The 139,723-nt window shown below is 56.6% G+C and overlaps 1 protein-coding gene across 2 annotated transcripts; it reads left to right on the forward strand.

Moving 5' to 3' along the window:
- The first annotated feature begins 33,454 nt into the window (after positions 1-33,454).
- On the forward strand, positions 33,455-80,370 carry EPHB3 (EPH receptor B3). Of its 2 annotated transcripts, none has more exons than XM_075004641.1 (16): positions 33,455-33,671; positions 54,714-54,778; positions 55,247-55,919; positions 72,778-72,933; positions 73,227-73,562; positions 74,436-74,560; positions 74,706-74,874; positions 74,958-75,063; positions 75,836-75,888; positions 76,188-76,310; positions 76,403-76,650; positions 77,503-77,718; positions 77,812-77,976; positions 78,084-78,277; positions 78,482-78,637; positions 79,249-80,370. In XM_075004641.1, the coding sequence occupies exons 1-16, from the start codon at positions 33,590-33,592 to the stop codon at positions 79,355-79,357; spliced, it is 2,976 nt and encodes a 991-aa protein (XP_074860742.1). In that variant the 5' UTR covers positions 33,455-33,589; the 3' UTR covers positions 79,358-80,370. The 2 variants fall into 2 exon arrangements, with proteins under 2 accessions (XP_074860742.1, XP_074860743.1); XM_075004642.1 differs by having other exon boundaries at positions 77,827-77,976.
- Positions 80,371-139,723: the final 59,353 nt, after the last annotated feature.

Here is a 139,723-nt window from a genome sequence, read left to right on the forward strand (position 1 = left end):
TGGGTGTTTCAGCGACAGCTGGTGGCCTTCTACAAAGAGCCATCCCTGCCCTTGAACAGTTTGGGCTGTGAGCTTCCAGGTTCCTAAGGGGACAAAAGGGGCTTTCTTTGGTAGGGCCAGGGGGTTGCCTGCTCTGGAGGCCCTTACCTGAAGATCTGCAGACTTAGCACCCAGGGCTGGATTTAAAAAAAAAAAAAAGCCTGGCCCCAATGCTGGTTGCTGAGCTGACCAGAGAAGCAGCATCCCAGCATCTGACTCTGCTCCTGCCAGAATCAGTGGCAGAAAATCGTAAGCCCAACCCCTGCACGGTCTGTGACATTCTGCCTCTGAACACAGCATGGGCAGCTCCCCCGGCAGGTGGAGAGACTACCTTTTTGGCCAGCATCGTCCCTTTCCGGGTACCTACCTCTCTGAATCCCAGCAACCATTAGTCCTGCTTCCAAGCTGTGTGATAATTCAGTTCCGGAGCAGCAGCTCATCATGGCAGCGATCATCTCCCCAGCCAAGTGCTCCCTGGGGTAGTTGATGCTTTCCACCCAGGCTGCTGTTTGAAGCAGGTTGCTGAGCTGACCTCCGGGTACATTCCCATGCCTTGCCTTGCTCCTCTGCGCCTGGGACCGAGGCCACTGGATCAAAGCTCATTCACAGGGCAGCTTCTGCTGTGACCACCGTTGCCAGCCCTCTGCGACAGCCTCTGGCTCCGAAACCTGGCTAAAGGCTTAGCACCACTGGGCCAGCAGGATGCAACAGACAGAGCGGTAGCCCTGTCTTACCAGAAGGCCCTTGTCTCCTCTGCGTTTTCTCTCTGGCTTTTCTCCTCCATGGAGAGTGATTTAAGAGAGGCCTTTGAAGGAGTCCTGAGCTGCCTCTCCTTTGGGAGCGCAGAGCCGAGGTGGAAGGGCAGGGAAGAGGCTAAGCTCCCTGAACGGGGGTGCTCCTCACCTCCTTGCTCGCCCTCCTCCAGCCGGTTCCTCTCCATTTTTGCAACAGCTGAAAGGTCCCATCTGAAATTCTGTTCTGTGTCAGTTCTTGCACCATGCTCATGCCTGTGGCATCCAAGCACGGGCGCACCAGGCGTAAGAGCTGAGACGGTAATAAGCTGTCTTAGTAGGTCGGGGTGCCCCTCTAGGTGGGCCCAGAAGCATGACCATTCAGCATGGACACAGCCTTCTGCCTCTGTGCCGCACCCCTGCATTGGAGCCTGTTGGTCTTGTCCAGGTGACAGTGCGCTTTGGAAGATGTTTCCTCTGGAAGCACCTGGCCTGTTCATTTCCTTCTGATGCCCCTATGCCCAGACAGGTGACCGATGGGAATTTATTCCGAAATGGATTTACTAATAGCAACGGGCGATATTTCTTCCTACCTCGATAGCATTCTACGTGGCAGCCACAATCAATCTCGCTGACTCATGGGTTGTTTGAAGGGTTAGGTTCATCACCCACGTGCTCCAGCCCTTTTTGCTGATTCTGGGCGAGCAGTCCCTGCGTGTGGGCCGACGGAATCAAGGCTTTTCTTTTCAGAGGTGCTGAGAAGCCCAGGCTCCTGCTCACATCAGCGTCCCCGCTCCAGGACAGGTCTATCCAGTTTTCATTCGCTCCCATTAGCACGGCCACAAACCGTAGTGATCTCTACATGTGGCGGTGGGGCCGTTGCAGAGGTGCATGGCTTTGCAAGCATCAAATAAAGGGAGCCATTGCCTTTCTAGCCTCTTTCTTGGGGCCCAGCACACAGAGCTGTGCCAGAGAGAGGCTTGATGGGTGGGAGCTGGGATTTCATCCCTGATCGTCACTCGTGGCGTGATTAGAGGGACTCGACTCCTTTGACTTTCTCATTCTCTTTGAACAGGCTCTAGCAAGGTTGCCCATTGCTCCCTGAAAAGTCACAGGAACCATCTCACCTGCGGGTCTGGAGATCTGTGGTCCTGCCTGCCTAATATAGGCGTTAGTGCTGTGTAGTAAACTCTGGGGAGGCAGCTCCCATCCTTAGAGCATCAGCCCCACACTAGCCAGGGGAAGCTCCACAACACCAGCACTTGGTTGGGGGAGTTCTACAGGAGAGATGGTGATTGGCACGGTTCTTGGATCCCACCGCTAACACCATGTGTTGCAACCCCTTTGCACCTGGCCACGGCAGGATGCATGGAGGACTGTGAACAGGCTGTGCATGTGAGACAAGAGTCAGGTGCTTGCCTCTCTCTGGACATAGGGAGCAGGAGGGCTGGGCAGCAGACAGGGTTGCTCAAACAGAGAGCCTGCTGTCTTGCCATCCTAGATATTGGCTGCCCCTCAGCCCCTGTGAAGGTCCCATTGGAGGAGAGCCACCTATGCAGCAGGTGCTGGATTTTACAGTTGGTTCCCTGCTGTTAATCAGGGTCCAGGGGGAGCAGAGGGTCAGCTAAGTGCCCTACTGACTTGGAGCTTGGTCCTGATGGACAGGACAATGCAGCTTCCTTACTGCTGGGGCAAAGCTATGAATTTCTGCTCTCTGGCCGGGTTTTCCGGCTGCTGCACTGGCTCCCTGAAGCATAAGGTCCTGATCTCCACAGCCTTCGCTGCCCAGAGCCCAGGTTGTCTCAGCCAATGGATCTCCTGCAGCAATCACGTCCCGCTGTGCTTTCAGGAGCTAGGACAAGTGGAGGCTAGTAGGGGATGGAGCTTCCTGGGCAGAGAGCTGTCGCCTCTGGAGCTCCCTGCCATCGGGGCTGGGGACAGCCATGGCCTCGTGGCCTGCACGGAATGCCTTGCTCAGCTGTTTAGCCTGTGCATTTGCATGGGCCTGAGCCTGCTGTGGGTGGCAGGGTCCTGCTGCAGGGCCTGGGGGGTGACCATTATTCCACGGAACTGAACACGCTGTCTCCTGGAGCCCAGGCTGTGGGGCCCCATAGGCTGCAAGGAGCTGAGCCCCTGGTCGCTGCAGGCCAGGGCCTGGTGGCCCTTTCCAAATGCTTCTGCACCGGCGCTCTCCCCGGCTGCAAGGTCCCAGGGAAAGGGTTTGCATTGTCTGGATGTGACATTTCGAAAGGGGCTGGCGTCACCTGAGCCTCTCTCTGAGGCCAGGAGCTGGAGCCAGGGCAGAGACAGGACCCCACCTCCAGCCAGCAGTTCACATCTGGTCCTGAAACCCAATCTGCCATAGGAAGCACGGCAGCTTCACAGGCAGCCCCGAGGAGCCATTAACCCCTTCCTCCCAGCTCAGCCTTCCTCACCGTGGCCAGATGTCCTGCAGCTCCTGCCTCTTCTGGCCCCTGTGCAGAACCCGTCCCCTGCCCTACTGCCTCCATCCCGTGGCACCGTTCCTCTCCTGCCCTTCTGGCCTGGCCTCCCGTTGATCACCCAGGCTGGCCCCAGGAGCGCCTGCTCCAGCTTCCCCTTCACTGACTGCTCCCTCCTTTCCTTGCCATGTCCTGGCATCCGCTGCAGGCTGGCTGGAGGATACAGACAGTGGGACCAGACACCTGCAAATAGCCTCCCTTTCCTACCGCAGCCCAGTTGTTCCCTCCCCTCAGCTTGTGGCATCTTCTCAGCACCAGAAACCTTGCCCCTGAGCCCTGAGGGACCCCACTGCTCTGTGTCAGATTTGCTTCCAGGTCTGAGCCAAAGTCCAGCTGCATCGTCCCTCAGCCACAATCCTCTCCCCGTTCCCTCACTGGCCCTGTGCTGGCCCCCTCAGGGCAGCTTTGCATTGGAAATCTTCCCACAGGCAGCCCTGCTCTGCAGTTCCCCCTGCCCCTAGTGGGGCGAAAGCATTTCCCAGTCAAATCTCTCCGCTGCACTCACCCAGGCTTGCCTTTGACTTGCAAATCCCTGAGCGTGGGGTCTCTGTTTCCTCTCCGACTGCACCCAGCTGCCATGGGAGCACCCGGTGGGTCTCACAGAGCCCCGAGCCCAGTTTCAGCCAGCCCAGTTCATTCCTGGCTTCCAGCCTCCCCCACACACCCTGCTGAGAGGCAGGTTCATACAGTCACCAGACCTGGTTGCAGACCTGGTAGCAGTCAAAGGCTACATACAGTGGCTTCAACAAGGACTGTCCCTGCAGCCGATTTGCCAGGGCACATGCTTCACTGAAAGGCCCAGCCTTGAGATTTCCAGTCTGTGGACTAACTTGACATTGATTTTCCTCACAGTCCTGCCTCTGCCTGCCTCAGTTTCTCCCTCTGTAAAGTGGCGACCATCCTGTTGCATGAGGGAGGCCAAGGGGCTGGTAGAACGCCCTGCCTTAAGCTGCAGAGATGCCACCCATTATAATTATTCCTCTTTACAAGAGTTTCGCTGAAGCCTTCAAGCCTGAACTTTGCCCGTTCTACATTCTGTTCGCTTTGTTCTCCGCTTGTGCCAGCAGGAAGGTCTCTGACGCGAAGGATTTCTTTGCTGTTCCGGGGGGTGGGGGGGAGCGTCTCTTTCTCATCACAGTGTGTCAGCTGCTGCTGTTTGCCAGAACTGCTCTCAAAGTCCTTGAACATCTTTATGACATTTCCCCATCGTGCTAAATCCTTGGCCGCTATCTACCCCTAGCGCTTGGCGGGATCTGGTTACCCAGTCCTGTGCAATGAAATATATCACCTGCCTTGTTGTGGTGCTGTGTGGTGTATTGCGATTTGTGGTGCACAGGAGGATTAGAGAAGGTGCTTCGCTGCCTGCCCAAGCTTGAAATCTGTTACATTCAGGAATTATGAGCAGTAGTTTTATCACCAAAGCAGGTTCCTAGTGACTCCTGACAACATGAGAACTTTCTGCTTCACGCCCCTTGTTTCCCCTCTTCTGACAGCCCGCCAGCTCTGGGTTGCCAGGAAATACCTTTCTCGGAACAGCCCCGCTCTGGCTTTCGGTGCGAGTTTTCTTCGAAGTTCAAACTCTCGGCTGCTCTTACCGCCGGTTTCAAGTAATGAGAATTGCAGCCTGGGAAGCAGGATTTTGAACGAGCCTCTGCCTGCCAAGCCCTCCAGACATGAGCCCCACTCCAGAAATGCACACAAGCACCTGCTTAGCCTTAAACACACAAAGGGTTTCATCGCCATCAACGGCCCGATGCACATCCTGGAGGTGAAGCTTGTGCTCAGGTGCTGTGCTGGATCGGGACCAAGAGGCATCCTCATTATTTCCTCAGTCAGCCAGGCCTTCTGATTCCACAGCTGACGAAAGCTGCTCAGCTAATTTGGCACCTGCCTCTTGGTAACTCATTTAATACAGGGCATCTCTGGAGTCCTGTGTTATTCCAGCTACAGGCTCCTTCTATCCTCCACTTCTTTATTTAATCTCCAGTCATCTTTCCGGCACGTCTCTGAGAGACAGCTTGATCTCATTTACAGTTGTGCCTGCTGATAACCCCCTCTTCCTGCAGCAGGGCTGTCCTTTTTTTGGCTGAAGCTGCTGTCTTCAGCTGGCGGATTTAGGGTCTGACATACCTGGGAGTGGAGCACAATGAAATAGACTATGAAACCCTCCTTGAAACCGGCTTCTGCCACAGTACATTCCCCTGCGCTCACCCTCTGCCCAGCAAAGAGTTGCCTCAGGGTGGCTTGGCTCTGATGCAGAATAAGGACCATATTAGCCCCTGCAAAGCACTAGCTGCTATCCAGTTCAGTTCACAGGGGTTTTATGGGCATGGAAGGCCAGACAAGCACTGCCAACATGAATGAAACCGACAGAGCCTGACACACACTCCACATCTACATTACCTGGAAGATCAACCTGCTCAGGGTAGATCTTCGGGGGTTCAATTTTTTCATGCCTGGTAGAGACATGTCAAATTGACCTATCAGGAGTGGGCAGCTGACGCCTGTAGGGAGGAGTAAGGGAGGTCAAAGGGAGAAACTCTCCCACTGACCTTCCACAGTGACCCTGGCCAGGTCAAAGTTAGGGTTACATACAACACTATCATTTCCTGTGATTGTCAAAGGGTGATATCCTAATTTTTTTGCACGCTCAAATATCTGCTTCCAGGCCTGCACTGCTCACTGTATACTGTTCTCAAATTCCACTGATTTCCACCTGTTTTCCGAAGCTCTCACTCCCAGCTGCTGTCAACATTTACAGCTGCTGTAACCCAAGGTTGTTCAGTGAAGCTCTGTCACTGGCAGGGATAAGAGTCCTTGGACTTCCCTTGGTGAATGTAAGTCTCTCTGTCCTCTCCTCTGGGAGTTACCCCACAGACAGCGAGCAGAGCAGAGCAGGGGCCAGAACATTGGGTTGTCAATCCACCAGGATTGGCCCAGAGTCTCCAGAATCTTGAAGTAAAGGTTATGGCATGAGATGAAACCTCCAAGGATATGTCCAACAAAAATCAGCAACCCTATCTGGAAGAGGCCGGCCATGGTCTCACCAAGCAGACGTTCTCGGTGGGTGGGTGGGTTTCCAGCTATCCAGATTGGTCACGGGGAGCTGTCATTTGCTAGACAGATTGATCACAATTTTTGGACCTCTGTGCTTTATATATTGAGTCTGTTCGGGTAAGGCTCTGACCTGAAGAAGTGGGTCTGTCCCACGAAAGCTCATCCGCTAATAAATTATTTTGTTAGTCTTCAAAGTGCTACAGGACTGCAGGTTTGTTTTGCTAGACAAATTGTGTGTGGTGTTTGTGATTGACCACAGGGGATTTCTCCATTCCCTGGGTGGAGCTGGGTGCGTGTAGGCATCTGTCCAGTGACTCTTCCCCCAGGCAGATTTGACTTTGGGTTTCTGGGGACATTTATTGTGCTGACAAAAATGCCTCTGGTGCACACACCTGCCAGTGCAGGGTGGGGGAACCTGCAGAGGGTGAGACCACCTGCATGGAGGAAGGCAAGGGACACCTGCCAGTGAGGGGCGACGGAGGGGCACCACCACAGTGGAAATCAATTCATTGACAAAGTGGGGCCAGGAAGCTGTGGGAAATATTTCCAGCATCTGCCATCCCCCTTCACTGACGGATGTGCCAGGGACCCATAGGCCTGCCCAGCTCCCTTATTACCCTGCGTCACCCCCCAGGCCCAGCCCTGATCTTAGAGCTTCAGCTGCCACCTCACCTGGTCCCCTTGCCCTGGTCTCCCAGCCTGCTCCTGGGCTGAGCAGTGAGTGGGGGAGGATGCAGGGCTGGGGTGTCGCCTCCACCTGGGGCAGGGCAGGAGGAGAGAGGCTGTGGAGCCCAGCGGAAAGCCAGGGAGAGCTGGAGCTCCGTGACACACACCCTCATCTTCCTCCTTGCAGGCAGCAGAGCCTCTGCAGAGAGAGCGAGATGGAACAGGCAGCATGGGGCTGGCTGCTGCCATTAGGAATAGCAGGGCCAAGGGCCCACCACATGCTGGTGGTGTAAGGCACCTCAGCCTGGACCCAGCCCCTGCCCGCTAGCCTCACCCTCACCCTCACCTCCCCCCGCCCCACAGCTCTGTGGATACTCCTCAGTCCTGCCCCACAGCCTCGCTCGCCCCCTCCCTGCTACCCCAGCCCACACCTCCCCCCACAGCTGTGCTGATACCCCTCAGTCCTGCCCCATGGCCTCACTTGCCCCCCCGACTATCCCAGCCCTCGCTTCTCCCCACCCGCAGCTCTGCTGATGCCCCCCAGCCCCACGCTGCCCTTCCAATCCCAACCTCCCCGTGGCTTCGGTGACCGACAGTGCCACTTGCTCGGGAGCACTGACGTGATGCGGAGGGAGAAGCCACCAGAGGAGTTGACTGACTTCCCCAGCCCCTGCAGGGGATGTGCCGGGCTCCCACATCCTGGGTGCTGGCGGCAGAGCTCCCAGCCAGCACTCGTCTGTGGTATTTGCCACGCCGGCCCATCCTGCCTTTTATCTGCCGCATTCGTGGCTCAAGTTTCCCAGGTCTAATTTATTACGCCGCTCTATAAATGGGCCATTTCACATCCCGGTCCTGACAGGGAATTGTAGAGGCCTCTGGCACTGAGCCACGAACTCCTTTCAACTTCACAGTGAGTTCATCAAAGGGCTGAGCCACCATTTCCCCAAACAGTAAAAGTGTCAGAGAAACAGGCGTGTTGGGAAGCTTTAGTGACAGCCAAGTGCTTAATTAGTGGTAATGCAGAGTTTACAGCCCTCCTCTCTGGCCTGTTGTTGTTGGGAAGGGGGAACTGGGTCTTTCTCCTGCTTGGTGACCCCTAACACCCTGGAACAATACAGCTCTCAGCCAGGCGGGGAGGAGAGTTCTCACGTGCTGTGTAAATGTTGTCATTGTGTCCTCTGTGAGGCCAGGCCAGGGGATGTGGCTGTTGGAGCGTGCTTCTGGCCTACTGTGTGTATGTGGCCAGGGAGCCGGTGAGTGGGGGATTCAGCTGGTGGGTTGAGGGCCAGGCCGTGTCCTCTGCATGTGCGGCTCGCTTCTCACATGGCTGAGTGAGCGGGAGTGGGCTTGCGCACCTGCTGTGCGGCTGAGGACTGGGTGTGCATGTAGCACCTAGGTGTGAGCCTGCACAGACAAGCCAGTCTGTGGGCCCGCTGTGTCAGTGAGCACTTGTGCATCCATCCGCATGCAAGAATGCATGTGTCTCGTGCGCCTGCAGGTACCCAGTGACAGAGAGGTGGCCGTGTTCGTCTGTATTCTAATAAAACAAACCAGCAGTCAGGTAGCACTTTAAAGACGAACCAAATGTATTAGGGGATGAGCTTTTCTGGGGCAGACCCACTTCTTCAGGTCTGGAGCTATAGCTCTGGTTATAGCTGATAATATCTGGTTGTACCTCCAGATCTGAGGAAGCAGGTCTGCCCCACGAAAGCTCGTCACCTAATAAATTAGGCAGCCACCCAGGTGTCCGTGTGCCCGCGGGAATGAAGTGGAAGGCGTGCGTTCGCAGGATGAAACTTAGGGCTTTGGCGTCTGCAGGAGGGTGAGTGAGAGGCTTGGTCTAAAGTAGGCAGGTAAGTCAGTTGCATATAACAACTGTGTAGCTGAAATCAGCTTATCTGCAATCGACTTCACTGTGGAAGGTCAAGGGAAGCGTTTCTCCCTTTGAGCTCCCTTACTCCTCCCTATGGGTGTCACCTGCCCGTTCCTGGTGGGTCGATTTCATGTGTTTCTACCAGACATGCAAAATCGAACTGCGGAAGACCTACCCTGGGCAGGCCGATCTGCCGGGTGATGTGGGTGTGGCGTGCGTGTCAGATTTCCCTCTCAAATTTCCCATTCGTGGGCAGAATAATTTTTTGGTTACGCACACCCAGGCAGGTGTGGATGCACACCATCACGAGGAACACACACTGCCCACCGGGGGTGCTCTGCTAATCCGCTGGGTGGCTGCCCCAGACGCTGGCGCATGTCACAAACAACAAGCAGTCCTGTCGCACCTTAAAGACTAACACGTTTGTGTATTAGGTAACAAGCTTGTGTGCATGGAACAGGCCGGTGTGGGTGTGTCTATATGTTGCCAGAGGCTAGTTCCCCTCACTCAACCCAGCAGAAACTGAAGCAGTGTCAGATCCCCTGCTCCGGGGACGAAGGGGACAGGCCTCAGGAGGGACTTAGAAGAGCAGGCGGTGGTGCTTTAGCAGACACAAGTGGGGAGGAAGCGGGGCTAGGCCTGGGGTAGCCCAGAGAAAGGCAGGGAGACGGGCAAGTGGCAGAATCAGGCTCCCAGGCTTGCTATAGCAGCCCACGTCTGCTGCCAGCCTTCAGAATGGATGCAGGCCCTCGATTTCTCAGCTCCCCCAAACTGACTTTTTCTGAGTCTCACCCCCCTGCGCTGCTGCATCCTGTGCCTTGCCCAGCCCGTCCGTCCCTGTGCCTTGCTAACTGGAGTCGAGCCAGCCCTCGGTTCTCTCGCCCTGCTTTCTGAGCCCTGGCACTTCCTCCCTCGTGGGCAGGTGGATCTGCAGGCTGGCTTCCCCTCTGGTAGGACGGCTCTTCCTGGACTAGCTCATTCCCCATTAGACATACTGGGCTGCGGGGAGGGACACTTTAAGGACATGAGTTGCCGGGGAAGGGAGATGTATTTTTGCCCATTTTGATATCCCTGGCATCTCGTGGTTTGGTGACACTTTACACAGTTTGTGACTCTGGGAAAAAAAGACCATGAGGCCATCTACTGTGGTCACTTGCAGTCATTCCCAGTGGCCTGTGACAAATGCTTCCCTGAATGGTGCAAAACCTCCAGAACAGACAATTAGGTGATAACAGCCTATGGGGAAAGTTTTTTCCTAAAGCCAGGCAGTTAGTAACTAGGCCAAATGCAAGGCAGTTGGGCCCAGGTCTTCAGGCTGGGGAGTGAAATACCTAAATATATTTTCAGATCACAGTAAGCAGGCCTGGCCCCAAGCAGTTACTGACTAGGGCTAACCCCAGGGCTTCGATCATGAAGCACAAGGAATCCCCCTGTAATATAACTGTGGATATGCTCATTAGCTCTATGAATATCAGCTGATTTTTAAAAATCCTGCCGAGTACTTGGCCTCAGTGATATCTTGTGGCAATGAGTTCCTCAGTTTATCCATGTGTTGGGTAGAGAGGGGTAGTTCCTTTCATTCCAGAATTACATAACCAGACCCAGAGGGGACATGATGCTGACTTCCTTTGGAAAGCACTAGCAAAGAGGGAGGTGTTCTTATTGGCTACGTCTACACGTGCAGCCAACATCGAAATAGTCTATTTCGATGAATAACGTCTACACGTCCTCCAGGGCCGGCAACGTCGATGTTCAACTTCGACGTTGCTCAGCCCAACATCGAAATAGGCGCAGCGAGGGAACGTCTACACGTCAAAGTAGCACACATCGAAATAGGGATGCCAGGCACAGCTGCAGACAGGGTCACAGGGCGGACTCAACAGCCAGCCGCTCCCTTAAAGGGCCCCTCCCAGACACAGTTGCACTAAACAACACAAGATACACAGAGCTGACAACTGGTTGCAGACCCTGTGCCTGCAGCATAGATCCCCAGCTGCCGCAGAAACAGCCAGAAGCCCTGGGCTAAGGGCTGCTGCCCACGGTGACCATAGAGCCCCGCAGGGGCTGGAGAGAGAGCATCTCTCAACCCCCCAGCTGATGGCCGCCATGGAGGACCCAGCAATTTCGACGTTGCGGGACGCGGATTGTCTACACGGTCCCTACTTCGACGTTGAACGTCGAAGTAGGGCGCTATTCCTATCTCCTCATGAGGTTAGCGACTTCGACGTCTCGCCGCCTAACGTCGAAGTTAACTTCGAAATAGCGCCCGACGCGTGTAGACGCGACGGGCGCTATTTCGAAGTTGGTGCCGCTACTTCGAAGTAGCGTGCACGTATAGACGCAGCTATTGTGTTATACATCACTATCATATCCCCCTTCCTTTCCCTCTAAACTAATCTCTTCTCCTCTCGGAATCACTCCTGATCACTAAGACAACCCACTTCCTCAAATGATTGGACTAGACGGGAAGTGTGTCTTGCCCACAAAAGCTCATGAGCTAATAAACTTTTCATTTTCGAAGGTGCCACAGGACTGCTTGTTATTTATGAAGCCACATCCTAACATGGCTTCCTCCTTGAGGCTCCTTACAACTAAATATGTCCATTGGTGGTCTCAGAACTTTTATGATGTATTTTCCGAGAGACACCATCTCCACGAACGTAGTGCCTCAGGAGAGGAAATGCCATTAACATATATCAAGTCATGATCATATTTTCAGTCTGACGTTCTATCTTTTTGAACTGTAACCTTGAATCATAGCAGCACAACTGCGCATTGAGATGAAATCCCCACACCAGCATCGCTTATCTCCAGCACCTGTGCTCTTGGGCTAGTTCTTGCACTTCTTGGTCATTTTGTTGGGTAGAGTTTCCTCTACGTCGGTTGCAGTGATATTCGTCCCATGTTATGAGAGAGACAAGGTGGGGGAGGTAATATCTTTTATTGGAGCCACTTCTGTTGGTGAAAGACGCAAACCTACTCAGAGCTCTTCTTCAGGTAAAATAATCTGAGCCTCACAGTGAAACAGAAGGTGGAACCGAGGGTTAAGTGTAAGGAGACGGCACGTGTTCCGAGTAGCCATTCAGAATGAATTAACAACCCTGCAGTCATAGGGAGGTTACCTTAAAACCGGCATCTACACGTCGATTCAGAGGGGTAGCCGTGTTAGTCAGTAGCTCCACAAAACCAGAACGAAGCGAAAATCAAAGGCACACAAGGACTTCTTGGTTTTTTTGCATGCGTAGGTTGTGATATTTGCCGGGGTCCAAATGTTTTCTGAGGTGGACCACTGTGCTGCTCACTTCTTGCCCTGCAACAGGGAAATGTAACCCAGCAGCGGCAGGAAGCCATCCAAGCTGGGCAGGGGTTGCTCCTGTGATTCTGCTTGGTCTCCGGGAATGCTAGTCTTGGGGCAAAAACCTTGAGCAGTCCCATGGCACCTTAAAGACCCCAAGATGAGCCTCTTTAGTCTGGAACTCTCTTGTCTGGCAACATCCGTAATCCAGCATGATTTTAGTGAGCCGGACAGCCACTTATCGTGGGTTTGGCCGAGTTTTCTGCGGCCCCATAAAGTTTATTTTCAGCCACCAGCCCTGCCTCTCAGTGTTCCGTGCTGTTATTTAGCTTTAAATTGCTCCTAGATATCTTCTAAGAGCGCAGTAAGCCGTGGCCGTGTTGGTACTGTGCTAAACAATGTTAACCTTCCATGGTCTGGCAAAGTCTCTCATTCAGCACTGCTTAGGTCCTGAGGGTGCAGGGGAAGAGCAGTTCAACCTGTAGATTTATTTGGGCATCAGCTTTCGTGGGCTGGAACCCACTTTGTCAGATGCATCCGGTGAAGTGGATTTTGCCAGGAAAGCTGATGCCCAAATAAATCTGCTCATCTTTAGGGTGCCATAGGACTCCTTTGCTGTTTTTGGGGATACAGGCTAACACAGCCACCCTGCTGAGATTTGTCCTGGGACAGAGGCACCTGGTACCAGAAAGCCATCGTGCCAGGCACTGCACAAGCATGGAAGAGAGACAAACCCTGCCCTTCTGACGGGCTGACAGTCTAAAAGGCTCAACACAGGCGCCAGGCTGGGGCTGAGGATATCACACAGGCACACAAGCCTGGTGAAGAATTGGCCCAGCTCGGTTCCACACAGGCTTTGCTGCTTTGTGCGGGGTTTAACTTGCGGGCAAGAATGGCAGGAACTGGAAAGTTAGCGCACGGGAAGGGATCAGAAAGGGAAGGGTGGGGAAAAGGGGCAGTCAGAGCTCATCATCTGCCCAGCCGGAAGCAGCAGGCCGGGCTCACAAGGCATCAGGGCGGAGGTGGGAGATGGAGGAGGATAACTTCCTGGCGCTTTGGATTGCTTCAGAGTTTGTCGCATGTGCGAGTTGCCTGTGAGAGGAGCTGAGGGGCGGGTGGTAAAGGCAGGGAGTGCTGGTGGGACAACCAGCAGGGCTCGGGGGGTGCGTGGGAAGCCCAGCCGGAGAATAAGAGGTAAAGGGAAGACAAGCAGGAGTGTTTGGTGGGGAACCAGCCAAGGGGGTGACGTGGGAAGAGCCCTGACCAGGAAGAGACAGGAATTACCCAAAGTGTCAGCATTTATGCTGTGAGTGTTGGTGATTTGTGCTGCTCAGCTCCTGCCAGTTCCAGCTGCATCTGCCTCCCCGCCATGGCCATGCCATGGCCCCAGTCCCTCACCGCACTGCACTCACTGGTCCAGTCCCACCGGTGCTGGGAGTGGGAAGTGAGTCGGTAGCTCCACGCAGAGGAAGCACAGCCCAGTGGTTAGGCCCCCGGCCCAGCTCTCCGGAGACTAGGCTTCAACTCCTGCCTCTGGATCCTTGGGCAAGTCACTTGTCTCTGCCTCAGTTTCTCCCCCCTAAATGGGGATACCAGCCCTGTCCTCTCGCCCGGGTGTGGCAGCCATATTGGTCCTGTGATGTGGGAGAGATGAGGTGAGTGAGGGGGCAGGAGGATAAATACCTCATAGATGGTGGATAAAATGGTGATGGGGGCCCTATACGTACCTGCAGTGGACAACCACTTTCCTCTTCCCCTAACCCTAGCACTACCAGAGCCGGAGCAGTTCCTGGTGTGACCTAGAGCTGCTGTTAAGTGCTCCTGGCAGGAGCCAGTGGGGCTGGAGCTATGTTTGGGGTGGGGGTGCTGAGCTGCACCCCCCCTTTAGACCCACTGAGATCACGTTGCCAACTCTCCCCGAATGCACTCCATTGCTGCAAAAGGCATCCAGTCCAGGAGAGTTGGCCACCCTCACTGCCCCAGGCCGGGCCCACAGCTGGGGGCAGCTGCAGAGCCATGGACTGGCAGCAGCACCCCAGGGCTGGCAGGAGACCATGGCAGGGCTGGCAGGTGGTGTGACCCGCTGGAGCCAGCACAGCCCATGGCAGGGCCAGCAGGACCCCAGAGGGCCCAGTGGGACCTAGGGGTGGCTGCGCAAAGCCCAGGACTGGGGGAGCTGGTAGTGGGGCCAACCTCCAGGTGTGGGAGGTCAGGTGCAAACCTGACAGTGTGGCAGCTCCCCCTGCACCACTACTTCCTATGGTGGAAGCTGTCCCACTGCGCCTGAGGACCGGCCACAGGTCTCTGGACTCCAGCCACCCCCCGGCTCACCCAGCCGAGGATTCCTGCACGCAGGGGGGTGGAGCAAAGGGGGGCACGTGCAGAACTGGGGGGTTAGGCTCCCTCAGCACACTCTTACCCAGGTCTCTCACTCAGTAGCACCATCCTGTGCCTTGCGTGCCAAGGCTGCCTCCCAGCTCCTCTGACTGTCAGCACCAGGATGCTCTCCCTGGGGTGCATGAGTTCCCTGAGCACTTGGCGCAAGCCTGGGCTTTTGTTCCAAGCTGGGGGATATCCCGGCAACGCTTGGCTTGATGTGCTGGAGAAATCCACGATGGTAGCTGACTATTCCCTCTATCCAGGGGAGCCAGTGGTATGGCCCCACCTGGGTGCCATTCCTCACTCTTCCCGCCCTGCCTCAGGTTTCCTGCCTGCTTGCCCCTCCCCACCCCCATTGCTGGGGCCTTCCAGTTCAAACCAGGAAACTATAAAACTTTACAGAGTGCGGCTGGAGAGAAACAGGAATCACGGCAGCAGCTGCCAGAAGGGCCAGGGCTGGATTCACAAGATTTTCCAGGGCTTGGACTCGCCAGGAAGGGATTTATCCATCTAGGAGGAGCCGTAAAAACTAAAATTAAATTCTTCATCTTGGTGTGGGGGGGGCAAACCTAGCTGGCTCCTCCAGGCCAGGTTCCCGTGTGCCGGGGGGAGGGTCCCGAGCCAGCCACGCTTGCGCAGATCGGCTGTGCGGGCCCAGCTAGCTCTCAGATGTGCTGGTATCTCCTTCTCCATCCGAGCAAGGGACAGTGGCTCTTGGGTACGCCCCAGTGGCCCAGCACGTTACCTGGCATGGCACAGGATGGGTAGCTGGAGATGCAGGCCTTGCTTCAGCAAGGAGCTCCCAACTTCCCTTAGACAGACGAGACAGGGTCAGAGCCGGTGTGTGCCCGCTGGGCAGATGGAGCCTCCAGCTCAGCACAGTGCAGGACTCAGTAACGCAAGCAAGGTGCCCTTCTCTGTCTCTGCTGGCTGGGGAGACGCCTTGCCCAGACGGGCTCAGGCCTTGGCTTGTCCGCTCCCATGCTGAGACCCCTATCTGCTTGGTCTGGGGACATTGCTGCTGGCGCTGGTATTGCTGTGGCTCTGGTGTATGCGCTCATCTGGCTGCCCTTGCTGGGGCAGCGTGGCCTGTATTGGCAAGAGACATGCAGTGATGCTGGTCATGTTCCTTCCAGCACCCCGGTGCCACTGTCCAGAGCGTTGCCTTCTGGGAATCTTTGCAGTGCGTTGATTGGTACTCGCGCTCCTCTCTGGGCATTGTGGGAGCTTGACTCCAAACTCCCACAATTTCCTCTGTTTCACCCCAGAATCTTCTCTTTTTCCCTGCCACTTGGTACAGTTCCCCCAGGCTCCTCAGCTCCATTCCACACACTGCTCTGCCTTGTGCCAGTTTTCAGTCCTCCTGTCAGCAGTGTGATGCAGCAGAGATCTGCGAAGCTGTCTTGTCTATGACAGACACGGGGCAACTGACTCCTACGTGCTTGCGGAATGACAACTACCCCAGCGGCTGGTCGGTCCGCAGCGATAACGCACGAGCTGAGAAGGAGCGACAGGAGCAAACAGTGACTGATGGCCACCAGCTGCTGGGGGCATTTGGAGACAAGCTGCGCGCAGGTTAGCAGTGCTTGTGGGCCTGTGAAACCTACAGCAAGGGATCAGATCGTGACGCCGGTCTGGGATGCTCAGCAGAGGTTGCAAAACTTTTGGAGGCAGAGAGCTCCTGGAGCTAGATGCTGGCCTCATGCTGGCCCTCCAGCACAGAGACACCAACCGATGCAAGAACATAACAGCCAGGCTGGGTCAGACCAAAGGTCCATCTAACCCAGGATTCTGTCTTCTGACAGTGGCCAGTGCCAGGTGCCCCAGAGGGAACGAACAGAACAGGGGATCACCAAGTGATCCTCCCTGTCACCATTTCCAGCTTCGGACAGACTCTAGGGACCCTCCTACCCATCCTGGCTTATAAGTATCAATGGACCCAACCTCTGTGAATTTACCTAGTTCTCCTTTGAACTCTGATAAAGTCCTGGCCTTCACAACCTCCCCGGCGAGGAGGTCCTCAGGCCAACAGCGCTCTGTGTGAAGCAATACCGCCTTGTGTTTGTTTTCAGACCTGTTGCCCGTTCATTTCATTTGGTGACCCCCTAGCTGCTGTATTATGGGAACTTTTCCTCATTTGTTTTCTCAACACCAGTCGTGATTTCGTAGACCTCTGTCATATCCCCCTAAGCCCCCTCTTTCCTATGATGAAAGGGCCCAGTCTTTTTAATGCCTCCTCATATGGCAGCCATTCCAAACCTCAAATCATTTGTTGTTTTTTCAGGTCCTAGGTATCTTTTTTGAGATGAGGTGACCACATCTGCAGGCAGAATTCAAGACGTGAGCCTACCATGAATTTACACAGAGGCAACGAGACATCCTCCCTCCTATTCTCTGTTCCTTTTTTAATGATTCCAGACGTGCTGTTTGCTTTTATTGACTGCTGCAGCCCCTTGAGTGGATCTCAGAGAATGATCCACAGTGGCCCCAAGAGCTCTCTCTCAAATGGCCATAGCCAGTTTAGTCCCCCATCATGGGAGTCGCTGTGACAGGAGAGAAACCGGTGGACATTGTGCACTGGAAGTTTGCAGTCCTGGATTGCAAGAATTTGGCAGTTTAGAACTGGAAAACCTGGTGGGGGTGTGCTTGTGTAACCCACATGCCTATGCGCGGTTCACTCGCCCATGTAGTGGTACCTGCATAGAGAAAGAATACGTGTCCTCCACAACCTAAGCTGAGCGCCAGCGGCCTTTTAGCTTTCAGAGGCGCCTGCACGAAGCTCCAGAGGTCCCAGGTTTGAGCCTGCCTGAGGGCAGTTACACATGGCCAGTGAACATGTCCTGCTGCTCCAGCCAATGTGGAAGCAAAGTGGGTGATTTGATGAAAAGGCTTCCCGGGGTGACCCTGTATCCTGGTGTGTCGGAGCAAATAATCAGAAAGGGGAACTCCTCCACAGTCATGCCAGTGTAACCCAGTGGCACTGAGACCACCGACAAGGGAGCAGGAAGGCTGATCTGTAGTCTTAGCTAAGCAGCAGTTGGCTTTGAGCTCATACAATCCCTAAGGCTGCAGGTTCTATCCCACCTGCCCACAACCAGGGTCTGTCAGGCTTACACAAGCACTGGTGAGTCAGCATGGACACATAACTGGTGTTAATGGTGCATGGGCAGGGAGAGTGCATGATCTCTTGGTACCAGGCACAATAGCAAGGAACCATGCAACTTTCACCTTAGCAGGTGCAGGATGACTGCAGCTGTGCCATGGGCAGATGAAAAGTAGAGATGCCTCCTGACTGTCTGGATCTCGGTGAGTCAAATATTCTTATTGTTATTGTTGCCTGGTGAGTTTTACATAGCATTTGTCAGTCAATGCGGAAACATTACAAGCAGGGCAGAGGGGGGAAGAGGAAAGCCTGTCAGCTGATTGCGAGAAACCTGACAATGGAGCGATTGCTGGAGCCCACAGTGGTGCTGTACGGTGGAGACAGGACTCAAGCGCGCTGCTTTGTGTTGTTTTGTGTTGTGCTGGGGGAATGAACAGGCCAGGTCAGTTTATTGTTACGCCCACCTATGACTTCGATGAGGGGCTCGCATCTCAACACAGGGAGAGAAGGCAAATAAATCATGTTTTTCACAAAATGCAATGGTAATATGTAGTAACACACAATACTCCATACGAAAGGACTGGTCCCAACTGTGCTATGCAGTAACACGCCTGCATCTGTACAACAGGACAGGTCCCTTCCAGTTCTAGTGTTCACTGGTTCTATGATTCTTTGATCCCCTGCTTGCCTCAGGGCTACACAACAGCACTACATGTGGGGGCTTTTCAAACCCTCCAGCCCAGCGATTTACATTGTGGTCCCATGTGTTGTGTGGGCCCCTTCCCAGACTGCCTGTGTGGCCTGGACAATGTCACATGGGCTGCCGCTCTGAGCTGACTGGGCTGCAGGTTGAGAACCACTGCGAGTCTACTCTCTGTGAGGGATGGGGGTCCGGGACGGCACTCCATCTGGGCGCAGAGACAACACCGCTGAATGTATTACAGGCTGTGCTGAGCCTGATTCTGATGGCTACCGCGCTCAAGAGGGGCCAGACAAGGCTGCTCCTCAGGCTGGCTTGAGGTCCCAAAAGCCAGGCTCTTCCCAACGCTGAGCTCTCTGGAGCGCACTGCAGAGCATTGCAGGAAGGGGCTGTGCCATGGGGAGAAACAAGCCGGTTCTGCCTAGAAATGTGCAGGCACAGATCAAACAAGATTTGTTTGAGAACTTCAGAGAAAAACGGGCCAAGCTGAACCGCAAGTGCCGCGAGTGGAAAAGACGTGTGGTCACTGACTAGTTCTGTGAGCCAGTCCTAAGCGAACCTCAAGGGCCGGCCACATTGCTTCTTTTTTCCTGATTCTAGGCAGAGCCCATGAGTTAATTTGTTTTGGACGTGGCCTTTCCGACTGGGAAGCCGAAATGTTGTGCTTTGGACGGGAAAGACTGCAGCCAATCGGTTTACAGTACCGTTTCTGCAAACTCATTCTGTCTGGCCGCCCAGTCACGGGGCTGCATTCTTTTGTGTTTGGGATCTGTTTAATTTGCAGGCTCGGCTTTGCATTGGAGTGGATTTCTTTTCCGCTTGTGTATGCACTGAATCATACTTGCCTTGTTTTCATTTGACTAGAATTAGTTTTTCTGCCTGCAAAAACTGCATCTAGGGTTGCAGTGGCAATGTGTATGTTGGCAAGCTTCTTGGTTACTTCAAGCATTATGTTATTTTTTCCCTGTTACTGTCAGGGCACAGGTTATGCCCTCAGGCACAGCCTTACCAGGATGGGGCCTAGGTAGCTATAACCCTGGCCATCCATGAGGAGTGCTACACTTGCTCTTAAAATAAACTGCCTGCTTGAAAACAGAACTCTTTTGTTTCCTGCCCGCATGCTGAGGGCTGCCAGTGGGGGTGGAGAGGGGCGCGAGGTGTCGGGGCCTGTGTAAAGCATTCACGACACGGTCGGCATTAATGGGCGCAGTAAATTACAGCGATCTGAGACCCCTCTCTCGGTGGGTTCTTTCTCTCGGCTTAGCTGGGTCTCAGAGAGCTCCTCTCTATGGGCCACGTCCCTTTCCTCTGCAACCTCCTCCTCTTTGTGCAAATGTTTCGTTGGCTCGAAATCCAGACCCAGCATTAAATCCAGCCAGCTCTGGGCTACTGGAGTGGACACGTGCTGGCACTGAGTGGCAGTGGTGGAAAGGGGCGGGGCCACTCGCTGTTCTAAGGGGTGGGGCTTAGACCCATATTTTTGCAGAGCTCTGTAAAGTGTCTATTGTAAAAGCATGTGGGTGCCAGCTTTCCAAGGCGGGGGCCAGGGTGTTGTTGTTAAGGGGCGGGCTGTGCTTATGACAGGGAAGGGCTTGGTGATAGAGGTTTTGAACCCTGAGCAGTCACAGGAGTAGCCCCTGTTTCCAGAAGCCTGAGTTTGTTCATGCCAAGCTAGGTGCTCATGCCACGAGTAACCAGCCTGTTCTCCCCACAAACCGGATTCCCAAGAGGCGGCTAATCCCAAGAGCCCCCCAGGTATCCACACAAGCACCAGAGATGGCATGGGGAGGCCTGTGGAAATCAAAGGCTCTGGCCCTTTAGAAAAGGGAATTCTTGCAGCTGGGTGTCAGAGGGATGTCCATGCTTGACCTGTGCTGTGGGTTTGCCTGCAGCCCTTGGAGAGGGCTGGGCTTGGCCAGGGCCCAGCCTGGCAGGGCTGGTTGGGAACGTGCCTCATCCCCAGGGCACTTCCTGAAGTTGTTTATCCTCCTGCCTAGTATTTTGTTTGCTTGTTTATTCGTGGCTAACTTTTCCCACGGTGTTTGCATTGCTTTCCTGCAGCTTGCCAAGAGCCCGCTGAGCACGTCGTATGGTGTGTGCGAGGGAAAACCCCTAACCTTGACCACGCGACGGCCAGAGCGCCCTCTAACTTCTTCCATCCATGGGCGGAATAAATTTGGTTATGTGCGGCTGTGCTCCACCAACGGGCGCTCTGCTAGTCAGCTGGGTAGCACCTGCATCTCTCCTGGGGGGGCTGCCCAAGCACTCGGCTTACAGAGAGCGCTAGCGATGGCAGTGAAGGGAGCTGCTAGTGTCAGTAACTCCAGCGGCAAGTGTGGAAATGCTTCCGAGCCTCTGGAATGGTGTGCAGTGGGTGACCCCCAGCCAGACTGTGTCCCTTACAGAGAACAGAAACTACTTCACGGAAGCAAGGGATAAACACAGACACCTCCTCTGGTGTGTGGTGTGCTGCCTGCAATAGACAATGAGGGTACCTGGGGCCTGTGTTTACACAGGATGTGTCGCCTGTGGTTGCACCTGTTGTAATGGAGGGGTGACTCCAGAGAAGGAGGGGGCTGTGTCATTCCAGCCGCTTCTCTCTGCTGCTCGGGATGGCCCAGGAAATGTTCCATTGAGGCAGAAATGTCGCCTGGCTGGGCCAGGTGGGTGAGGTGATGCACGTGCGGGTTGTGGGAAGGTGTGAGATTTTGGGCATGGGATCGTGGTGTCTTGGCGCCTGACCAGGCACGTGCGTCTGTAATGTTCTGTCCTTGCGTGCACTCGCTTTGCATTTCCGGGGAGGCGGAATGAACTCTGCCCAGCTGTTCTCTGAGCAGCAAAGAAATGCAGCCAGTTCAGATGCTCGGTCAGGGCGCGGGAGGGGGTGTGTGCTCTGGGAACACCCCTCTCGGTTTGTCCCAAAGCGGAGGCAGGTTGTGCCTGTGCAGAGGCGACAGCCTGTGCAGAAGGGCAGGACAGCTCCATTTGGAAGGACAAAATTGTGAATGTTTGAAAGTGACCGAGGGAGGACTTGCTTTGCCAGGCCACGCCCCCTCACTAAGCCACGCCCCTTCTGGGCCACACCCCCTCACAATGCCATGCCTCACAATGCTTTGCACCTTTCCCAGCTATGCTCCAACTCTGAACCAAGACCCTCCCAGCATCCAGCTACCAACCTCCCTCACCGAGAGGCACAAACGTCCTACCCCCAGGCCCTTCACTTACACCTAGGACAACCCCTAGGTTCTCCTCCTTCAGCTGCCACATGCTCCTGAGTCCTTTCCAGTGTGGATCTGGGAGCCCAGGATCATGCTGCCAAGTCGAAGATCCCTTGAGGCAGCATGGCAGGAATCAGGGCAGGCATCTCTCTTCCCCCTAAGCCTTGTGGGCATCCTACTCCTGATCCCAGCTCATCTCCATGTTGTCAAGCCCACACACAGCACGGCTGGCTTCCTGTGTCTGTGGGATCCCGAATGCAGTTGCTCTTCCTGGTGGTACCATCATCTTGGGCACTAGATACTGAAAGGGAAAGCTGCGCCTTCTCTGGGAAGAAGATGCTGGTGCTGCCACTGGCAGGGGGAGCCATGGCAACCTGAAGAGGGGGATGGCATGGCAACCGTGGAATGAGAGAGAGTTGGCTAGGAGTGGTTTAAGATGGGAAGAGGCAATGGCAAGGGACCCAACCCCTGGCACATTTAAAACTAAACTGGACGGTGTCCCAGTCAATATGCAATTGGCGCTTCTGCTGTCCCAGAATCTAGCGTATAGGAATAGTCTTCTGCTATGTCTCTTGCATCTGGGATCTCAGGACAGGGCCCAGCCCAGGCATGGAGGAGGAACCAAAGTTGCCTGAGGCCTGACATCAAAAGTGAAGGAGAAGGGCAATTTTTCACCCTTCTCCTTGCACCACCATAGAGTCCCCAGGTGCTGTGTCTGACATGCAGTGACTCAGCTCACTCACTCCCATGGAGACTTCGTATTTGTTCTTTCTTTCTCGATTCTTCTCCTTCGTCTGAAAGTCAGCAACGAGGCTGTTTTGCCTTTTGTGACTGAGAAAACCCCCCGCATCAGTAGCATGTGTCTGCAACCTGCCTGCACTGTGATGCTGACAACCACGAGGATGAGGCCGCTGGCGTGCTGACAGCCTGGTTCTGGCTGCTAATGATAATTGTGTCACTGCTTACTTGTGCTCCCCTGCTCTGTGTGCTGTACCCAGTGCTGGCTCTTGTTGGATGCTCAGATTGTGAGTTTGAATGGGCAGGTTACCTCTATTTTTTTTCCATCCATGGACAGAATAAATTTTGTTATGTGCACCAATGCATAGGGGCATGTGTACTACCAGTAGAAACGCACACGGCTGGTTCTGGACATTATGTGTGTGCTGTTAATCAGCTGGGCAGCACCTGAACTTCTCCTGAGCGGCTGCAGGGAACACTGGGTAGGGACCATCTATTCTTTAGATGTACGAACAGCACCCAGCACGATGGGGGTCCCAGGCTCAACCGAGGCCTCCAGTCACTGCCACGGCACAAATACCAAATCAGCATCCTCTGCATTCCCTGGGGCGAGGGCCTGCCGGCGTATAACCTGGCAGTAGCAAGGCGAGAAGGCTGCTTATGGCTGGATAAAGCCGACAACTTTTCCTTCTGACCCATCCCAAACAGTGCTGCCTGAACTAAATCCCCTCCATTCAGGTTCACACTGTAGGGAGCAGCCGGGGCTTTTCGCACAGCTGGGATGGGCCTGGGGCATGTTATGGAACGTAAAATACACAGCACCAAGTTAACATTCGTGGAGGATCCTGAACTCAGGACTTTCGGACTCATTAATAAGCCAACAGCACAAGCATCTGTGTGGGGACACATGACAGCTGGAGAGGAGCAGGGCTCGAGATTTGACAGGCAGGACAGGAAATTCCCCAAGGTGTGATTGTGGAGTGGCGATGGCTGGGTGATGCCAGGCAGCTTTGGCAGCACCCTGCCGAGTGGCACTGGCTGGTTTTGCTGGGCGGTGCTGGGGGCAGCACAGGCTGGGAGGCATCCAGATGTACTGGCAGCATTTTCCAGGCAGTGCTGGTGGCGTTGTGTGGGCTGTGTCGTTGGCTTTGGTGGGACAATAACTCGTTGGCGTTTACTAGGCCGCGGTGGCTGTGTTTCTTGGACGTGACCTGGTTGGCTTTGATATGCCAGGTGAAGGCGGAAGCTGCTTCCCAGCCCAGGCTTGCTCCTCTCTGCTCTCCCTGGAGGACGTTCGGGTTGGCTCGACTGAGCCGCTAACCCCCAGAAGTCAGGGCCAGTCGCTGCGATACCGCCTGAGGCGTGGTGCAGAGTACAGGGAATAACAGGCAGCAGTGAACAGCCTGGAAAGGAGACCATCTGACATGACCAAGGGGTCTGAACCAGCTTCCCAGCCTGCAGGGAAGCACTTAATGGGTGATATTTTCTGGACGTTGATGCTGCTCTGGTTCAGAGACAAAGGAGGGGCTTTGTTGCCTCCAGACAGATGTATTTCCCACACCTTCCAGCGGGTGGAGCTAATTTGGGGCATCTGAGAGGTCCCCCTTTCCCCCACAGCTTCACAGCTCTACAAAGCCTGCGGGGGTGGGGGGGGCTCCTCCAGCCTGAACTCTCAGGGCTCCCCACTTTCCATGGCACCTGCGTGCTCTTCAAAACTGAGCTGGGAAAAGAGGATGCAACACATGCACATTTTCAAGGGCTTGGTATGCACACTTGGTGTCTCCCCCCCGACCCACCTCCCTGATTTTCCAAAGAGCTCAGATCACATTTAGGTCTCCAGTTCTGCCATGCTCAGTCTCACTGCTGGCTTTTCACAAGCACACCCAACATGCTGTGCTCTTCTGCAGGTCAGCCCTCTTATTTTGGTGCCTAGATGGAAGCAGAGCTCTCTTGAAAATCTGCACCATAATACTAGGCACAAAGCCGGTATCAGGGAGTCACTGAAGTGATTGCATAGTAAGAGTTGTGGCCAGACTTCCACTCTAAGCCTCCTTCAGGTTTTGAATTAAGAGAAGCAATTTATCTGCAAATGTATGCGGTTAAAGTAAGCGATTAAGAGAATTTTAATCCCCAGAGCTTGGAAAGCAAGAGATTTAAAGAAACAAAACTCTTTCATATGCTGCTTAATGCCAAACGATCTGCGTTTAAGATTTTACAGCAGTGACTGATCATTTTCTGGCTACCTCTGGCTCAGATCTCTGTATGTCACACACATATGCACAGACACATCTGTGCCCTGCTGGATGGAGTAGGGTTCTTGCAAAAAAGGGCCTCTGCTTTGGGGCAAAAAGAGATGCACTCATCCTTGTTGACATGGAACAGATCTCGAAACATTGCTTAAAGTGTTAATTGCCCAGTGATTAAAGTTTTAATTACTGAGCAATTAGCACTTGAAAGTTTACGTGTTAGATTTACTTACCTGCATCCTGGAGCTAGTGGGGCAGAGCAGGATGAGTCATGAGAAAATACTGGTGAGGAAGCAGAGGATGGGAAGCTGGAAGGGGAAATACAGATAAATAACATCCTAGATATGCAAGTATCGTCCAGTGGAGCAGGACTCCCTCCTGCAGAGGGAGGTGTGGATTGGGGGTAAAGCACAGTGGGCTCCTGGGAAGGAAACTGGCCAGAGCCAAGTAGCTGCTAAAACAATTATCCCTACTCTGGGAAAAGCTTTGCATACCAGGCTGAAAGGGAGTTTCAAGCTCTCAGAAGATAATGCAGGGAGCTAGTCATGTGCCACAGCAGGAGTCTGCCACCCGAGTAATCCAGCTTATCTAAAAACTAAAGAAATTGCAAACAAAACTTTAAGCTGCAGTAAAAGTTGCAGCAGGTTGATCCTCTCTCTTCCCGCACCCGCGGGAGCTGACTGATGCCGAATGAGAAAGTTTGGTAGACCATGGGACCTCAGTATTGTCTAGCAGTATTGCCAACTCTGCCACTGCTTCCTGGGCTCTTAGAAGACATTTAGGGGGTAAATTAGAGCTAAATAACAGCACAGAGCACTGAGAGCCAGGACTCATGGCTGGAAACAAACCTTATGGGACCATGGGACACGTGGCCACACCCCTGGTAAGTGGGTGTCCAGCTAACTAAAAGCATGCCGGATTATGGATTTTGCTGGATGAGGGAGTTCTGGATTAGAGAGGTCCAACCGTAGGCAAAGATGGTCCATTCAAGGACATCGGCCTACATTATATATACCCGCATGTATATGTGTGTTACGGCGAATGATGGGGGTGTTTTTTTGGTTCGGTGGCAGGTCTGAAATGTTGGGGGAGAAATTCAGTTCTGTTGAACCAAACCGGAAACTTTTCAAAACTTTTCAAAATTGTGGGGGGCTGTTCCAGACTGAAGATCCACACCCGGTCTCCCGTACCCCAGCCTAGGGCTCCAGGCACAGGGCCAAGTGTACCACCACTCCTGTTGCCTCCACCGGCCACAAGCTGTTTTGTGAATGGCAGAAACTATTCCTGTCACATTCACAAAGCCTTAGGAAGCATCTTGTAGGGACTCCAGAGCTGTGTTCTACATTGGGCTGCAAAAGGAGGACCCATGCTGGTTTTGCTGTAAAGGCAGATGGCTAACTGAGGTGAAACTTCACAAAGGGTGCGGGGTTCTCTCCTTTGAATATTCTGTGTCGCTTTGCTTTGGTGTCTCTTCATGTCTTGTTCAAGGGAAGTCTTTGAAATTGGGTGCTGGTTGAAGTCCTATTTCTCTGGGTTGACCAGCACCTCCTAAAAGACATTGACTGGGGTTGGAGCTGTGTTCCTGACTCGCTCTGGTTCAGCAGCTAGTTTTTATTTACAAAATATGGGATTTTCTCTAACTTTTTGCCCCCATTCAAGGTATAGGGGAAAGTTTAGGCTCTGTGTGCACGAGGTGGATTTAGTGGGGCCCAGAGCACACAAACCTGATGAGCTGGTTGGGGCTGGCCACACGCTAACTATTCTCCCTCGGAAACGATGTATTTCTGTCAGATTTTACCCTACCACAGAGCAGGGTTAATGCGCAGGTGCTGACACTAGGATCCATGTGGAGCTGCAGATGAATCAAATATTCTGTCAGCACCTCCTCCTGCTCTCCAACCTCTCGGGAGTGGTTTCTTCCCTTTCCCCTTTTTTTGTTCTTTGTGGAGGTAACCTGCTGGGTTGTCCATGCCCACCCAAAGAACAGGGACAGGCAGATGAAGTTACTGAAGGAGAGGGACGGGCAGGCTAGTTAGTGGTTACCAGGGTTTTCCTGTTCCTGTGCAGTTATTCTCCCCTGGCCTTGTTGCCATTTTCCCACTAAAGACAACACTTAGGTGCTGTAGGAGAGCTATTAACCCTCGCTGTCTCAGTGCCACATCCACCTCGTCACAGGTGAGGAAGACACAGCACAGAGCAGGAAAGTGGTCCTTCCCGAAGGTCACCCTGCCAGGCGTGTGAGCAGCTAGTCCTAAAACTGAGGTCTCCAGCTTTGTGCGAGCTGTCACATCAAGCCACTGCTGCGAGTCCTCTTCTGGATTTTGAGAGAGGAAGGTGATTGAGGTTATGGTCATGTGTATTCCGTGGTGACTGATTGGATCCGTGGAGGACCGTGCCTGACACAAGAATTGGGTCAGGACAATGGAGTTAACCTCTTTGAACTTGTTCTTTACTTACCACAAGTGGTCAGCATGTTTCATGTGAAAAATAGAAGCTCAATGGCCATCTAGCGCAACAAGAAGTCCTGTGGCACCTTATAGACTAACAGATATTTTGGAGCATAAGCTTTCTAGTGCAGTGTTTCTCAGCCGGGGTACCTGTACCCTTGGGGGTACACCAAGGTCTTCCAAGAGTACATCAACTCATCTAGATATGTGCCTAGTTTTACAACAGGCTATGTAAAAAACACTAGCAAAGACAGTACAGTCTTAAAGGTCATTCAGACAATGACTTGTTTCTACTGCTTCATACGCCTGATGCTGAAACATAAGTACAATATTTCTGTTCCAGTTCATGTATTAGATAAGAAAATGGTAGAAAGTCAGCAAGTTTTCAGGAGTCGTCTGCTGTGATAGTTTTGCATGTTTTTGTAAGTACGTCATGTTTAAATGAGGTGTAACTTGGTGGGATGCAAAGCAAATCTGACCCCTGAAAAGAGTGCAGTTATCTGGAAAGGTTGAATGGCACTCGTTTCAAGACCTCAGATCACCTTCAGACCCTGTTTCTCAACCGGCGGTACATGCACCTTTTGGGGCTACATGACAGAGGAGCTTGGGAGTACTTATATATATTTGCAATAGGGGTACTTATTAAAAAAAAAGAGATTGAGAAACACTGAGTTAGTGTAACCTAGGGAGTTTATGCCCAGTGAGCAAAGAACCCTTGACCAGTGTTTCCTGAATCAGGTGGAGAGGCCTTGTTCAAGCTTCCGCTGATTCATTATAGCCAGTGTGAGAAACAGGTGCTATCCGGTAGTTAAAGTTGGACTTCAACTAACCATTCTACCCCACCAACCACCACCACCCTTTCAGTTGCTCAGAACTTTCTTGAAGACATTCCTTTTGGGTTGAAATTGTCCAGCCTTGGTCTCAGCCCCCAGAGGTAATGCTTTCGGAAAGTTTGATTAAAGTCTGTTCAACCGTTCTGGAGTTATTGAAGGGTGAAGAAACAGTTTTCCCATGTGCTCCAGTCAGAAATCTTGTGCTTGGGTAAGTAACTCAGGCATCTGAAATCACAAAATAGCCTGGGCTTCGGCATCGTTTTGTGTCACTCATTCCCAGTGTTTCCACATGGCTCCGTATTTTACAAGTGGAGTATTTGCCATTAGCAACTTTGCACGTAGGCGGTAGAATTGTCTTCACTCCTCTTTTGTTGTTCCTATTGTGCTCAAGTTTTTTGTTCTCCTGGCTCAGGGCCTTCATGTTTCCACCCTTCCCTACGGATCTGACCTTCTGTCCCAGTGCATCACATAACGATGCCAGCTCGCTGCCAGCCGGCTTTGCACTGACGTCCACACCCCTCCGGCTGCATGGCGAGCCCTCTCAAAGCTGCTCAACCAGCCGCTGCCTTCTCCTCTTTCAGACCCCTCCTGCTGATCCTGGCACCACGTTGCTCAGGAACAGACAAACAGCCTGGCAGCCACTTCCAGCTTATGCCACCGTGAGGGAGCCTGGTCTCACAGCGAGGGCTGGTAGAGAGTTTTCCATTGAAACTGTCTGTTGGTTGCAAATGTGGGTTATCACCAGGTATGTTTTTTAGTGTCTGCATAAAAGTTCATTTTGTTGTTGTGAAATGCCACTGCAGTGCCTCCTGGGGTTGTAGCTGGATGCCTCATGGCCTTATGCCTCTCTACAAGCCAGACTCAGCATTCTCCCCTGTAGCTAAGCCCCACACCCCTGCCTGCTGGTTGTGTTTGTTCTCCTGGCCTTTGAAGGAGCCATGGAGATTGCGGGGATCAGCCCACAGTTTCAGCTGTCTGCTTGGATGATGGAGCACACTGGAGAGTAAACAGGGAATCCTGCATAGCAGATCTCCCTGTAGGACTCAATGGTGTTAAAACGGCCGGAACTGTGAAGCTCTGTGAGCGTTTCACAGATACTCAGTGCTTACCTGAATACCCCAGGGTGAGGAGTGATGAGAGCCTGGGGATAACGCCAAGGCAACTGGCCTGTTGAGTCATGAATATCTTTTCTCAAAACTCTCTACTTTCCTGTGCTCAACAAACGGTTCTTCCTAACCTTCTCCCGCAGCCGTTGGTCTAAACCTGCAAAATGCCACACAACCCAAGGGAGAATGTGCCCTCTGGCATACAGGGTGCTGATCGCTGCCTGGGCTGTGGTTGCTGCTGTCAAGGCAGGCCGCAGGACACAGTCCTCACCTGAACAGCTCCATCCCAGGACCTCGCTACCGGGAGGCAAAAGGCCGGAGGGCTCATGCCCCTGTGGGGAAGTGGTGCCTAAGGAGTGCTGTGCCCTCTGTCCATTTTCTCTCTCGCTGCTTGGCCTGCGGCAGCACAGGGCTCGGTCACCTGCCCAGTGAGGCAGCAGCGTGGCAGACCCTGTCTGCATGCAACAGGAGCTTTGTATTTCTTCCAAGGATGTTTCTAACCCAATCTGCCCACGGGCCTTGGGGTAGTGCTGTGTGAGACACTCAGTGACATGGGAATTCTGCCCCATACCAAATAGTGGGTGTCGACTCTTAAGCCTAAGGATGGCCACGGCCAGATTGTCCAGTAACAAGGGAGCAAATGTGTTTAATTTGCATATGCTATTGCAACTAAGCACCATTGGCTGCAGCTGCCTGATGGTGCAGTCACTGCCCAAGGGCTACATTTTGCATTGGGCTGACGGCCCCCAGAGGTGCTGGCAGGGGATCCCCAGTGTGCCTGGCAGTGCATAGGCCCCTAGCTGTGTAGCCTCTGTCTTCTGAATAGTGGAGGGCAGCTGGGGGGGAGGGGTTGAGGAGCTGCAGAGCCTCTCTGTGGAGGAGAAACTGACCCAGCTGTCCACTTCTGCCCCACAAGAGCTCTGTTTCTGGGAAGCATGGGGTGAATCCACTCCCTGCTCTTCCTGGCCGGAGAGCTGGGCGTTCCTCTGGACTCCTAAGGGAGCACAGAGGCTGAACTTTGCTTCTGAGCTGGTACACGTGGCCCTGGAGTACAATGCAAACCCTCTGTGAAGCCTCTGGGATCACTGTCAGACAAGTCTGAGAGGGGACATGTTAGCAGTTTACAAGTACCTAAAAGGGTATTAGAAGGAAGAGAGAGAAAAACAATTCTTAACCTCTGATGATAGGATAAGAGGCAATGGGCTAAAACTGAGGCAAGGGAAAAGCTTCCTAACAGTCAGGGTGGACTAAGCACTGGAATCAATTGCCTAGGGAAGTTGTGGAATCTCCCTCACCAGAGATATTTAAGAGCTGGTTAGATGAACATCTATCAGGGATGGTCTAGATGGCTCCTGGTCCTGCCATGAGGGCAGGGGACTGGACGTGATGACCTCTTGAGGTTCCTTCCAGTTCGTGTATTCTATGTGTAGTACCCAGAGGCACTGAGACCTCATTCTAGGGTGAGTGAAGTCTGCTCTACAGTGCAGGACTTTAGCCTGTATGCTCACAGGTTCTATCCCTGGTCCTGGCAGCCCAGGTCTGTCGGTGTTACATGTGATTCAGAGTCTGGGGGCTGGAAGGATGAGAATGGAGCCTTTGGACACATGCAAACCAGGGAGCACCATGTGACACTGGTTAGCCCGGTCAGGCACCAGTAGAGCCCTGTCCTTCATCAGCAGATGGGGTGAGGAGGCGGAGGGCAAGCAGGACACACTGCCTATCAAGGACCAGATGGATCAGTGCCACAGAAGATGGGAAAAGACCTGAAGCCCAACCAGCTGTTTGTGACCATATCTAGAGCATCTGGATGGGTCCTCCCTGTGCACCAGGCAGTGTCATAGCCTGGGCTGTCCCTGCCTGGGAGCGCTCACCATTTAGGCTGCCATGGGGGTAGGGCTATGGGAGGGGAGCAGGAAGAGCAGGTGGGTGACTGGCAGGAGGCACTGCTGAGTTCTGTTCTGGGTGCTGACATTCACTCTCTGGGTGGCCGTCAGCAAGTCGTATCTCCTCTCTCCATCTCAGCTGTCTCTTCTCATGGGGAGGGATGCTGATCAGAGTGCCTCCTCCCTACCCGGCCGAGGATCATGGAGGATTACACCCCGTGAGCTGGGACAAGGGGCAACAAGAGGCTGGTTCCAGCTCTGCCTTTCTCCTGGTCCCAGCACACTTCAGAGAAACCTGGAGGTTGGTCTATCTCAGGGGTGCACAAAATGGGGGTGGGCCCCCTCAGGAGGGTGTGAAATTTCCTAAGCTGCTAGGTCTCAGGCTTATCCAGCTCATTAAAAATGTTGAAATATGTTACTGGTGCTACGTCGGTGCAGTCACTTTTCTACACCGACGAATAAAGATTTTACATTCTACTGCCTTATTTTCTTAACTGTGATGAAAAGATTTTTTTTCCATATGAACATAACTGAAATTTCCATCAGTTTGGATAACATTGGACAGGTTGGGGGAAAACCCTGCTAATTGCAGGAACAAAAAGTGGGGCCCAAGGTAAAGTTTGCTCACCCCTGTCTATCTTATGCCACCTGGTAATAGCCCATAAGGACCACTAGCTGGGGATAGCCAAAGTGACTTGTGCTCTGGACAATCACCCTGCATGAGGTGCTGCCAGGATCCAGTTATGCCAGTCCTGTGGCCCCTGGGAGCTCTCCTACACCAGGATAATCTCTTGCTACAGGGCACAGCCCATCTCCCCCTCTTCCTGCCACCTGAGCAGTGCCAAGGGACAGAGCGCAGCAAAGGCGCTGCCCCGTAAAATGCTGCAGTCTGGATATTTCTCCCAGGGATCATGCAAGGCTCCATGCTGCTGAGTGCCGTGACCCCGAGCCATAGATTGGGAGGTTCAGGGTCACCACCTTGACACATTAGCAGCATGTCCTGCAGCAGCCGTCATCACCCACATCCCAGAGACTGGGTGAGAAAGGCGCTTAGGATTCCTCTGCCGCCTGGGCCCTGGGCAGATTGGACGTGCCAGCAGGTGGGTGCAGTCTGCTGGCCAGGAGAGGGAGAAACTGGCATGTGGGGGGTTCCATGCAGTATGCTCTGGGTCTTCTTTGTTACTGGGGCTGCAGCCTACCTGGAGCTCAGGGTGGCACGAAATTTCCACCTCACTGGGTGCAGCTGAGGGACAGAGGATCCACCTGCCTAGCCCTAGCCCTGACTGTAGCTTCCGCTGCGGTGCTGCAGCTCTCCGGAGCTGGACCACCCGCAAGGCCCAGCAATGGCATGTGAAGCAGTAAGGGGCTGAGGGTTTGCAGAGTGGCAGGGAGCTGGGCTGTGCCAGCCGCATTGCAGAGAAGCTCCATCTGCCTGCCAGCCTCGTGGCGGGTGGTGATAAGGGAGGAGCTGGTGTTCCCCGGGGCCCTGTAAACTTTGCTGCCCTTGGATCTCAAAGGAACCTGGCGGCTTGGGACTGAAGGTTTCACACGGTGGGGCAGCCACTGGTCACCCCTCTGCCTTGTTTCCAATGGGACTGCGGCCTGACTGCGTTCAGGAAAGATGGAGGCCGCCTGAGAGCTAGGAGAGGAGACTGGGAAGGGGCAGGAGACTGGAGGGACTGGGAGGGGACGTCAGGGAAAGGCAGTGGAGAGCTGATGGGAGACTGAGCAGGGATGGGGCTGGGGGCAGGAGGAAGAGGGAAACGGTGCAGCGGGGCGCGGCAGGGGAACCCAAGGGGGAGGAGCTGCAGTATGCGGGGGAACTGGCCAAGCGTGAGGGGAGAGAACTGGAGAAGCAGGTGGGCCAGAGGCGGAGGAAGTGGCTGTGGGCGGCAGGGAGGAGCTGGTTGAAGATCCTGAGATGCGGGAACTGGGACTGTCGGAAGAGGAATCAGCGAAGAGGCTGTGGAGGAATTCGGGGACTGGGGGATCCGTGGACGGGGCCGCTGGGGGGGAGTCAGGGACTGGGGGAACCCGGGATGCGGCTGTGGGCGGCCGGGCCGGGATGCGGGGATGGGTGCCAGCTGCCCGGCCACAGGAGGGGTGAGACAGCCGGGGCGGGGCGGGGCGGGCTGGCCGTGGCTCTGCCGAGCTCACTCACAGACGTGCGGGCTGGCGGCTCGCCACGGGCGAGTCCTTCTGTTTAAGCTCGTCTCGTGATTCTCCTCCCGCTCCTCACCGTGGGAAGGGGCTGCGGCCCCTTTAAGGGGCCAGTTCCTCGTGTGGCCGCAAGGTGGGGCGCTCTCCTCGCTCTGACGCCGGCAGCTCAATGGGAGGGGCGGGGCCTGCTGTTGGCCTGGCACCGAGTCCCCGCCCCATCTAATTCATCTTTCCCTCAAACTCCGCCCCGAGGTTAAGCTCCGCCTCATTACTGGGGGCGGGGCTCAGGGTCCCGTCGCCCAATGGGCTGCGCTGTCGGCGTTGTCAGGGGGCGTGCCGGCGGCGCGGCGCTCCCGCTGAGTGCGGCGTTTGGTTGCCAGGGGCGGGGCCGAGCGGGTGACTGGCGGCTCGGCCCCGCCCCCTGGGGCTCAGCCGCGGCGGCGGAGCCGGAGCCCCCAGAGCTGGAGCGTGAGCGGCGGCGAACGGATCCACGAGTCTCCGGGGCAGCCGCGCCGGAGCCGATTCGCCCCGCGCAGCCCGGGACCCCCCTACCCTCCCCAGGGCCGGAGCCCGCGCCGCGAGACCGACCGCTGCCGGGGCCCCGCGCCCCCGCCATGGCTGCGCCCCCGCCACCGCCGCCGGTGCTGCTGCCGGTGCTGCTGCTGCTCCTGCCCGGCGGCAGCCGCGCCCTGGAAGGTGAGACCCGCCGGGGCTGCCCGGGGCGCCGGACCGACGGCCCCGGGGACGCGCTTGTTCCCCCACCGTGGGGGCTCGGACCTCGCCGCCCGGGAGTCCCCCTCCCTTGCTGGGACCGAGCTGGGGCGGCCGGGATCCCCCTGCCGGGCGCTGCCTTGGTCTCCCGCTTTCCTGTGGGCCCCCCGCGCTGCCCCGGGGACGGCTGTGCCGGGAGTGCCGCTCCGGACGGGGAGTCGCTGGTGGGATCGGGGAGTGCGGACTTGCTGCCCACCCCCCAGCGCCCCTGGCCCACGAAACCAGCGGCCCCCCGGCTGCAGGGTGAGGGCTCGGCGCGGGAGAGGGGTTGGCTCCCACTCGGGACTGTCCGGACCCCCGCGGAGAGAGCCTGGCCAGCCCACGGCAGCTTCCCCACTGGCGCGTCAGTCGTCTGCGGGGCCCCGCAGCCCGTCTGTGGAGGGTGAGCTCGGGTGGCAAAGGCACGTCCCGGTTGCGTGTGGGGTTGTATGTGAACCCAAGGGGTGTCGCTGGGCCCAGACAGATGTGGGTTTTAGGGAGGGGATCAAGAGAGGTTGGTGTCAGCGGTGTGCCAGGGGGTGCTGAGATGGAGAGTCCCAAGGGCACCCACGGAAGCTGGTTGAAGAAACAGAAATGTTTTCTCAAAAACTCTTGGTTTTTTGTTTTTTTTTCCTTTTGCGTTTTAATTTTTTAAAATGACCGATTCTGTCAAAGTCCGGATTTCCTGCTGAAATTCCAGGGAGCAGAGTTGGGTGTGGGAGAGAGAGTGCCCTCGCAACCCTGAAATCTGCCTGGATTCTCCAAGTAGTCAGATCATAGTGAAGCATAGATTCCCCCCACCCCCAATAGTCTTCAGAGTCAACACCTTAATGAGTTGGCTGGGGGCAGCTGCTCTTTCTATGAACTGTTTCCGGCTGCCTGTTTGCAAACACAGGAAAAATAACTTCATTGGTTCCTTGACTGTGAACTAAGTGTTTTTCTCCACAACCAAAAGGGCTACTAATTTAATAATTTTTTAGTGAAAGGTTGGATGTTGCAGAAATGGATCAGGCCACTGGAGAAATACCCGGGTGTTGGACTGCTTAGTATTTTGGATCCCCTACTGATACCAGCTTTTAATGATTTAACCCCAAATGTGAGGGAAACCCCCTCCTTATGGAATCTAGAGTCTTTTCCTAGCCTTGCTTTTCCCAAAGGGAAGTAGCTGGTGACTGTGTTGGTGTGTATCCTTCCAAGAGTAGGCGTGCTGTGGGTAGATTTCTTCCTCCCCTTCTTGATCTGAAAAAGAAACCCTCTTCTAGTTCAGTTGAAGATAAAAAGGCAATTAATTTTCTTCCGCTAAGAGGGTGAAATCAAAATCTTCTGGGCAGCTGTGTGGGTGATCCTTCATATTTGCAAGAGGAAAGCAGCTCTGTAGCCTCAACTGGGTAAAAATCAAAGAGGAGGAGAAGGCTGGAATGTGTGTCTCTTGTGGACAGGCAGTTTGGAATAGAAGCTATTTACAGATGGGAAATGTTTTCAGTTTTGTGTTCAACTTTTTGCAAAAAACTAATTTTTGCCTTGTGACAAAAGTCTCTGGGCTCTGCTGGGATCATTGTAGAGTCCTCATTTCTCCTCTCCCCTCTGTAACTCACTACTCTCTCTTGCCAGAATATAAAAAGGTGTGGGTGTTGGGGTTGCTGACCACTTCAAAAAAACAGACTAAGGGAATTTCCTGCCTTGTTAAACACATCAGCCTGGCACTGAAAACGTTTGTATTCTAGTTTGCACGGCTATTCTGGGGCAACAAAAATAGAAGAGAGTCTTGTTCAGAGTCATCTTGGTGTTTCCCCTGCTCCAAAATTCTGATTTGTGCTCTGGGGGCCGGTTTGTTTACCGAGGTGCTGGCATTAGGGGCTTCCCCTGCTGGTGTGTAGAAAAAGAGTGGCTTCTCTTGGCTTTCGGCTTTGTGAAAGGCTGAGGTTTTGTTACAACTCATGTACATTCTTCTTCCTTTGCAAGAAATCTTCAGATTTTGGGCAAAAGTCACCCTCAATGGTTGATTCCCTGTAAGGGCCAAACTAGGATCTGGGGCCTGCTCAGGCTTTGAGCTTCCAGAGACCATGGCCCTCTCTGCAAACTGTGGTAGTCCAGGAAGCAGTAACTACTCTGCATGCATGCTGCTGGTTGGGGATGAATGTGGAGCCAGCTGTGAACCCCTAAATACCAGCCTGGAAATTGCCGAGCATGAGAGAGCGGCCTTGGTGAATAGATATTGCAGAATTAAGTTCTTCTGGGCAGGGACTGGTTTCTTACGCATCCGTGCAGCTCCTCTGATGTGGATTGGGTGCATCATTACCCCAGTTCTAATAACAATTAGCTTCCTATACATGGTTCGGGAGTTGAGCAGCAAGCCAGTTCTGGGGCCCAGCACAGTCGCGGAGGAGTCTGCCTCGGTGTGTGTGTTACAGGGAGGTGGATTGTGTGTTACAGGCTGCATCTTGTCTCGTTGCCTGCTTTTGGGGCAGCTCCCTGCTCCCAGGCTGTTCTACTGTCCCTCTGCAGCGTTTCTGGTGTGCTGCCCTAAGTGCCTGCGATTCCAGCCTCAGCGGTGGGCCAGGGGATTGTACATGCAACTGCTAGAATCTACACAGCTCCTGGCACAGGTTGTGAGAAGTGAGGGCTTTCGTCCACCTTTCCTTCAGAGGAGCTCGGTGGGCTCTGCTGTTTAACCTGCGTGAACCAGGGTGAAGCATAGGGCAGGGAAAATAAACAGCTTTCACTTAGGCACTGCAGGGTTTTTTCCATTTCCGGAGGGGCCAAATACTCCTCTTGAAGGGGTCACCTTCCAGCTGTTTGCCAGGCCTCCTTCAGCGCTGGGTTCAGAAGCTGCCTGTTTGTAGAGCAAGCATGGGTCATGCCAGGCACTGACCAGTCTCTGGGATTAGTGGGTGGTTCTACTCCACAGCCTGATTCAGCTTCTCCTCTGGCTGGGATTCATACAAAACGGCTAACAAGGCTGCAAACCTGGCTAGCTGGGCCACGTGAGGGTTCAGTGACTCCAGCCTTCCCAGCTCTGGGAGCTGAGATCCGTAGTCCCATGGCAGAGAATCCTGCTTCTGCACTTCTGCTGTGTTTGGCTTTTCAGGCCGCTCGCAAAGCTGTTTCCTGACGTGGACTGGAGCATTCAAGCCATTACTGTAAATCTAGCGTGTATGGCTTTTCAGATATTTTAGTGCTACTCATAAATCCACCATTGTAATAAATCTGTGCGCACACACTCTGTAACCGGGGCTGCTTGTGGGCCTGGATCCTGCTGCCCCACTTGGTTCTCCGCTGGGAACAGGCCTCTCCCGGCTGGCTGGCTGTGTCGGAGAGCCCACTGGACTTGCTGTAATTCATGGTCATTGGGACTGGCCGGGGGGTCGTGCCTCCCAGCTGGTGTTGCACTGGGCTCCTGGCCCTGTCCTGGGGTGGAATCATTTGGAGTTCGGTTTCTTAGCAATGTACCATGAGGGTGGGGGAAGGCGTTCTCAGTGAGGGCTTTGTGCTGCTGGGAAGAAAATGGTTTCTCTCCAGATCCTGTAAGTGTGCTGCGTTTGTTTGAAGTCACAATGTGTTTTTCTTCTCCAGTTCAGCAGAGCCTCAGCCTGCTGGAGAAGGAATGCTCTGTCCAGAAGCAACAGCAGAGGCTTTCTCTGGCGAAGCCTTTGCATACTAGGAGACGGGTTTGCTCTGGTTTGGTTGGGAGCAGAGGCTCCTGTGGTCGGGAACCGGCTCTGAGAGTGAGCTCTCTGCCCAGGCTGACGTGAGCGTGGTGGCCTCCTTCGGGCCTCTCTAGCCAGCTGTTGGCATTTAGAATCCGGGCTGTGGAACAGCTCGGGGCACCAAGAACATCCATTAAGTCCAAGACTCCAAGTCCCAGCCTGCCAAGGCCCAAATGTGGGACCCCAGCAAAATGCTGATGGGATTAATTTCTTTCCCATAAATCATATTTTCTCTAAGCGTGTTTAATGCCTCTCTGCATGTCTGATGGGATTGCCAGCCGTCCAAGCGAGGGCCCTAGCACGGTGCGGTTGGAGGGCAGGATGGGTGGTGGAAGAAGGGATCGTGGAGAGCCACTGCTGAGGCTCTGCCAGTCTCCCTTACCATTGTGTGGGCTGGGTGGGCAGACAGGACGACGGCGTTCTCTCACATTTTGCTCAGGGACGAAATTCTGCCTCGCCACTGTTTGTTTTCTCACGGTCTCGTGGAGGTTCTTGAGTTGCTGCCCATGAGTTTCAGGTTGGGGAGCTTGATGAGCAGGCGACTTTTATGCGCCATTCGGGCAGCGGCCACAGAGCGGGTGTTGTGCCGACGTGCGATGTGTGTGGAGAGCGGCGCAGGTTTTGTGGGCTCTCTTCATGTAAACAAGCAACCTGACGTGCTTGCCCTGAACGTTGGGGACTGGGGAGTAATTAGGCTGAAGTTGCCGAGAGGAGCTGCAGGCTCCTTCTCTTCCAGGCCTTTGCTGGCACAAATGGCCGTCACGAAGAAGAGCGAGTCCTTGTCTTGGTTTTTCCCGATTGCCTGTCTGCAGCCCCTGCTTAGATTTATGAAGGCCAACCCCCAAATGCTGCACCCACGTTCATTCCTGTACTAAAAACACTCCCCCCCCAAGTTCTGGGACACTCAGGTATTTTCTTGGCAGAGGAATTTGCTTTTTGTTTAATTACATTTCACAGAAACGCCTCATTTCTCGACAGGGGTAACTAATAGATGTTAGCTTGGCTGTTTTATTGACGCTTGCGGGGGGGAGGCAGAGAGAGAATGCCGATCGTGGGGCTTCCTGGCGTTGGCTGTGCTTGTTAAGTCTCCTGTTCCTCACAAAATGCCCTGCTGCCTGAAAGCTGCTTGGTCTGTGTTTCCTGAGCCGAGGAGCAGAGGGCCTTTCCTTTGTGTCAAGCAGAGCACACAGCCAGTTAGCGCGTGGGGAGAACTTGCCGGGAGTTGCATGCGGTGAAATTTCAGTGGCAGTCTGTATGTTTGTGGTTTTTTCACTTCTCTTGTTCATTTGCATAACAACACTTTGTTCCTAGTTAAAGGCATAAAACATCCGGCTGTCTAAAAGCAATGTCCCCAAACTCCCCATTCTTGAGATGAATTATTGCACCAGCTATGGGGGGAGGCCAGTTCCTTGCATTTTTCCTTCCGTGATAAGTTGCTGCTGCTGCTGCTGCTGCTGTGATTAGAAAATCGGAGCACGGTGTTTAATTAAATGTCCAGAAGACTCTGAATCACAGACATGCATGTTTTGAAAATTGTAGTTGTGCCTGTTGTTGTGCTAAGTCAAACTGGTTTGTCGGGATTAAGTGTCTCCTCCTTGGTGCCGAACTCAGGGGGAGGGGTAGCGTGTGTGTGCGTGTGTGCGTGCGCGCGTGTGCGCCCTAGATGAAAGCCTAGGTTCTCTGGAGGGCTCTGAGCCTGGCTCTGCCCTAAGCGAGCGACTGAAATGAGAGTCATGAAGTCATCCCTGAAAGTGGGCCTGTCTCCGGCAGAGCCCTGGGCTGCCAGGGAGCGCACTGAGCACGTGCCTGGATGGCTCAGAGCTGCTAGCGTCAAAATCCTGACCTTCGTAGGGTCCGTCCTGCCCTTCGTTTCCTCTGCTGTTCGGTTCGGTGATAAGTCGTAACAGTGAGAGCTGCTGCTCCCCTCTGAGGCTGGCTGCGTTTGGGAGGGAGAGACTCGGTGGCTGAGGGACGGAGGGCTGAACAGGCGTGCTCCCGCTCGCAGCTCAGTGCTGTGGGCTTGTGGCTCTCTGCCGGTGGCACTGTGCGTGTGACTAGGAAATAAGCAAAATGGAAAAGCCGTTCTCAGCCTGGAATCTGTCAACACTGAGGGCAAGTCCCCTTTGCACCCACCTCACTGCAGAGCACTGGCGTGTGGGCAGCCCAGGCTCCGAGCTTCATTTCTGAGCAGAAGCCACCATATTGGAAAGAGGGAAGGAAAAAATCTTTCATCCGGGTCATCTTTCCTTCCCCCAGTCTCCTGTGCAGCTCTCGCCTGAGGCGGATGACAGAGCTGTCGTGTTCCGCTCGCTGCAGCCTTGTTTGGCTTGTCAGTAAAAGTTGGAAATTTTGATGGCCAGAAATATGACTGGGATCTCATGCCCTGGTCTCGGCTGGCCCTCGCAGTGTCGGCGCACTCAGGAGAGCTGCTCTGAACCCTTTGTCGCTCAGTAAGATGCACTAAATGAGGTTCAGAAGGCACTTTTTGTAAAATGGGAGCGTTCTCCAGTCAGGCAAAGGGGACAATGTGGCGATTGCCAAGCAGGGCTGGCTCTGGGTAAAGGATGGGGGATTCGAAGCCCGCAGACATGTTACTGACAGGCAGGGAAGGGTGGCAGCTTAGCCGGGAAGGAGACAAGGATAAGCAAAACAGGCCACCTACACAAGGCTACCAAGTGAGCCTCCTTCCTGATCGCAGTGCCTTTAAAAACAAAGGTCCCTAGGAACACGCTTGGGGGCTCTCCTTGCACAAGGCTGGTGGTTCCAGGCCGTTGCTAATGCCTATATTCCTGTGGCACATCCCTTTCAGAAGGAGGGCGTTGGAAGAGGTGGAGATCTGTGTGGCCCAGAGGGGTTTTGCATCCCTGTTGCTCTCTGGTCCCCTGACAGTCCAGGGACCAGCCGTGCTAGTTGTAACTCCTTTGGGCATCAGCCTGCAGGCCTCCCTGCGTTCCCACAGCCTTGAGTCCATCCTGGCAGTAGCCTTTCTGCTCTGCAGCTCTGCTCTCCGCTTCAGCCTTCCTGCTCTCCAATGGGGTTGCCATAGCAAAGCGCGATTGACTGGGCCCCCATCTCTCTTCCTGCCATTAAGCTCATCTGACTCTTCTGTCTCCACTTCCCACCAAGGTCAAGCACCTTGTACATCACCGCGGAAATGCCCGTGCGGGCAGATGCTGTGCTGAGGTGTTCCTCTGCTGGGAGAGGGCAGAGGAGCAGGATGGGTGAGCAAGAGGGGGTTGGCTTTTACATAATAAGGGGTGTCGAGGAGAGATTTGGGATGCAGGTTCCCCTTGTGGTGTCACCTGGGGCACCTCACGCAGGAATTCAGCAACACAGCCAGTCGGGCATCGGTGTGTGTGTGTCCACCAGACAGATGCTTTGATCCCTTTCGTGTGTGTGTGTGAGAGAGAGGGAGAGAGAGAGAGCAAGCTCCCAGCCTTGCTGGCGGCTGTATGTAACATCCAGCTCTACCCGCGGGCTGGCATGTCCCAGCCATGCACAGGGAGGCAGTGGCCGACACCTGTTTCCCAGCCCCCTCCCCTGGAATGCCAACCAGTCGCTGGCCCTTTCTAACCATGGCAGGGGCTGCCGACTTCAGGCCCGGCTGAGCCTGGGAGAGCTGCTGTGCCGAGAGTTGGAGCCCCCCAAAGGCCCCTTCCTTCCCAGCTATTCCTGCCCCCGATGGAGTTGGTGGCTGGTTGGACAGAGCAGACGTCTTGCGCCTCGCCTGGCAGCCTCCTGGTTGGCAGCTGCTGTTGCAGCATTTGCCCTGACTGGTTTCCCTGGGAGGGCAGGGGCCGTACACCCTTGGTGGAGGGGCTGAAAGCAGTCCTCAGCCTGCCCCGCTTGTCACTTGGCTAATTCTGCCAAGTGCTCAGCATGAGACAGACCCCACTTTAGGGCTTACGGGGCGGAGGTGTGTGTGGGGGGGGGGTCCGACACGCAGGCACAAACGGCGCGCAGTCCGCGGCCTTTATTTATTAATGAGAAAAATGTGCGGGACTTGAACGATTGCCAGGAGCAGATTTATTCTAGTTCCCCAGAAATTAAACTGAAATGAAGAGGAGAGAGTCAGCCAGGCCTGGCACCCCCTCCAGCCCCCACCTCCCGACTCTGTGCTTGTTTTAACTTCGGAAGAATCTGACTTTGGAAGGGGCTGGGGGAGGATATTTGGGTTTAAACAGTTCCAGATGGGGTTGGTGCTGGAGAGTCAGAGGAAGTGAGTGGAGAGCAGCGTGGAGATTCGGGTAGCTGCCCCAGGCAAGGAGCGGGGAGGGAAGTCTTGGCAGAGGCTCCATCTCAGAGCTGACTGGATGGGATGCAGCTTGGCAGCCGAGCACTGCCTCTCTGAGCCGCTGTGTCTGTGGGCTGAGGAGCGTCTCCGGGTCCCTTCTGGCCATCTTCCGCCCACTCCCCTTCCCTGGAAGGCGTCCAGCATAACCGCCAGCTCAGGTGGTGGCTGAGGGGTGTATCCCAGCCCAGAAACGGCTGCAAAGCTGGAGGCTGTTGTCCGCCTGCCCTTCCGTCACTGGATGCGCAGGAATTTGTTGGGTGGCCCTCGATCGTGGCCAGCCCAGAGCCCCGGCTGCAGACACCACAGCCTCCCAACACGGGCTCTGCCCCCTGGGAGCTCTGCAGCCAGAGGTGCAGAGAGCTGCTAGCGTCTGCTGTGCCCAGCCCCACGCAGAGGCAGTGCTGTCACGGCCGGAGGGTGGACGAAGTGGGTGTTTCTTCGAGAGTGACTGATGGATCACTTTCCTGCCTGCTGGCCGGGGAGGGCTCTGTAGCCTAACGCGGGCCAGGGCGGTGAGGAGAGAAGCCCCTTGCGACGGGGCAGGGAGGGGTCTGTAGGGCTGAGGAGAGGCCCTGCAGAGGAGAGCAGTGCGGGGTGACTCTGTCTCGCACCTGGGGAGGGGGAATTACTCTTCTGCCACATGAAAATCTGCCTCCCTTTGCAGCCCCTGGAGTTTGCACGTGGTGCTCCCAGAATCCCCAGGGTATTAATAGAACTGTAATTGCAGTGTGGAGATGGGCTCGGAGCAGCTGGCTCTGGGTCCTCTCCCTCTTTTTCGGCTCCCTTCAGGCGTGGCTGCTGCCCCAGAAGGGGCCAAGGCCTGGCAGAGCTCTGAGCGGGCTGTGGGGGAGCTGCCCGAAAGCTGAGCACAACTGACTGGCTGCAGGAGGGAGCAAATCGTGGTAGTGAGTGACTTGCCGGGGTGGCAGGCTGAGACCCGGAGGGATTTCTCCTCAGTCTGCTACTGTATGTGCCTGACGCTTAATGCCCAGGGGCTATAGGCCCAGCACTAGCTGGGAACTCTGCTTGGCAATGAAATGAATAGGCCCACAAACTGTTAGTAAGCTTCCTTGTCTGTGGCCAGGGGAGGGGCTAGCCCCCCCTGCGGGGCATGGTCCCTGCACTGGCATCTCTGGCCTAGCTCCCACTGGCAAGCAGGCTGGAGAGCCAAGGATTTTGGGCTGTCAAGGCAGCATCCCCAGAGAGCGCATGACCCACAGGAAGAGAGAGACACCCCCAGCATATCCCCAGTGCCAGCACTTCAGCAGCTTCTCGTTGGGCTGCCGTCCGAGATCTGCTCCTGGGGGCAATCCAGCCAGAACTGCCTTCCAGGAGCCTGGCAGGGGGCGAGTGAGGCACCGGGGACTGGGGAAGATCCTACAGCCAAGAAAAGCTTCATCTGGTTTCCTTGCCCTTGGCCTGGCGCTCAGTGATGCTTGTCTGAGATTTGCATGTCAGTAACCACGGGGGTCTGGGTGAGGGTGGGTGGAGCAGTCCTGAGTGGTGAGATGTGTTTGCAGGGGGATGAGGGGGGTGGCAGAGGGAGATGTATTTGCTGGCTGCTCAGTCAACATCCCTCGCCCCCTGCCCATCAGTTAATTATGTGCTCTATGGGCTAGTTTTCCAGGGTCTGGGATGCACCTTCCCCTACTGAGCGGGCTTAAGGGCAGGAAGGTGGACCCAACCTGGCACTGAAGATCTGAGCTCAAGTTTCCAACTCTGCTGAAGACTCCTGGCATACCCTGGAGTCGTGGCACTGAATCCCCTGGTGCCTCAGTTCCCCCTTCAACACGTGAAGCTACTTCCTTTGGGTTGGCTGTCTAGCTTGTAAGCTCTTCAGGGCAGAGGCTGCTATTGCGTCTCTACCATGTGGCCCTGATCTCACTGTGGCCTCTAGACCCTACTGTAATACAAAAATAACAAGGCTGTTGTTAAGTGCTCACATTGCTCTTTACGCTAAGTGGGACAGACTCTGCCCACTGCCAGGGGCAAAACACTAGATTACATGTGCCTGTGTCTGGCTCAGCAGATCTGAACTTCTGTGATGATGTGCCAGATGTCCTTGGCTCAACTGGCCAGAGCTGTGACACTGGCCCTGGTCTCCTCTTGCTCCCAGTGGGTTGCTGGCACGTGGAGGTTAGCAGTCGGAGAGAGCTGGCTCTGCAGCGTGGGGATGGTGAGCCCCTCGCCACTGCAGCCGTCTGTGCTGGCATCAGCCCAGCAGGGTGGGAAGCTCGTTGGGCTCTTTCCTGCCCAGCCCATTTCTGGAGGCAAACCCCAGAGTCCCATGAGTAGGAGAGCAATGACTGGAACAGAGGACAGGTGTATGCTGGTGAGAGAGAAGAGGGGAGACACGCCTGCCCCACATTGCAGCTGCAGGAGATCGCCAGAGCGAGGGTGCAGTGTGGCAGATCTGTTAGCACGACCTGCTGGGGCTGGCTGCTGCGGTGAGGGTGACAGCGTGTGCGTGCTGGCTCAGGCATAAAACAATATGTGCAGCCGCAGCAGCGATGGGGCGAGACTGGAGCTTGGGGGAGCAAAGGGGCCCGGTGGGCAAGGAGAGGGAGGCAGGAAATCTGGTCTGTGTTCAGTGAGCCGTGATTCCTGGAGGGGCTGGAAGCCAAAGGAACCATCCAGCGTGGGGCGGATTCCCCACGGGAGTCGCGTGGCCGGGACCAAGAGAACGGAGCCGCCCGAGGTCAGAATGTAACTTGCTGGGTGGGCCGGAGGGGAGGTCCCGGGTCCTTGCAGAGAACCGGAGTCCAGGACTGGTCGTTCTGGTTTGCGCCTGAGCTGCGGCCGTTCCCAGCCCCTGCAGGGGGAGCTGTCACACAGCATCTGTCCGCATCAAAGGCAGCAAGCGACTCTGTCCGGCCTCTGCCATCCTGCAGCGGGCTGTGTCCTGCGTTCCAGGGTCACAGCCTCTCCTGGGCCGGGAATAGCTCTGCGCTGACAGTTCTGATCTCCCGGGGCGTGTGGGGAAGGAGCAGAGTGGGCCTCCCTTGTTAAAAATACTTGGGGGGGGGGGGGTTTGTGAGCCGTCCCTCCTCTGTGACTTACTGCCCGTGCCCCAGCCTTGCTAATTCCAGCCTGGGGGGGTCTATCACCACGCCACGCTTCCTGTCTCCTCTCGGCTCGCTGCACACACGCCCCAGCCGCTGCGTCCCTCTGCCTCCTCCTTCAGCCACTCCCTTCCTGCCCATGGCAAACTCTGTCCCCTCGCCAGAGCCTTCCCAGGAGTTTCTCCGTGAAGGGGCCGGCGTCGGCGGGCAGGAGAGCAGCCGGCAGCCTGGTGTGGCGTGGGCGTTCCCTGCAGGGAGCAGTGGGGGCGGGGGGCTGCTCCCTGGGAACCCCAGAAGGGCAGAAGGCTTAATGGGATCTTCCTTGTCTGAATGCAGCGCTGTCGGGGGTCCTATGAGCGCCCCCGGCTGGCGACCCACTCGGACAGCTGTGAAAAGAGAACCAAGTCTGCGCCCTGGGGATGTGGGGGTTCTGCTAGCACTGGTGTCTCCCATGGCGTGTCTGGCATGCCTCCTGGGCTCCTTGGAAATGGGGCTCCGCAGTTTATCTGCCCTGTGCCCCAGATACCCTCTTTGTCTGAACACAACCCTCTCCAGAATCCCCACCCCCACCCCAGGTGGGGTCTGTCTGGTTACAGCGAAACTCAGGGACCTGCCGCAGTTGGAAAGCGCTTGCACGGACTAGCCGCTTAATGCTCTTCTCGACGTAATCAGGCAAAACACAGAAGAGATCGTGAAAAGCAAATGTTTAAGTGCACGGCTCTACCTCTCCTTCCCTGTCAACACAGGGCATTCTGCTCCCTTCGTTTGTCCAGAGTTCTTGGGCCAGCTGGGCTCAGGAAAGCTGGCAGGGCCTCTACCCCTGTGCTGGGCGAGCTCTCTCACCTGCAAGTCCTTTACCCAGCTTCTGTGACCTTGCTGTGTCTTGCCCTACACTTCATTCTCCTCTCTCGCCCCCAGCCCTGTGTATTTCTTTATATAAGCCCCTCACAGTCACCTGGTCCCCTCTGATTTAGTCTGGGTCAGTTTCCGCTTCCCCTCTTCCCTTCGGAAGGGTAGAGCTAGAGTTGCATTTCCAAGGCTTGAGCTGCTTTCTAGCTTACCCTTTGTGAGAGCTGAGTAACCTTGTAACCCTTAAGACCTGTCAGCTGTGCTGGGTCTTCATACATATGAGGACTTGCAGTGCGGCAGCTTTTGCTAACAACTTCACACTATCAGCCAGCATGTATAACTTGTGTGGCTGCAGCCCCAGTTCATCACAGGTGTCCCTGGCCAGTGACTAGGGTGAGAGCAACATGGTCACTGCTCTCAGGGTGGGATTCGGGCTGTTGGTTTGGGCAGAAGCTTGCTCTGAGAGAGTCCCCAGCAGCCGGCCAGTGGTCTGACTGGGAATTTCCCTGTCTTGGTCCAAGGCTTCTCCCCTGGAAGTGCGTGGAAGGGTCTCCCTGCAGGGTCTGCCCTGATGCACAGCACTCTGTGTGGCTTTTGCTTTGTGTATGTGAAATGTGTGTCAGCGGGAAAAGTGCAACCTCAGGTTGTCTCCCACAGGCAGCCCTTTGTTTCCAGAGAAAGGGCCTCGCTCCAAAATCCTTTGTGCGGCAGTTTAGAACAGGGCTGGGATTAATTGTTCCAATAGGTGCCTGAATGGGAAGCACACAAGGCCACTCGTTCCGGTTATAATTCTCCCAAAGCTGGGGTGGGAACTAAAATGTGCAGGAAATGCCCCCTTTGGCGGCAACACCACCCACGAGTCCGAGCCTGATCTTCTGCTGATGCTCAGAAGGATCTCCCTTCTGTTTTCAGAGACCTTGGGAGTGGAGGGAGCAATAGAGCCAGGAACCCCCCTCCCAGCAAACACTGCCGTGTACATGCTGTTTACCCTTCTGAAGGGAACTCTGGACAGGGTGGTAACTTGTAAATAGTTCCACTTCTTGGTTAGCATCTGCACTGCTGCGTTGGCCATGGTTCCATTCCAGCACTTTGGAGAGGAGCTCGCCTCTGGTTTGGGCCCACATGTTCTAGGACACATGCCAAAGACCCCTAGCTCCTGCTCTCTGCATCAGTGGGCTGCAGAACGGGCTCTGGGTATTTCTACAAGGCTCTTCGCTAAAATCTGAATCTTTTTCCCCCTCCCCTCCATGGGCTTGGTATTGCAGAGTGGCCAGAGTTCTGCCTTGCCAGAAAAGCATGATAGCTGGCAGCATCCACAGTCAAAGCCAAGAGCGTCTGAAGATTTTGTACCCTCTGCCTCAGATTTCTTAGCTTCTTTGAGGAGCTGATGGAAAAGAATGCATGAGAACGGTCATACTGTGTTAGACCAATGGTCCGTCTAGCTCTCTGCTCTGTATTCAGAGGGTGGCCCAGTGCCAAGTGCCTCAGAGGGATGAGCAGGGCAGTTTAAGTGACCCACACCCCTATTGTCTTGTCCCGCCTTCTGGAGCGCTGAGGTTTAGGAACACTGAGAGCATGGGATTGCATCTTTGGCTGTCTTGGCTAATAGCCGTTGCAGGACCTGTCCTCTGAACTTATCCATCTCTCTTTGGAACCCCTTTGGCTCAATAAGTGATGTCCAACAAAGAAGGAAGGCATGGATAGTTTGAACCTCTTTCGGTTTCTCTACCATGAATGCAGGCTCCCTAAGCCAGGCACCTGGAGGGAGCTGCTACTGCTCCCCCAGCTCTGACTGTATAACTCATTGACCGAGTCTGCTGTCCTATGCGCTAGATGCGCCTTGGGACTTGCCCTGAAACTCCCTATGGGCAGCAGGAGCAAGTTCCCATAGGTTCCTTCATTGAGGGAAAGGGACTATCTTAGCATGGGCTCCCTTTCCTTTTACAGCTCAAATGCCAGCCGCACAGTGCACAGTTGGAGGAGAAGTCTCGGCAGGGGAAAGGCTATGTATATCACACTCTGGGCCTGGCTTTCCAGAGAGGCTGTCTTGTATCTTCTTCTGCCTCTGGATTTCCCCCTCCCATCCCTTTTGGGGGCCCTTTTTTTCACCTGGAGGGCTATAGTGGATATGTGGGTTCTCTAGACTGTAGCCCAAAGCTACCAGCAAATTTCCTGTCCCTTTTTAGGTGCCTGAAATTACTGTGGGACATGGTCTTCCCCAGGTTAGCAGATGGAACTAGTAGAGCAGGTACTCAGATGGAATCCTGGCCTAAATGAATTCAGTAGCAAAACTCGCTCTAACGGGGCCTCAAAGCCTCAAATACAGAAAGTCTCTTCTCCTTCTGATGCTTTTTCTCAGCGCTCTGCAGTCAGCGCCAGCCACGCCTATATTTCACTTCTCTCATGATGCTCTGCATGTTGTCTTCCACAATACACAGAAAGCTGTCCGGAGGCACGTCAGTAAAGCCACCCCACACTCCTCCTCCTTCACATCCTCCCTTGAAACTCTCCTCTGTCACAGAGACCACAAAAAGTCACTGACTGATCTTGAATAAACAGAGGGTCCGTGAGGCTAATTGCTTATTGTGTGCCCACCGCCTCTTCCGTGTCGCTTGTCTCCAGCTGAGAGCTTGGGCCGAGCAGGCATTGACTGCGCCTGTTGTGTTCGTAGCACCTGGGACTTGCTGCGGTAATTCTGATATCTCCCCTCCCCGTCATGAAGGAGAAGGGGTGGGCGGTTTGTGTCCCGTTTCGGGTTTGTAAAGACTCAAGCTGGTGAAGAACTCAAGGTGGGCTGGTAGCTTTCAGGACCGTGTCCTCCTCCTGTGAACTGCCTCTGCAGGTCCATGCTTCAGGTGGCAGGTACAGCGAGTCCCAGAACTGTTTCAAGCATGGGGACGATGCTCACGTTTCCAAAAGTAAAACTGGGGCGGCCCTGGGGCTAGTCCAAGGCATTCCTCCTCCTCCTCCTCCTCCTCCCTACAGAGCTTGCCAGAGTTGCCAACCCACGCCCTGCTGCTCAGGGGGTGATGCCGCCTCCCCAGTCTTCCCTGGAGTTGAAGCTGACTCCCCCCTCCCAATGCCACCTGCTGCTGGGGCGGAACACCTACCTGTGTCCTGTGCAACCCGCAGTTGGGCTGACCACCTCCTCCCAGCTTTGTGCCTGATGCCTCCAACGGGGCTGACCTCAGAGCCCCACTGCCCTGTACTGCACATTCCTGCTTCCCCCCCATATCCCTCTGTACCCCCTCCCCGTATCCCTACCTTGTTTTGTCAAAGAAGGTGGGAAGGCTGGAACAGAGCTTAAGAAAGGGACTGTCCTAGCCAGGAGAGGACTTACGGTCACCCTAAACATGACCCTCACGTACAACCAGTCTCTGAAGCAAGGGCTTTCCAGGATGTCTGCTGCCAGCTAGCCGCACCGCCTCCTTCACATATAGGCCTCAGGCCTTCTCCCCTCCGTTTCCGGCTCTTTCCTTGGCTCGTATCTCACTGTTCACAGACACTCTCATTCCTCTGTGTGGTGTGTGGCCTTGGCTGTGGGCTTGTGCTGCTGCCTGCTGGTTTCTCAGCTAAGATGGTGGATCCATGATAGTGAGGGTTCGGGAGGCCTGTCTCAACCATAGAAATACCCAATCTGTTTGAGGGAGTATGGATTTTATTTTGAATGGCTCCACGCCCCAGAAGAGGGTCTTGCCCCATCAAACGGAAGAGCTCGGGTTCCACTCAGATGCTCAAGTTTCGTGTGGCTCCCCTGGAACCCTTCTCTTTAAGCCCTCGGTTCTGACTCGGAGATTTTGGCCTCGGTGGTGTATGTTGTACCCCTGTCGCCATTTGAACTTGCATAGGAAGGTGTAACATTCAGACTCGGCAAAGGCCGATCTCTGTCAATGCCGAGCATTTGTTTAGCTTCACTACAGCTGCTTGGGACTCCGTGAAATGTTTGGCGGCGGTGGCTGCATGTCTCAGGCATCCTGGAACACAAGTGTGCCCATATTTGGACACCTGGCTGGTCAGGGCTCTGTCCTTTCAAAGGGTATATATCCCTTCCTGCAACCTGTTCCTACAACAGGAGTCTGGGACTCCAAACGGCCTGGCTCAGGCTGACTTTTATAAGAGCCACCCTGGGCGCTCTGCAGCCTTTCTGCTGAGGGAGGTGGGACATGCGGCTCTCATGCTGTAGCCCCTGGGGATCAGACAGGTCTCCCTGAAACTGGCTTATCTCGTGACCTTGGCACATGACACTTTCTGCCAGGCTGCAGCCACGTTCCACGCTGACCACTGGCCACCCTGTGCCCTGCACAGGTGTCTAACAACGCCCTGAGTAATTTGGGATACTCTGCCTTGGTTGGCAATGCAATCCCGTTACCCTGAGTTCTCCCGCCTAGTCCTCCTCCGTGTGGATGGCTCTTGTGGAAGCTGTGCTGTGCCTGGAATTTAAGACCATTTGACTCTCCAGCCTTCTTTTCCTGGCGGAGTAACTAGGGCATGTGGGGAGGGGTGCCGGGGAGATATCCCCACTGTTGTCTCAAGGCCGTGTGTCTGGGAGCAGGGACACCAAACCAGGGCTCCGCTACTGGGAGCAGGGCAGCCCGGCTCTTGTACGGAACAGGCCTTGCCAGAATCCAGACTAGTGCCGGTGGCCTCTGAGGGGATCCGTGAGAATCAGCTTTACGGGCTGGGGCACAGCTCGCTTTCGGGGACGGCCAAAGGTCTGCTTGCTGTAAGGTCCAGGGGAGATGCCGCCTTCTGTGTCATGCTCCACACCTTTCTGCCACTTCCTCCGGAGTCTCTCTTGCCTGAGGAGGGCAAAGCCAGGCAGAGCTGGGGAAGGCTCTAATAGCCACTGTCTGGGCTTGTCCGCTCTGCAGCGTGGCTCCGCTGGCCCTGGCTGCAAGGCCTCCACCCCATCTCCTGATGTTTCAACGACAGGCGCAGGTTCAGCTGAGTTGTAGGCCTCGCTCATCTTTGTTACGTTGCTTCCTCCACTTGTTCCGTGGTTAAAGTCCCACTACAAACCAGGTCAAAATAGTCTGGGCAGGCCTACCTGGCTCAGTGCTCCCTGCTGTGGGTGGACGGGGGTTTGTATTTTTACTGCTCGGAAGTGGGAGGTTCTAGGGGAGCTTTTAGAGATCTAAAAGTTGAGATAATTGTTCCAGTTCATGCTGCTGGGGGGGAAGGGGGGAGGATTTGCATCGGACAGATTCAGGCCCTTGAGAGACATGAGGCTTCACGCGTGGTCTGGAGCTTTGAGCAATGTGATTCTCTCTGTGCTGGTCAGAATCAAAGCGGCATTGTTGCTTAGCTTATAATGCAGGGGAAGTGTGTATCTCAAGGCATGTGTCCCACAGCGCTGGCTTATTGCAGAAGAACAGGCCCTGTGGCCTCTTGTCCACCATTCTTTTGGCTGGGAAAGGGAGCTCCCTGGCAGAGACTCGTAGCTGCAAGCGGCAGGATGAGCATGAGTCTTGAATCTGAATTCCGAATGCTAAACGCCTGGTGTTGTGCATATAAGCAAGCAGTTACTGCCCTGATGGGGATTACTGAGAAGATTGATTCCTCCGTCTCTCTGTGGCAAAGTCTGGGGAAGACCATCTCAGCCCAGACTGTTTAAGTGGAGATGGCTGTCTGGGATCCTGATAGCAGAGTGCACAGGCTCTGCCTGGACAGCGGTATTCTAACAGCATCTCCTGTAATCACCACCTTCTCATGGGACCTCTGAAGGGACGTCCCTTGGAGTTCTAGCTCAACACTCCTCCCCACTGGGAGAAGCCAGGTCAGCTGCCCATCCCAGGAGACTCTTCTGGAGGTGGCTTTGCTGGTTAGTCTCCAGGACCAGGATTCTGCTTAGGCAAGCTGTGAAGAAGGAGGTTATTGACCAGTGAATGGAGTTTACCAAACAATACACATTACCAGGGCCCCCTTCACTCCTTCCTTCGTCATTCATTGCACTGGTCTGTTGAGGTTCTCTTGGGCATGGCTGTTTTTCTCTTCAGCTACGTTTGCACTACAGCAACCTGTCAACAGAAGTTGCTGTTGGAAGAGATCTTCCAACAAAACTTCTATTGACAGATGGTGGCCACACACGAATGCAGATCGCTGTGTCAATCCGCCAGACTGCCCGACCGCTCTCTCGACAGATCGGCCGGCCAGGGCCACCCAGTGACCCGGAAGCACCGTCTGTTGACAGAAGATCCCCAGGAGCGTCCACATGGCGCTTTTGCCAACCGATTCTGCTGAGAAGGGTGTTCTGCCTCCTGGGGGAAGGCAGAAGACTGGCAACAAAAGTGCTGAGTTCTGTCGACAGTATGACGGCACAACACGTTCTTAGTGTGGATCCTTTGTGAGTTTTGTCGACAAAACTGGAGTTGGGAGCAAATTTGTCCGCTGGTTGCGGTTGAGAAGAGGGGAAGGAGATGGCGGTGGGGGTGCTGCCAGGTCTCTGCCTCCCTCCTCCAGAAGGATTGCTGAGGGGTCACGACTGGGGATAAGACCAAGAGTGAGGTAGTTTGCTGCTAGCCAAGACTCTCGCTCTGTAGCTTGCACTGGTTTGGTAGGGCTGCCCGGCCTGGCTTGGGACTAGCCCCAGCTGGCTGCAGTTCTGGTGCTCTGGAACTGGGTTTTGTCAACGGAGCTCTCTCGTGTAGCCGTAGCTTTTGGCTCTGGGTCCATGATGCAAAGCAAGCAGAGGGAAGCGTTCCCGTTGCAGCTAATTAAGGTTCCTGTGCCTCGCACCGGGGTAGCCTAGAATACAAATACTGGAAAAAACCTCAAGAGGTCAAGTCCAGTCCCCTGCACCCATGGCAGGACCAAGCACCCCGTAGATCATCCCTGTCAGATGTTTGTGTAAGCTGCTCTTCACAATCTCCAGTGATGGAGATTGTGTAGGGAAGCTGTGGAATGTATTCCAGTGCTTAAACCTAAACCTCCCTTGCTGCAATTTGAGCCTATTGCTTCTTGTCCTATTATCAGAAGCCAAGTAGAACAATTTTTTTCCCCTCCTTCTTGAAACAGCCTTTTAGGTGCTGAAGCTGTTATCACGTCTCCTCTCGGTCTTCTCTTTTTCCAGACTAAACAAACCCAGTTCTTTCAGCCTTCCCTCACAGGTCATAGTTTGTAGACTTTTAATCATTTTTATTGCTCTTCTCTGGTCCTTCTCCAGTTTGTCCACATTTTTTTATTGAAATACAGTGCCCAGAACTGGACACAATACAGTTGCACAGCAAAGCGGAATTACTTCTTGTCTCTTGCTTACAACGCTTCTGTTAATACATCCCAGAGTCATGTTTGCTTTTTTCCCCAACAGTGCCATACTGCTGCCTCATATTTAGCTTTTGGTCCACTATGCCTCATGTCTTGCTTACTCCTGTTAAAACATGGGAATCTGGTGGTCCCCTCTCTTCCACTTAGAAGGCCATCCAACTGGGGCAGTTTCTGCTGAGCCAGGATAGACTACTTATGTCCTACCGGCAGAACAGTGGTGAGTGTTGTAGCATCACTCTGTTCCGGAGCTCCACAGAGATACAGGCACATGAGCTGTGGAGGTGCCTGGGGATGCCCTAGTGAATCCATGCCCACATCTTGAGAGAGACCCAGTGGCCTCTGTAGACGGACTAGGGCACAGCAGAGAAAGCCGTGTTGGAGTACAGCTCCTTTACGACGCAGGTGGCCCGTGGATGGGGAAGGCTCTCTGGCAGCTGAGAGAGGCGAAAGGATCAGGATGTTTCATGTCTCAGCCATGGGGCACTGCCAGAGTCAGGGAGCGAGAAGTGCCCTAAGAGATGCCCCTTTGTGGGCTGGGCCGGCAAGCTGTGACCCCTGTGTTGGATAGCGCTGCCCGTGCTGAACGAGCTCACTGGTTAGCAGTGGGGGGAGCTGGGGGATTCATAGGCCTTCTGGGAAGGGTGTGTTTGCCATGAGTTTGGGGGCGGGCAATTAGCCCGTAGGACATCCTGGTTAAAGGCCTCAAAGTGGAGGAAGGATGAGGGGACCTGGGGGCTGGATGTTCTCTCTCCCTGCTGGCAGGGGCTCTGAGGGGCAGAGGGAAGCGAGCGGTGTGCCCAGTGTGGGGGCAGCCTGCCAAGAGGCTCTCTGTGAGGGCGGCTTGGTGCAGAAGGGGCAATGGCATTTTGACTCAAATCAGCTTTGGGCCTCCAGGAAAGACCCTGAGTTTGGGGCGCTTGTGCTGGGTACCAGGGCGGGACTGAAGACCCTTTTTGCTAAGCCGTGCCGGCATGCAGCCTGGGAGCGAGGTTGTCTGCCGGGGGGAGGAGATGGTGGGTGTGGGGGTGTCTCCAGGCCTCTGCCGCCTCCCTCCCCCTGAGGAGGACTGCTGGGGGTCATGACAGGGGCTAAGTCCAGGACCGAGGCAGTTTGCTGCTAGCCAAGACTCTACCCTGTAGCTTGCGCTGGTTTGGTAGGGCTGCCCAGCCTGGCCTGGGATTAGCCCCAGCTGGCTGCAATTCCGGCGCTTCTCAGACTGGCTTCTCGCTCCCCCCTCGGCTGGGGCTGGGGCTGGGGCTCTCGGGGGAATGCTGACGGGGAGGTTTGGCTTGTAATCCCTCTCTGGAATGTCAGCCAGACGGTCAAATTCTTCTCGCCTCTTGCGAAATGAGTGATGTGGGGCGGCTTGGGAGAACAGCCTGCTGGCCCTCCCCTGCCCGAGAAACCTGCCTGGCCTGCACCACCCCGGCATGGCAACAGGCCCTTTCGCCTCAGCCGCAGCAGAGACACCAGCGGGGAGGGGGGGGCTCCCCCTCTGGCAGTCCCTAGCAGCAGAGGGGGGTGATTGGGGGAGGAGGAGGGTGTGTGGATGTCCGTCAAGGGGGCTCTGTGTGCTGATGGCTGCTCTCACTGGCCTCATTCCTCATCCTGCCATTTCTTCAGTGGCTTTGCGCCCTTAGCGAGTCTCCTGGGGATACGGTGGGGGGCCTTTTCTCAGAGGAGTCTGTCTCACTCTGCCCCCTCACTCCCGCCCCCCAAGTGGCACTGCTCCGCATTGTCCGCAAATGTTTGGAAAGGTTCTTGCTTCTTTCGGAGCCCCTGACCTTGTCTCTCGATTCCATTTCCCCCTCAGAAACCCTGATGGATACGAAGTGGGTGACCTCTGAGTTGGCGTGGACGGCTCATCCGGAGACGGGGGTAAGATTCGGGTCTCCCTCTCTGATCCTCTGTGAGGCTCTGGATTTCCATTGGTCTCAAGCCATTCCAAACTGGGACGCTTCACCAGACAAGGGCACCCTCTGTCTTCACAAGACAAGAGCGTCCTTCCTGTGCCCGTTGCATGCCTCGTGAAATCGCCCTCGCTCCCCAGAGCAGCCCACAGCTCTGTGATGCTGACTTCTTCATGGCCCTGGGAGTTGCGACTCATGGCACGAGGAAAGAAGAGCCAAGTTCTCGCAGGCTTCAGCATGAGAAGGAGAGAGGGCCAGGAAGGAGTGAGGCAGGGACATGCCAATTTTGTGCCTGTGTTGCTGTTTTGGGGGGTAGTCACCTGTCTGCTGTATGCAGTGTGGTTTGGGTGCGTTTGTTGTGGGAGTGGGGCCACATTTTGAAGCATTCTGGTCTGCCCGTCCCGGTGGCTAACCCGCCAATCTCTCTCCATTACAGTGGGAGGAAGTCAGTGGTTACGACGAGGCCATGAACCCCATCCGAACGTACCAGGTGTGCAATGTGCGGGAGGCCAATCAGAACAACTGGCTTCGAACTCAGTTCATCCAGCGCCAGGACGTCCAGCGAGTCTATGTGGAGCTGAAATTCACCGTACGGGACTGCAACAGCATCCCCAACATCCCGGGCTCCTGCAAAGAGACCTTCAATCTCTTCTATTACGAGTCGGATACAGATTCTGCCTCTGCCTCTAGCCCCTTCTGGATGGAAAACCCTTATATCAAAGTGGATACAATTGCCCCTGATGAGAGTTTCTCCAAGCTGGAGTCTGGTCGTGTGAACACCAAGGTGCGCAGCTTTGGGCCACTCTCCAAGAATGGTTTTTACTTGGCCTTCCAGGACCTGGGTGCCTGTGTGTCCCTCATCTCTGTCCGCACTTTCTATAAGAAATGCTCCAACACCATCGCTGGCTTTGCTGTTTTCCCAGAGACCTTAACTGGGGCTGAGCCCACATCTCTGGTCATTGCCCCAGGGACCTGCATCCCCAATGCAGTGGAAGTGTCTGTGCCCCTGAAGCTGTACTGTAACGGAGATGGGGAGTGGATGGTACCCGTTGGCGCCTGTACGTGCGCTGCCGGATATGAGCCTGCCATGAAAGATACTGAATGCCAAGGTAAGCACGTGACCTGTGGCTCTGGAACAGGCTTGCGTCTAGGAGGAGGATGTGGGTGTGTCTCTGCTGGAGCACTTGTGAGTTCAGCTGTTTCTTTTGCGTGAGTCCTGACACTTGCTGTGACTCCCGCTCTGTCCTGAACATTGATGTTTTTGATTTTCACGGGTTCTAGCTTAATGACCAGCTGTACTTCTGTGGCTCCACTTGGGTGCTTGGTGGTTTTCTGTCCTCCAAGCTCACACCAGTCTTGGCTAGTCAACGTCCGATGTAGTGCACTCACTAGTGCCCAACGCGTTCCAGCAGCTGGGAGGCCTGGCCAAGGTCTCCCACCTCCTGGTCCTTTACTTAGCGCCAGGGTGAGTACCACATGCCATTGGTAGAAGCGTAGGAGATGAGGGTTGGAAGAAGCCTCAGCAGGCACGTAGGCCAGTCCCCTGCCAAAAGCAGGACCACCCCTGACTAAATCATCCCAGCCGGGGCTTCACTACCGAGGGGTTCCAGTTTTGCAGGAGGATCTAGAACCCCTTCTCCTTCCAGCTTCTGATGCCCCTGTTTTACAGGCCTTACAGGAAACCCTGGGATCAGTGGGTCCAGCCTACTAAATGGGATACTCAGTATGAGGTCATGCCAGAATGCAGTCCCCACCCCATTCCACTTCAAGTCCTCCTTGTGATCGGGTGAGGTCCTGTAGCTCCTGGAGAGAGGGCTAGAGAAATGGGGCTGATGCCAAAGCCATACTGCATATGGGGCAGTATAACCCTTCTATTAAATTCCCCAGATTTTTCAGCATTCACACCCACGTAGGACACTTGTTTCTACGTGTCGTTAAGTCAGTCAACTCGGGAAACAGCACAGATTCAAGGGAGAAGGCCACCCTGGTGTGTGCAGAATAGAGTCCATGGGGCAAACCACAGGAGGGGTGGTGTTTGGAGACCCTCCAGCAGCGGTGGCTGCTGTCATCATCAGAGCCTGCAGGGGCATCCATATTTGGAGAACTGGCTCCTCAGAGCCTGTACTTACAAGGGCGGGAGTCATCTGGTTCCCTTCTTAGCCCTAAAATAAAGCGTGAACATGGGGAAGCTGGCTGTGATATTGCGCAGATTCTAACACTGGGGCTGTGGCCACACTAGCCCCTCCTTTTGGGAATGTGGCACTCTGGTATATGCTAATGAGGCGCTGCTAGGAATACACAGTGTCCCATTAGAATAATGGTGGCCGGGCGTGCTTCGAAACTGCTGGTTTCAAAACGCACGCTGCCCGTGGAGCTGGGGGGCTTTTCGAGAGGACCCCCTGATTTCGAAAGCCCCTACTTGTCAAAACCAGGTGGGAAGAAGGGGCTTTTGAAATTGGAGGGTCCTTTCGAAAGGCCCTCGGCTACACGGGCAGCGTGCCTTTCGAGACCGGCAGTTTTGAAGCGCACACGGCCGCAATTATGATAATGAGGTGCCGCATATTCATAGCAGCGCCTCATTAGCATATTCCAAAGCACAACACGGAGAGGCTACTGCAGCCACAGCTCGACAGTGTGTGTCATGGATTCTGGAGGACTTCCCCCCAATCCCAGGAGATGGGGGGCGCTTCTAGCAGGTGATCTCAGAGACCAGACAGTGAGGCAGAGTCCCTGCTAGGCATTACTCAGAGAAGTCACAATGCACATGAAGCTGCAGGGCCTATGACTTACCCAATATGTGCCTGGGCCTTTGTTTCTTTGACAAGAGACCAGGTAACAAATCGGAACGAGCCGTGTTCCACAGCAGTCCTCTCTCTCGGTGTTTCCCACATGGTGTTCCGCGAGAGAACTCCATTACAATAACATTTTATGATTTTTAAATCATAACGAATATTTAAGCATTTATGAATTTTTATTACAAACAGTGGTGCCACGATAAGTGCCCCTGTGCAATGCCAGCGTAGCCAGAGAGCGGGAGTGAGGATGTCACCACTCAGCTCTGCACACTCTGTCCGCTGGGCCGTCGCCTGATGGGGTTCTGCAAAACTCTTATGCATTTAAAAGGGTTCCGGGGCCAAAGAAACTCGGGCAGCCCTGCCTTATCTGAACAGCCAGGGGACCCTGGGCTCCTAGTATGGCAGCAAGGGTCCCTCCCACATGTGGGTGTCTGAGCCAGAATTGTACCTGCCCTCCTCCAGTGCAGCTGGGGGTCCAGCTTTGTGTTAAATAACGGCTACACTGGGGAAGGGGATGTATCCTTCATTCCCCATCTTCTCCTTTCACCCATAGCTGGCAAAGACGTGATCTCAGTGGTGTTAGCTGGCAACCCCTTTGTTCTTGCCCACGTACACCTCCTTCTAAGGAAAGCCCCTTAGGTCTGAAAACCTCCATGTGATATGCTGGTGGTTGAGTTTTTCAAGGTGGAATCTTCTCATTTCTCTGAGATTATCATATTGCCCTTGCAGCTTAAGGATTTGGAGAACCTGGAGAGGCTGCTCTGTTTTCTTTTCCCTTTAAAGGTCATTTTAGAGTTCTTCGGTCCTTAGCGAGTTAAGGATTGTCCTGGAATACAGTCAGAAAGTAATTGGCTCTTATCTCTGCCTTCCATGCCCTCATGCAAAGGAAGGGTCTTCTGACGTGCTTTGGAAAACAGTACAAGTTTTGGGGCATGCGTGCATACTCCCAGTCTCCTGCAAACCTAACCTGTCTAAGCTGGATGTCATGCTGACGTAGTCTTGTCAGCTCATTCCACTAATCTCTGCCTCCCTTTACTAGTCATCCAATAGGGATATTTATTGCATAGCACCCTGGGGTCCTGATCACATTTGCGGCCCTTGTTTGCCAAGTGCTGCTCAGACAGAGGTACAAATCGTCCTTGCCCCAGAAAGTTTTCATGGTCAGGGTTACTTGCCATCAGTGTTCCCTGGAAGCTGAGTGCTTGAGTGGTTGGGTGCCACCCAGCTGATTAGCAGAGTACCTACAATGTCCAGAACCAGCAGCATGTAGTTCCACGGGTGGTACACAACTATACAGGCTTGGGTGCACATAACAAAATTTATTCTGCCCCGGATGGAAAAAAAAACGAGAGGGAGCATTGCTTACAATCGGTTGCACAGCTCTTTGAGATCTCCAGGTGAAACGTGCTGAGAAGGGCCTGGAGTCCCTTGAATGGGTAAAAATAAAAAACAAACAATCCTGAGTTACAGCAGCGCTGGGAAGAACCCTTCTGTAAATCCACCTCACTGCAGCTCTGGCTTTTGAAGAGATCCCTGCAGCAGCAGGGTTAGATGATGTATTCAGACCTGTTGGCCAAGCTAGTATCCTGCTCCCTGGGGGACTGAGGGCTCATTCTGCCCAGCGGAAGGCAGCCTCTGTGGCCTGCTCTGTCTAGCATGTTCCCACGGCACTGGTTCACCATCTTGTCCTCTGGCATATTGTCTTCCTTTCATTAGCAGGCAGCGATTTCAGGGGGACTGTGCTGCTCACAGCTCTCCCGGAATGGGGCACCTCTCGGGAGGGGCGGGGGAGGGAGAACAGTTGCTGACCAGGGGCTGTGGCTCTTGGACGCAATTGCTAGAGCCCTGCCCATCTGAGCACATCCACCCCGCATCTGTGGGGGTCTGCGGGCACAGAGATTTGTGGCTCATTTTTGCAGATGTAGGTACAAACGCTGTGTTGAACACACTACAGGTTTGCAGGTACCTGCTTTCAGTCTGCAGGGGTGGCTGCAGATAGCCACAGATCTCTTTGGCCCATGCATGTGCAGAGGCAGATATCCATGTTGTACCCACACAGGGTTCTTCCCATTGCTTCTGCAGACCCACTAACCCCACCTGCCTTCTCTGGACACCTGGGGATCCCTGAGTGAAGTGGAGAGTTGCAGTGGGGAGATTTGCTGCCTTTTTTTATACTTGAGGCTCACATGCTGAGCTCCTGAATGAGAAGCGCCATCTTCTCTCCCGCCCCCTAATGCAGGGGTCAGCGACCGCTGGCTCGGGTGCCAAGAATGGCACACGGGCCAATTTTTCATCGGCACAGGAGGTGGGAGCTCAGCCCCACCCCTCCACTCTCATGCAGCCGGGAGCTGGCTCAAAGCCAGGCCGCCTGTGGATTCACAAAAGACCAGCTAATGCTGCCAACGGCCACCTAAAGGGTAAAGCTCTGCATCTCCATTAATGAAGCTGTTGTAAGTAGGGCTGTTGGTGACTTAGCGCTGGCACTCGGGCCGTACACAGAGGTCAAAAGGTCCAATTTGGGCCCCCCGCCTCGGAAAGGTTGCTGACCCCTTGCCCTAATAGTTGCTCATTTCCAGAGAGTCGCAGGCCAGTTGCATTGCGAGCACAGGCACTGTCTGCTTTGTGTGGCTCCAGGCGAGCTCCGGAACAACTGACTCAGGCTCCCGCCACTGGGCTAAACCTAGTGGCGTGGATTCTTCGCCTGGCACCTGGGCCTGACACCCTTCCTGTTTGCTTCGGCCCACGACACAATGTCTAACCCTCTATTTTTAGCCCAAGTTGGCTTGACCTGGGCTCGGAGACTTGACGTTGCAAGCGATTGATTTTGCAGTGTGGAGAGATGTACCCTCACCAGGCTGTGCTGCCTCAGCCAAGGGCTACATCCCCTCGGGTTTGTTTACCCAGGCTCTGGCTGTGTCTACACTAGCCCAAAATCACGGCCATTTCGAAGTTTTGGGCTAGTGTAGACGTAGCCTCTTTGTTCAAAAGCAGACCATTCCTCCGAGGGGGAAACAGCCCACTGGAGCGCAGCTCATGTCGGACCAGGGCCAGCGCTAGGTGTAAGCAAATTTAAACAGCGGCTTAGGGCTCTGAGCAACTCAGGGTGGCCCAGTATTAATTATGAGTATATGTCGGGGGGGGAGGTTCCCAAAATGGGCCTTCCTTCCCCTCTCCCCCACCCCCACTTGGGCTAGCATTGTGCTTGTCTTTGGGAGAAACAAAATTGTTGTTTGTGATGCGTCCCCCTTTCAAAAAAAAATCAGGGAGTGTCCATATTGCACCAGATCTTCATGTTGATGACACTCAGTTCTTTTTGCGCATAATCGCATTGTGGAGAAGTCTGTTCCTACCTTGGTGCCTGTGGCTCAGGGGAAGTAGGAGTCAGCTCTGTCCTAGTGCGTTTTTGCTCCCTTTCCCTATCTCTGCCCCTCAAGCCCCCCTTTCCCCCCAGAAAAAAAACTTCATGTAAGGGACTGTGTATCTGGATTCCTTCACGCATGGTGTCCACCAGATCAGACTGGGATCTCTAGAGATGTCTGCCTGAACTCTCGTTGGCAGCACGTTCCTTCCCCTTGTCTTTCAGTGCTCCTAGTGGTATGATCATCTGAGACCAAACTGGAGGCAATATATATTCAAAGTAATCCACGGCCTAACAAGCTGCCCTACTTCCCTGATTTCTGTGCACATAAATTCAGAGCCATCATGTTACAGGAACAATGGGCTGTGTGTACATTTCCTTCTTTTTTGTTTGCAAAGAAAAATGTGATTGCCTAGTTCAATAATAAGTGAATATCTAATCGGTTTAATGCCAAGAGAGTTCAGAGCATGAAGGCTAGGCTGTTCTCACGCCTGATTCAATTGCTTAACCAGCTCTCTTCCAAACTTAGCAAAGCACATGTTCCTTCACAGCCTGTGTACTAAATTTGAGGTTTTTTCAAGGGTTTCTTTGGGTCAAATTGGGGCCAAAGTCTGGACTTGGTAGAAGCCAACTTTTTGTAGCCAATGACTAATAGAAATGTAGCCTGACTTTTGGAAAATGCCTACTAATCATAGCAATTGCCAATTGTTTGCAGCCCAAAAGTTGCTGCATGAAAACCAGGAAGTGAAACTACCTAGTCAGACAATTAAAAGAAGAGGTCATGGATCCCAAGGCAGCAAGAGAGTACAGCACGCAACGTAAACTAGATCTTTTAAAATATTGTCCAGCTGTTAAAACAATTAAGGAAATCTGACTCCTACCTATTATTTCTTCGGATCCACCTGTACCTTTTACATTCATATTCCTGGGATTTACACGAATACAATTAAATTTTCCTTTTGGTATTTGAACATCATCCAAACACCCAAAGTCTTTTTTCAGAGTTTCTCCATATTCCACCCCTACCTTCCGCCAACCACCCCAACCCCAACACACCCCTTTTGGACTGAACTAGCGTGAGAAAGCTCAGCCTCAAAGGGTAACTTTTCTTAAAATTAAGTGCCCCGAAAAATAAAGGGTTTAGAATGAGTGATGCCACTTGAACCACAGCTGGAATGTTGCTGCCGTGATGCTAATCCATCAGTGGACGCTTACAGGAGAGTAATGTGCGTGAACGGCGCGTGAGTTCGTAAAGCCCAGATTGTCCCAGGCAAACTTGATTGCTGCCTTTAACGAAATTACAGGGTTGCCGGACAAAGGGATATGATGGGTTTAATTTATCTAGACTTGTGAGGCTTTTTTCTGCCGTCCTGTAGGGAAAAGAATGGAGAAAAATTGGTAAGCCGCTGTCTGCGTTAGAACAGTGCGGTGCGGGTAGAAAACGGTCTCGGCCCTTAAACAGTGTAATTCGAAGCTATTATCCACCTTGAGAAGGAGCTGTAATGCAGCAGAGTCCTACAGGCGTTGGTGGCAGGGTGGAGAGTTCCAGCTTGACTAACGATCTGCCCTGTGAAGTACTCTGTACTGTGCATTTTGAATTTCATGCCGTCTGGGTAGCCCACCTTCCCCCCTGCACTGGGAGGGGACCCCAGCATATTGGGGGGGGGGTCTCCCCTCTCTTTGCCCAAATCCAGTGTGGTAACTGCTGGCCCTGAGCATGGTGAGTCATGGTGTGTCATGCTGGGATGATTTATTTCAGTGTCTTTTAACTCCCTCCCTTGGCCGGTGTTCACAAGGGTGGGGCTTTGTTTTCGAAAGAGAAGCTTTCTGCAATCCAACCACCTGGTCCTGTGATCCTGTCTGACTCCCGAGGCTAAGCAAGGCTGGGCTGGGTCAGAACTCGGAGGGGAGGGATCTCTGTGGAAAACCCCATGTGCTGCAGGAAGTGGCATTTTGGCAGGTAGACCTCTGAGCCGGTGCTCCCCTGGATGCAACAGGCGCTGTGTTGCTGGAGGAATAGTTGTCCTGCAGGCCAAGTGCAAAACCCAGATCCCAGCCTCTTGTGGTGTCATCCCGTGACAGCGTCCTCCCGGGGGTGCTGGAGAAAGTCCAGAATGAGGCTCTACTTTCTGCTCGCCTGTCCCCTTCCCTTCCCCTGGGACTCCCAGCTTAATAGTTGGTTTTTATTTTTCCTGAAGACTGGGCTTCTGCTTCGCTTCCTCTCCCATGGCCGGTTGTGCTGTGACTGTTGAATGGCTGCCACGTTCCCCCCCAGAGGTGGCTGCATCTCACTTCTCACACACACAATCTGTGTGTCAGGAATCTTCTGGGGATCCTTTGGCCTGAAAAGCACTTACAGAAATGTCAGCTCCTGTTGGGGGTGGAGGTGGGGGGCGGTTTCAGCACATGCTGGTTCTTTAGCCCGAGCCATAAGAGCTCACGCTTCCATCCCGGGAGAGCCTGCCTTCAGTCCCTGGGGCATTAACCCAGACTGCAGTTGACACAGGCAGTTTCTCACCATGAAGGGACGGTTCAGTGATTAGGACATCCCTGCTCTGCCCCACATTTTGTGTTTTCTTGTGTGAGTTCCCTCACAGCCTCGCTGCCTCTCGGTTTCCTCATCCCTGACCAGCAGGGACAAGAGCCTCCCGGGGGGGCTAAAAGGATAAATAAAATGCAGCGAATGGCTCCTGTAGGAATGGAGCCACCTTAAGTGGCTTGGATAGAATCATAAACTATTAAAAACTGGAAGAAACCTCAAGAGGTCACCGAGTCTAGACCCCTGCCCTCCTGGCAGGACCAAGCACAACCTACACCAGCCCTTGACAGTCCCCTTTAACCTGCTGGTAAATCTCTCCAATGTTGGAGACCCCACAGCCTCACTAGGCAATTTATGCCAGTGCCTAGCCACCCTGACAGTTAGGAATTTTTTTCCTAATGTCCGATCTAACCTTCCCCTGCTGCAGTTTAAGCCCATTGATGCTTGTCCTGTCATCAGAGGTTAAGGAGAATAATTCTTCTTCCTCCTTGTAACAACCTTTTAGGTGTCGTAGTGCAAACCGTTGTCATTGCCCTTCTGTCTTCCCTCTTCCAGGCTAAACCCAATTCTTTGTCTTTCTTTCAGTCTTGGTTCCTAGACCTTTAATCATTTTGGTTGCTCTTCCCTGGCCCTTCTCCTGTTGTGTCTACATCTTTCCTGAAATGTTATGCCCCGAATTGGACACACTACCTCAGTTGAGGCTTAATCAGTGCAGAGCAGAGCAGAATAATAACTTCTCGTGTCTTGCTCACAACACTCCTGTTCATACATCCCAGAGTGACGTTGGCTTTTTTTTTTTGCAACAGTGTCACGCTGTTCCCTAATATTTAGCTTGTGGCCCACTATGGCCTCTAGCCCCTTTTTTCCTAGGTAGTCACTTCCCATTTTGTATGCGTGAAAATGTGTGGAAAATGAGTACTTTGCATTTGTCCGTATTAAACTTCATCCTCTTTGCCACAGACCATTTCTGCAGTTATAATCCTTTCCTCCAAAGCGCTTGCAGTCCCTTCCAGCTTGGTGTCATCCATAGACTTATGAAGCATACTCTCTATGCTGTTACCCAAAGCGCTGGTAAAGATTGAACAGAATCGGTCCCAGAAATGATCCCTGTGGAACCCCACTTGTTATGCCCTTCCAGCATGACCGTGAACCAGTGATAACTACTCTCTGTCAACAGTTATCTGACCAGTTCGGCATCGGTGTTATAGTAGCCCTGTCTAGGTTGTATTTCCCTAGTTTATTGATAAGAAAGGGAAGCAAGAACCCAAGATGGATGAGTCTCTGTTTCCGTCACTGTCAGCTCTTTTCCAGAGGAAGCAACGCCAGGCTGTTGCATTCTGGTATCTGTAACCAGCTGGCTGTAAAGGCTCGGGAGATGGTATCTGGAAGGGTGAGGGACTGTGAGAGCCTGCACCTCTCTGTTCCTCCCCGGGACAGCTGGCTTGAAACTGGTTGAGATGGCAATGCTATGAGTCAAATCAGTTACTAATTGGCTGACACTCCAGTGACTTTCATCCTAAAGTACTTAATAAGCAAAATAAATAAGTGACGCCAATGGGTTTACCACGGTCTGACCCAGGGCTCCGCTACTGCATTGGGTGTTAATAAACCAGGGAGTGGGATTTCAGAGGAAGTAGGTTCTTCCACTGAACATACAGACCCAAGCCGAGCAGTTCAGACCCTGGGCAGTGGGTGCTCGTACCAGATGCAAAAAGCACTTTTCTCTCTGCTGAAATGCAGCTGCTTCTGGGCCAGGCAGCCCCACAGCAACGCCGCACACAGTTCAGAACAGGAAGCAGAGAGTGTCATGTGCACTGCTGGGAGGCAGGGCGGAACGATCCAACTTGGGGTCTAGCCAGAACTCCTCAGCTTCCTCGCTTCGGTCGAGCTGCTCTTGCAGCATCAGGGTTTCTGGCCTTCTGCAAACTAAGGGAGTTTCTCCTTTTCTCTCGGTCTGTTTTGGCTTTGCTGTGCCCCGAATGGGTTCAGGTTTCTCTTGCTGTAGGTCAAGTGCATGTGGCAGCAGTTTCAGCCTGGTGTTTCCAAGGGGCTTGAGTCATTCCTCTTCCCGGAAGAGCACGATTCTTTAAATTGGAGCTTGCATTCGCTGGTTTGTAACCACACAGGACATAAAACTATTTAAGCGCATGGACGCGTCCTTGGACTCCATTTTCCACTTCTGGGTGCATTGCTGGTGGCTGTGGAATTGGTTAGGTGGGTGAGAGCTGCAGACCTACCTTCCGCATCTTCCACCCCAAGAGTGCGCACTTCGGAGAGGTGTTCCCTGTCGGATGAGTGCGTAACTGGCTGCCCCGGAGGGATTTAGGTGCTGCCCAGCTGATTAGCAGGGCACCCAGAGCTGTTCATGGCAGGCAACCTGTTTGTGCTGGTGGTGGACATCCGCACATGCTTCAGTCGGCAGAACAAAATTTATTCTGCCCAGGTGTGGAAAAAGTTGGAGGGAATATTGCTTGGGAGACACCATCCCTAGTCATAGCTAGTGACGGTCCTGGGTTTTCATCAGAGCTTGTCCCCCTGCCAGTACCTCTTGGATTTTCAGGCCAAAGCCAGGACATGCTGTGTCTGAATGTTAAAACTTTTAATCTACCAGGTGACTTCAGCTCAGACAGAAACATGACGGATTAAGCAATCAGTGTGATATGACCTGGCTGCAAGCTCCGTGTCTAGAGGACCTGGGAGTGCAGTCGGTCGGTGGGACAGTGGCTTCTGCAGCCTGCCTCTGTAATGCCACTGTCAGAGTGACCAAGCCTCTTGGTAGAATTAAAAGCATTTACTTTGCTGCATCTAGATTATATTTCCAAAATCAGAGTAATGCAGCAGGCTCTTCATCGGTAGCGCTAGGTTTTTCCCTTGCTGCTGCTGCTGCTCCTCTCTTATGGTGAGGACCTGCAGAGAGAGTGCGGTGAAGGAGAAAGAAAGGTTGTGCAGTGAGAATGTTCACCAGGAAGTACAGGCTGAACCTCTGTAATCTGGAATTCTCTCATCCAGCAACATCTGTAATCCGGCATGATTTTAGTGAGCCGGACGACCGCTTATCATGGGTGTGGCCAAGATTCCAGCGGTCCCATCAAGTTTCTTTCCAGACACCGGTCCTGGCTCTCAGTGTTGTGTGCTGCTGTTTGGCTGTAATTTACCCCGAAATGTCTTCTAAGAGCCCAGTAAGCAGTGGACATGTTGGTAATGTGCTAAACCGTCTTGACCTCCCGTGGTCTGGCAAATTCTCTCGTTCAGCACCGGTCAGCTCCCAGGGTGCCGGATGAGACAGGTTCAACCTGAACGGCTTTTGCAGCTCTGCGGTGACCTTCTCTCTGCATTGGAGTTCTCAGTGATGTTTCTATGGAAAGCCAAGGAACTACGCCGTGAAAAGGCATTGGTTTCCCATACACTAGTGCTCTAGAATAGAGATCAGAGACACATGCAGGTTCCCCTAATGACTTTTCTGCTTTGCTGCAAGCAGCAGGACGTGCGGGGTGGGTCTGGAGAGTCCATACGCTTTGCGACCCGTTGCCGCGAGTATCTTGTCTTCTAGTGATGCAGCCAATGGCCGAAGCTATTTCTGCGCCACAAACTTTGGTCAATGCAAGTTGCATCAGCATAAAACCCCCTGTGCTTAGCATATCGCTCATGTGCATGTGTGCGCGACTCAGTAGCAGTGTTCCCTGTAAGCCGAGCGCTTGGGCAGCCATCCAGGCGAGGTCAGATGCTGGCCAACCGATAGGCAGGGCACCCGCAGCCAGCAGTGTGTCCGTCCACTGGTGGTGCAGATCTGCACACGCCTTGGTGCGCGTCACAAAATTTATTCTGCCCACGGGTGGGAAACTGAGCGGGAACGTTGCTCGGCGGTGCGCCATGAGCTCGCGCAGCATGCAGCTTGCCCTTGCCCGGTGCAGTGGCGTGGGGAAAGTTTGACAATGCGTAGAGGGAGCAGAAAGGAGTCGTGAGATGTGACTGGGAGCAAAGGGTCAAGGTCCCACCATGCAACTCTTCTCCATCTGATGACGCCATCTGTGTCCCACAACTTGTGCGCCTTTTTTTTTTTTTTTTTTTTTTTTTTTAAATCCCACAAAGCCGCGGGGTTCTCCTTGCAGTCCACCCCCTCCGACTCTGCACTGCTGTCGTGAGCATTGCAAATGCAGCATGTGCGCAGTCTTCTGCCACTTGCGGAGCTGCAGGAAGAACTGCAGCAGCCCAGGCCACGATGACTTCGCGAAGGGCAGACTGCTGGGGGTGGGACTTTGCACCCGTTCAGGGTTGCTAGTGGCGTCCCTGGGGTGGCTGTTGTTGGTAGAGTGCTGCGCCCAGACCTGAGAAACAAGCACAGCCTGGCGGGATCGTGTCCTAATTTAGGTTTGGGAGGACGAGAACTTTCTGCTGCAGACTTTTTTCAAGTGTGATACGCTCCCGGATCCCAGGGCCGTGCTCGCCGCCCCCCCCCCCCCCACCTCCAGTGCGGGGGCACCAGAACAAGACCTGCATGGCCAGCGGAGCAGCCTGTGGAGTCCTGCAGGTTGCAATGGGCCCGCGGCGGCAGGAAAATCCACAGTGAGGGCTGTTGACATACAAGCGTGCAAGGCCACAGCCTCCTGCAATACAGCACTGAGGCACTTGGCAATTTGCAGGGGCAGGGCCTAGCGGATGGGTCTGTAGCAGTGGGGTTCCCGAACCGCGCAGGGTTCCCGCTAATTTTTTCCATCTGTGGGTGGAATACATTTTATGTGCACCAGTTCCTGTGGGGATGCGCACCACCTGTAGAAACATGCACTGCTGTCTGTGGGCACTGTGCTAATCAGCTGGGCAGCACCTGAACCTCTCCTGGGTTGCCACCCAAGCGCTCAGCTTACAGGGTATGTCCAGCAGAAAGGACTCCTTTTCTATGGCTGTGCAGTTGGTGGTGGTCGCAAGGAATGCACCCCCATCAGCACTAGTGCTGTTGAAAAGCCAGTAGTGGGCTCTCCCGAACCCAGCCTACTTCTTGCTATGCTGGTTCGCGAAACCACGGGCTGGTCACCCTGTCAGCACCAAAGAAAGAGGCGGCTGCCAGCTCAGCAGGTGCAGAGTGGCAGTGGAACGTGCTCTTGGTAAATTGACAGGATGGAGGTGCCGTTTACTAGCAAGATCTGACCTCGGTGAGAAAAATCTCCCATTGATTAGAGCCGCCCACTTGTCCCGAAGGATGTCTCTGAGGCACTGGTGGGGAAATTGGCCTGGGGTGGAAGGGTGGAGTTGGAGCTGAGCGGAAACAGCCAGAGAGAAGGGCTATTGGAAGAGCTCAGCAAGAAGCGAGGTGGTCAAGGGAGGTCTATGTCCTCCGCAGTAAGGGGGGGTGCAGGACTGCTGTACCTGGCCCTGGATGGGATTGGTTTGGGAGCATTAGGAATTGGGTGGTGCCTGGGGTTCATCCCAGTGATGGCCGACGTATCTCATAGCCTTGCTGTGCATTTGCAATTTGCAATTCTGATCCTTATTAGGGCTTGGTTTGTTGTCTTGTGCAATCCCGAGTAGTGGGCACTTTCGGTAGCACGAGGCATCGAGCAGCCTTTATTGTGAATAAAGAATTGTTTGCCGAAAAGAGCATTTTGTGGGACACCAGTTCCAGCCGGAGGGGCTGGGGGAGACACAACATGGCCATTTAAAACCTTCTGTTTAGCTTATTTCAGAGCTTAACGAAAGCAGGAACATTCAGGGCCCATCTCGCCGCATCCTGGCTGCGCACACTGACTCGCCAGAGCTGCTTTTGCTGTTGGTGACGCTGTGGTGGCCCTCCTGGCATGGAGCGGTTTGGTTGAGGTGCAGCCCCGACCCGATAGGGAGTCGTGGTTACCGTAAGATGCTCGTGTTGGCAAACTCATTGGAGATGAGACTGTGATGCTCAGACCTGGAGTCCTACAAGATACTGCAGCATTTGCAAGGCCCAAAGTGGGGCGATTCGAAGAAGCGGGGGAGACTATGGCTCTGCATCGTCATCACTGTGCTCGTGAGACCGCACACAGCATCGAGGGCGACGGTTGTGGTGCTGGGCCACCGGCCTTTGGCGGCAGCAGTGAGCATCAACGTGCAACGCAGCATGAGGTTAGGAAAGAAGTTGGCCTGAATTCCCAGGTGTCTGCTTTGTGGTGTTGAGTGCCGAAGGGAATCTGGTGTCTGCAGGAAATCTGGGGGATTTGAAGAGGCAAAAACAATGAATCATGGAATAATCAGAATCATGGAACACTAGGACTGGAAGGGACCTCGAGAGGCCGAGTCCAGCCCCCTGCCCCAATGGCAGGACCAAGTACTGTCTAAACCATCCCTGATAGACACCTATCCAACCTGTTCTTAAATATCTCCAGTAATGGAGGTTCCACAACCTCCCTTGGCAATTTATTCAGCTGTTTGACCACCCTGACAGTTAGGAACTTTTTCCTAATGTCCAACCTAAACCTCCCTTGCTGCAGTTTAAGCCCGTTGCCTCTTGTTCTATCCTCAGAGGCGAAGAACAACAAGTTCTCTACTTCCTCCTTATGACTCCCTTTTAGATACCTGAAAACCGCTATCATGTCCCCCCTCAATCTTCTCTTTTCCAAACTAAACAAGCCCAAGTCTTTCAACCTTTTTTCATAGGTCACGTTCTGTCGAACTTTAATCATTCTTGTCGCTCAATGAGCAGCCCTGGAGCGCCTTATAGACCCACTTGGGTCTTTGCCCGCGAAAGCTTATGCTCCGATAAACCTGTCAGTCTAGAAGGTGCCACAGGACTTGTTGTTTTTGCGGATACAGACTAACGCAGATCTCCCACTGGTACTCGAAGGGGCAAGTGCGTGAAAGCCAGCCATTGTGTGATTGATTGTGAAATGGCCCACACCCCACAGGCAAGGCTGAAGTTCCCAGCTGGAAAACCTCTCACTGTGGGAGGTAGGAAGGGCCACGCTCTGGTTCTCACCTTGTGGATGATGAGTGTGGTGGGAGGCTCCCCTGCTGGGATGGAGCTGCCAAACACAGAGAGAGTTGAAGGGGTGGGGAGAAGGAGAGACCCTGGCTGGTTGGAGAGGGGCGGCAGGGACAGATCAAGGGATCTCTGAGCTCCTGGGAAGCCAGTGGCTGTGGAGGAACCCGGTTGTGGCTCCTCGGTGGGTGACACGCTGTGGTACCAGCACACAGCGGGGGGCTGTCTGCTACCAGTTTCAGCTGTAACTAATTTCCAGACCTCCAGCCCGCTGAGGGCTACCGTGTTTTTAGCCTCGTCACTGCCTTTGTACTTGGCAGTGCGGGACGAGTCCTGGAGAGACCCGCCTTCTCGTGGGACAGGCGCGGGGGCCCCGCCGCACTGAGGCACCACAATACCTGGCTTAGTGTCACAGCACTTGGCCACTGCTGGGCTCCTTCAGGTGCAAGGCTGTTGGTCTTTTCACAGAGCCCGCGTTAGGACGAACCGCCTCATGGTTCAAACCAGGCCTGGGTTCCAGGCCTTTCCCTCCACGAGAGGCCGTGGGGAGGAGTGGCGGGTTTTTCAGACATGGCCAGCACGGTGGGGAAGCTGTTTAGCGAAGCCTCTCCTAGAACGGCTGACGCTTACTCCTTCAGACTGGCTGGGGAGTGGCACTTGGAGGAAGAGAGGGCTGAAAACCAGCAGGAGGACCCGACACAGCAGGGGAAGGTTGGGTGAGGGCCGCTCTGCTCCTCGGGCAGACGGGTGAGCAGCCCATCAGAGGTGCTGAACTGAGCTGCGAGTGTGAAACCCAGCAGGAACAGAGACTTGCTCGGGACCCGGCTGGGGGAAATCAGCCAGAGGGTCCTGCTGGGCAGACAGACCCGCTGGCACCAGCAGGGCGTTACAACTTGAGGTGCAGGCTGAAGGGGGAAGGGGTCGTTTGGAAAGCAGCCCAGGCTGAGCGAGCAGCCCCTGGGAGACAGCTGCAAGCAAGGGGCCTGGCATTCAGCCCATGCATGCTATGGCTTCAAGATGCGGCACGAGGAAGGCCGCGGTCTCCTCTGTCCAGCCCAGGCGAGACTGCGCCTCGGACTGTGCTCACCGCTGGGCGCCGTCGTGCCGGGCAGGCACTGGGCACAGCCAGCGGAACGCAGTGTTGAGCTGGATGGGAAGGTTAAAATCCAGCCGGGCAAGGCGCTGCTGAAGGGCTGCGTGTTCGGAGGGGCGAAGTGCTGCCGAAGGAGAGGCTGCTGGGTTCAGTACAAGGGGATGGAAGTGGAGCTAATGGAGGAGGTGGAAGGGGAAGCTGGGGCTGGCTGACGATGAGAGACACCCACCTGCAGCATGGACTCCCAAGGGGGCTGGCGGGGGGCAGGAGAAACCAATGGCACAGGGTCCAGTCCTGCCCTGACCCAGGAGATAGACCAGAGGGAACCCGCTAGGTCTCTGCCCCCTTTGGCTGCCAGTGGAGGCTTGTCCCCCCGAGCCCTTCCTGGGAGCTCTCCGATTGAGAGTTAGAAAAGTGGCAGGATTTCCACGGGCTGCGCGTCCCTGGGCGGCCAGTAACTCCTGGTTAGGGCCTCCTCCTCCTGGGAGTCTGAAGGGTGTAAATGTTTATAGGCAGGTGTCCGTGGTCCGTAGCCAGAGACACCTTCAGCCAAGGTGCTACTGGGCTGCGGAGCTAGGCTAGAGACATCTCTCGTCCGCCCTGGCTGGCCAGCCCCAGGGGGACCACTCCAGCTCAGGTGCGGCTGGGCTGTTTCCGCCACAAACCAGGGGGTGGTCATGCTTCACACAGGCTTAGGAGACTCAGCTTTGAGTCCCCAGAGCCCAGTCTGGAGTCCCCCGGTTTGGGCCAGAGTCACCCGAAGAGCGGTGTCCTCCTTACGCCCATCTCACACGGTATTGGGGCTTGGGCTGGGGTCTGCCGTGAACGATGGCCCTGCAGGTGCTGGGATTAGAGGGCTGGCAAGGAACGCTCTGGATCAGCCCAGTCACTTAGGGCAGTGCTGTGTTCAGAGGCAAACAGAGGTGAATTGCGCCCTCCCTGGCTTCTCCTGCTGAGGCGTCCTGGCCCGTGGGCTCTGGAAAGCTGCCCTGGGAAAGCTTTATACCCGGGGTTCTTCAGCTGTGAATCCGCTGCTGCTCTGCAGGAGTTTTGGTGGCTGAGCCCCGGTCCTGTATCGTCGTGTCAGGATAGGTGGGCTGGTTCCGTCCATGGGCCTCCCAGCCGCACCCCAGGCTTTGCAGCTTTTCCCCCCCAGTCCGTGCCTTGCTGACAACTCGGGGCTCTGTCTGGGAGTGTTGGTAACAAGGTTAATTTCTCCCTTCTCTCCCCTCCTTGCAGCCTGCAGTCCGGGGACTTTCAAGTCGAAGCAAGGGGAAGGTCTCTGCTCCCCCTGCCCTCCCAACAGCCGGACGGGCTCCGGGGCTGCAACTCTCTGCACCTGTCGGAACGGCTACTTCCGGGCGGACGCAGACTCTGCAGACAGTGCTTGCACCAGTGAGTCTGTCCCCGTCTGGCCTGTGTCCCACGTGGCCCAGTCGCTCAGCCCCTGGCACCTGGGGGCTCCAGGCTGCAGCAGCGCATGATGCTGGGTGGGGTTCCTCTCTGCTGGGGGAGTGGGTGTCTTGGGTAAGCTTCTGACCTTAAAGGGAACAGCCAGACGGCGAGGCCCAGTGAATCCAGACCTCAGGGCTGTAGATCCACCCCTGCCATAAACCTGGGTGTGGGCTGGGCTGGGCTGTGGGGCTCCCTGGGTGCTCTCCGCTCTAACGCGAGCGTGCTGTCTGCAGGCGTCCCGTCCTCGCCGCTCAACGTCATCTCCAACGTGAACGAGACGTCGCTGGTGCTGGAGTGGAGCGAGCCCCGGGACTCAGGGGGCCGGGACGACCTGCTCTACAACGTCATCTGCAAAAAGTGCAGCGTGGAGCGCCGGGTCTGCACCCGCTGCGACGACAACGTGGAGTTCATGCCCCGCCAGCTGGGCCTGACGGACAGGCACATCTATATCAGCAACCTGATGGCGCACACGCAGTACACCTTCGAGATCCAGGCCGTGAACGGCGTGTCCAACAAGAGCCCCTACCCGCCCCAGTTCGCCTCCGTCAACATCACCACCAACCAGGCAGGTCAGTGCGGACAGCCGCAGGCTGGAGCAGCTGCCTCTCTGCTCTGCTCTGCTCTGGTTGTACCCAAGTGCCCAGAGCAGGGCTTCCTGCTGAATGTCTCCGAGGCCCTGGTCCTTTGTTTGTTCCCATGGTGCAGCCTGGCTGGCTCTCAGCCCCTGCATCTAATCCCCGGGTGGGTTTTCTGTGTTTAAAATCAGTGTCCCGGGAGGGATGGCATCGGAACTCCGGCAGACGCAGATGGGGGGTGGGCTGCACTGGTGGATGCTCCTAAGGATCCTGGATTTCGGATCCTGGCTCCAGAGACTTCTGCTGGGGGAGCCGGCTGCGTTTTCTCCCTTGTGAGCCTGGCTCAGGTCGGGACCTTTTCAGACCTCCAGAGCATGCTGGGCCCTCCACGGCCCTCTCCCCGCATCGGACCGGCACAGTCAGTGCCCTGGAAGCCTGCTGCCATTCGCTCAGCAGAATAAGAGGAATAAGGTGGAGTCGCAGGCAGGTGGAAGGGGAGCGTCAGCTGGTGGCGGAGCTTTGCCCCCGGGGTTGTGGCTAGGAAGGATGAGGTGTCATCCCCCTGGACGTTTCCCCCTGGCTCAGCTGCTGTAGGTCCCTATAACGTCTTTGAGTGGCTTCAGGCTGTGGCTGAGGGTGGGGAGGACTGTGGCTGGCCAGGCAGGGGATGGCGCTGCCTGAATGCAGAGGCGCTGCCCTGTCGCCTGGCCGAGGTTGCAGAGTGGCCAGATGCAGTGGGGCTGAGCCTCTGCCGAAGGAGACGGATGCACCAGTGGATGAAATAAGTAACTGACCACACATTTCCGCTGGCCCTGGGCTGCAAATGCAGCTGCTTAACCTGACCTGTCCTACCTCTTTGTTCTGCAGCCCCCTCGGCCGTTCCCCGAATTCACCTGCACGGCAGTACAGGCAGCAGCATGATGCTGACGTGGACGCCTCCGGAGAGACCCAACGGGATCATCCTGGACTATGAAATCAAGTACTTTGAGAAGGTAAAGCAGAACCTGGGGACCCACCCTCCTCCCCTGCTGCCTGCAGGACGTGCTGGGGTGGGTCATGGTGTTAGAGGTAACCCCGAGTGCTACCCTGCCCCCGGGCAGGGGTCCCCTAAGTGACCCCGATCTCCCCGCCCCGCAGCAGGGCCAGAGCGATGGCATCGCCAACACTGTCACCAGCCAGAAGAACACTGTGCGGCTGGACGGGCTGAAGCCAAACTCCCTGTACGTGGTGCAGGTTCGAGCCCGCACCGTGGCCGGCTATGGCCGGTACAGCCTCCCCGTGGAGTTCCAGACGCCTGCGGAGGACGGTACGTGCTGGGACTGGGATGCCCTTCCCATCCCCCTCCTGGCTCAGCCCCATGTTCTGACCGCCCTCCCATGTGTCTCCCAGGCTCTAGTGGAAAGAGCTTCCAGGAGCTGCCTCTGATCGTGGGGTCGGCCACCGCAGGCCTGGTCTTCGTCATCGCTGTGGTGGTGATCGCTATTGTCTGCTTCAGGTAGGGGTTCCGGGAGGAGCCAGCGAGGGAAGGGCGTGAGCCCAGGCTGGGAGTCCCCCGGCCCCCCACCCTGCCCAGTCTCCCTCAGACTGTTCGAGCAGATCTCTGCCCATCGGGCTCCACTGTTCCCTGCCTGGGGTGCTACATGGGCATTGCACCAATGGGGGAGGACGGTCTCAGCCGAGCAGGTGCCCCTGCCCCTAAACTTCCCCTGGCCTCCCTGGGTAGCGTGGCAGTGAGGTTCCTCACCCAGGCTTTGGTGATGCCCTGGACTGTGTTACCGAGAGAGGTGGTGGCATCTCCATCCCTAGGGGGTTTTAAGTCCCGGCTTGGCAAAGTCCTGGCTGGGATGACTTAGTTGGGGTTGATCCTGCTTTGGGCAGGGGCTGGATTTGACCTCCTGAGGCCCCTTCCAGCCCTCGGATTCTAGGATTCAGCACATAGCTGCTGTTGGGCTGTACGTGGCTAGCAACCCAGCCCTAGCCTGAGCCAGCCTTCTGCCCTGCCCAGCGCTCCTTGGGCCTTCAGGAGGGGCCGGCTTCCTGCCTTGCCCTGTGCCCCAGGAACGTCCCCTCCCATGCTTCGTGCTGCGTCCTGCGAAGGCTGAGGGTGGCGGGACCGGGAGGAGCAAGGAAAGGTGCTGACCTTGATTCTGCATAGCGTGGGAGCAGTGCACCTGCTGTGCTGCTGGCTTCTGGATTTACCTGCCAACCCCCTCCCCCAACCAGCAGGCGTGGGGCTGCCCTGAAAGGTTCTTCTCTCCCTTGGGCAGGAAACAGCGGAGCAGTACGGACTCGGAGTACACGGAGAAGCTGCAGCAATACGGTGAGTGTGGCTCCCAGCCCTTGTGCGTGCTTGTGCCCCCCCCGGCACGCTGCAGCAGAACAGGCGTGCGACCCATCCCTTGCACCCCCACGTGCGTGCAGGGCAGTGAGAACTGGTGCCTGGGCATGCCCGTGCCGCAGCAAGATGGAGACTATTTCCTTTGCTGTGGGGCGTTTGTCTGTTGCTGGGAGTCCTGGCCTGGCCCCGGACCGCCTATAACACCGCAGGCGGAGGGGGTCAGGAGGTGTTGCAAGGCGCACCACCACCAGAACTGGTCCTGACTTGCTCTGCTCCTGCAGTCACTCCCGGCATGAAGGTTTACATCGACCCCTTCACCTACGAGGACCCCAACGAGGCTGTCCGGGAGTTTGCCAAAGAGATCGACATCTCCTGCGTCAAGATCGAGGAAGTGATTGGAGCAGGCAAGTCACCTGACCGGGCACGGCGCGTAGGGCGGGTCCGCTGCTGGCTTCTCTTTGTAACGCCCCTCCCCCCGCCATTCTCCCTTCCGCAGGGGAGTTCGGGGAGGTCTGCCGAGGCCGCCTGAAGCTGCCGGGCCGGCGGGAGATCTTCGTGGCCATCAAGACCCTGAAGGTGGGTTACACAGAGCGGCAGCGGCGGGACTTCCTGAGCGAGGCCAGCATCATGGGGCAGTTCGACCACCCCAACATCATCCACCTGGAGGGCGTGGTGACCAAGAGCCGCCCGGTCATGATCATCACGGAGTTCATGGAGAACTGCGCGCTCGACTCCTTCCTGCGGGTAAGGCGCCATCCGGGCCAGGCCTGCTGTGCTCTGTGCCACGGGGTGGGGACAGGAGGCTGGGCTGGAAATGCCCTCGTACCTCTCTCTCCATCAGGCAGCCCTCTGCACTACCTTCCCCCGAGGTTTAGCTGCAACCCATGTGCAGGGGTCTGCAACCTGCAGCTCTTTAAGGACTTTTTTGTGGCTCCTGATGTTGTAACTGCAGAGCAGATAACCCCTCCTGATTGTTTTGGAGTTGCAAAAAGCACAGTTGGATGTTATTCGTTCAGGACCGTCTCGTAGTCACATGCAGCGCAGCTCCGGGATTACTGACTTTTTACCCAATTTGAAAAAAAACTCTCTTGGCTGCCGACCCCGGCCAGGTGCTTCCCCTGCCTTTTACACGGACGCCCCAGGGTTCGAGCGGTCCCTCGATTCTTTCCATTCACTAGGGATTCTGTCTGTTCATGTGCGGCACCATTTTTATGTGCACTGAGGTGGATGTGCCCCCCTCCCCCCCCCCCCCCCCACCAGAAACGCACAACCCAGCGTCAGGCGCTCTGCTAATCAGCCAGGCAGAGTCTGAATCTCTCCCGAGTGGCCGTACAATTGCTCAGCTGCCCGGGAACGCTGGTGGGGCTGGGAGGAGCGTGGGGGGGAGGGTAATGTGGTAGGGTACGTGTACACACACACACACACACCCACCCACCCACCCTATGGCGGCGGGGTTAGAGGCTCAGCTGAGGCCACCAAGCAGGCGCATTGGCCCATCCCGGGGAGGATCGAGATGGGCCCCCCTTCCCGAGCCCTAGCAGGGAGCCAGCAGCTCCCCCTCGAGCCCCCTCCGACCTGTCCCCTGTCCGCTGGCAGCTGAACGACGGGCAGTTCACGGTGATCCAGCTGGTGGGGATGCTGCGCGGCATCGCGGCCGGCATGAAGTACCTGGCGGAGATGAACTACGTGCACCGGGACCTGGCCGCCCGCAATATCCTCGTCAACAGCAACCTGGTGTGCAAGGTGTCGGACTTCGGGCTCTCGCGCTTCCTGGAGGACGACCCCGCCGACCCCACCTACACCAGCTCGCTGGTATGTGAGACTCTGGGCGGCGACCCTTGCCCCGCCGGGGAGGGCAAGGGCCGGGGGGAAGCCCTGAGGTAGGCACTAAATAACGGAGTTAAGTGTCTCTCCCCACAGGGGGGCAAGATCCCCATCCGCTGGACGGCCCCGGAAGCCATCGCCTACCGCAAGTTCACCTCCGCCAGCGACGTCTGGAGCTACGGCATCGTCATGTGGGAGGTGATGTCCTACGGGGAGCGGCCCTACTGGGACATGTCCAACCAGGACGTAAGTGCCACCGCGGGCGGGAGCCAGCCTAGGCTGGCCCGGGGGTGGACCCCGGCTGACTGGCAGCCGCACTGAGTGTGTGTGTGTGTGTTTGTGTGTCTCGGCAGGTGATCAACGCGGTGGAGCAGGACTACCGCCTGCCGCCCCCCATGGACTGCCCCACGGCGCTGCACCAGCTCATGCTGGACTGCTGGGTGCGTGACCGCAACCTGCGGCCCAAGTTTGCACAGATCGTGAACACGCTGGACAAGCTCATCCGGAACGCAGCCAGCCTGAAGGTCACCACCAGCGTCCAGTCCGGGTCAGTGCCCTTGCTGGGCCTCCGCTTCCGGTGCCCAGCTGGAGTCCCGAGGTGCCTCTGTTGCATGGGCTTAGAGCCAGGCATTGGATGGGCTAGAACTGAGGGGGCTGGAGGCCTGGGATCCAGCTGGAGATGGCACCGGGGGGGCCCCATGATCCACCAGTGTCCAGCCCCCGCGTTACCTCTGGGCTCTTGTCCCCGCAGCGTGTCCCAGCCCCTCCTGGACCGCACCGTGCCGGATTACACCACCTTCACCACCGTGGGCGACTGGCTGGACGCCATTAAAATGGGCCGGTACAAGGAGAGCTTTGTCAACGCGGGGTTCGCGTCCTTCGACCTGGTGGCGCAGATGACGGCAGAGTGAGTGGGGGCAACAGGGCAGGGAGCGGGGCCCAGCCCCAGGGCGCTGCTGCGGGAAGAGCGCTCAGCAGGTCTGGTGGCGGACGTCTCCGCTCTGGGAACAGAGGCCTGGGCCGGGGGAGCTCTGCAGCCAGCCTGCTCTCTCTGAGCCAGCCCCCACAGCAGCTGCTCCACTGTGCATGGGGCTGGTTCGAGCCCGCTGAGCCTCGGCACAGTGTAGCAGTTCCCCAGCTCATAGGCCAGGTGTGGGGCGCACCCTCCCCCCGCCCGGCGTGCGCAGTGTGAGGAGACGTGCACCATGCCGGTGGGCAGGTGTGGGGGAGGGGCAGGGGGTGGAGCCTGGGGGGGAAGGGAGGGGACAGCGCAGGTGTTATGGAAAGTGCCCGGCTGGGGGGCGCAGGGGATTCATGCCAAGTCGGGCGGGTGCGTCGGGCCCGCAGGCCATGGCGCGAAAGGATTTCTGCAGCATGTTCGGGGCCCCTCTACTCACAGCTGGGGCATCTCGGCCGGCTCCCTCCGCCAGTGGCGTGTGCTGCAGCAGAAATGCCCCAGCCCCAGTACAGGGCTCCCGAAGGACCTGTCCCAAGCCCTGGCCCCTCTTGTCCTTCCAGAGACCTGCTGAGGATAGGGGTGACGCTTGCCGGACACCAGAAAAAGATCCTGAGCAGCATCCAGGACATGAGGCTGCAAATGAACCAGACGCTCCCGGTTCAGGTTTGACCCCAGGGAACTCTGGGACGGGTGAGGACTGAGGGAATCCGTCAACGAGATTCTAGCGTGCGGTGCAGCCGGCTTCCCGTATCCCCCTTGGCGTGGAGCTTCTCGGCCCCTGGACGGTCACACAGGACAGGACGCGCCTCCCGGAAGCCGCGAGAGAGACCAGCCGTGGGCTCTGCGTTTGGAGCAAAGCCGGCCATGCCATCTTCATATTGAAGACAGATTAGCGGATGAAGACTTCCCCCCGCCCCAGTCTCTGCTGCTTGCAGCGCCGCTGGGCCAGGGGTGGTTCTACTTGGATTTCCTTAACCCCGAAGTCACAGACGGTCTCCTCCTGCTATGCAGCCGGACAGTCCTTTTGGAGACGCTGGGGTGCCTTCTGCACCTTCCCGAGCCCTGGCAAGGGAAGGGGAGGTTGTGGGGATGCGAACGTACATCACAGAGGGCCTCGAGCGGAGTCTGGGCCGGCCGCCTCCTGTGCAGCCCCAGACAATCATGCGCCCCCCCCGCTGCCCCCACACAGGGATCTGCACTGGAACGTGTCGGAAGGGAGGGTGTCGGTCCGTTGGGCTCTGGACGCCGGAACCGAGTGAGATTACTATGCAGGGAGTTGGACGCGCCAACTCCAGATCTCTCGTCCCTCTTTGTTTTGTGGCCGGATCTGGACTGCGGAGAACGGCCATCAGCGCGAGTTTGCACAGGGACCCAGGGAACACAGGCAGCCTGGCTCCTGCTCCGCCAGAGCTGGGAGAGGTGTCGGGGAGGCCAGGCCGAGCTGACTGGAGAGCCCGGCCTCTTCCCCCGGCTCATGTTTTATGGAGAAGGAGCGGGTCTTGTCAGAGCAGAGCCACCTCTGCAGAGCCTCTCCTGACGCACGTTGTGATTGCTGCCAAAAGACTCTGGCTTCTGCTTCTCTGACTCCTCCCGAGTGAAGTGGGTGCATGTGTGTGCGTGTGTGCTGGCCGCTGGGGCCGGGGGAGCGCAGGCGGAATAAAGGCAATAAGAATTTTACTTGAGTTTCCTTCGCTCGCTTCGTGTCTGCTGCTGCACAGACCCCAAGAGAGGCGGAGCACGAGCCCGTTCTTCCCTCTGTACGGCTGTAGTGCCCTCCCCCTCCTGGAGCACAGGGTGTGGTCCTTCCCTCCCCCCAACCCTGTGCTTTGGCCCCCAGCTGTAAATATCCCAGGGGGCTGGCTTCACTCGTATAGCCCCACCTTCCATGCCAGCACGGTCATACAGGGTCTTAGCCACTTCCTCAGCTGTGTCCACAAACCCAGCAGCTTCCCCACTGCCCTTCCTCCTGGAAAGCTGAGCAGGGAGCCTGGCCCTGGAGGAAGCCCCGAGGACCCCTGGCTGCACGGGAGCGGAGTGCCTGGGGTCTCTCGGAGCGACCCAGGCTTCCCCATGCAGAGCTTCACGCAGTGCAATATTCCATGCTGCTTTCTGCCCCTCTCAGCTTGAACCGAGCTGTGCAAAACAAGCCTAAGGCCAAAGCCAAGCACAACCAGTGGAGCGGGTGCAGCCAGTAGGCTGGGAGCAGAGCCTCCATTCCAGTGCCAGAGCTCTGCCGGGGCCCAGCCCCAAGCTTGCAGAGAAACCGCCTGGGCTGGCTGGGCTTGTCTGACTTTCCTGGCCGCTGCTCCTAAGCCAGGCCCTGGTCTAGCTTGTCTGTCAGCCACTCTTGCCGACAGTTCTAGTTAGACAGATCCCCTGGGCTTCCCGGGGGAGAGCTGTGAGAAGACCATCTTCCCTCTTCCTCCTGCTTTGCTCTTTGCTTCAGTCCTTCAGCATCCCAGCATTCCTTTGGCACTACCTAGCCCAGTGTAATGAGGAGACAACTTTGGGTGGAGTGTTAGCAGCTAGCTCCACCTGTGACTCAGCTGTAAAATTCACACCTGATCTCAACCATCTCTAGGCTTGGAAGGATTAGATTTTTATCAGCAAATGTCGCTGAACGTCAATTTCACCATGCGCACCCTGGGTGGTGGTGGCCATTTACGGAGGCAAAGAAAGAAGAATGCCCTTCCCCCCACAGGCTAAGCCAGAGCCATTGCCCTCTGCCCAAACCCTGGAAGGCTTGGAGCCTCTCTGCCCTCCACTCTGCTCTCCCAGCAGGCAGCCTTGGAGAACCCGAGCTCATTTTGCCCAGTGTCGGGTGCCACTGGCACCTGGTCGGTGCCTTTTGCTGGGCTGCCGTGGGCTGGCGCTCATTCTGGGGCAGGGGTGTTGGGTCTGTCGTATCCCTGTGCTAGCTGCACCGTGAACTTCATGATCCCTGAGCCATGCATGCGAGAGGAGCGTGCCCCCGCAGCTTCTGAAAGCATCAGGGATGGCATCTCCACAGGCACCACAGGTCAGACGGACGCCTGAGTTTTCCTTGGTGCAGTTCAGGCCTGTTTCTCCCTGGTGGGTCTCTGGACCACAGTGGGTATGACAAGGCTTGCTCCTCCCTGGATCTCTTGATGTATCTGTGTGTGGTTCTCCTTTTGCCCCTGTGAGCTTCCTTCCTGTCCTCTCGGCGCTTCCTCAGAACCAAGCATCCTGCAGATCCAGGCCAGCTTCGCCTTGTGCAACCTGCACGGTGCCAGCTAATCACCCCGGCACTCCCCAGATCTTAATCGCAAGTTGCTGTGCTCTAAGATCCGCCGAGTTTGTCCAGAACTGAATGCAAGGCCGGGGTGTGTTCTCAGTCCACCCCACCGTGCTTGGCTGAGCTCCTTGTTCATCTTGTGCGTGATGGTCTGTCACGCAGCGCACTCGGGGGTTTCTACGGCCGGGTCTCCCGCTCAGGCCCCCACTCGTGGCTGTTCTGCTTTGGCTGGTTTCGGTGGCATGTCCAGGGTTGGTTTTGTCTCCTATTCCTTCGCTCCCTCGGGGGCAGGCCAGACTTCAGTTACGTCCTTCTGAGCGCTTGGGACCCAGCCCTTCGCGATAGCTGAGTTTCTTTACAGACCTTGCCTCTGAGCCCTCCCGGCCCATGCACATAAATTGCTTAGCTTAGATCCCAGCTCGGGGGAGCTGTGGATGGTTCTGTAGGAGGGTGGGGTGGGTACCTAGCTCCATCTTTGTACTGGTTCCATTTCCTTTCTCCGTTCCAGTGCCCAGCTGCACCGAGCGGCATGAGACCAATCTCTGTTTAACTTTGCTTTTCTTTAAACTCCTTCCGAGTTCGCTTCGGGTTGAAGCTGGCTTCGGCAGCCGCTGCCGAGGTAGGCGTGTGCGTTTCGTCGCCAGACCTGGGGCCATCTGGGAAGGAAAGCTCTGCTCCTTGCCTGGCCCAGGCCAGAGGCGGAGGCGAAGGGCCCGCTGCTGAGGGAATACACCGCTGCCTTAATGAATCGAGCCGCCCAGCGCTGGGGCGCCCCGAGTTACCTAGCAACAGGCTTCCCAGCAGCAGCTGTCAGCACATGGTGCAGAGCACGGTAAATGGATCCTTTCCAAAATGGCGTGAAATGCGCCGTGTGTGTTGGGCTCTCCCCGGCGCCGTGCCTGGCTCCGTCCCACCAGCCCCTTCGCCTGCCCGCAGACAGGACCAGGCTCCTTTTGGGGCCGCGTTTGCTTCTGACAAAGGCGTCTCGCCTCTTTTTGTCCCTTCCCTCGGGGTGCTCCGCGCCGACCCTGCCAGCCGCCGACCCCGGCGCTAGCGTGGATCGGCCTCTCTCCCTGCCCCTGGCGTCGGCTGGGGCTGTGTGCCCCTTCCCGCTGCTGGGAACGCGCCTGTCCTCCGAGTTCCCAGGAGAGCCTGCCAGTGGCTCGGGTACCAGGTTGGCTGGTGGCTCCCTTCCACGAAGCGAGACGGGAGCCATTGATGTGGGTGAAGTCCCACCTTCGGGGGATGGAAGCTAACTGCCTGGATACCCATGGCAGCTGGCCAGTGAGCCGGGAGCCTGGCATCTCCGCTAGCGAACCCCTGGGTGTTACCACGCGAGCTCTGTTCTCCAGGCTCGCAGTGCCGTGCTCCGTCGGGGAGGGCCGTGCAGCCTGGTGGAGAACAGAGCGGGGATTGCAGACTGAGAGGTGAAGACCCGCTGCAGAGCCGTGCCCTGCTCACGCACGTCCCTGTGGCTCCCTAGCACCGAGCCGTCAAGTCTGCAGAGAGCGAGTCGGCGGCCGGCAGGGGGAGAGGCTGAGCGTGAGGCTGAATGGCCCTCCCTTCTGGTGGGGTGTCCTACGCTGTCTCCCTGGCGGCCACCCTGGCGGCGGTCCCCATGGTGCGGCCCCGCAAGCTGGTTTGACAAATGCCTGGCCCAGAGGATTGTCCCAGGCCTTCACGCTGCCTCTTCCCCTCTTCCTCCTGCCCTTCTCCAGTCACCTGGCTCCCTCTCCAGCTGCTGCTCTGGGCATTTCTGCATCCTGCTCTGCAGCCCCCGGGCTCTTCCCCACAAGCTGCCACCTGTCATGAGGACTGGGCTGCTTGCAGCCTGGCCCTGCCTCGCCTCTTGAGCTTTCCTTTCCGGGCACGATGTGCTGCCTCTTCCTCGCAGAGCACGTGCTCAGCCCAAAGCCCTCACGACTAGTGACAGCAGGACAGCTTACCACTGCCCCCTGCTCCTACAGCCTCCTCTCTCGCCTCTGCAGACGCCCCTCCCACCCCCACCCCCTCCTTCCCATTGCTGTCGCTGTTGAGGTGTGCATCTCGGCCTCGGCCTCGCTTGCAGCGGGTCCGGCCGTGAATCCAGCCGACACGGTCTGGGCCGCGGTTCCCCAGCACTCAGATTCAGTTATAGAGCTACCGGTGCATCCTCAGCATCCCCTGGTTCTCAGTCCTCTTGCAGTCCGAGCGCCCGGCTGCTGCTTCCCTTCCTGCACTCTGCAGAAATGACTTGCCACTGGCTCTAAAAGCGACCAAGGCCGTGATTCTCTTTGCTCTCCTGGTCCTCTGTCACCCAGCCCGGCTGTTCGTGTCCCTCCACCTTAGGGTCCTCTCCCCATCTGATGTGACGGTACCTGTGACTCCCTCCTGAAAGCGGTGTGATTGGTGGCAGGCCCTGGGGGATCACTTACACCTGTAGAACTGCAGCATTACGGAACCTGAGTCTGGTATCCCACGGCCAGTCCCATTTTGGCACAGCTTGGTTTGCACCTGGTGATGCTCGGAGGTCTCCCTTGGTGTGGGATCCCACTCCCCAGCTGGTTCTCCTGTACTGTACCTGCCACCTTTTTTTTATATATTGAGATGTATTTAATGGTGAAAAAGGAAAAAACAAAAACAAAAAAAGAAAGCAAGGATGCAATCATGCATTTGTAGAAATATTTTTTAAAGAAATACTTTTTTCAATTAAATTATTTAAGAAATCTACAGTGCGGCTTCCTTCCTGTTGGTTTGTTGGCCCAGCAGCTCTCGGGGAAAACCAGGCAGTGGAGGGGGCTGAGCCCATGGCTGCTTTTCCAGGGGCTGCGATCCTGCTTTAGCGCCCTTCCTTGCTAGCTGCTGGCTATTCACTGTCCCTGGGGTTCTGCCCCCGTTTAGCCAGCGTCTGGCTTCCCACCCCAACCCCAAGGCAAGGAGAGGAGCACAGAGCCCTAACCTTGCTGAGGGCTGTTGGCTCTTCCAAGCCCCTGTTCTTTCGGTGGTCGGCTGGTTTCCAGGTCCACACCAGAGTGGTTGCCTCAGCTGCTGTTTGGGCCGGCCCTCCTCGGAGCTCTGCTTGCCCTGCCACCTTCATCCTCTCTCCTCGGGCTGCCTCCGCTGCAGCTGTGCCCTCTCCAACCTCAGCGCCTGTGCTGTGGCCTCAGGGGCAGCTGCCGGTGCTTCCGAGGAACACCTCTGCCATTGCAGTACAGCCGCGGAGAAGCTCTCATTAGGGAAAGATGGAAAGCCAGGATCTCCCCTGCCCTGCCACGAGGCTCCTAGCCCTGTGTGCGGGGGCGCTCGGGGGCAGGCTGAGAAGGCCAGGGCCAGATCCTTGTGCGTGCTCCCCTGCAGGTGGGGCGTGCCCTGGGCAGAGGCTGCCGAGACGTGGCTGCTGGAGACCACAAGGGTTTGCTACCTGGAGCAGCTTGTGCCAATGCTCGGAGGAGCTGCATGGTGGGGGGGGGGGTGTTAGTCCAGCCCTCTGGTGCCGCTCCGGTTGCGCGGAGTGGCTGGAGGTGGTTTGAGCACCACCCCTGCTGGTGTGGCGGGGGCACGCTTCGCCGGCGGGGGGGACAGCAGGAGCAGGGCCAGGAGAAGTGAAATCCAGGCTGTCGTGCTGCCGTGGTAACCGATGAGCTGGACACCCCCTGCCACCGGTGTGCCCTAGGCTGGAAGCTGAGGCGTAAAGCTGAGCTGTCAGTCCCACCCCCAGCTGGGCTGGTAGCTGGCACTGTACCCCTCACTCCCAGCTCCCAGCCCTGGGCCCATCCGCCCCGGTGCCCCTCCCCTGGATACCAGCCTGCCCTCGATGTAAGGTTGGGGAGCCCCGGCTGCCCCGTCCCACAGCTCTCAAAGGCAGGGTGTTGAGCAAGGGGCTGGCCTGGTGCTGGTTCCTCTCGGGGGTGCCCAGGGCTGCTCCAGCCAGATCCCCAAGTAGGTTCCTCGAGTGGGGCCCCGGCCTCTCTCTCTGTCTGGGCAGGGCCCTGGGAGAGGCGTCTGCGGCAGCCACCTCCTCCCTGTGAAGTGTTGACTTCAGACCTTGGCTCTAGGTTCTGTGCTCTCAGCCAGTTAATCCACCCAGCCCTGCCCCTGTGCTCCTGCCTGGAGGGATGTTCCTTCGCTCGCGCCCCGGCCCTGGGCACACCCTGCCGGCAGGGGCTGGCGCTGAGCAGAATGGGCACAGCAGGAGTGGACAGGCTGGAGCAGTGGGGAGGGAGCAGGAAACATGGGGCGGCTGGTCATGCGTGTTGGTTTCATGTCTCCTGGGGTCGGGGGGGCCCCATGGCATCTGGGCAGCAGAGCCCCGGTTCTGCTCTCCCCACAGCCTCTGCAATGGAGCCTTTTGTGCTGCTGTTTTTCTCCCCCTTTTAATTCCTAACCAGGAGATTAAGGGGGAAACAAAGGCTGCAATTGTTCCGGGGCCTGCAGAGAGCCGGGAGCTGCTGGGAAGTTCAGGGGGGGCGGGAGCAGCGCCCAGGTCTCCAAACAAACCAGCGGGAGGAGCCGAACTAACGCCTCCTGCCCTGCACCCCAGCAGGGAGAGGGGATTCCACCTGCCCTTGTGGGGAGAGAAGGGTCCCGGGCTGGAGGCTGGAGCCAGCTTCTCCGGCTCCCAGGAAGGGGCCTGTAGAAGGGTCCAGGTTTTCCCTTTATTTTCATTCCCTGCTGCTGGGGGCTCTGGATCTGAGCACAGTGTGAGCCCAAGCCTGATACCTGGGACTGGAAGTTCCCCGGCTGAGTGCACAGAGCTGCCTGACCGGTGGGGAAGGAGGAAAGACCTTGAGTCGTCCTGGGACTGCCAACCCCCATGAGAAACAGTATGGGATGTGCCGGCCCGGCCCTGCGGAGCCGCCCCAGTGCAGGTGGATGGCTGCTGAACAGGGTCGCAAGCCCCTGGCTGGCTGGCTGATGGAGAAGGCTTGAACCAGAAGTTAAAGCAGCTTTTGCGGGGTCCTCAGGCGGGTGCTCTGGGCTGCCCCTGCCCAGAAGAGCCCGTCTACAACAGTTCTGCCCTAGCTCCCTGCTGACAAGTCCAAGGTCGGAGCAGGGCCGTGGTTGGGTGGAGCTGCCGTGGGCCCTGCCGTTGTGCAGTGGGGCTGTGTTCCCTCCTCGCTCGCGGTGAGGGGCTTTGCAGTTTGTCTCTGGCTGCCCCGATGGCGCCTGGCCGCAGGTGAAGTGCAAGGCAGGGGCTGGTTTGGCAGTGGTTCTTGAATCTGCTTGTAGCCCACGTTACAGGGATCACTGCCTGCTGGGCGAGGGGCCCTCTGACCTTTGCAGCCGGGTGCGGAATAAATTTTTATGTGCGGCCAGGCATGGGTGAGCGTGCACCACCAGTAGAAGAGCAAAGCACCTGGCTGTGGGCATTCTGCTAATCAGCTGGGGGCACGTGGATCTCTGCTGAGCGACGGTGTAAGAGCTCAGCTTGCTGGGAACGCTGCTGCTGGGACACAGCCCAGCGTCTGACCAGGCCTCTGGGGGCGAGGAGGGAGCAGCCTTCAAGGCCCTCTGGTAAGCACGCACCCTGGCCGCCCCAGGCACCAGCTTTGTACTACCCCGGCCCAGCGCTGGCTACAAGCGCAAGCTGAGCCCATGAGGCACCTGGTTAATAACCAAGGGACCTTAGCAAAGCACCAGCCTGCTGCAAGCCTGGCTTGGGGCACAGCTCCGCACCTTAGCAGGGCTAGCAAGGCCAGAGTCACAGGGCAGCCCGGCCTCCCGTGTCCCCACCCGCTGAGGTCTGTGCTGTGGAGAGCCCCAGGCGCCTTGGTGGGGCTGTGGCTGCTGGAGCAGTGGGTGGTACAGCCCTGCTGTGTGCTCTGCTGGGCACGGGTAGGAGAGAGGCTCCCTGTGAGCCTTCACAGCTTGCTCCTGTACTGCCCCCCCACTGCAGTACAGCCGCATTCATCCTATGGCCTCCACGCTCGGAGACGGCCCGGGCGTAGGACGATCTGGGCTGGCTGCTCCAGGCCCCATGGCGGGGCTGGGCCCTGCAGTGGCTGCCCCATGGACGAGAGGGGGGAGGGTTACCTGGGGCAGGGCATGGCAGTGGGTGGTGCCAGCAGCAGGGGCTTGCGGCCTCTTTCCCAACCCCGTGGGAGGTGACCCCCTGCTTCTGCCTGCAGCCACTGCCACGCCCTGCCCAGGTGCTGCCATGGCTGGGAGGGCTAAGGAGGTAGGGGACGAGAGAGGCCTGTGGGGTGGGGGTGGGGGCTGCCTCAGACTGCCCCCCATGGCCCTGTCTGCACTCCTGGTCCCGAGTGACTTCCAGCCCTTCCTGTGTCCCTGGGGCTGGGGCGACATTGGAGCCGGCCCTGTGTTCACCCGCAGCTGCCTGGGAAGTGCAGCATGGGGTACCCCAGAGCCCTGGCTGAGCCAGTCCCTTCTCTCTGGCTAGGATGCAGGGGACCGAGGGCTCCCCGTTCCCATCCCACCCCCAGGCGAGGCGCAGCGCCTGCGGGCCGGGGGCTGGGGATGACAGCCCCGTTCCCCAGGTCCCACCCCTGAAAGGCAGAGAAGCGGGGGTGCTTAACCGGCCAAGGCTGCTGGCTTCCCCACGCGCTGGCTGCTAGCTCTTGGCTGACACTCCTATGACTTGGCAGCGCAGCTCAGGAGCCGTGGCAGCTGCCTGGGCCTGTACAGCTGGAAAGAATCAGCCTTCAGCTCCCCTGGGGAGACAACCCGAACTGAGAAGGGCTGGGCCAGGCCAGCACACCCCGGTGCACAGAGCTGAGGGCGCTGGGCCTAAAGGGGGCTCGGTAAGCACTGGGGAGCCAGCCCCACCCTGGGCCACGTCCCCACTGCTACCCCCTCACTCTGCCCCCGTGACCCACCCTGCTTTCCCCAGGCTCTGGCCATGTGCCCAGGAGTCACTGCTTAATGGGGAACTGCAAGGCCATTTAGGCAGGAGCGCAGAGCCTGGCTCGGGAGGGCCGGGCCGGGCTGGGGATCAGGCTGGCTGGACAGACGGGGCCACGGCCTCATCACGGGCTGAGGCTGGGCTGGGCGTGCACATGGCACCTGCGTGGCTGGTGGGGAGGGGACTGTAGCCATGAAAGGGGGAGGCCCTGGCCTGTCTCCCAGGCCCCTGGGCCGTGCCTTCTGGTTCCTGTTAAGTGTTATTTATGGGGAAGGTGTAAACCTGCTCGGCCTGACAACGCACAGGCCCCAGAACAGCTTTTTCCCCAGGGAGTTTTTTCCGCCCCCTGTAAAAGTCTTTGTGCTCAGTAACAGCTGAGAGGAGGGGTGGGGATCGGGGGTGGGGGTGAGTGCCCCTGGCGCTGGGAGGGTCGAGCTTTGCCATGTGCACCTCTGGCTCCAGCTCCCGACCGCTGCCTTGTTATTAATGAGCTGCTGAAGCCCCCCGCGAGAAGTGGGTGCAGAGAGGGTGTCTGGCCGGCTCCCCACAGCACTGCGGTGCCATTACCTGCCCCTGGGACCGAAGGTAATGGGTCGTCCCGGAGCCGGCTGCATGAAATGGGTTTGGCGTCATGTGCGCCCCATGGGGCGGAGGTTGGGGGAGGGGAGCGGGGGAGGCGCCTAGGGGCTGAAAAGCAGCAGGTCAATGCACCTTCGCTGCAGCCGTGGCGCGAGGGCTGCTCGTGGCAGCAGTAGCTGTGCCTAGATTTCCTGGCTCCCCGCGGGCCGGGGCGGCCTGCAGGCGGGAGTTCAGAGCCACTCGGCGAGCAGTAGCGCTGTCCCTGGCGGGAGAGACTGGGCTGCCCTGGCAGCGCACACCCGTGAAGGGAGAAGCGCGTTGGACACCTGCCCGGAGGTGGACACGAGGCCATTTCTGACACTCGTAGGGCTCTGACTGCCAGGCAGGGGCACTGTGCTTCTGAGGCACATTCCCAGCTCGGGAAGAAGCCAGGCTGGTTCCCAGGCCTCCCTGCCTCCGGCCTCCTGGCAGGGAGCTGTCGCACCAGGCCCAACAAGATCCCTGACTAGGAAAGTGCTGTTCTGACCTAGGATTCCTCACTTCCCACCACCGCCAGCCCACCTGCAGCGTTTCAGAGCAGAGGGACCTGGCACTCTCAGGGTTAACCAGGCTCATCTGCTGGCTGGTTAAGTGCCAGGAGCCAGTACAGCCTAGCTCCTTGGGTGCTGCTAGGGCTGGCAGCCCCGCCCCGCCGTGGAAGAGAGGGGCTCTGCAAAGGCTGCAGAAACAAGCAAGGAAACTCTGCCCCCCGACCCCCCACGGGCTGGAAGTGCTCATTGGACGCTGCAGCCATGCAGCCCTTAGAAGACGCGATTCATAGCAAACGTGGCTAGGCCCCAAAATGTTTCCAAGCTGAGATCGTCTTTGGCAGCGGTCAATTAGCATGGACGGTTTAATGCAAACGTACCCACATTAATCATGCGGCTGCCGGTCTGCATTGTGTCAGGGAACGTCGGAGAGGGGACTGGCCCGAGCAGCAAAACGCAGCTTTAGGTGGTCAAACGCCATCAAAGCTTAGAAGCTGCAGACTGGGGGCTTTTAAGCCAGTACTTCTGTAACCTACACTCCTTGGGGCCTGGGTCCCCCGTCCCACCCAGTGGGACCTAGACCACTTGGAGTTTCCTCTGCAGCCTTAGCTGAGAGCCAGCTGGCTTTTAGAGCAAACTGTAGAAGCTCCTGCGCTGTCTTGGGCTCCACCAGGCAGGTAAGTCGGCTGCAGAAGCAATTTCATAGCTAGAATTGACTTACCTGCAATTGACTTTCTTGGCTGTTCTCAGAGGGAGACCTCGCTTACACCTCATGATATCGAGGAGTACAGGGGTCGACTGCTGGCCCCAGACTGGTCGATTTTGCGTGTCTTTACCAGGTGCACCGTATCAAACTCCGGAAGATCGACCCTTTCCCGGTAGTGTAGACACACCCTAAGCTCCAGAGGTCCCAAGTTCTACTCCACCCAGGGGTGGTCACACTTCCTCACTGCAGCGCCTGAGAAAGGGGCATAGGACAGACAAGGAAAAGCTTCCTGTTGCCAGTACAAGCTCCATCTCCAGTAGGGTTGCTGCTGGAATAGTTTTCCCAGCTCTGCTCTACTGGCGAACTTTTTCTAGAGTAGACAAGAATTTGTATCCGCTGCATCTTCTCCCGCCTCGCTGCTCCTCCATTTTCTGGCTCACAGATCTAGCTGATAGGAAGCGGCATATTCCACTCCACTGTTGGGCCTTGGAGCAAACTGAGGATTGATTCCTACTCTTCGCTTCCCATCTCCTAGTTCAGAGAGGGTGGCTGGACATGGTTCACCAGGGTTAGCGCCTGGTGGGCTGTTAGATGCTTTGTTTACCTGAGTGTCCACAGCTACTTCTGCTCCTAACTTCCATTGGCCTCAGTTCACTGTTCCTGGCCAACCAACACTGCAGGAAGCAGGCCACCACTTCCTGCAACTCCCATTGGCTGGGGACAGCAAACAGTGGCCAATGGAGCTGCGAGTAGCTGTACCTGCAGACTATCAGGCAAATAAAACATCTGGTGGCCCACCAGGGGTAACCCTGGTGAACCACATCTGGCCTGTGGGACGCTTAGTGCCAACCCTGTCCAAGCTAGTTTCTGGCCCTGGCACTACTTTGTTTCTCTCTGTATGGCTACTTCATATGTTTAATAACCACTTGTAAGAGACCTCACCAAAGACTTCCTCCAAGTCCAGGTGTTTTCTGTCAAGCAGCTCTTCTTTGGCTGCTATTTTGCTGAGCAGGTTTAGCGATTTCTAGTAGATTAACGAGGTATGATTTTCCTGTTCAGAAACTTGGCTAGGTCATCCTCATCATATCCCACTTAGCTAAGTGTCTGATAATTCTCCGGTTAATTACCTTTCGACCAGTTTAACTGATACCGACGTAATGCTGGCCTGACATTCTCAGGACCATTCCTAGTGCCTCTGTAAAAGACTCACGCAACATGGGCTGCCTTGCAGGTGTCCAGCCTATCAGCTGAGTTTAATGAGCGATGGTGTGTACTGCTAAAATTCCACTTGCTTTGGAAGCTGATTCTGATCTCTTTAACATGCCATCTGTTCCCAGAGACCTGTTGCTATTGATTTTTATCAGTTTATTGAAGTTCCTTTTCTTTTGGCCCCTCGGATGATGACAGTACCTCCTCCGCCACATGGGGAAGAATGGACATCCCCAACTTTCTCAGTAGCGGAGACTAATGGACAAAAACACTGGGGAATTGTCCTGCCTTACCCTCTTTACTGTTCCCTTTCTCCCTGGCGGTCCTGCAAACCCAGCAATTCTCTCACCAGCTTCCTGCTCCTGATCTAACTGAAAGAATTTATTGTCTTCAAATCAGCTATTACAATGGGACCTGCCATTGTTTACCCCCCGCCTTTCTCTGGTGCTCACATCTTCCGGAACTCCATCTCCTGATGGATGTCAGCTTGTCTCCTCTCCCCACCTCTCCTTTGCCATCTAACACCCTGCCTTTGTTTTTCTGTTTGCCTTTCTGCTTCCTGTCTTGTGATGGGGTGTGGGCACCTGATGCATCTCTTCTCTGCTTGCTGACATACCCTCCACGCTGAAATATTTCATCTGTGACTAGTTTCCTTCGGTTTGGGAAAGCCCCTTCCCAGCAGCAGAACCCCAAAACTATGACTCTTCCCCGGAGAATGCTGCACTTACTTCTGGTCACCATGCCGTGCTGGCTCAGTTAGTGGGACTATTTTGAATCAGCTTTGATTATTACCTAACCCGCGGCAGAAGCTCTCTGGAACGAGTTCCACCAAAAAGCGTTTGTTTAGCAGCTTGAGCAATTGCTTCGCTAAGCCCCGTCCTCCTGTGACACTTCACCAGTTTACAGGCAGGAAGTTGAAGTCACCCATTATTAGACTTAGATGCTTTGTTGAGCTCCCTCAAAACTCTGCACTCAGGGCCCTTGTCCCAAAGCAGCCCTCCTCCCCCACCCCTTCCATGTTTGCATCCTTATGCCTTGGGAGCTGTAGCTAGAGCATTTCTATCACACATCTCAGCTCCTTGGAAATGTCATCACATTCAGAGCCGCGAAGATTTTCCTGGTATCGGGCCTCAACCGCCCCCTGCCACCTTACCACACCCTTCCTCAGTAACTTAGAGGCTGCTGCAACAACATTCTTGGTTGGCCCCAAACCAGCATTCGATTTGTGTGGGTTCTTTCTCTTTGCCCTCTGAGCCGTAAGGCCCCACTTGCTTCTTATGTTCAAGCTTTTTCTCGGCACTCCCCAGGGCTTGCAACTCGTGTGTTTTTTGAAGGACAGCAGCAGTTCTCACAAGCCCAGCAGATGCCTTTTCTTACTACACTTGTGACCAGAATCACAGCCGTTTGCAACACATGTACCTGCATCAGCTGATGGCGGTGACTCACTCTAGCTCAGTCATACCTGTTGTGTTCACCTCCACTGCCTGGCCTGTGAGTTTGGCCTTGTTTTTAAGCTCCTTGCAACACCGTATGGGAGCAAAAGACACTTTGGCCAAACAAGCCCCTACTCCAGGGACCTAGCCAAAGTTCCCATGAACTTTTTCCAGGCATGTGTGGAATAAATTTTATTCCATGCACCCAGGCATGTGCAGATGTGCACCACCAAGACAGAGGCACAGGCTGCTGGAGCTCTGCCAATCAGCTGGGCAGCACCTGAATCCTGCCTGGGCAGCCACCCAAGTGCTCAGCTTGCAGGGAACACCTGGTCACAAACCCTCAGCGGATTTCAGAGCCCTATGTGAAGTATTCTTACTCCCATTTTACAAATAGGGAAACAGAGACACAGAAGGTTTAATCACCCAACAGGCCAAAGACAGACTCAGGAGCAGAACCCAGATCTTTTGACCCACAGGCCACAAGGCAATACAGCCTGCCACACAGCAGGGAGAAAGCGTGAATAGAAACTGCTTTATAACCAGCCACCACTACAAGGGAAGCCACACCGCTTTGACTTAACTCCTTCTGTGCGCTACTCAAGTCAAACGCTAGCACTGTTTGGGTTTCAGGGGCACACGCCTTTAAATCGAAGTTTGAGGGCTCCAGTAACTCAGCCCGAGCAGCAGGCAGGGAGGTTCTGTGGCCTGTGATGTGCAGGAGATCAGGCTGGGCCCTGCTGACCTCACAGGAGCTGAGTCACAGGGCGGCCTGTCTTGAACCTGGTCCTAGTTGACTCAGGAGCAACCACCCTGCGCCCGGTTACGTGGAAGCTGGCGTGGCCTTTCGCAGACGTCAAATTGCCCCAGCGGCACTGCTCAGAAGCGTATTTTTTCCCAGCATGCCTTGCAGGGGGCTGGCCTGGCCCTTTCCTTTGAGGTGAGCGGGTGGATCTGCAATGAGGCCATATGGAAGGTGACTGTGGCTGGACCCTGGCTCTGTCTCCAGGCAGGGAGCATCCTGAGCCCGGGTAACGCCCCCCACACCTGGCTCCCCTCTCACGCTGGAGGCCCACGGCTCCTTTGTGCTTGGGTGGACTCCCTCATTCGCTCCTTTACCGCCCACACATCGTGCTGCCAACCTCGTGGCCACTGCAGCTCCAGGAGACAGGGCGCAGAGTGTGGGTGGCAGCGGGAACCGCTGGGCAGGGGAGAGGGACCATCTCAGGGGCTGCTTCCCCATCCGCCCCCTCCCCATCCATGAGAAGCATGGGGCATGGGCCTCGGCTGTCCAGTATATTCAGGGCAGGGTGCTCAGCTCCAGCAATGCTCAGAGGCCCGAGTCTCGCAGAGTCGGAAAGCTGCTGCCTGCATGGCGGCAGAGGACCTGCAGCGACCCTGCGCCTGAGGCAGCCGCTCCCAGCAGGGGAGCCTTGGGTTCTCCACCTGTGGGGCAGGAGGAGGAGGAGGGTGTGACAGGATTGGCAGCACCCCATCTCCCGCACCCCCCCCCGGCTGATGACTGGGGCTTGCACCAGACCACCTGCCCGAGGGCACGTCCTGCGTCAGTGTCTCATGCAGGGCTGGCCTTGGATCAAACGGCACCCTGGAAAATGTGCATTCTGGGGCCCCGGACCCCCATGGTCATGGTGCTCCCCAGTGCCCCGTATGCTCCCCTTCCCCAGTCTCTGCCATATCCTCCCTCCTGCGCCCCAACCTCTGCACTGCGCCCTCTGCCCCTTCACGCCTACCCCGGCACCTCCTGCACCCTAACGCCTGCACCCCTCATGCGGCCCCGGGTGGGGGGAGCCGGCCCACTGGGACACACAAAGCCTTTGGCACGGCTGCTCGCTCCTACGCCCGACTGCTGCTCCTTCCCCGCCAGCAGCCCGGGGGTGCCCAAGGACAGGGAGGAGGACACAGCTGCTGCTGTGGGGCTGGGACCTGCAGGCGGGGAGCCCTGGGATTGTGTAATGGGGGCAGGGGATTTAGGAGGCAGCGGGGGAGGGGGGCTTGGAATCGTTCTGGGCACCACCGAAAATTACACAAGCCGGAGGCTCTGTGCAGACGGGACGGGTCCACCCCCTCCGCACCCCAGGCAGGGTGCTGCCCCCACCGTGTTTGTCCCACTCTGCCTCACTCTTGGAAGGAAGGGGGCAGCTGTCGTGGCTCGGCACGGCCCTGCCGGAGCTGCCTGGGTGCAGCTGCCGCGGAATGCAATGCAACAGACAGGGACAGGGTTGGGGGAGCAGGAGTGGAGCTGTATTGTGTGGCCTTTTCCACCTGCTCCCTATTAATGGGGAATTAGAGCCCGCCAGCCCCCAGCTCGCTGCTGAGCAGAGCACAGGACGTGCGTGTTCGTGTCAGGCAGACAGTGCGCGTTCCTGCAGTGGGGCGCACGGCTGCAAGAGTTTGCACGGCCAAGGCATGCTCCTGTCCACGTGCAAGCCGTGCACGGGCGGCGCATGCGTTACGTGCGGGCGGGGGCATGCGTCAGTGCAGGCAGTTGTGGCAGGAGGCATTCCTGCAGGTTCCATCGCACCACATAACCCTTAATTCAAGCTTCAGCCTAAATCCCTGCAGCCCCCCGGCCAGTCCTGGAGGGGCAGCCCTGCATCCAGCCCTGCGGCCCTTATGTGGCTGGGACCCTCTCCCCCAGCTTTTTCTCTTATCTGTGTGTGCCAGGCCCATCCACTGCAGCCTGGCCACAGGCGCAGACGCAGCCCCCAGCTGGTGGGAATGCCCTGCTGCAAGTGGTGTGCGTAACAGGGACAGTCACACCCCGAGATACACCCATTCGAGTTACGACAATTCGACTTTCCAAGGAGTTTCATTTAATGCCCCTAGTGCAGCTTACGAGGCATTTCTGCGCGTTTATGAGGACCCATTTCGAGGCTGGCGGCTCTGGTAGGTGAGCACCGAGGGGATGGAGTTGGGCGCGTTGGTCTTGACGAAGAGGCCGTGCAGGGGGGGTGGCGGCGCCGTGCTGGGGGGAGGCAGTCTGGTGCGGGGAGGTAGACTCGTCCGAGTCCTGGCAGTAGATCACGCCGCTCTGCGAGACCTGGATGCTGGGCGTGCAGCCCATCCCAGCCCCGCTGCTGCCGCTCACCCCCTGGGCGGCTAGGGGACCGCCGCTGCCCACCCTGCACAGCTGTGGCTCGGGCGCCGCTCGCCGTCTGTGGCGCTCCCTCCCATTTAGCGCCTGGCTCGCCCGCCACTGCCGCCGGTGGGGTCTCTCCGCCGCGCAGCCCCGCACGAGAGAGGCATCACCCCTCGCCAGCCGGGGGCCCCTGTGCCTGCCTAGCTCCCTGCACGGCAGCGCCCCCTCCCCGCTTAACCAAAGCTGCCCTCAGGCGGGGCTGCCTCCCCGTGCCCAGCTCTGCCCTGCTCGCCCCCTTGCCCCCGATTTAACGGGATTTGGAGTTGTTTTCACATAAACGGGTGCACATTTGGGGGCTGAGGAACGCAACAAATTTTTTCCCATTGAAATTAATGGTAATTACATTTTTGACTTATGAGAATTCGCCCTAAGAGGGGTTTTCCAGGAAGAAATTACCCTCGTAAGGCGGGGGGAGAACTGTACAGAGCTGTGAAAGGGGGCTTGGGATCTGCTGGCCGGCGGTGCTGCTGGGGCCTCTCCTGCCAGCTCTCCCCGCCTGCCCAGCACCCCAGCCAGGAGCCAGTTTCCAACAGTGCAGACCAAGCTGTTAAGAAAGTTCAAAGCAACCCCCTCCCCCCGACCCGCCTCCGCCCGTTTTCTCTGAGCAGCTGCGTGGGTTTCAGCTCTGCTCCGCACTGGGTCACGCTGGGCCTGCAGTTATTTCATGCCATTAACGGGCTTCCTTTCCCTGCACCCGTTAATGATGCGGCGTGTGAAACACCAGGGGCCGAGGGCCCTCAAACTGAGCCGTTCTTGGGGGCGGGGGGGGGGGCGGCGTGTGAACTTTACCGCTCATAAAATCTGAGCTGCTGAGCAGTGGCTGAAGTTAGGCTGAGGGAAGCAACTGCTCACCCCCCACAGCGCTCTGCCGAGGGTCCTCAGCCTGCAGCCCCTTGTTGGCCCAGCCCTGGACTCCCCCTGCACAGAGCTGGGGGGCTGTTGGTGCCTCTCCAGACACGCCCTGCACCCCCGACGCTCAGGCTACTCCCTCCCTTGCTCCCCACCTCTTGTGGGAGGAAGGCAGCCCCCCCCGCCCCCCCCCGGCCTTGCTCTCCAGCCCCAAACTGCAAAGCGTTCACATTCCTGAATTATTCTCTAAACAATCGGCTGCTCCCGTCATTCCATTAAAGATTAAACAGCCCCTTCAAGAAAAGAAACCCAGTGTGCGCTGCCTGCCTCCCTGCCTGGGGAGTCTGGCGGCCTGAATCCCAGCAAATCCCCCCTGGGACTGAGGCTTTCAGAGGCAGGGAGAGAGAACAGGGGGTGGCGTGTGTGTGTGTGTGTGTGTGTGTGTGTGTCTAGCACAGCGGGGGGCTGGCGGGGAAGCAAGTGTGCATATACAGACTTTGCCTGAGCCATCGCCTGCTGTAGCCATCTGGCCTTGGCTCTTGCTGGGCTGTCTCCTCCCTCACTCCTGGGGACACAGGGTGGCTGCCCGCTTGGGCCATGTATTTCAGCCTTGTGCCGAGCTGTTCCGTTCTCCGAGCGTCACACCGGTGGCTCCGGCGTCTTTCCCCATTGGGCTGCACTTTTCTTGGGGGGTCGGCCTCCTTTTCTCAGCCCCAGGGTCCTCAACAGTGTCGCTAGCCAGAGAAGTCATGCAGGCGAGCTCCTTAGAGCACGTCCTCACCTGGCCGAAGGGGCCTCCTTACCGGAGGCCATGCTTTAATTTAGAGCTACCATATCTGAACGTTCAAAAAAGAGGCCCCCCTGTGAGGACGTGTAGCGGTATCGGTTGTGTTCATGTGTTACACGAGTTGATTGTGTATCTGGCAGCTGGCGACCGGGAGGTTGCTGGACAGTCGAATATTCTGGATAGTAGAGAGCTATACCTAGCAATGCCCGACGCTAAAGAAAAACAAGATTAGATATTAAGAAACAAACAAAAATGCATGCACAGTACTTTATTCACCAACAACAATAGTATTGTACACTGGGCATTTATGCTGTATTTATTTTCACCATACTGTACTTATGGAAAGCGTAACTCAAATTTACTTGATCTTTAACTGAAACAGTACTGTATGCTGTATTTATTTTCACTTTCACCATACACGTGCTTATAAGAAACAGAGCTCACATTTACTGTATAGCTTAAACTGTACTTGCTGCCAGTTAAAGTGTGTTTTGACGCCGGCAGATGAAGTAACGAAACGAGTTGTCTCTGATGGTTAAAATGCTGGTTATTTGAGAACGCTGGATGATAGGGGGCTGGTTAAACAGCATTTACTGCAGTAGGTCTAGTACATGTGTAGTACAGAGACCTCATCTGGGGTGAGTGAATTCTCTGCTCTACAGCCTCCACTGAGAGCCCGCTGGCCTTTAGCTCACACGGTAGAGGGCAGGGCTTTAGCCCCTCTGCTCGCAGGTTTTAGCCCTGGGGCCGGCAACCCAGCTCTGTTGGCATTACACATGAATGCAGCATGAACGGGTAGCTGCAGGCACAGATACGCTCCCGCTCAAGGGCTGTCTTCTTTTTTGCAAGGTCGAGTATGCTGGCCCGACGTTAGCTTGGTGTGCACCACTTAGTATTTGGGATGGTCCAAGAACAGTGGAATCTGGAGCACTTCTCCAGGCACGGAAGGAGTTGATCTAATCAAAGGCAGATGGAGAAAAGGAGGACGACAAAAGGCCAGGAGGAAGAACTCCCGTGTTTGCATCGGGGTCCCCCATGCTGCTTTCCCCAATCTTTTGGCCTTCATGAGAGTTGGGTGCCACTTTCCCAGCTTGCTGTCCCTGTGCACCTCGGTCCCCGGGTACTAACGCCACTCTGTGTTTGCTGAGCAGCCAGCCCAGCGCTGCAGAGCGGCCCAGCAGGGAGAGAGAGGGAGGGAGGGTGGGTGGGTGGCTCTGGGCTTCGGATGGGAGCAGCCAGGGCCAGGTTCACAGCAGACCTTGGATGGAAGTAGTGGTCCCCATAACCGGAGCACATGGGCGGCTGCCCAAGAGATAGTCAAATGCTGCCCAGCTGATTAGCAGAGCACCCACAGCCACTGGCATTCCTACTGGTGGTGCACATCTCACATGCCTGGTGCACATAACAAAATTTATTCCACCCACGGATGGAAACAATGAGCGGGAACACTGGCCTGAAGCCAGGCTAGGATGCACTCGGGATGCTGGCAGCAGCATTTGAGTGTGTGTGCGCTGGGTCCTCATTCAGGAGGGAGAGGGCAGGTGCCACCAGCCAGGGGCCAGCCCCTTGAAGGAAGCATTGACCTCTCTGCCTTTGCTGTGGGTGTCAGAGTTGGCTCCTGGCAAGAGTGGCCCATGGGCCTTCTATGCTCCTCCAGCAGCTGAGAAGGAGAGCTCTGAGCCGGGCTGAACCTGCCACGAGTTTTTCCCTGAGTCCTGACTGGGCCTTCAGCCTCGGCCTAGTTAACCCTACCGAGCTGCAGCAGGGGTGCTGGGGAGCCGCTGTACCAGGCAGGCCGGGCTGCGGCAAATGTACTGGGAGGCTGGGTTTGCAAAGGGCAGCGTGACTGACGGTGCAGACCGAGTCTCTTGGTCTGCTCGGGCCAGAGGCTTGGCGTGCGAGGACAGAGTCCAGGCGGAGGAGCCGGGCCGGGTCAGGCGGCTGCCTCCCCAGCGCGGAGAGTGACACACAGCAGAGAGCTGGTCTGGGGGAAGGAGAATATTGAAACCACATCCCTCCCTGACTCAATCTGCCCCTTGGATGCTGGAGGGGGCGGCCGCCTTTGGCAGCCACAGTCCCAGCCTCTCCCTGCCTTTGGCTGGGCGTTGAAAGCAGCTGATCTGCCCCAGAAGCCCGGCGGAGGCAAGCGGGGCGCTGGGGGGGAGCAGGTGTTTGTGTGCACAGCCGGTTCTCCCCCAGGCGGCTGAGGAAAGGCTGGGGGGCAGGCGGGCGCCTGCAGGCCGAGGTATGCGAGCCGACGTTCTCACGGCTGTGCAAATAAACCTGCTGCAGTCTGGGTGTTCCCCGAAGCCGGCTGCAGCTGGAGTAAGGGGGTAGGGGGTGGGCTCGGAGTCCCACAGCCTGGCTTCACTCCCAGCTGCCGCCGTCCCCACTCCTGTAACTGAGGCAAAGCCACTGCAGCATCACGCAGGGGGCCGGCTCTGCGCTGCGCTGCTGAGGCTGGCAGAGGGCGTCACATGTCCGTGCGGGGATCTCGTTCAGCGTGATGCCCCGTGGCACCGGCGGGCAGGTGGTGTCACCGCAGCTGCAACCACCGCCCTCCGCTGGGTAGAATCAGACCTGCCCAGCTGTGTCCTGGGCCCTCCATTGCCCAGCCCTAGCTCAGCGGTGTGGCCCTGGTGCAGGGGAGCAGCACAGCGTTCCCGCCGGGCAGGAGAGGCACCACCGAAGAGCCTGAAGGGAGCCTGGATTTGTCACAGTGTTTTCTGGGGCTTGGACAGACTCGTAAAGCATGAAAACTGGAAGGGACCTCGAGAGCCCACACAGCAGGACCAAGCACCGTCTGCATCATAACCTCTTCTGAAATGGCGCCAGCGAGGGAGATGCCGCAACCCCTGGGCAATTTAGTCCAGTGCATAGTCACCCTGATGGGACATGTGGACTCATGTCCAGCCTAAACCTCACTGGTTAAGCCCATTGCTCCTCGTCCCGGCCTCAGCGGCTGAGGAGAATAATTTTGCTCCCTCCTGCTTGTGACACCCTTTTAGATACCTGGCAGCTGCTGTTGTGCCCCCTCCCGGCATTCTCTTTTCCAACCTGAGCAACCCCAGTTCTTTTACTTGTCTCTCTTGGGTTGCAGCTTCGAGACCTTTAGCCATTTTCGTTGCTCTTCGCTGGACCCTTTCCAGTTTCTCCACATCTTTCCTAAAATGTGGGGCCCAGAACTGGACATGCTACGCCAGTGGAGGCAGAATCCCATGGGGTTCCCAGCCTGGCTGGGGGTGTGAGTGCTGGCAGGATCCATCCCACGCTGGGGCGTGGCAGGGCTACCAGACCTGCCCCATGGACAATGAGCCCAGGACACTGCCCAATCTCCCAGCGTGCCCAGGGTGAGGGTTCAGCTCTGCCTCCACTCCCATCAGTGGTCTCCCCAGGACCCGCCCAGCTGCAGGCAAGGTGCTGCTGACACCAGCTCTGTCTCCTGCATGGGGCCTGCACCCAGCACCATCTCCTGCAGCCCCACGGTTGGCACCCCTGCCCCTCACATACAGTGATGCACAGCCCACTTCCCCGTGCCCTTGCCCAGGCCAGGAGCATCTCAAGCAGGCGCACACACCGTTTCTGGGGGCCCATCAGCTCGCCCAGCTCTTTGCCAAGTTTTACAAGAGGCCACAGAAAAAGCACTAGCAAAGCCAGGACCGAGGAGAATTCACACAGGCGATGACGGGTTTATACAGCTCTGTGCTCTGTGCCTGCCATGTTAGGACACTAGCTATGGTCCAGTCGACGAGCTGGTGCGCAAAGACAGTGATACGGGCGTGGCAGCGTACTGCAAGGCGTTTGTAGGATTCTGTCCGATTTTGTAACCAGGGGGGCGTTTAGTGAGGTGAAACTTGGGGTACGCAAGACCGATGGGCCTCCTGCAGTGGGGTGCAGGCGTCTCGCGAGGTTGAGGGCACTGGTGTGCGAGGATCAGACAAAGCTGCGGAGTCCAGCCAGGCTCTCCTTCCTTCAGGGTGCGAGTCCTGGTGTGCGCTCCGTCCTCTGGTCAGTATAACTGCACCATGGGAAATCCAGTGTTTCTGACCCAACCCCTGGGGTACCCGGCGCTATGGTAACGGGTGGGCGTCTCTTGTTGACAGAGCTCCCGCCTCTCGGGGGGGTGAGGTGCCTGCACCAGTAGGAGAAGCTCTCCCACTGGGGTAAATCCCATCTCCGCTGCATGCCCCCACAGGGCCGATACAGCGGCGCAGGAGTACAAGAGCCCTGAACTCCCGCCGATGAGCATCGCTTAACCTGCTCCTCCATCACACAACACCTGGCTCACGCTCGAGTCCCTTCGCAGTCTGGGGCCCAGCAGCAGCCTTCCCTGGCCAGCTCGGAGTAATGGGAGTGCCCCAGGCACTGCATGCCCTGCACTAGTCAAGAAAGGGTTAACCCCAGCCTCTGGGTGGTGGAAGTCCCGCCCCTCAGACCATGCTGGGCAGCCTCCAACTGCTGCCTCAGTATAAAAGGGAGCAGCCCAGCTCCGTTGTGGCTGACTCCTTGTGAGGGTGGGTGCTTGGGGCAGTTCCTGGGCGGAAGATGCTTTGATGCTTGGCTGTGGGAACCAGAGAGCCCAAGGGCTGGTGCAGAGCTCTGTTGTCTTTGGGTGGCCAATGGGGGGTTGGATTCCCAGGGAGCTGCCTGTGCAGAGGGGCTTGGAAAGCCTGATGGTGTTGGGGCCCTGGATGCGAGAGATGCTGGAGGAGGTGGCCCAGGGTGAATGGTGAGTTGTACCTCCCACCCAAGGAAGGGCAGGATCCTGCCAACTAAGGGGGGACTATGCTTGCTGTTGACAAAGCCCTGTGCCGGGCCCCAGAGGAGAAGCAAGAACCCAGATCTCCCACCCTTGACCATCACCCCCAGAGGGCAGCCCCCTTACTGTGACCATTAGGCCCTGGTCCCCAAGGCACCTCTGGCTACTGCTCTGCACCATCCTGACCTAAGGAGCATTGTGTTCCCCCTGGCTACTAACTCACATGGCCCTGACCCCCAGGGCAGCCCTACTGGCTCTGGCTAGTGGCCAGGCTGCCCTTAGCCAAGGCATGGGCATGTGACTGTAATTGCGGGAGTAGCACAACCCAAGGGGACAGGGCATGTATACCCTGACCCAGGGCAGCTGCGGGGCAGGTGTTGGCGGTAGGAGCAGGACAAGGTGTGCCGGGGGGTGCTGACTGAGCCCAGCTTGCAGAGCTTTGGGTGCAGGACTGAGGTTGTAGGGGGCTGATGTGCAGAGGGCAGGCAGCAGAGCTGTGGGGCGGGACTAGGGCTGCAGGGGGCTGATGGGCTGCAGTGCAGGCAGGTGGCTGATCCCTGAATGTGGGTTTCAGACTCTGGGTTAGACTCTCTGACTAGTGGGGGATACGCTCAGCATTTGCCCCCTGGGGACAGACTCTGAGCCGCCAAATCCTCTTAGCGCGTTACTTTGCAGGTAGCCGATTAATGGGTTTAAAGTGGCTCCTTCCCTTCCAGGGCTCTGCTGTTGGCCTGTGCTGAGAACCTCCCAGCCAGGGCAGAACAGCTGATGGGCACTCTGCCCCCTCCGTCTGGCTCTCCTGCCCTACTTCTGTCTGGCCTACCAGATCCTGTATCTGAGAATGACCCTACAGTCGGCCCCCAAGTGCTCTGCCTAGGACTCTCCCCGCAGCCCCAGTGCTTCCCAGGGGCTTTCTCCAGTCCCAGCTCCCCGGGGTCCCCATCCCCAGGCCACCTACTCCCCTGAGCCCCCCCTGCTGTGCGGGAGGTCTCCCCACAGGACCCCTGACTCTGGGAGGACCCTGCCCCCAATAACATTTACAGCCACTAATATTAACCAGAAATAAAATAGCCAAGTGCAGATTAAAAGGACGTTGATGAAATGCCAGCCCAAGAGTTATGGCCCTAATAAACCGCAGGCTTCTCCCGCCTTTGGGGGGCCTTTTATGAGGCTATTTAAACTTCATTATCAAAAAGTGTATTAAAGCTGTGCAGATCTCTGCTGAATCCTGTCCGACACCCCCTCGTAAATCCTGCCCAGGCCCTGCTTCCTGTTCACATGGGGGCCAAGCAGACTCAGGCAGCCGTTAGGGAGGGGGAATGGAAAAAGGGGCTGAAAAATGGCTGCTCCCGAGGGTAGGAGTCCTAGGGTGGCCCCTTTGCTCTATCCCAGACCTGAGCCACCACTCAGCAGTGCCATGAACCCCAGGGACCTCTATGTCCCCTCACTACATCCCCCCAACTTCCTTTCCTCCCTAGACTGCCACCCCCAGGAGCCTCTGATGCAGAGCCCTTGGCTACTGATGACACCAACCATCCTACACAGCAGCAAAGCCCCTTCAGAGCCCTCGCCATGTCCGCTTTGTGCCGACAGACACGCGTCCCATCCCTGGGCTGTAATGCAGCAACCGGGCACGGCCCAGCTACGCAGTGGGAATTTGTGGGGTCTGGCTCCAGGAGCTTGGCAGCTGGCACTGATGGCACAAGGGGGTAGCGGTGGAAGGTGGTTACTGCAGTGGGAGGGCAGGGCAGTGGCCAATCTTGGGCCCATTCGCAAGCCGCCAGCTGGGCCTGAGTTCTTGGCTGCTGCCTGGTTGCCCTGGGCTGGCTGGAGGTCAGGGCAGAATCTGGCCCAGTGGGTGGAATACAAGGATCCTTCCCAGAAAACCTGGGGATGGTGCCAGGGGAGCTGGAAGGGAGCTAATCCTCCGTCAGCCTTTCCGCGCTCCTCATTAATTCCCGCTGGCTCTTCTGCTGCCCCCTTGGTTTCTCTGGTGTGGAGATAAGTCTCCTTGCTCGGTTCCTTGCACCCTCCTCTGCTGATTGTCTGCTGCCTGTGGTCGTGCTGTTGCTGGCAGGACGCCTCCACCCAATTACAGGCAGGGTGAAGCTCATTTTAATTGCATGAAGCAACCGGGATTAAGGAGACCTTATCGCATAATTCCCTCTTTATCTCTTAACTTCACTCTCGCTGCCTTCTCTGAAGGCAAGGCGTCTTGTGCCAGCTTTTGGAATTCATGAGGTAACCTGCTCTCCAGACTAGCCTGTCCCTCCCCCCTGCTCAGCATGGAGAGACTCTGGGAAACGAAGCTACCTGTGGGTCTGCAGCGCCTCCCGGCTGCCATGCAACCATTTGGTGCCTGCTGCTGGGCTAAGGGTGGTGCTGAGCCTTTGGAAAGCTGCAAGGTCAGAATGGTTGGTGCTTGGGTGAATCAAGGGCTGCCTCTTCCCCCCCACTCTGGTTTGCTGAGGTTGGGAGCTTAGGTTGGGGCACCGGAAGGCTGTAGGGCACTCAGCTGTCCATGGCCTCTGTTGCGTGCGGGGCAGCTGGGCCAGTGTGAAAGCAGGTGGTTGCACCACATTGGCTGGGGCAGGGGAGCTGAGAGATGGCTTGCAGTGAATGGACGCTCTGCTTGAATCTTGAGTGCCCAATGTGCTGGTAACCGAGGCATTTCCAGGCACTACAGGCAGAAGGGTGTTACTTCTTCCACGCTGAGAGCCCCTCCACAGGAAGGGAAAGGCATAGGGTGTAGGAAGAAGCTCAGCAGTGAAGAGGTCCTGCCCAGCCCAGCCTGTGACTCAAATGCTCCCTACTCTGAAGAGATGGTGCCAAAGGTCCCTGACAACACACATTCCTGCAGCCTCAGAGGGAGAGACCTCACTGAAGCCAAGAGAGCCTGAGCTCCTGTGGATAGTTCAGTGGGAAACTGCCCTTGGCGTGCAGCACCTATTAGGCCAGGAGTAGGAAATACGGCAGAAGATTAACCATAAAGTTGCTACATAAATCCATGGTGCAGCCACACCCTGAGTACTGTGTCCACTTCTGGTCTCCCCATCTCACAAAGGACATAGTGAACTGGGAGAGGCTCAGAGAAGGGCGAATAACACAAACAGGCATGTTGTGAGCAAGACGCAAGGAGCTATTCTACTCTGTGCTGATCAGGGAATGTCTGCACAGCAGGCTCATTTTGAAATAGGCTATTGCAGCATAGCTTATGTCAAAGTAACGCTGCTATACATAGAATGCATTTCAAAATAGCTATTTCAAAATACAGCATCTACCCACAGAGCCTAGTTCGAAATAAAACCACTATATGCGCTCTGGGTTATTTTGAAATAGACTCTATTCCGTGTCTAAACAGCCCCTATTTTGAAAAAGCTATTCTGAAATAGGTGCTGTTCCTCATGCAATGAGGTTTACAGATTTTTGAAATAAGCCAAGCGCTTTTTTGAAATCTCGAAGTGGTGGTTACGTTGTGTAGACACTCGGTGTGCGTCTGTGCTAGGAACTAGCTTTGAAATTAACTTTGAAGTTACGCACTACTTTGAAGTAGCCAGCAGAGAGTCTACACACATTTTCCCTTACTTCTAAGTTAACTTTGAAGTAGGGAGCCCAACTTCAAAGTCCTTACGCTATTCCCGGGAATGGAGTAGTGCTCTACTTTGAAGTTGATCTTTGAAGTAGGGGGTGTGTGTGTTTAGGCAGGTGCTCAGCTTTGAAGTTATTTTTGTAGTGTAGACACAGCCTAGGAAAGTTTTTATTTTGAAATAACTCTATATAGCCCTTCCCTAGACTCGACTGGAGCATTGCACCCATCTTTTTTGAAATGTGGTCTCCAAAACTGGAGAAATTGGACAGGGTCCAGAGAAGAGCAATGAACATGATTAAAGGTCTAGAAAACATAACAGAGAGAAGGTTAAAAGAACTGGGTTTGTTCAGTTTGGAAAAGAGAAGGCTGAGAGGCACCGTGATAGCAGCATTCAAGTACCTGAAAGGCTGTTACAAGGAGGAGGGAGAATTAATTATTCTCCTTAGCATCTGAAAGTAGGACAAGAAGCCATGGGCTTAGGTTTCAGCATGTGAAGTTTAGGTTGGATATTAGGAAAAATCTCCTGTCAGGGTGGTTGTGTTGGAATAAATTTCTTATGGTGGTTGTAGAATCTCTATCATTGGAGCTATTTAAGAACAGGTTAGATAGACATCTAAAAGGGATGATCTAGGTAGTACTTGGTTCTGCCGTGTGGGCCGGCGACTGGACTTGATGACTTCTTGAGGTCTCTTCCTGTTCCAGTGTTCTGTGAAACTGCTCCTGTAAGAGGAGAGGAGCCACTAAAATGATTAGAGCTGGTCTGCTTGGAGAAGAGATGACCAAGGGAGGTGGGGCTGTGATAGGAGTCAACAAAATCACGTCTACGTGTACAGAGAAGGGTTATTTTACCCTTTCCCACAGTACAAAACCCACAGGTCACCTGAGGAAGTCCGCAGGCATAATACACACAAGAGGAAGTAGTTTTTCGTGCCATGCCCAGCTCTCCTATGAAGCTTGCTGCCCTGGCACGTTGTGATGGCCGACAGACCGAGGCTCAGAAAAGAGCTAGAGAAGTTCATGATGGGGAGATCCATCAGCGGCTCTGGGACACCTCTGCGCCTGCCAAAAGCCAGGGAGGACGGACCGAGGTGGGTGGCTTATAATTGCCCTGGTCCATACATTCCCCGTGGCTCCCTGCTACGAGCGTCGCAGACCCGCAGGATGAGAGCTACGGCCCCGGCTTTGGAACAGGCCTTTGCGGAACTCCTCCGACGTTCCAGAGCCCCAGTGGGTCTCATTCTTCCTGCGGGGCCTCACCGTGCCCAAAGCTGAACCTCTGTGGCTGCTGCCTCCCGGCTTCACGTTGTGAGCGGCTGACTGGAGACCTGCCCGCTCGGCAGGGACTAATACGCCGACCCAGCCCTTGCTCCTCCCTGGGCCTGTTGTGTCTGCGGAGACCGCATGCTCTCTCAGGCAGGGGCGGTCTGTGCCTCGGTCTCGGCTGGGTTCGCAGGCACCGTCGGGGCTGCCAGCTGGGGGGACGCTTCAGCCCTGTGAGCTTCTCCAGCTGTGAGAGGGGCCTTGTTCATAGGGATGGACTCCCTTGGGCCACGAGGCTGCTGCCGGAGTTGAGAAGCACGGCCGGGGACTCCCCACTTGACCCCCCCCCCGCCTCATGGATGCTGCCACCTCCAGCCAGAAGCTGTCGCCCCAGCGAGTACCTGCTGCAGTCACGCAGACAGCCACTCTGGTCTGTAAGAACACAAGAGCTGCTGTGCAGGGTCAGACCCTGGCCTGGCTTGCCCCGTATCCTATCAACCCCACTGGCCCTTTGGGCCAAAGTGGGAATTTTTGAATGAATCCTCTGTGTGCCTCAGCTTCCCTAATATTTTGCACTGCTACCTTGGGGGTGGGGGATGGACCCGGGAGTAAGTTTGCAGGACAGGTCTGACGAAGCGGGTCTTTGCCCACGAAAGCTTATGCTCCAAAATATCTGTTAGTCTATAAGGTGCCACAAGACTTGTTGTTCTCGAAGCTACAGACTAACACGGCTACCTCTGATACTTGGCACAGGTGGCGTCTCCTTCCTGTTTGAGTGGAATGAGCAGAGCCCTTAACCACCTGGCTGCAAAGGAGCCGGATCAGCAAGGGGTCTGGAGCGACAAAGCCTTGACTCCTGGACAGATGCACTCAGCAGAAGGTGGAGCTGAGATCCTGGCTGGAGAACAAAGCAGTGAGGTGCGGGGGAGGTAACGTGGGGGCTCTGGCCAAGGCAGTCAGAGAGCCTGTGCAACCAACCACACAGGTGTGCTCAAACCAGGGACCTCTGGAGCCTCTCAGTCTGAGCTAGAAGCCAGGGCCCTCTCTTAGCTAAGGCTGCGAAGGAGACTGTCTCTCTCTGTGTAAGGGGTCTAGGTGTCACTGCGTGGGCCGGTGCCCTGCTCCTCAGATGTGAGTTACACCGGGAAGCGGCATTCACTACAGCGTGGCTGGTGAATGGAGGCTTGACAGGAGGGTCTGTACTTTAACTACCCCCCTTGGAAATTGACAGGCAAGAGCCAAACGGCAGGGTTGAAAAGCTGGACTCCTTTCTGTCTCCCGCCTCCCTCCAGGCCTGGAGGCTTCTGCCCCCTGACCCAGCCCCATGTCTGGGCATCTCCCTGCTTCTTCACTGAGCTCCCCAGACAGTCCCTCCCAGGTCAGGTGTGGAACCCAATGCACACAAGAGGGGAGGGAAATTCAAGTTGCTGGGGGAGCACCTAGGTGAGCTGGGAGGGGGAATAATGTTAAGGAGGGGGTGGTCTGTGCTGAGTGAGTTCCCCCTTGGCAATTTATTCCTGTGTGCCCCACTGGGTGCTGTGTGTTCCATAGCTGCATCTCTGGTTTTCCTGCATGCACTGCCCTCCTCTGGGGCTCCTGACCTGAGATCGGTCTCGTACCCACGGGAAAACCCTGCCAGCTTACCGTGCCTGCTGTTAACCTGAGGCCATACCCTCTAGCATTTAGCTAGCCTAAGCTCAGGGCCTTCGTCAGGGACCCAGGCAATACTGTTGCCCACCCCAGTAGGGATTAGGGGGAAGCCTGCATCCCTGTGAAAAGAAAGCAAGGGGAGTTGTTACAAATCAATGTTCCTGCTTCTGAGAGCTCCTTGGCCAATTCTTCTAATACTCTGGAATGCAAGTGACCTAGTCCTAACCAGGCGTGAAATAGTTCAGTGATAATTGCTGTTTCACGCCCTCCTTAGTTATTGGTGGCATGAGTGCATTGCATGAGGGCGGTGAGATAAGATATGAATACATCATCCCAATATAGAACAAATATTTATTGAAAACTTCCTCTATGCCTATATCACGATTGACAAGTTTACCATCCTTTCCTAATACTGCATTGATACCACTGCTAGGGTTTCATTTGTTCCTGACACAGTCAATGAGTCCCTTCTTATTGTCCTTAATTTTTGCTGGTCATAGATGCTCCAGCGGTACCTGTAGCTTTCCTTATCAATTGGCTGCATATCCTAGTTGCTGATTTGTACTCATTGCTATCAGCTTCCCCATTTTCCATGTGTTAGGATGTTGTTGCTCTTAGCTCTCCTATTAACCACAATGTTTACCCACAAAACTTGCTTGCCATGACAGTATAACTGAGGTTGGAATTCATTCAGCTAAGAACAGTATCTGCTTACCTATATAAAATACCCTTTAACCATTACCAATAATCAGTCACATTCTTGTTTACATTTTTTTTCCTCCCACGCAGTTTTGCTCATGACTGGGACATGGGCCTTTGGATTGGATGCGGAGACGGTGAGTCGGACACTCAGAACCCATCCCCACCCAGGGCAGGGCAGAATCACCTCTAACCAGTTCTCCAGGGATTGGGCTTGTCAGTTTCAAATGTATCGGCTATTGGGACTCTCGCCAGAGCCAGCTCCATCCTGCAGTCAGTTTACTCCTGTTAATACCTTTGTATTCTGGCCCCATCACATACAATCATAGAACACTAGGACTGGAAGGGACCTCGAGAGGCCATCGAGTCCAGCCCCCTGCCCCAATGGCAGGACCAAGTACTATCTAAACCATCCCTGACAGACATCTATCTAACCTGTTCTTAAATATCTCCAGTAATGGAAATTCCCCAACCTCCCTTGGCAATTTATTCAGCTGTTTGACTGTCCTGACAGTTAGGACTTTTTCCTAATGTCCAACCTAAACCTCCTTTGCTGCAGTTTAAGCCCGTTGCCTCTTGTTCTATCCTCAGAGGCCAAGGAGAACAAGTTTTCTCCTTCCTCCTTATGACTCCCTTTTAGATACCTGAAAACCGCTATCATGTCCCCCCTTAATCTTCTCTTTTCCAAACTAAACAAGCCCAGTTCTTTCAGCCTCTCTTCATAGGTCACGTTCTCTAGACCGTTAATCATTCTTGTTGCTCTTTTCTGGACCCTCTCTAGTTTCTCCACATCTTTCTTGAACTGCGGTGCCCAGAACTGGACACAAAATTCCAGCTGAGGCCTAACCAGCGCAGAGTAGAGCGAAAGAATGACTTCTCGTGTCTTGTTCACAACACACCTCTTGATGCATCCCAGAATCACGTTTGCTTTTTTTGCAACAGCATCACACTGTTGACTCATATTTAGCTTGTGGTCCACTACAACCTCTATAGTCATTCCTAGACAGTCTCTCCCCATTCTGTATGCCCCACCCCCAAATTATCCCTCTGCCTCATTGTCAGCTGCAACATTCAATCCCTTTCCCCAGCACTGGCTGCCATTCTCACCTCCCCATATCCCTTGGTCTTCCTCCAGGGCCCTCTCCTCTCTTGGAGCTCAACACCATGTCGGGGGGACAGGTGTCAGGGGAATACCAGCCTCACGGAGAGTCATTTCTAGTTGGTGTCTTGCTGCCAGTGTTGACCAGACCCACGGGGCACACAGTACATTGCAAACAGGAAGTATGTCCAGCTAGTCACTATGTCACCACCTGAGCACCTCACAGGCACTGTTGCATGTTTCCTCACAATCCACTGCCAAGGAAGGCAGGGCTCTTCTCCCAGCTTTAGAGCCAGAATGGGCCTGCAGAGACATTAGATGACTTGCCCAAGGTCACATAACATCAGTGGCAGAGTCCCAGGCGAGCGCCTTCCTTCCCTTTAGCACCCCTGCTAGTCTCTTCAAGACACTGATGCTACCCACATTCACAGTGGGCCTAGGGCTGACAAGCGGTGATCCTTAGTTCTCATTAGCTATGCAGCACATTTCCAAAGTCCTTGCAAACGGTTCCTAATGAGCTGCCATTAACGTGAGCTAATTAATCTAACTGAAGAGGAGCTGGAATTTCAGAGCATGAAGACATCTTCCCCAGCCCACGTCCACCCGTGCACCAGCTCCCTGCTCCGCCGGAGGAGCTGCTGGGGTTGCCTGTGACAGGTGAGCAGGCTCCCATTAATCTCCATTGCTGCGGGGCGCGAAAGGAGCAGGTTGGAGAGGGGATGGAGAGGCGTGAGGGGAGGCTGCAGCCACGTTCTGCCATGGCTGTCCCGTGCGGCGTTCTGGAGAATATTTCCAAACCCTCCGCCCTGGCGCCTCCTGTGGGGCGGAAGTCCTGCGCCCCAGGGCTCAGGGTGATGGTCTGTGAGAATTTAAGCCCTAGCAGCCGCTCTCTCTTCATAGGGTCCCTCTCCCTCCAGACTGGCCCTGGACCCCACGTAACCTCCTTGCCTAGGCCTGTGATGCATCCAGCTGCCCGGTCTCTGCTCCTGGGACGGGTGGACCAGAGCTGCTCATTCTGTGGCTCTTGTGTCTCGCCCTCAGTTGTGGGGGTCCGTTCCCCCCACCATTTCCCCCTCGGCTCTGTTTCCACCCCTGGGGCTAGGCTCTGCCATCTCTGTGTGTGCGGCTCAGCTCTTCTCATTTCCCCAGGGCCCAGCTGACAGAAACCAGACACATCCCAGGCCAAGTGGTTCCTTTAATCAGCCAGAGAGTTCCCTTAGTGGGGGCATTTTGGCTGACCTGCCTCTGACCCGTCCCCTTCCCAGGGCCTTGGGAAAGCTAGAGAAAGGCTCTGCCCTTCCTCCTGCCTGCCCCACAGCAGCTGCTTCCCAAGGGCTGCGCAGCACAGTGACTCTGGGGCCCCCTGCCCAACCCCCAGGCTGCTGTCAGCGATTGGCTTGGCTTAGCTTCTGCTCATCTCTGGGCCAAATCCATCCCTGGTGTTACCGAACTGGAGCCATCAGTATGACCTACTCTACCACTCTTTCCTTTGGCCTTAGCATCTGGTTTTTGGGACACCTCCCCGGCCTCTTGCTCTCCTGAGCCTTCACCCCCGGGGACAGGGCCACAATCAAACTAATTCATTACCCTGAGAACCTGCTTTTGCAACAGTGTTTAATACGTCACTAAACTACAGCACTATTTGTAATGCATTTGCCTCAGCCTTCGTTCAAACAAAACAGAGCACGTTTGTTTGGCCTGATTTCTCCTTGCTAAACTTCCAGGTCAGCATGCGGCTTGCAGCTCCTTCATCCTGTACATGGTTCCATTTTTTTTTTCTTTGTTTGTGTGCTTGTTCCATTGGTTTGTAAGGGGCCGAAGTGAAGCTGGGAGGCTGGTAATGGCCAGGATTGCTTTTCCTCTCCTTGTTTGAAGCTCAGTACTACATTTGTTCCCCGAGCTCCTTCCTCTGTGTCCACAACCTTTCAAAAATAACTTTCAGCTGCCCAGTAAGATTGTTTGCCAGTTTCCTCCATGCCCTAGGGTGCCCCCCTTCCAGATCAGCTGAGCAACACCTACGTGAATTTCCCAGGTACTCCTTTTCTAGCACTTTATCAGCTGTTTCTTTTCTTGAAATTTATGTTTCATCACTTCCTCATTGTCCAAACCATGTTCCCATTGAGAGCATAAAAACATTTCACAGCACCTTAGAACTGATGTTAATTTCTTGCCCCCTCCTTATTCTTAAAGGGGCAGCTTTCCCTCGTGGCATTGGCAGTAAGTCACGGGAGTAGATTCCCCATTGTGCTAGCGCAGACCACATTGCAGGGATGAAAGGAGGAGGCGGTTTGCCCTTTCCCAGTTCAGAAGTGGTGCTGGCAAGGGCAGGTCCCCGCTCAGGCTAGTGCTGGCCTCCTTGTTGCCATGATCCCTCTTGATCACAGCTGGGACGCAGGGCAGCGTCCACTTCCCTGCTAAAGGCCTCTGTGTCCAGGGCAGCCCAGTGGCAGAGTTCTCAGCAGCAGAGCCTTCCCTGGGCTAGGCAGTTCTGCTCCACATCCTGTGGCCAGGCCCAGTGCAACGGGGCCCCAGTGCAGCCTTGAATCTCTTCCCTGTCCCATGCTGTGCATCCTGGTGGGTACCTCCACCCCTGCTTTTCCCCTGCCAGCATTCTCTCACTTCTCCCTTTCCCTGCTCTCTTCCTTCCTTCAGAACCACCAGCCTCCTCCTCCTCTGCCCAGCTTCCTTCCCCAGCCAGACTATGGGCTGGCTTGCCTTGGGGGTGCTGGAAATTAAGGAGAGCTTTGGTGTTTGCATCGTTCTTTCGCTCTCCCACCCACAGGCCGGTCTTTTTGCTGGTGCCCTTGTGATGTAATTAAAGAGAATATGAATTAATAATACCGAAGAGAATCGTAGAGCCGTGAGAGCATCCTACACTGTGAGTCGTCTTAACTAGCCCAGAACAAAGCGCTGAGAGTTGCAGGCCCATGCAGAGCAGCCCAAGGAGCTGGCCGACAGGAGTGAGGTGGCAGAGGAGTTAGGGCCTGGAGGTGGAATTGAGGCAGGGCTGGGTGTACTAGTGAGGCGATGGGGGGGAATCAGGAGTGAGATCCCTGGTGCGACTGTCTGGGAGACCTGTCCAGAGCCATGGCCCTGATTTAAAAAGCAGAAATACAAAATTCTTCCCCATGTGTGCAACCAGGGATGGTCTCTGCGCCTGCGCGCATTGGGCAGGGGCTGTGTACATGCTGAGAGCATCTGTGTGTGTACACGCCTATGGCGGGGCAGGGTGTGGGCACATGCAGACGCGTGTGTGGAGAAAGGGGTGTACAGCAGCTGAGGTGGTCTGTGTGCACCCTAGGCCAGGCTCTAGGGAGCTGTGTGCACAGAGGCAGGAGGGGTTGGTACAGGCTGGGAGCTCTGGGCGGTTCAGGTGGCCTCACACGCGGCCCCATTCCCAGCTGGGCACCGAGACGTTTTAAGGAGGTGCCGGGGAAGCTGTGCTAAAGCTGTCAGCTTTTACGGCTGGGAGAGACCAGGCTCCCCTGGCCCAGCCAGCCTGTTACTGCCTGTCGGTGCCTTGGCGGTGCGGGAGGGAGGGCTGCTGGCCAGTTTTGGACATAATTCCATTTTGTGCTGCTGTGACCCCCCGCCCCCCGGGCTGCCCACCAGCACGCCCCCCCCCACCCCAAATCTTTTCCCTGCGTTCCCACCGATTCCCTTGGGCTGGAGCTGAGCCGGGAAAGGGGGGGGGATTGTACCCCCAGGCGGCGCCTTCTGCTGTGGGGCCAGGGGATGGCAGCAGGTGAGTCTCAGCCTTCCCTGTGCCAGCCCAGCCCTCGGGAGTGTGTGCCCAGCCCAGCTGGTGAGCCTGGGGCAAGACAGTGGGGGACGGGTGGCCTTTGAGGCACCAATGGATGCCTGAAATGGGAGGCAGCGTTGGCAGCAGGCTGGGAGGGGCACAGACCACCACATCCACCCCAGCCAGAGGGACCCGTTCCTCTCCTGGCACTCGACCTGAGGTGTTTCTGCTTGTCCCTGGCCTCCAGGCCCTTCCCGTGCTGCCGTGACCCCACCTGTCCCTGAGGAGCTGGCAGCTGGGCAGAGTGATGGAGCAGGCACGTCCCCCAGGGGCTGCCTGGGAGACAGGCTGTGACTATAGGGGCATGCCCTGGTTCCCCACCCTACATGGGGCAGCCTCTGCCCTGGCGCTGGGGGAGCTGGCTAGTGCAGGGGGAACTGTGGCATGGGGGCAGGGAATGCCCTCCCTCGGGGCACACTGGGGGCGAGGGGCAGGGTCTGGGTGGCAGAGAGGTGCCAGGCCGCACACCACGCTGAGTGCCCCTTGCGAAGAAAGGGCTGTGGCAGCGAAAGGGTGTCTTCTAATCCCGCTGGGCCGGCAGCTGTGGGGCCAGCCCGGCCCAGGGCTTGTTTGTTTAAGGGATATGCCAGTTCGGTCAACAAGCCCCTGGGGCCGTTGCTGGTGGGATTAGCAGCCGAGGGGCCTTGCAGAAAAGGAAGCGCCCGCCATGAATATTCGAGTGGTGAGAACCAGGCCTGGGAGCCCAGCGCAGACAAAAGGCTGGTGCCCTCCCCGGGGCGGCTCTCTTGGGGCCGTGACTGCTCGCGCGGCTTGGAGCCGGCCTGGCTGATCGCCACCTCCACAGCTCCTTCTACCCTGCTGCAGACAGGTCCCGCCCGCTGATGGGTTGCAGGAGGAAGCCCGGAGGCGGGAGCGCAACGGGAATAGAGCCAGTAGCCGGACAGAGGCACTGGGTGCCAATAGGGACGTTTGTCCTGTGCATGCCCTGAGGGCGTCCGTGCACCTCCCGGACCATGAAGCCTCCTCCAGGCAGCTGCTGGTGCTGAGCTGAGCTGAGCTGCCCTGCCCTAGGGAAGGTGCCTGTCCTAACCCCTGGCATGGCCTCCCCAGACCTGTACTAGGCTGACGCCCACATGCCAGACTCAGCCCCGGCACCTGAGAACCTGCTGCGGGTTTTGTCAGAGCAAGAAGTGGCCGTGACAGGCGTGTCCCACGGCCTCCCCAGCCCAGAGCGAGGCGGCGCAAGCACTGGAGTGGTGGGGGCCTGCTGTGCTGGAACATGAGGTGGCTTTGGAAAGGGCCGAGCTGCCCCTCCCTCTCGCTTCTGGTGGCTCTGGGTCCAGCCTGGAGCATGCAAGGGGCTGCTGAGCCCCCAGCTCCCAACAGCTTCCCTCCCCTGCCCCAGCAATCCCCTCTCTCTGTGCCCTGAGCAGCGCACGGACCTCCAAGGCTGGCTCTGCTCCCAGGCCATGCAGGGCTGCAAAGACTGGGGCCGGGGCGGGGGTGGTCTCAGGGGCTGTCCAGCCCAGGGGGCCAGAGCCCGAGGAGGAGGGAAAGAAGCTGCATGGTGCCTGCAGTAGCTGCCCGCACTGGGACCCATCCCAGTGTGGGGGGAGGGGTTTTGCCTTGCAGTGGAAGCAGGGGGTGGGGTCTCTCGCCCCAGGAGGGGTCTCTGCATCCCTCAGGACCACTGCCAGGCAGGGTCCCTGCCAGCAATCCTGGGAGTGGCAACTTAGGACAGGCGCTGCAGGTGGCTGCTGCCTCTTCCCACGTGCTGCTGGCAGCCTCAGTGTGGAGTCTACTATGGCTCTGCCTCTGCCAGCCAGCCCTGGCCCCTACAGTTCCCCGGGCCCTGCTCCCTATGACCCCTGCACTGCCACATCCCCCACAATCAGCCCCACCTGCTGTCTTCCTTCTGACCCCTGCAGACTGGGGCCCCCCTTGGTTCCTGCTCAGGCCAGGCCCGTCTGCCTCTGTTCTCTGTAGCTGCTCCCTGTAACCAGCTCCTCACCCCCCCGAGTGGCAGCCCCCAGCTCTCCATCCCCCCATCAGCCGCCTCACACTCTGCCTTGCCGACAGGAGGAGAGCTCTGGTTAGCCTCCTGCTCCGGCTGGGGTCGTCTTGGCTCCTCACCCGATAACCTCTACGAGCTGGGGGGCTGTTTTCCAGGCCGGGGGCAGATAACGGCCCTTCCCTCCACCCGAGCCAGCAACCACATGCCTGGCATGTCCCTGATGGTGATGCTGAAGTGGGGCCTTTATCTTCCCACCTTCCTCCAATTGACCTTAAGCCAGGGGTCATCACCACTCTCAGCAGCCTCTGCTCATCCAGCCAAAGGCACCTCCACACCAATGTGTGCTGCCTTGACCAGCTGGCGTAAGCCCTGGCCGCGTAACCAGGCCACGCACACCTGTGCCTTCCTGGGTAGGGCCGTACGCCCGTGTTTTCGCCTGGATTCCTAGCTGACTGGCCCAGGTGATCGCGGGCCCTCACCGAGGATGGAACCCAGGACTCAGCTGCTAAAACCTGCACTGTCACTTGAGCTAAAGCCAGAGCTCCCCTAGCTGGCTGTAGTAGTAGGCCCTTATCCTCTGCAGCCCAGGCTCTAGTGAGGAGCTCAGAACATGCACGAAGCACAGCACCAGTACAGATCCTTGAAGCAGGGGTTCGTGGGAAATTTTGAAAGCCTTCTGGGGCTTGTGGGAAAGGAGCATCAATTCCCAGGATCGCCTGGGCTATTCCAATAAATCTTTGGACCAACAGGCTTTCCCAGGCCCTTTCTCAGCTGAAAGGAGACATTCCTGTACTCCTGGGGGCCCTGGGTCTGCCACCCCCCTGCTGGCCGTCGCTCAGGGCAGCTCCCTTTGCAAAGGAGGAGGCTGGGGCAGATGGGGTTCAGGAACTGGCTTGGAACTTGGGACCTGGGTTGAAGCCCACGGACTGTCACCGTCAGAGCTGGGGTGAGATGTGTGGTTCCTGTCTGGCTCAATCCCCCTTGCACAAAGGGGACAATCACCCTGCCTTGACCTCACAGGTAAATACCTCAGTGAGTGGGGGCCGGGAGGGAGGCAGAGAAGGACCTGAACTAGCTGGAAATATCTGGTCCTGTCTCAAGACTTTCTTCCTGTCCCTGGGAAATTCTTCCCAGCCAGCCCCCTCTCACTACCCCATTCAAGCTGAGCGAATTATCCCTGCTCCATTCCTCTTTGTCACACGCTCTTGTGCACCCAGACACCCCTCCGTGGGGGTTGCTGCCTCCCCTGCAGCACACACAAAACAGTTGCTTTGCCAGCCAGATTTCACTCTTCACGTCTTCCCAAGTAAGTTGCCTTCCATGGGCCGCATGAGTGACCCTCCATCTCCTGGGCCCCACGGCTGTTGTAACCAAGATGGTTTCCCAGGACAGGCTAGTTTACTAATTTGGGGGTGTGCCAATCACACAGTAGCCACGCTCTCATTCGCTGCAGAGGGAGCACATGGCGCTCACGGTCAACGTGGCGTTCAATCAGCACGCACCTCGCTTCACGGGCCCTGGCTTTACGTGCGTGTCACTTTAATGATACGGGAAGTTAAAAATGACACCCACAAACCGGTGGCGTCTGGCAACCCTGCACGTGGCAAACCGGGAACAAAACGTCTTGTATGCCAGAGGCAGAACTCCAGTGGGCCCTGGATTGGCCATCGCTGCTTTACTGTATGGTGCCGTTGCTCTTTCTAGGTAGCTGCCTCTTTCTCCTGCCCTTTCCTGTCACAAATTGCCTGCAAAACAGCCTAGCTCGTATTCTGCACTAGCCCACGGCCATTGGGTAGGCCCTGAGCAGACCTTCGGTGGCAGAAGTTATTTCCAGTTGCTCCCATTATGTGAACGGGGCTCCCCAAATGCCCTGGAAAGTAGATCTTGCTCTGGCATGAGACCCCACGTCAAGGAGGGCGTGTACACCACAATCCCACATAGGGCCGAGCGAACAGCTGGGTAGTACAGCTCTCTTTTGAAACATATGAAAACCTGAACCAGGTGAGAAATGAGCCAAACGGGCCCCAAATCTACTGTGAAATCCTCCGCCTCCGTGTCCCACTGATTGCACAGGTGTGAAAGAGAGCGGTTTCTAGTCTCCCGGAGAACTGCACAGCGCTACGCGCCCAGGGGCTTAGCTACAAGACCCTCTTTCGCTTGTCACATGAGGAGGTCACATTATAACCCGACTGGGCCAGCTTTGCCCGAGCCCTGCAAGGCAGGACAGTTGCTCAGGAAAGCGTGTTCGTGCAGGGCACAAGCATTCAGCTGCGGGTGCATTTGCCTGGGAGAACGCTGCTTCCCATGTGGCAAGCTCCATGTGTAATGACAGACCGGGGGCCAGCCACCCCCAGCGCCCGTGCCACCATTGGCACGTGAGCCGCTTTTCAGTGGCGCACAGGGGGAGCTCGGCCCCCCCTCCTCCTCCCCAGGCAGCGGGGAGCAGAGATCGGGATGGGGGAGCCCTGCCTGGGAGCCAGCTGGTGGAGGGACATGCACCTGGGCTGTGTGCCTGGCCTGCCCCCTCCCCAGGGAGCTGCCTGGCCTTGCGTAGTCCCCTGCCCGGCCTGGGGTGCTGACCCACAGCTGGGTAAGTCTGTGCAGAGCCAGGGGCGCTGGCCACAGAGGGACCCTGATGGAGGGACACGTGCAGCGGCAGCTGGGCTCTGGGCCTGCAGCCCTTCGCCCACTGCCGCCCTGCCCCCTCCCTGGGGAGCTGCCTGCCTGCCTGGCTCTGGCATAGCTCCCAGTGCCCATGCAGGGAGGCGGTGCTGGGCACGGAAGGACACTGGTGGGTGCTGGTCTGGCCCTGCCCTGCCTCCCCCCCGAGTCTGAGGGGTGGGTGTGGCTCACGGCTGCCCCTGCACAGACGGGGCCGGGGGGAGGGTCGGAGTGTCTCCTGCATCACCAGCACTCGGAGGGTGCATAGAGGCCAAAAGGTCAAATGTCGGCACTCCACCTCGGAAGGGTTGCTGACCCCTCTGCTAGACTTTAGCCCAGCTCTTCCGCTAGTACCACAACCTCAGCTCGGTACTCAACCCGCCGCACACGGTATCCCTGGGTCAGTTTTGTACCCCTGGAGGGGACGCCCAGCGGTTTGGTTTCGCTCTCTCCATGCGTCGATCGGGGGTGGTTTTCTTTTTCACCTGCAAAACCTGCACCTGCGGCAGCACTAGATTTCATTGGCTTCAAGAGGCTGCTTACAACCTAAACCCTGCACGCCCAGAGGGAGAAATCTGTCTGTCACTTCTTATTCTCAAAGGCCAGTTCTCCTTTGTGGGGCTCAACTATGCAGAGTGTTATTGGATGGGCTTCAGGGAATCTCTGTAACTGTTGCCTCTGTTTTCCTGTGTGATTTAAGATAAACATGGGGCAAATCCAGGCCTGGCATAAACAAGATCTGCTCCGTTGGGGCTTTGTCCCTTTCCCCACTATGGCAGCACCTGATCCACAGGGAGGATTATTGCCTCCGTGCTGAAGTTTCGAGTTTGGCACCAGGGTCACGGTACTTGCAGCTGGCCTGTGGTGAGCTTCAGCCAATGTTCCCTCTAAATTTTTCCATCCATGTGCGGAATAAATGTTGTTATGTGCACCTAAGCACTTGTGGATGTGCACCACCAGTGCAAACACATGCTGGCAGCTGTGGGTGATCTGCTGATCAGCTGGGTAGCATTGGAATCTCTCCCCAGTGGCTGGCCAAGTGCTCAGCTTACAGGGAACCCTGCTCCTGAGCACAAGGCCCAGATCAGGGCAGGGACTGATTCCTGCCATGTTCACCCTGGGTCGGAGCCCTGCCCCTGTCCCCAATGCTGGGGGTCTGTGCCTGAGAGTGAGTGAGCTCTCTGGAGTGCAGGGATGAGAGTGGGCCCCTTCTCTGCTTCCTTAGCCCACTGACTGAGACGGGTCTTCAGACAAGGCATTGAGGAAGCAGGCTTACTGCTCGCTCAAGTAAGTCATACTTGGGAAAGCAGTAGAGGATGTTTCAGAGACCACATGTAACGTTTATAGACAAGCTGTGTAATCAGGCCAGATCAGGTACAGAAGAACATGACATGGTGTCAGGAGTAAATTAGGAAAAGATACAGAAGGAAACCCACATGAAAGGTTTCAGACAGAAAGAACAAAACAATAGAGGTTTCAGGATCTCATCAGCATGCCACTCTTAAATGTCCCGGAAAAATTCAGCTTTGACAAACCTTCATAGTGGACAGGCTGGAAGGAATAATTTTGCAAGATTTTATGTTGTAAACAAACTTTGCAAAGAAATCTGAGATATACAAGAATCATCTTTAATTTATTTTACTGGGATGCAGGCAGAGCATATATTTAAATCCTTTAACTTTCCTGAAGGCACTCACAAAGATGATAATGAAAGGATTCTGGCTCCGCTTGAAGCATACTCTATACCCCAGAGAAATGTGGTTTATGGAACAGCATGTGTTCACCAGAGAATTCAGCAACTAGGGGAAAATGCTGCATGTTTTATAAGAAATCTGCATACATTGGCTGAAAACTGTGATTTTTTGGTAACGCGGAAACTGAGAAATATCAGAGACAGGTTGGTTATTGGGTTAACAGGTATAAATCTTTCACAGCCGCTGCAACTGAAGGGAGGTCTAACTGTAGCCACTGCTACACAGGAGCAAAGCAGCCAAAATTACTGCAACAACCAAACAAAAGGCAGGAGCAACTTGAAAACACTAAAACTAGCTAAGAAGCAAGGAATAGACCCTTGTCTGTTAGAAGTCATCCCACAACCCCTGAGGCAAGGAGAGAGAATTCCAGCCCACATGTATGCACCATGGAACAGTCATGTCCCGAGAGATGATCTGTTTCCAACCAGAGGTGCATGATGTGATAAAGGCATGAAATATGAACGCTTTGCAATTGTTTGGAGCATCAAACCAGTCAGGGAGCTGACCCATATTACATACAATCAAGGTTTTTCTGGCATCTATCACTTGGAATGACACCGAGCCTGCCTGGAGAATGAGATGGAATGTTCCTAGCAAGACTATGGACTTTGAAATTGACTCAGGAGCTGATGTCCCACTCATCCAGGGGTAGAGATAGCTCAGCGCTTTGAGCGTTGGCCTGCTAAACCCAGGGTTTTGAGCTCACTCCTTGTGGAGGTCATTTAGGGATCTGGGGCAAATGGATTAAAAAAAATTTTAAAAATCCGTCAGGGCATGAGATAGGTCCTTCTGAGAGGGCAGGGGACTGGAGCTGATGACCTCTCAAGGTCCCTTCCAGCCCTATGAGACAGGTATACCTCTAATCTCAGAAAAGATTTACAGCTCCTCCCAGTGTTGAGGTTACTTGACGCAGATCTGACTAGCCCTGGACACACGCTCAACTGCACAGGCCATTTCACTGCAGACACAACAAAAGCTGTGCCCCTGCAGCATCAGGGTCAAAGGATCCCGGACCAACAGCCTTCTCAGTGGTAGCAAAGCACCCACAAGGGGCCTCGTGGGAAAGGGGGAAGAACGTGGTGGAGGATTTGGACCATACCAAGCCTCTGAAAGGCCCTTGAGTGGGGTGTGGGCCAGCTGGAAGAACTGTCTGGATATATGTCGCTTAATCATTTCCCAGCCATTGTATGTGCTTTGGACAATACAGCGCCGCCTTGGTCCCTTCTGTTCTCTGCCTGCATCACAGAATAGGCTTCTGGGTGCTGTGGTGGCATTTGGGTTCTCGGGTTTAGCATGCAGGGTTGGTGGGTGGTGGCAGTGGTCTGGGAACAGCGTTCCCTGGAAGCTGAGCGCTTGGCCGGCCATCCAGGAAAGATTCGGGTGCTGCCCAGCTAATTGGCAGAGTGCCCACAGCCACCTCCAGTGGGCAGCAGGTGTTTCTGTTGGTGGTGCACATCCCCACAGGCCTTGGTGCACATCACAAAATTTATTCCACCCACAAGTGGAAAAAAATTAGAGGGGACATTGCCTGGGCCCAGCAGGAGGTCAGACCAGGGTGGTACCTTCTAACCTGAAATTCTGTGACACTCCCCCAGAGCCAGCCCCACTGTCAGGATGCCCAGAACTGGATCCCAGTTGGTCCAGCTTGCACTGGGACTATGCATCACATCTACCTCCCCAGTTCCAAGCCCCAGCCCAACCTGATCCACCGCAGAAGTGCCTTGCTCTGTCCCCGGCTGCAAGGAGAATCAGACCCCGGCACCTCCCCCGCCACTTCCTGCCTGTGTTCCTCTGCTGTGAATTACTTCTGGCCGTTTTCCTCCTGCCCTGAGGAGGATTAACTCCTGGCTGCTCCAGAAATTAACACAGCAAATCAGCCAGCTGTTTGTGCAGCGCCGGCAGCCCCGGCTATGCCCTGAAAGGCTGGGCTCGGAGCAACGCCCCCACCGGCGGCTTACGGTGGCGGGGGGGGCCAGGGGCTGGGTTAACACGGAGAGGATTAACATTCCAGGCCGATTTACACACCCTGGGTGACAGATTTTTCACAGCACTGGGCGAGAGGGCAGGCCGGCTTGGTGCAGGGGGCAGGCCAGCCACGCAAGAAAGAGCCTCATTTCCATCCCTTGGCCCAGACCAAATGGCTGCCCCAGCCCCACATGCTAAGTCCTGTGGTATATGTGTTCCCTGGGTGGTGGATGTCTATGGGTTGCAGCCTGGCACGCTGCTGGGTGGCCCTAGCCTTCTGCATGGGGAATTCCCGGGGGGGGGTGGGGGGCCTCAACACATAACACCCGTTGGGTCCACCCCAGCATGTACCTCCTGAGCCGGGTGGAAGGACCGGGCATGGCTGGGCCATTCTCACAGCCTGGCCAAGTCCTACGTGCAGGTGAGAGGAGGCCTAGCTTGCACCAGCAGCCTGTGTATGCCTGGGGGCACCAGCCTAAGTGCGTGTGTACCCATCCACAGCCAGGAGCCAGCCCAGCCCAAAATAGCAAGAAGAGCCATTTGTTCAGAATTTAGTAAAATCTCAGTAATTCAAGAGCCGCGGTGCATGTGAATACGAGGCGGTCCCTAATAAATAACATCCAACTGTACTTTTTGGTAACCCCTATTTTAAGAGCGGCGCACGCACGCTGCTCTGTAACGCGATACACTTTTACCGCAGGCCGGTCACAAACTTTTACACGTTCTGTTTCCTCCCACTTTATCTGTGTGTGTTGGTGCCACCGTCTTCCCGACTCTCACTCCCGAACCCACTTGAATTCTGCCAGTTTCACTTCACGTTTCAGTTCAGTTTTCAGTCTTAAAACGCACGTCGCCCTTCACAGCAGGACTGGCACAAGCTTCCTTTTCAAACGCGAGACTGTCTTAGCCACACAAGCAAAACACCGGTAGGGTATCCTAACCCACAACGCACAGCACATATTGGGGTGGGGGGGAGTCAGCCAACGTTTCGAGATCACAGCTCGTTTGCTCTTTAGAGATGAGTTGTTTGTTGCAGGGCTTTTGGACATTCACCGTTTATCAAAAATAATCAGGAGGATTTTTTTTTTCCTTTGCAATTACGGCATCAGGAGCCACAAAGGTGCCCTTAAAGTGCCACGTGGGGTTCCAGAGCCGCAGGTTGCAGACCCGTGACCTAGACCCCTGGAGCAAGGTGATGTCACAGCTGTAGCTTATCCCTCGGTCCGACTCACTGGCCCAGTCCCCCTGAGGCTGCAGCTTGCCTGGGGCCAGCTAGCTCCTTCCGATGGGGCTCCCACCTGCTGTGTGTCAGCTCGGCGTGAGCTGAGGTTTGCTTGTAGCAGGGCAAAGGCCCAGCCAGGTTGTGTACGCATGTGCAGGAGCTGCTGTTCCCTCCAGCTGGCTGTTAATTCTGTAATGGAGCTCTCTGGGCATCATTACGGTGTCTGGCGGCCTAGGAGCCTGTGCTTATCGGGGGAGGGAGGGCGATGCGGGGGGCAGCAGCTGTGCATAGGGGCAAGTGTCTGCCTGCCCCGTGGGGATGAGCGGCTCTCCAGGTGGGCGGGGCGTGGGGCTGCACTCATGCAATGGGGAGGGAATGCACGTGCACAGTTCTGCGGGCAGGTGCAGGAAGGTGCCTGGAGATGGTGTGTGAAGACAGGTTTGGTGCTGTGTGTGCACAAGGGTGGGGGCGCTCAGCAGCCAGCTGCGCACCTGTGCAGGTGTGCGCTCGTGCAGACACTTGTGCACCTCTGGGTGTGGCTGCACGTGGGATCTTGACGTGCCTGCGCACGGCTGCAGGAGATGCGTGTGCGGCTCCCTGCATGGCTGCGTCCTCTCCCCTCCCCGTGCCCCCCCGCCCCCAGCCAAGCTCCCCCCATGGAGAGGTCTCCTGTACTTTGCTCCCAGAGTCACATGAGCCAGGCCCATTTTCTGCTCCGTTACCCCATCCGTGCCTGTGCATAACGACATGGGAGCCGTGGCCATTGGTGCTCCAGGCCCCACGCCCACACGGGCCCTGGGGCTGAGCCCTGGCCGACAAACATGCACGCAACACCCTGCTTAAGCAGGTGCCTGCGGCTTATGGAGTCCATTAGCCGGGGGCTGGGGTGCTCTGCTCAGCAAATACGCTCGTTTATTTTACTCAAACAAGCTGGTGTCCCTCATTAATCTCCTCCCGTCAGTGCACAGCCCAGCAAGTCCCTGCAGGCTGCAGCAGGGGCAGGAGAGGGCTCCCCTGCTTTTCCCTGCAGTGGGGCTGTTCGCCGTCCCATGTTGGCGCTGCCCCCTCCTGTGCCCTGGCTGGAGGGCAGCAGACCCATAGCAGCAGGGAAGCCAGAGAGGCTGGGTGCAGGAGTCCCAGCCTCGGTCAGCCCCAGCTCTGCTCTTTGCAGGCCTGGGACAGATGCTGGCAGCCATCTCCTGCCTTAATGTTTACCTGGGGAAGAGGGGCTTTCTGCCGCTGCACATCGCATTTTCTGCTTGGCCACTTCCATCTGTGTCCCTGCATAATGATTTTTTATGCTACATTAATTGTACACACTGCAGCAAGCTGAGAAGGCCGGGACCCCAGGCTTTTTAATTGTGTCAAAGGAAAGTCTGTACACTTGCTCTTTCATTAGCAGCCGGAGCTCGGGCTGGTTTGGGATGGATCTCACAGCAGGGGCAGGGAGAGAGGGGCGAGGCGAGGGCTCAGCCAGGGGAGAGGGGATCTAGCCACGGGGCAGGGGGCAACAGAGGAGGAGGGCTCCAGATTGGGAGAGGGCGCCGAGGGGCACCGGGATCGTGGTGGGTCTCGCAGCAGGGAAGGGGCATATGGAGGTGGGGTGAGAGATCTGAGGAGGTGGCTGGAAGTGGGCAAACAGGGAGGCATTGGCTGAAGGCTGAGTGCCATGCAGGGCTGCTGCTGTCATGGCCAAATAGGGTCCCCCCACTGAAGTTCCCCGCCAACTCAGGGGGTGATGCTCCACACCCTGTTTGAAGAGCGGGGGAATGAGAGAGACATGGACCAGCTGTGCAGGGCGGAGGGGCCGTTTCTGGCCAGGCACAGGCTCCTGGCTTGGCCAGGGTTAGCTGCAGCCCAGGCATCGGGCTTAAGGGCACAGGAAGCGGCAGGCGAGAGGCCGAGCTGGGATTCAGGCCCAAGTAGGGAGCAGAGACCCTGAAATCTCTGCACCAGTATTTACACCTCACCCCGAGTGCCCTGGCCTCCTAACCCTGGGATTCACACCCCATCCCTGAGCTCCCTGCCCCAGGATTCACACCCCATCCCTGAGCTCCCTGCCCCAGGATTCACCCCTTGGCTCTGAGCTCCCTGGGCCCCCTTCCCCATGACTCCAGGGCTGGATTCTCCCCCTGTGCCCTGCCCCAGGAGTGCAGCCCAGCACCAGTATTCACCCGGCTGGGTGGGGGGGGGCGGTGTGAGCCAGAGGGTTAAGTGGTTGGTTTGTGTTCCGTGAATGGCAAAGGCAGCCTAACAAGGCAGAGCGAATGGGGGTGAAGGGCTGTCCAGACGGGAACTGACAGCTCGATTTCAGGCTTGTCAGGCCTGCCGTTGGGGGGTATTCAGGAGGGACATTCTTTCCTGGCACCCCCTGCTTCCCTGGCTGCAGACACAGAGAGGGGAGAGGAGCTGCCAGCCCCCGGCACCCGGAACCGCTCGCGGGAACAAAGCCCCTTTGGAGAGCTGGCCAGTGGCCCTGCAGCCAAGCCAACTCCAGGCACTGCCAGCTTAGCCACAAGGGCAGCCGGCGTGTTTCCCGTCCCGGCCGCCGGGCCACAGTCACACCGCTGGGCCTGAGAATGAGCGGGCAGAGCCGGGGCCGCAGGACCAGGAGTCACACAAGTCTGGGAAGGCGGCAGCAGTGGGAGTGGACCTCTGTGTCACTCGGCCAGTCACGCCCACTGCTCCTGGTGGCTCGGCTGGTACTTCCAGCACGTGTTGTCCTTCCTGGACCACTGCCCTGTGTGCCAGGAGAGGCCTGAGGCGACTGCTTTGCTTTGCAGATCCCCTCAGCCTGCCCGATGACCGGGAGACCCCTGCATTGCTCAGCCTGTCACTCTGGGTGGCCCTGAGCCTGGCACACCCCCAGCCCCGGGCGTCTCCTCCCCCTCCTAGCACTGAGCAGCCTCCGGTGTTTGCAAACATTGCTGAGCAGGAGCGCCAGGCCCTCGCCCCGCTCCCCAGCTGGCGGCTTTGTGCCTGGTGGGGGCCTAATTGCCCTTCCCAGGGTGGGCAGCTCCCCTGCTCCTTTCGCTGCTTCTGAAGCAGCGAGCCGAGCTGAGCACCACAGCCTCTGCTCCTTTCTGGGCTGGGGCCTGTTGAGTCGTCAGCATCCCCATCACTGTGCGGTGCCTGCACAGGATCCCCTCCGTGTCCTCTTGCAGTGCGGGGGACAGGCCGGGAAGGAGGCAGGGTGGCATCCCTACCCAGGTGCTCAGACATTCACCCCCACGCGGTCACTCACTAGCCACGCTCCCGCTGCCGCCTGCGTAGTAACCCCACGCCCCCCCATTCCCAACTGTACCTGCCACCACACCCTGCTGGGTGGGGGTTCAGCCCAACCCATCCCCGCTCACCAGAGCACCCTGCCCCGCCCCCATCGCCCTGTCCCGGAGCCGGGGGGCACCAGGCCCTGCACCCCCACCCGCGGGCAGACATGATTCTCGCTGGGCGGGGAGAACAGGAGGTTAGCAGGCTACAGGGACCCAGCATGGAACAGACATCAGCACAGACCCCAGAAGCCGTCGGTACCATCCATCCTGGGGAGAGGGGCCCAGAGGGGTCCCTGAGCCAGGATTCTGCTTCCCCCCCTCCAGCCAGACCAGACTGCCCCCATCACAAACTGCCCAGCGCCAATTCAAACCAGCCAGGCCCCTCCTCTGTCCTGCTTCTGCGGGGAGAAAGGTGTCACCTGGTTGCCAAGGTTACCAAGAGCAGGACGGGCTCAGCTTACGTCTGAGAAGGCATCGCACCGAAACCCCCCATCACCACGATGCACCGATGCTGTGCCCAGGGAAACTGAGGCACTCGCCTTGGGCTACTGCAAGACAGTAGGAAGCACATGCAACCCAACCCAGGGAATAAAATCCTCCCACGCCCCACTTCACCGCACCCCCCTGCCCACCAGGCCCTCTTGGAGGCCTTCCCGGTGGACATCTCTGGTGGTGGTGTGAGGGGAGCCCACAGCACACGGGGGAGGTTGCCCACACGCCCAGAGCGCTGCCAGGTGCCACCAGTCTGTCTGAGGTTCTGACCACAGAGACACTGACCCAATTGGCTTCCAGGACCAAGACGCCCATCTGGGCCATCTCAGCACCGTGTGCTGGTTCCAACGGGTTTTTAACCAAGGCTACAAGCACCTCCGTGTCTCCTCTCCCAGCCGGTGCGCCACAGCGCCAGCACCCATTGCCAGCCTCTTGTTCCAGGCTAGCTGCATGGTTTGCTTCAGGGATCCTGATGCCGAGGCAATGGGCTGGTGGGTTTTCCTGCACAGGCACAGCCTGCTCTGCTGGGAAGGGCATCCCCAGAGGCTGTTACAGGAAAGCTACGCTGAAGCAGGTGGGCAAGGGAGCAACACCCACAGCTCCAATGCCCGGGCTTCCAGCAACCCTAGGCTAGGCTGGGTCGTGTCCCTGGGGCGTTGGTAGGGCTCACTGAGCACAGAACCATGGGGACTGAAGTGTGAGGAAGATTTCCTCCCTTCCTGCTTCTGCCCCGTACAGCTCTCCAGTGCTGTGTTCCAGAGGGGCCATCTCCAGAGAGGTTTGCATCCTATTTGGAGCACACCCAAGCTGCCGTTACTCAGCCTGTGTCCAGCCCTTCTCCAGGTCATCCACGGCCACTTACCTACTTCTTCACTTCTCCATTGCCTCTGCATGCCGCCCCATCCTCTGTCATTACGCTTTACCGCTCACGCTCCCCTTAACCCCATCAGCTAAGCCCAGTGTGCACCCACCAGTGGTATTTCTCTTGTCTCCTCACCCCCACCCGCGAGGGCTTCTCTTCGTGAAAGAACAAGCAGATACCCAAGGAGTGGCACGCACCTCCCCGGGTCAAGGTGCCAGAAGGAAATTCTTCGTCTCACAGCTGCAGTTGACCATGTGAACCTCACTCTGAAATGCACCAGGAGCGGAGCCGATACCCAGTGGCAGTGGCTTCACTACGCCATTGCATCTAACTCCTCGCTGGTGGCAATCAGCAAAGCGCTGCTGGTTGATGGTGCGAGGCTGATTTACAGCAGCTGAGAATCTAACCCAAATGGTTCATGAAAAGTCACTCATCATAAACTTGGATTTATTTAACCTCACTTGCCAGCTTGCATGACCTACATTTAATACTGCAATTTTTTTTTTTAATTCCAAGAATGCAACTGCTGCTTCTTCGATATCTTTTCTCAGCTACTGGCAGTGGTATGAGGCTCTATTTAAATCCTGTGTATCAATGCAGATCCAGACTTCAGTTAGCGTTTCAGTTATGTACACAGAATTAACCCAGGCTTAGGTTTCTTGTGCTTTTCAATATCTCCCAGCTTTCCCATAGTGTCATGTTCAGTGTTTCAGATATTTGCTAGGGAAAGTCATATCGTCTTAGTGGTGGAATCAGCGGAGTTACTGATTAGCGTTCATACTCTTCTTCCAAATACCCTAGCCCAGGGTTTCTCAAATAGGGGTACATGTACTCTTGGGGGGATACACCAAGGTCTTCCAGGGGGTACATCAACTCATCTAGATATTATCCTAATTTTACAACAGGCTACATAAAAACACTAGCAAAGTCAGTACAATCCAAAAGTTCATTCAGACAATTATTCGTTTTTACTGCTTCATATGCCTGATGCTGAAACGCAAGTACAGTATTTCTATTCCACTTCATGTATTTGATGATAAGATGGTAGAAAGTCGGCAGCAAGCTTTCGGGAGGTGTCTTCTGTGATGGTTTTGTAAGTAAGTCGTTTTTAAGTGAGGTGTAGCTTGGTGGGATGCAAAACAAATCTGACTCCTGAAAAGGGCACAGTAATCTGGAAAGGTTGAATGGCACTTGTTTCAAGACCTTTCCCCTAGGACCCTGTTTCTCAGCCGGCGGTACTTGTACCCTCAGAGGTACATGAGAGAAGTCTGGGGGCACTTATAATTTTTTTTGAAAAGTTACTTTACTACAAAAAAAAATAGTTGAGAAACACTGCCCTGGCTGGTGGAAGAGATCTAAAACCTCTCATTCACCTGTGTCACTGGGTGCATTCCTGACAGCAAACACCTTTTTAACAAACTTCAGAGCTAGGCAGGATTTGAATCATAACACAGATGGGCCATCGGCATTTACCCCCCGGCATGCTGGTAAGGGATATTTGTTTTTAAAAGAGTTGTATGAGCTACGGTTGTCCTGCCTGTTCTGAAGGCTAGCTTTCTGGGCAGTTTCCTTAGCTACAGTGCACAGTACAGCCCTTGGGCTAAACTTGTAGGGTGTTCTCATCTCTAGTTAAAAGGATGCCAATGTACCGCTCCTGAGATGGCAGAGGGTCTTGCTTTCAGCTGAGTGACACCCCTTTGAGCCCTGCTTATTTCTGCTGAGTTTATGGCAGACTTGCCCAAGAGCTGGGAGAATGTCTTGGCACGTGAGTGTAACCACATTTAGAGAGAGGATTCCTGCCTGACAAAACCCCCTTGGGTTCCTGCTTTCCTACCTCTTTCCTTGGCCCAGCAGTTCGTTCTGCACCAGACTCGAGTCTGCCTTTTTCTGATGTGCCTGGCTCCCGGCAAATGCAAAATCAGCTTTCTGCAGAGGCCTGTGTCTCTCCTGCACTGTGGGTGCAAACCTCATTGCTTTCTGAGGAGTCCCACAGCCCACCATATAGTCTTTATCAGAGATGGAGCCGTGTTCGTCTGTAGCCTCGAGAATAACAAGAAGTCTTGTGGCGCCTTATAGACTAACAGATATTTTGGAGCATAAGCTTTTGTGAGCAAAGACCCACTTCATCAGATGCATGAGTAGGGGAGGTTCAGAGGGGTATTTCAAGAGTGGGGTCCTGTGGGGGAACACTTCAATCTCCCTGGACACTCAGTGGCAGATTTAAGGGTGACAGTGCTGTAACAAAAAAATTTCAAAAATTAAATGTCGGAGGGGTAGCCGTGTTAGTCTGGATCTGTAACAACAACGAAGGGTCCTGCGGCACCTTATAGACTAACAGAAAAGTTTTGAGCATGAGCTTTCGCGAGCATCTGATGAAGTGAGTCTGTGCTCACGAAAGCTCATGCTCCAAACTTTTCTGTTAGTCTATAAGGTGCCGCAGGACCCTTCGTTGCTGTTAAAAATCAAATGGAGAGAGAAATCTCTGAGCTGCAATTTATTTGCAAATTTGACTCCATTAACCAAGGATTAAACAGAGACTGGGAGTGGCTCGCAGCTTACAACGGCAGCTTCTCTGCCCTGGGTGTTAATATCTCCCCATGAGACTCTTGACACAGGCTCACATCCCCCTGTCTGATCTGACTTGTTTTTTCCTCTTCTGATAAGTCCTGTTGATACTGGGCCATTTCCACCTTGCTGAATAGACCCTGTCAGCTCTGCCCCTCTCTCTTACTGAGACCCCACTCTTTAAATACCCCTCTGAAACCACCCCCCCCCACTCATGCATCCAATGAAGTGGGTCTTTGCCCACGAAAGCTTATGCTCCAAAATATCTATTAGTCTATAAGGTGCCACAAGACTTCTTGTTATTCCATATAGTCTTTGTTCATCCCAGGTGCATCAGCTCCTTCATACTGCGCTGGCTGATGGAGAAACTACTGTCTCTTTAGCGGGTCCCTTGGGGCCAGGAGGTCTCTCGCTGTGTCCACACAGCAACATGGACATCCTGATCCTGACGGAGAACTCTGGGCATTGCTGTAGCACAGCCAATACCTTGAAATAATACTAGGGATGTGCTTGGAGGAGCTGGTCTCCTCGTGTCGGTCCCACAGCATGGGGTGCCTGCCCCCAGCCTGCAGCTTCAGTCACAGGCCCGGTCTCCTCCATGCTGTGAGGGCCCAGTTACCATAACAACTGAGCGTGCCCTCCCACCTGTGTTTGGGCAGGAGACTGGTCCCCGTCTTATCTGACATGGGCCCACCCCAGGGCCGCGATCACCCCCAAGCTCCAGGCTCAGATGCTGCAGAGGCCGAGGCTGCTGAGCCTGGCAATCAGTGACAGGTTAACTGGGCCTGTGCCCAGAGACTCCAGCCGATGAAGGGGCCCCCAAAGGAGGGCTGGAACCTGTGTCAGAGTGACGGGGGGGCAGAGTTCCTGAGAGCAGCCTCCAGCCCGGGTGCCCACCCCCTGGGCGTGCTGCTGGCTGTAGGACCCAGGAGGGGGGCTCTGCTCCAGCCTACTGACCCCTTCCCAGGGCCCACAGACACTTTCCATGGGGAGGGAAGGCCCTGACTCCAACTGGGGGGCTGCAGGGAGCCCCAGGAAAGTCACAGGCAGTGGGGAGCCAGGCAGGGAGGGCTGCCGCCGCTCTGCCCTGCCCATGGCTACTCCACCCATGTTAAAGAGCAGGCAGGCGTGGCCCTCTTGGGTCTGGTGCCTGGCCCCCAGCGTGCGGGGATCCTTAAAGCTCTTTGTGCACAGGAGCTGCATAAATCTTAATCTGCAGCTTCTGGCTACACTCCAGCTGTGCCGAACTCATCAGCAGGGCCAGCCGCACACAGCCGTGGTGCCCCACCCTCTGCCCTAGCCCCAGGGCGGGGTCTCTCGCCTCCTCCTCGGAGCCCTGCGCAGGCGTGGCCCCGGCTCCCTCTCCATGAGCGCCCGGCCTGGCCTCAGCACCTAACTCAGGTCTGCCCCTCAGCACAGGCGCCACGTGCGGCCCCACTGCCACATCCCCCTGAACGACTGCCACCATCTCTGCCACAGGCGAGGCCAGCAGCTTGCTGCTCTTCCAGCTGCACTGCCAGCAGCTGCTCAGGCCCTGCATTGGCTCCCAGGGCCCTGTCCGTGTGTGCCCGGCTGGAAGCCAGGATTATTCTATTTGCATTTCCCCACCGGCTGGTGCACCCCGGGGAAGCCCTGGGGACAGCCCCGAGAAGCCCCAGTCCCATCCCCAGGCCCTGCAGGCAGGGGGCAGATGATTTTCATTCAGCTTTCAGCACCAGGGCCCCTTGCTGGGCCCACATGGAGCCCAGGCCCGGCGCAGCCTCAGCCGAGGCCAGGATGCAGTCTGCAGGGAGGCGGGGAATGCCCCACCGCGCCCCAGCCTGGCAGCTGAGGAGCTGCCTAATCCCCAGTTTAATGCCTGGGCGGGGGGGCGGTGCGTTTAGGGCCGGAGCCATGTGGGGTTGCTCTTTTCTCGCACCTTTCTCCGGAGTAAATCTCCTCGGGCCCCCGGGAGTGACCTTCCCGCAGCGCCGCCGCTAAGCCCTTTGTAATGGGATTTCATGGCAGAACTGGCAAATTAGGGGAGAAATGAATGTGCTAAGCCCCTGATTTCCTTTCGGGCTGGTTCCCTCGCTCGGCCCAAGGGGCTGCGCGAGAACCGCGCCGAACAAAGGAGACAATGGCCGCCTTTTATCTCCGGCTCTTAGAAACCGGAGCCAGCATGGGAAACCCCGGCCACTAGCGGGGGAGGGGGCCGGCCCTGCAAGTAGCCCCGGAGGGGTGGGAGAAGGGGGGAAGGAGAGGCGGGATGTAGGGTCAGGAAGGGAGGAGCTGGATGTCCCCGTGGCATCGAACCCAAAGCATCCCAGGGGACCCCAGAAAAGCTGGGCGGTGCCAGAGGGTTCAGCCACTTGCAGGCCAGGGATCGGGGTGCAAGGCTGGGTCCCACCCCACCCCACCGTCCAGCCCGCCCCAGTCACGCTGCAGCTCTGGGGAGGCGCTACCTGGTTAGGGGCTGGGACTGAGCCTCCCCCTACTTAGCGGCGACTGTCAGCCCCTCCCCCAACCCCCGCAGGCTGCTCCCCAGCCCCCCACCCGGCACCGAGCCGGCCCAGCCCTGCTCCCCTTGCAAGCAGCCCCGGTTGCCCGTCTCCCGGGGGCTGCCATGGCAACGGCGGGGGCGGGGGGGTGGGAGGCCGCGCGCGCGTGCACGGTTTGCCGGCGTGCCGCGCGGGGCTGCGCTCCGGGATGAGCGCTGCTCCAGCCAAGGACTTCATTAGCGCCAGCGAGTCCCCACCGTAAATACTCATTAATTTGCCGGCTAATTGATGTCCTTCAAAGCCTGTTTATTCTCTCGCCCGCTGCTCTGTGCGGGCCGCGCTCGCCTCCCTTTACGGCGCGGTCATTAATCAGCTATCGGGCGTTTCTACCGCCTCCAGCTCCCCGAAGGCCGCGCACGCAGCCCTGGCCGGGCCTCCGCGGCGGGGGGGATCCCCTCCCGCCCGCAGCCATGGGGCCCGCTGGGCTCTCCCTTGGCTTGCACACGCCGGCGGGTGCCACGGGCAGCTCTCGTCCGCTCCAGCAGGCGCCCCTTGCTTGCAAGCCGGCCCCTCGCTGCGGGAGGGCGCGAGGTGGCAAGACCCATATCGGGACCCACTGGGATTCTCCCCACTCCGCCTCCGCGGGTCCCAGCGCCGCGCTCAGCCCGACAGCGCCCTCCTCCGGCTGCGGGCGGCGGAGACGCCCTGCGGGGAGGCCTGGGGCGCCCCAGCGGGGCTCCCCCTTGCAGGAGAGAGCTGAGCCACGTGGCTGGTGGCTGGGCCAGGCGGGGTGCCCGCGGCTTCACAGTGCGGCCGTGGGGCGGGCAGGCTGGGGCTGGTGGGGGGGCGGGCAGCACAAGGTGATGCTGACAGTGGCAGGCGTGAGCGGTCTCTTCCGCCTCACCCGCCCGGCACTGGGAGGACCAGGGGAGCAGCAGGGACTGGTGGGGAGGCATCGGGGGCAGCGTGTTTCCGCCGGCGGAGAAGCGGGTTAACGCCAGGCGGAGGGGCCCTGGCAGGAACGGGAAAGCCAGCCCAGAAGCTACCGCTCAGCCCCGCGCGGCACACGGGCCCCGGCCTCTCCGCGGCCTGCCTGGGACGCAGCCGGGCAGGGAGGGGACCAGGCACCAGCACAGGGGAACGGGGTGAGAGGCCTCCAGCCCCCCGCCGCCCTCAGCCAGCGAGCCCCGGCCGCGCTGTACCGGGGGAGGGCTCCGGCAGCCGCCGGGCCTGGCGCCTCCTCTCCACTGACCCGGGTGGGAGGCAGATGCCGCGGGATCCATGGGGCAGGCGGGGGAGGGGCCCCCAGGTGCCAGGCAGCTCAGCGCACCGGGTGGGGCTGCTGCTCCCCATCGACCGCCTGGGCCCCACGAGAGCAGCCACCCCGCCCCACGTCTCCAGCCTGCCCCCCTGTGCTGCCCCATCCTCTCCAAGGTGGGACCCTTGCAGCTACAGCTGCTCCATCTTGGGGAGGCCCTGCCCTGGAGCCCCCTGCCTGCCCCACACTGGGAGCTGCTGTCCTGCTTCTGGGCCGCTCTGCCCATCTCGCCCACCTCCCCTTGGCAGCCACATGTTTGGGAGCAGGGTCCCCCTTGCATGGCTGTGCGGCACGTCGTACCCGCCTGAGCTGCCACAGCCTGTTGCTGGGAGCCAGCGTGAGCGCTTGAGGGTGGCATCCCGGACCTGGCCTGATTCTCACAGTGGGGTTCCCCTGGGAGCAGGATGTACCAGTCCTGCCTGTTGGCTGGAGCAGGGCCAGGGCAGGGAGGAGATGGGGGCCAGGCTGGCACATCGTTTTGGGGTTTGCCAGCAGCTGCTGGGCACCCCTCTCTAAGCTGAGCGCTTGGGCAGCCACCCAGGAGAGAGTCAGGTGCCGTCTGGATGCTGAGCAGAGCGCCCGCAGCCGGCAGTGTGAGTGTCCAGGGTGGTGCACATCCTTTGGTGTACAGAACAAAATTTATTCTGAACAAGGATGGAAAAGAGGAGTGGGAACGTTGGGCCTGGAGCAGGTGGGGCAGCAAGAGCCCACAGGTTCTGCCCCCGCTCCACCAGCCAGGCACAGCCCCTCACCGCCCCTTCACCTAGCTGCGCGGCCACCGCCTGCAAAGCTCCTTCACTGTGGCCATCCTTGCGCGACCCTGAGCCTGGCAGAGGGCAGGTCCCTCCTAGGCCAGTGCCCCAGGGCAGCGGGGTGGGCTGGTACTAGACACACAATTCAAGGCTCTTGATTTACACTGGCACTGGCCTACCGGCATCAGGCTGGTAGGACAACGCCACCCTTTTCCCAGCCTCCACCCCTGCTCTCACTGCTCCACTCCGCTTCCCCTGAAGCTGGGGATAGAACCCAGGTGTCCTGACACCCTGCTCACGCCCCTGAGCTAACCACAAGGCAGTGTGTCCACCCCAGGAAAGGGAGCGCTGGGTTTCCCTGCCTCCCCAAGGAATTCCTGCCAGGTGGAGCCGCGTTGGGGCACAGCGACCGGGGCTCTGGCCCTGCCTGCGGACAACGCGCCACTCACCAGGGCCCTGGGAAGTGACTGATTTATTGCTATCTCTTAAATGACGCCATTAAGCGCGCAGGCTGGAGTCGCAGGCACAGCTGCTGGAGCAGATCAACGCCTGATTAATGTTGTGCAACTTGTTATATTGTCAGATAATTATTCCCAAACTGTCTGACTTTTCTGCTAAGTGGCAGCACTTCATTGCGTTTTTAATTACGCTATAATAATTCCAGCCCCATCGAGTGGGAGGCAGGAGAGCTTTATCGTGGGGGGGAGATAGGAGGTTCAACCAGGGAACGGGACTCCTGCAGCAGCCCAGTCTGCTTGGGGGTCACTGGCTCCAGCTGGGGGGTGGCACATGCCCTGTTGCTCTCACCCCAGGCATGCAGCCTTCCAAGGGCAGAGCTGGAGTCAGGCATCGGCATTGCAGCAGGAGTGAAAATGGGGCCCGTGTGGGCAAAGGGGGTGCAGAGGGTCACCGACTTTCCACGTAGGAAGAGGATGGGGCTCAGCAACTCCCCCCCAGATGTCACTGGCCTGTGGGACCCAAGGGAGGGGCTGCTCCCAACCTGGGACCCCCACCTAGGGCAGCGAGCTGCCAGAAGCCAGAGAAGGTGGGGGCAGGACACCCTGAGCAACTCAAGGAGCAGCACCAGCACGGTCTGCGCGCGCACACACGCACGCACACAATGCGCCCTGCAACCCTCCCACTGCTGGCCATAACCACACAGCAACTTGTGTTGGACACACCCCCCCTCAAGCCCTGCCCCCCCCACACTTCCCAGTGCTGGGCACGTGCAGACTCACACCTCACAATCCGTCAGGGCTGTTCAGACACGCACGCTCTCGCCTGGCACCACGTACACACCCCACGACCCTCAAGCTGTTGCCCCCCCCCACCCCACCCAGCCAACAGCCCTCCCCATGCTGTATATACCCACCCCCCCATGCACCCTCCTGGTCTTGTTCACACGCAACATGGCACCACTGGTGTGCTGTTCACACACCCACACACACACAGCCACACCCACACATACACAAAGCCACACTCACACACACCGCCACACACACATACACCCACACCCACCCACCCACACCCACACGGCTGCCACAGCCCTGCGCCCCTCCAGCTCCCAGGCACCCTGCACAGCTCCCGGCCCTGACAGCACCCAGCAAGCTGCTCCGGGTGCGCGGTCCCAGCCCACATGGGGGTTCCAGGCCATCGGCAGCCGAAATGCACCCACGGCTCCCTGGGGCTGCTGGAGCCCTGCCAGGAAGGGCGCAGGGAGCGGCAGCATCAATCGATAGGGCGGCTGAGTGTGACGGCTCCGGTGCGCTGCAGGGCCGGGGCTGGTAATGGGAAATGCAGCCCCTGGTGCAGACGGATGCCCAGGGCCCCCCAACAGCTGCCTCTGCTGCGCCGCCAGTGGGAGAGGCTGCGCCTGCTGCCTGGCTCTGACTCTGGCAGCGATGTGCCTGTGCCCTGGCCGGGTGTCACGCCCCCAGCTGGCATCGGCCGGCTGCCCTCTGGGAGAAGCAGCAGGGGTGGGGGGCAAGGCAGAGGGGGGTGAAGACGCTGAGGGCTGAATCCCTTCCCAGATTTCCCAGCAAGGTGACCCCTGCCCCACTCAGCCCGAAGGCCTGGCTGCCCGTCTGGGACTGCCCCTCCTCGTGCCCGGCTGGGGTTTTCCCCTCCTCATGCCCGGCGGCACTGCCAGCCCAAGTCACCTGCTCTTCTCTCCCACTGGCTTTTGCAAAAGTCGAGTCTTCATCCCCCTGCCTCATGCTGCCCCTCCCCTCCTCTGGCCCCTTCCAGGGCTGGGGGCAGCGTGGGGCATCACTTTCCTTCCGCGGGCTGCCGGTTTGAGGGTTGGCCCAGTTAAAATTCTTCTCGCTCTTTGACCGCACAGAGCCGGCAGGGGGAAAGGGGCGACGGCAGGGGACAAGGCTGGGGGGGGCTCCTCCCCTGCCCAGAGAGCCATGGTGCAGACCAGGGCTACCCTCCAAGCCCCAGGCAATGGGGTCAGTCCTGGAGAGGGAAGGCAGAGGGGGCTTATCTCCCAGCCACCCCTGAGGGGGCACAGAGCTGGGCACTTCCCAAGACCGGGGTGGGGGTGGGCAGAATCGGCCCATTGCCCACCCACCAGTCCAGATGGAGGGGGTGCACAGAACCCCTGGGCTCAGGGGAGGGGGAGCAGGGGGCTAATTCCCCACTGCACCCAGCTCCCTCTCGGATCCTTCGCTGCCCTGGACCCAGCCTGGCCTAGGTGGGTGCTGGGCACCAGAAGTGCCAGGCATGAGGGTGAGTCCCCTGCATAGGTTCCTCCCCACAGCACAAACCCCTGTGCCTGGGCCCCAGCCCTCTTCCTTCCATTCAGGTCTTGGTATGGGGCCCAACACCCCCATGGGCCCCTGGGAGGCCCTGTGGTGCATAAGGGGCTAACAGGGGCAATGCAACCCCAGCACCTCACTGATCCGTCATGTGCTGCCGCAGCTCCTGCCTGACCCCTACCCTCAGCACCTTGCAGCTGCCCACTTGGAGGACCTGCTCTCTGAGCCCTCCTGGCTGCGCTGGCCCCAGGGCCTCCTATTTACCTTAGTTATCTGGCAGATGCTGCCTGTCAGCCCTGCTTCCACACAATGGGCAGGAAGCCCCAGGGCCTCAGGCGCAGGCAGTCACCTGTGAGTCACCTGCAGCCTGGCCCCCTCCCGCCCCTGCATGTCCTCCAGAAACGCAGCGCCCTGCTGGGCAGCCCCCCACAGACAGCGAGCCAGGGCTGTGCAGAGACCGGCAGGGCAGGCTGCAGCCTCACCCAGGCCACCGGCCCAGGATGCCCATGGGCTGAGCAGGGCTGGGCAGGGCAGGATGGTTGCAGGGCTCCAGCCTCCAATAACACCGCCCCCACACACAGCCCCAATAATACCCCCGCACACATAGCCAACACTCAACACCCCATACACACACAGCCCAACCCTAAATAACACCCCTGTATACACACACACACACACACACACACACACACACACTAACACTTCCCCATGTACATACACCCACCAACAGCCCCATACACCCCCAGCCCA

This window comes from Carettochelys insculpta, chromosome 10 (assembly GCF_033958435.1).
Source record: "Carettochelys insculpta isolate YL-2023 chromosome 10, ASM3395843v1, whole genome shotgun sequence".
NCBI classification, from domain to species: domain Eukaryota; kingdom Metazoa; phylum Chordata; order Testudines; family Carettochelyidae; genus Carettochelys; species Carettochelys insculpta.

Bases quoted from the DNA above. Each gene is read 5' to 3' on its own strand.
- EPHB3 (XM_075004641.1), top strand. From the start codon at position 33,590: ATGGCTGCGCCCCCGCCACCGCCGCCGGTGCTGCTGCCGGTGCTGCTG. The intron at 55,920-72,777 runs GTAAGCACGTGA...CCCTCCTTGCAG, and splicing joins GAAAGATACTGAATGCCAAG to CCTGCAGTCCGGGGACTTTC. The intron at 76,311-76,402 runs GCAAGTCACCTG...TCCCTTCCGCAG, and splicing joins CGAGGAAGTGATTGGAGCAG to GGGAGTTCGGGGAGGTCTGC.